Source organism: Prinia subflava, chromosome 1 (genome assembly GCF_021018805.1).
Source record: "Prinia subflava isolate CZ2003 ecotype Zambia chromosome 1, Cam_Psub_1.2, whole genome shotgun sequence".
NCBI classification, from domain to species: domain Eukaryota; kingdom Metazoa; phylum Chordata; class Aves; order Passeriformes; family Cisticolidae; genus Prinia; species Prinia subflava.
Window position 1 is genome coordinate 61,155,292 of NC_086247.1, and position 121,896 is coordinate 61,277,187.

The following is a 121,896-nucleotide window of genomic DNA, read 5'->3' on the forward strand; positions in this document are numbered from 1 at the left end:
TTCTTTAAGAAAAGCAAGCCTCATGTTCATCTTGATGCCACAGAAGCCAGTGACTTTGAAGATTATGAAATTGATGGGCAGTCTCTCTGAACACAGCGTGAAGCTTCTCAACAAACCACTGCTATAAACTGCCTTCTAGATGTGCCTGTGTTTTCCTTTTCTCCCTGAGCCATCAGGAGAGCACCTTGTCAGTGTCCACTCTTTGAACCAGCGTGTCCTTCCAAGAGCCCGTCAAGCAGCGTCGAGCCCTGGCACAGTAAGAGCAGCACACGCGATGTCACCGCACAGGGCTCGGCCGTGCCCTCCGGCTCTGGTGTTTGCACCCAGCATACCTTGCCATCAGACTCTGTGTCACATTCTGTCCCAGTCCGTGTGCAGGCATGCTTGTGCTTCATGTCACATATAATAAGGAATAATTTTAAGAGGGATTGTCCTATTCTGTAACAGCTGTGACACACATACAGCTCACAGAACCTCTTGCTGCAATGCTTTCACAGAAGCCTGAACTGAACAAGGCTATGCCAACAATTGATTATTTTCTTAGTTCAGCAATCTAAGCAAACAAAAAAAAGAGATTAAGTTATACTCTTATAACCAGGATATATTTTTTTGCTTCAACTCCCCTGCTTCCTTCAACAACAAAAGTACCACAGAGTCTCAGAATAAAATGACTTGGAAGGGACCACAAGGATCATCTAGTCCAACTCTTAAGTATATATCATATAAGTAGCTATCATACTTCTTTCCCCCAAAGTATAATGCCCTAGAATAACTGACCTCTACAGATTTCATAATTTCCAGCTATCTTTCAAAGAGACTACACATTCATTGTTTTGCTATATGATGTGCTAGAAGATCCTGAAGAATGTAAATCACCATTTCAAACTACATTCCTCAAAATGCATGAATAGAAAAAATTAATTAAATAATTTGGTGATCTACTACTATGGCATCTTTCATTTCATCATTTGGTTCAAACAGCTTCCAAGATTTGCTTTACTTGTCTTTTAAGGAATTAGTACAAACACATGTTGAAAAAAATAGTTGAGAGGTTTTCCCATCTTTTTAATCTATTTTCCAAACAAAATTTTAGGATTTATATTAATTGTTTAAAATTCAGTTTTGCTTTACACTTTCATCCCTAATTATCAAACTAAGCTATTTTAATAAGGAAACAGAAATTAATATTTGTAGTGCATAAAGTTCCAAAGGCCTCCCAAAAAATCAGTTTTGCTTTCTATATGTTATGGTGAAGCTACTGGGAGAAGCTGCCATTCTAGTTAAGGAGACCACAACCCTCACTGGCAGGACAGAGTAAGACTGGAGAATGAGAACAGCATGAGAAGACAGTTAGAAGACTTTCTGCCAGCTCCTGTTATGAGTGCATTCCACTAGGAGTGAAAAGCACATGACAGCATTTATGAGACATATATACATTATATTGTATATACACTGCAGTAGCACGTGACTCAACAACAGCTGTGCCATGTAAAAGGACTTAAGAAACCTCAATGTCATCCCTAGCTGACTCCTGACTATCAGCAGTAGCCTGGGACTACTCTTTGCAAAAGTACTCACTTCCATGAGTCACAGCTGTACAAAACACTGCCAGGAGTAATCTCCTGCAAGGCCTTCCATCTAGAAATCTCAAGAAATGTGAATCTCAAAGTGTTCTATTCCAGGGGACCTATTAAAATTATATTAAGATAAAGTTAGAGACAGGATCCTCATGGTATAAAATACCCACCTCTCCCTCATCTTTATGACCAGCTTCTTTAAATTCTGGCAATGTCCAAGCTCTGGTGTTTCAGAACAAGAATTTTAACTTGATGGCTCGCCTATTAATCTCTATTAAATGAAATCAAAGCTAAAGCTCAAAAAGAAATCTAAACTTTTTGAAGAAGCTAAACTTTTTGGGTTTTTCCTTTTTGTTTGATAATCACTATATTCTGTTGAATAACTAGTGTATTTCCCAATATAGCTGCAAGGAATTTCACAATAGCATTCATTCATTTAAAAAACAGGAGAGAGTCAAAGCTCTTCTGTCTTGCATCACTTTCAATGAATGCTTTAGAGTGAAATGGCAATCATGAGACCTCCAGCCTACACAAGGAGGAAGTGGTTTTGCAGGCTTGCCAGATTAAAGAGTGACATCACATTATCTTCGTCAATGCTGATTCCAGCTCTTCGATAATCAGGCAAACATGGAAAGTGCTGTTCTCGTATCACATGGTCAGACATCACTTTCCATTCATTAGTGGAGCACTGCTAGTGCCTGCCTCAGCAGAAGCCCTGCCTCCTCTACTGTAGGAAATTTGCAAAAGTTAAGAAAATGTGACAGAAGGAGCAGCCATCTCTGCTCCTTGGCTGACCTATTCAAGATGCACATTCCAAAGCCACTTGCCATTTGTTTATGTCACAAATCAGGAAAAATGGAAACACAAACACTGTCCTTGTACAGAAAAGACTGTTACAAGCCATCACTTTCAAACAAGTGTTGCAATTTTTGTGTATAAGGGTGAAACCCTCTGAGCGATCCAGGTTTTCAAATTGCTTATGAAACATGGACTTAAACAACGACAGAAAATGTTATTTGTGTGTGTAGTATCCCTTTCTGAAAAGGCCCTAACAAAAACTGCAGATCACAGATTGATCCCACTGACTAAGAATTCAAGAAGGGTACCACAATTTTATTTTTTTTTTTCAGAGTGCCAGTAACTCCCAGACTTGTACTTGGCTGTAAGAATTATGCACTGAAACTACATTGAAATAAAAGATAGCTTGGGTTCATAGCAAATACTTCAGACAGCTTTCTGAGGTTATAAATTACACAATGCATGGTTTCTCTTAACAGAAATTTGGACCTAACCTGCAGCCTTCTTGAAGTGAAGAGGCAAGAATGTCTTTCTATAGACTCCTATATATAGGTCTAGCATATTACACAGCACAGCTGATAACACGCTCCTGATCTGCTTGGAGAGGAAATTATCTGTCACATATGGTCTCAAAATTATATTCATTGCTGTCCTTTAGCTGAGACTTAATGCTTCTTCTCTACATTCTTCTCTACAGCACAGAGTAGAGATGTAGTTATTCAATACTTCTCAAGAGGACTCCAAAAAGCATGCAAGATCTTTTAAAGAAGAGCAGATGTGGTCTGTGCCTCAGGGATACTGCATGGTCCAAGGCACCCCCATTGCAGAGCTCTTACACCTCTCATGAGAGTCAGTGTCCCACAGCAGAGGTATGTAGAGCACAAGCAGCACAGACTCTAGCACAAGGCTTCCTTCAGAAGCTCAAGGGATTCATTCAAAGCACAGTACCAGACAGTAGCAAAGGTAAAGAAGAGGCAACAAGCTTCTCTTCAGGTCCCTTGTTGGCTTCTTCTTTATTCGTTTCTACTTGTTGTTCTCAAAAGTTGGAAAACTAATTCCTCCTCATCTGGACTGGGAGGACAGGCATAGAGATAGTAAAGGAAAAATCTTAAGCTGAGACTGGGCCTTGAGAGAGCAATCAGCTATGCCATTCCATCAACCCAGACTCACATTTTCTGCGGATTTAAACTTGCCTGAGTTTGGAATCCAATTAGGCAAGAGATTCAGATGAAGCTTTTCTCATGGCTGTGCCTTTTAAAAGGTTCCACTTTTAAAAGAAGGAGACCAGGTCACCAAGGTCAACCTCTCAATAAAAGCACACATAACCTTGTTCTCTTTCATGTAGCTTCATGATTCTGTCAGGAATGCCTCTTTAGGACCTCAAACCTTTGTTTATCTAAGAAGCTACTGAAGGAGGAAAAGGAAAGGAGAAAGAGGGAAAGTACACTCTAGGACAGGCCCCAGCCCTGAAATATTTCCACTTCATATCAAAAGTTTCCTTGATTGCTAGATGACTTGTGAACAAACAAAATAAAACAAACAAAAAACCAAATAAAAAGCTAAACAAACTAACCAACTCCCTTAAAGTGTTCAGTATTACTTTTTAAATGGCAGGATTAAAAACACAGCTGATCTAAATTCAGTTTACCCCAACTGTTAATCTCTGGGAACTCCGGGTCAGCTTAGAGGTGAAAAACGCCAAATCTTATCAGACTAGAAGCAAGTTGTTCCCTGAAGTAAACTAAGTTCCCTTTTTCATTTGCACAGCTAAGTCATAAGTGGTAGAGGAGGAAATCTCCCAAGCCTGTCAGACCCAAAAGTGGTATCACACGACAACGCCCACAAGGTTAAATAAGCACCGTTCTGATAAACGCCGGTCAAACAAAGGAAAGAATTACTGCTCCCTTTTTGAACTGGAAGCCCTAATCAAGATTATAATCCCCAGATACTATGCCCCAAAAATAAAAATTTATAAAAAGAAAAAATACACAAGTGTACATCGGAAAAAAATCAGCCAAGGAGGCCTGTCATTGGTACGGTTATATACACACTCATATATAGTTCATCTGAACTGAAGCACTCTACAAATGAGTGATTTTCCACAGGAGTTTTCATTGTAAGAATGAAATTGCTCAGCTCTCAAGAGGCAGTAAACAGTAAATCATTTAGTTCAGGAAACCTGGATAGCAAACAGCAAGTGCATCTTGTAGCAGAAATTCACTTCCTCAAAATAGTGGCATTTGCAATGAATTTATAAAAATCCATTTCAGCCACTTCTCTTAATCTAGAATCTTGGGTTCATGATAGATGAAAATGCTCTGACCACAGACATTTCCTAACTGAAAAGGAATCGGGAAGTGATGCCAACTTCTTCTGTCATTCAAAGGTTTTGGTTAATAAGCGTCACATTAGATTCATTTGAAAAAATTTTGCTTATAGTCACGGGATGTTTATTTATTGCTTGTGTTAATACTCCTTATTTGGAATCTAAAGGTCTAACAGGAGAAGTAGGCCATTGTGCTACACACTACACATACTACTGTTACAAGTGGATTCTGAGAGTTCTGAAAAACTTAGATTCAGTCAGATATTCAGGTAGGGTTATTGGTGGGAGAAAGACTGGACTATGGACCTTAGGAGAAGTGATAAAGATATGCATTTACACTAAATAGTTTTGCAGAGCCTAGGTCTGAGTGCAACTCCTCATGTAGGAGAACAGTCAATAGTGTGTACACTCTGATGGCACATTATAGACAGCTTAGATGCCAGGTACCAACTCTTTTTGTAAAAAACATAGCAAAGCAAAATGAAAATATCACAGAGAAAAAGTCAGTCTTATTTTCTTAAGGCTATGTGAGTGTTACTCTAGACAGGTGCCTTTTGGAATAGCTATAGTACACAATGGTTATAGTACACAATGGCAAAGGTTATCTTGAGGGGTTTTTTTCTTTGTCCATACTGAAATCTTTCTCCCCAACCCTGCCAATTCCAGAGTCCATCAGACTCTACAGCTAGCATACCAAACAGAACCCATCGAGACTCAGCCTGAGGCAACGGCAGGGAATATGGTTGTCTGTAAAGGCAGCCAAGCACTCAACCATTAAAAAAAAAGAAAAAAAGAAAAAAACAAAAGGAAAAAAAAAAAAAGAAGAAGTCACTTTTCCAGAGAGAAATGAAAGCTCTTATTAGATCTTTCATCTGTTACCTGTGGTCCACAAATAGAAAATTCTAATAAGAAGCTCTCTCATAAAATTCTCTTAGCTCACTGTTCTGCCACAAAAAGACAGATACCCCTAAATTTTGCCTGGTAGAACACATATTACTGCTCTGACAACAGAAGTGATAAAGAGAAAATCTGCAATCATAGGTATCCATCAGGATTATATAGCTGCCAGAAAAGAAAACATAACTAAGAACAGTAAACAGCTTAATAAGAGCTCTGTGTTTTTAATCACAAAAGTTAGGAGGTGAACCAGATTTAATCCCCTCCCTTCTTCTGTAAAAGGATAGCAACTTCATTTGCTCTAAATGTTGGAGCTACTCACAGAAAAAGGTAGAGCACTACAGCAGGACTTCTCTTCTTCCACATGCCAGAAGAAGATTTGAGCACACACCGGGTTTATCATTTGCACAGGACCAGGCAAATGAATGGAGAACGGTCAGTCCCTTGACATGAGGCTCATAGCAAAACCAAGACACCAACCCTACAGCACAGCCACTAAATTAGCACTTCACAGTGGCTTTCCCTCAGCACAGGCACAACTTTATTGCTGGTTTGAAAATATTCCCACTAAAAAAGCAAAGGGAAATCTCTGAGTTGTAACAGGAGCAGAAATATAAAAATAGTTGTACAATGAACACAACTTATTAAGAAATAAAGATCAAAGTTCCCTGCTAGAGTCAACTGCCTTCCAAAATAATCTTTGTAGCTGCCATGAAAACCACAGTAACCAATGGCCAAAGGCTCACCTCTTCTGCATGACATGGAAGCCCACAGAGGTAAAAGAAAGAGAGTGCAAAAGAAGGGAAGTCCCTCTCTACCAGTCAGATTTGCACACTAGTCTGCTGCCTGCTTCCTTACAAATCAGAAAGGCTATTGTGAACTGGGCACTGATAGCTGCTATCAGATCTGCATCTGATGGCACAGTCCAGTTCTTTGGTGTGCGAGATGATCCTCAAATGAAAATTAATTTAAGAACTGCTATCACTTATAGTAAGACAAATTCTACATATTTGAAAGGGAAATGTAGACTGTTAAAAAGCCTATCCATTCATTAATTACACATACAAGAAATTATGAAACACTGTGGGACTATATATTTGGCCAAACAAGCAGTGATGGAACTAGAGGACACAAAAGTAACACCTGAAAAAGACCATGGGGTGTTTTTCAATCCAGTTTCTCTAATTAGAATGAAAAGCTGAAGATGCCCCTACTTGGTGCCCAGAGTTTGCAGGTGGAAAAATCCCTACTTTTCTGGCAGGGAATGCAAAGATAATGCAGAACCTGGATGCAAAGCTAACCGTCATGTTGCAGAGAGTTCAACTTCTTTCCCACTCAGAACCTGGCAGGCTGGACAAGTAAGAGGAGAAAAACAAAAATGAGAGTTGCCAGCTCCTCTGGAACACCAAGCACTACCAGAGCAATATCACTTCCACTTGCCCTACAGAGGCCAACCTTGTTCTCGGATGCAAGAGGACTTTGCTCTAGCTGAGGGATGTTCTACTTTGCACAGGGAAACACCAGCAGGAAAAGAGGAAGCACAGACTCTCCACCTCTCTCATCTGCTCCACAGTCCACAGAAAAGTACCTCCAAAGATTTCTAGTTCCTTAAATGTAAGACTCCATCACTGAAGACACCCACTGACAGAGCAAAATAGGATTCATGATCAAAGAAAGTCACTCATATTTGGATGTGTATGGAGGGGAGAGAGACGATGATGGAAGAGGAGTGACAGGAATTGGGCAGAGCTCTGTGTTGGTATCATGTCCCACTATTTAATGTTCCTAGACTGTTTATTTAGTTTAGGCTTCTTCCATGGATGAGGTTTTTTGAGTTTTCAATGACTGAAGTCACTAGATCTCTTTAATGCCACGTTTGCTCAGTCGCTGATCAGCTCCTTTCCTTGTGTATTCTGGGAGGTCACACCAGATACACCAAAATGGGGTCATTATGCCATATGTTTGTTTACTATCTGTATGTTAGACCTTTTGTATGCTATTTTTTGCTTGTTATCCATCATTATACGTATTTATCTTCAAGTAGCATATGGAGTAGTAGGATGGGGTATATATATGGAGTCAACAGATGGTGAGACTGTGTGTGATTAATATGTTCTCATAACTTTTTATTGTCTCTTGTTCTTATATGTTCTACTTTCAAAGTGTCATTACTTTTGTCATCCCTGTTCTCATTTCTTTATTCTTGTATGCTATTAAACAAAGACAAAAAAAATTAATGTCTGGGTTTGAGATTTGTCTTTTTAGTGTAGTAGGTGTTACCTTTATTGAGGTGTTTCACAGGTTATTCAAGCCAACAGGGCCTGTGTGCTTTGATCTATTTGTGCAACACCAGACACAGAATTTCATCCTGCAACTTCTTGAGCTGAAGGAGTGTTGCTCCCAGCTACTGCACAAGCACCATCGATATTTTATTGTCTGTATTTCACATGGATGTCATTCTGGAAAATGATAAAAATTCCTTTAGAAGATTGAATAATTCGTGCCATTAATTGTAACTTAAATGCAGACAGAAGAGCGTACATCGAGTTTGAACAGGTTTACCATCCACTGGAGGCATTGCAGAAACCTGGCTGAGATTTCACATGCACACAGGGACACAAGGCAGGGAAGCAATTGTGCACATGCTCTGTCCTGACCCCACATGTGACACCTCCCAGACAGTGAACAGCTTCACTCTGCTTCATTTTGACTGTCCTTGCTCAAGTAGCACAATGGTTGCTTGTGGCACAGGAAGCAAAGGCATGTTTTTCCACCCAGTGAATAATTTCCAAGAAGCCTTTCACCTTTCCCTTATCTGAAAGGGTGGCCATGTTATCAAAGGTCTCAGTTTAGCTCTATTGCCTTTCCCTCCCAGTATATTACTTTTATTACATGGAAACTGTGTATCCAGTATTTGTTAAAATCACTCAATAATGTCTATTGATTTTTCCTGCCAGTTTAAAATGTTGCTTGAACCCACGACTGCCTCCTCTCCCCTTAAGCCTCATGCATTCTGGAAACAAGGATATCTGTTTATCAAACTCTTCAGGAAAGGGCTTTTGCTCTTATGGCAGCATGATCAGTCCCGAAATGTACATGGCAATGAGTGCAGGCAAAAAATTCCATCGTGATCCATAAGTATACAAAGCTTCGTGTCCCTATTTACCTTTTATTTCATTATTAGATGAAATGTAAACTGTGATTTTCAGAACCTGCTGCTGTACATGAGATTATAGTGAAAAGTCTAAGCACAGGATGATGAGAGCAACATATTTCCAGATGCCGAAAAGGAAAGGAGCTGTAACTATATGCACCCCGAGTTCCCTGAAATATATCTCTAAGGCTTTTATGTTAGAACTTTCTCTAGATGCATCATGCCTGGCACAATGTTGTTTAATAGCAAGCCACCAATTAATAACAAAGGAGTAAGCAGCTTGCAGTGTTAAACAGGTTGAAATATATCATCAATAGCCTGTTATTATCTCATTCAGAAAATTACTACCAAAGTCATAGGGGTTTTGCAGATATTAATAGTGTAGGTTAGTGGAAAAACAAGACATTTTAATATGAGGTTCTGAGTATTGCTATTATGCTATGAAGATGATCCTATGCTTATTTATAACAAGACAGATCACAGATAACACCAGTGACCCAAGTTGAACACTAACACTAATTTCAAACAGTCCTACAGTACAGACATTTCAACTATACCCTCTTCAGATCATATAAGGAAGAAACATATGAGTTTCTTAAATGGCTGTTTTACCTGGACAGGATGAACACAGACAGCAATTTTAGATGACTATCGATGATTGTCAATATTGTCAATGACTATCAAGAGTTAAACTCTACCAGAGTTTACAGAGGGAAGCAATCACCTGAGACATCAGCAATCAGTCATAGATGACAGAATGTTGGGGCTTTTATTTTGGAATGGTTTTGAAACTGTGTTATGCTCATATTGATCATGAACTCTTGGTTATGTTTGAGTGGTGAAAGAGCCCCTAGCTAGCTAAATGTGCAGGTGTGACCCTGTGTGTTGCATGGAGGCTGATATTACACAGCACTGGTCAGCTCAGATAACCCATGAATCACTGTCAGGCTTTGAGTGAAAACCAAACACCCACAAACTGAATGAGAGAAAGTGAAAAAGGAGACCAAAGATATGTCATCAGACTCGGTTCTCATCTGTAACAGACTGATGACAAACAGTTGCTATTTCTTCACCTTTCTAGTAGACAAGGCCCTACTAAAATTAGAGGTAAATTTTACAGCAGATTTATAAATATGAAGGGCAATATAAGAGGACCATGAAATGTGAGTGTATGAGTTACCTGTTAGCTGGCTGATTACTGTTCTTTCCTGGTAAGTACCAAGATTTTAAAAAATAATAATAATAAAAAAATTAGCTTTGAAATCCCTTCTATGATGCAACTGGTTTAAGAAGAAGGAAACATGCTTTGTGGAAATCCAGGAGAGAGGTTACTGTCTTTGCTGACACCCCAGAAATATTAACATTTTGACTTCGGGGGACATCTTTGTTGAATCAGATAAACTAAAATGAAGAAAGTACTGATTTTCAAGAACGCTGAATGCTTTAATTGCTGAGATTTTCCAAGCCAGAGTCTTCTGTATGTTCCCAGTCAAGAAGGATTTGGCAATAGATTCAGATATATTGCAAATGTCTTTCAACTTCTGGAGGCTCAGGTTATATAAGCACAGCATGTTTATATTGAAGAATGGGTAGATGTCTCAGATGAAGAAGTGAGGAGAGAAGACCATATAAATGGTATAAATGTGTGCTAATGCTGTGCTGAAAATATGCTGTGATGATAACAGATGTTGCAGCTGTTACTTTCCATAAACACAATGTACAGGCAACAGCAGGAGTGTGAGCTGGTATGGCAGTATGCTGGATTAAACTTCCTCGAAATAAATTGCATTTACACTGTTGTTTTCAAACTATTTGAAAATGCATGCTTGCATTGCTTATGTGTTCACTACAAATATTTTCCCTGTGAATAATTATGCGGCATCTTTTTGTTAAATAGCATCTGGTTACCTACACAAAAAGACCTGAACTCAGTATTTGAATTCCTTGTCTGGAATTTTACTCTGTCAGGTATCCCAACATATGCTTCAGCTGACACATCTCTTTCTGGTGCTGCAGCAAATATATAAATGGAAGCACAAAGAGAAACAATGACTGTACATGCTTCATGCCGGTGTTCTACACATATTACACAACTTTAAGGGCAGAATGTGTGGCACTGATCAATAGGCTCCAGTTTTGAAGGTTTCTTTACTGTCTATGAATGGCACACTTCATTTTCTGGGACTTCATTTTCAACACTGCTTTCTATGAAGAGCTTTGGCTATCAACTACATAGCAGAAACTACTGAAAAAAATACTTTAAGTTCTCTTTGCTGTTGATATTTCTTCTGAAAAAACAAAAAAACAAACAAACAAACAAACATAATCTAAGATTAGAAGACTCTTCTTCTGTGTTGTCCATCAGTTTGGTAAGGAACGTGATGCTAACAGAAAAAAGAGGACACAGTTCGAGTAGGCTAGCAGAAAGAAAAAAGAAAAAAAGTGGGGTTCTTTTGCAGAAATCAACCTCGATTTTGCACCAGATACATGTTGACAAAGAGGTACGTGCACTGCACATTGCATGTTAATGAGACCTCCTCACTGATCTTTCATCAAAGCCCAGCTGAGTCCTTCTCTACGCTTTCCTTTGATATCTATATTAGCTTTCAAACTTGCAAATAGGGTATTTTTTCACTTCATATATGCCCACTTTGATTATTTCTCCACACTGGTTAGTCCTTGAGTTTCTTTTTGTTCAGGGTTTTAGGAGGTTTCAGCCTCTTCAAAATACTTACTCATAAACTTTTTCAGATAGAATTGATTTCTGTTTCATGTATGCTTTATTTTTGCAGAGGACCACAAAGGCTTCTTGCTGCTGACAGCTGACAAAAAAGAATTCCAGTCAATGGTCAGGTAGGAAATTTCAGCTTTCCCTTCAGTACCATACACATACTAGAATATAGACTAATATGGTCTTTCCTTAGACAAACCATTGAGAAATAATTGCTTTTAAGTGCTGGACAGAATTGCAGCCTTGCTCACACTGATGTAATACAAAAACAAAGAAGCTCTCTTAGAGATCACATGGTCCAACCCAGGTTGCTTATGATCAGCTTATGACCCATTATTATTTCATGTCTTGACTCTGGGCCTCTTCTGGAGAAAGGAACAAGTCTTGTGGTTTCAGCTACAGCGAGGTTTTGGTTTGCAGCTTGCCTTGTCACTGAAGGTCACCACCCTGCCTAGAGAGTGTGCTTGAAGCCACAGAGTGAGGAGATCCACTTGCTGCCTCTCCTCAGTCTCACAAGCACTCCCGTCATTTCCTCTTCAGACAGACCTTGAGCAGATCCCCTTCGCCCTGAGCAGCACTTGTCTCCTCTAAATGTGTCCTGGTGTACTTGGAAACACACGTCTCACCGAGTTTCGTGGGAGTTTTGCACTAATAAAGCACTGCTCACCATCGGTAAGTAGGACAGACACTTATGAAAGTGCTAGCATGAACAGGTTATGAATTATGAGAAAGCACATTTGAAAAAAAAAACAAAATGTTTGCACAGTACAAGCAGCTTCAAAAGAGAAAATAAACGCTGAATTAGAGGGTAAATTGATCCCATTTGGAAAGACAGAAGTGTGGTGTTAAACAAGAAAATTAAAACATTTCCTCCTCTTATCTTAGTTTTGTCCTGGCATGAGAACAGAGCCTTGCATTTTCTAGACACTACTAGGAAACACATTCATAATGGTACTCAAATATAGCTATTACCATATTTAAATATTTCCTCACTGTTTATTACTTACACGGTCAGCTATAGCTGTTTCCAATTCAAGACGATTACGACATGCAGACGAAAAAGCTGAAGGGGAGGAGGGAACAACTTTTGTTCCTAAACAGCTTACCTCTTCAAAAAAGAACAATGTTTACTGAGATAAATGAAGAGAGGGTGGTTGTTTTAGATCACTATGACTAATGTTAAGAAACAGCTGGTAAGGAATATTAGGTAATCACATACACAGGCTGCACATTGGGAACATTACGCTAACATACCTACTATAATTTTATTCCTTTCCCCACGCATTTATTCAAAGCTGCAGCTGTGATACTGGCTTTTGAACACTAGAAACTATCAGGAAAAGCAGCATGAATCATCATCTTTTGCTCGTGTTATTTAACTTAGTCACTCAGGAGCACTTCTTCCAAGAGAATAATAGAAAGAAAATGATCATTTCTTTGAGAGATTTGTGAAGATTGTGTTTCCTTCCCCTTTCCCTTTTTCCTTTCCTTTTTCCTTCCCTTCTCTTCCCTTCTCTCCCTATTTTTGTTCTTTATGGGAGATAATCACTAGGTTTGTCAATTAATTCAGAGTTCCAGCCACCACACAAGTGGTGAGCAATTCATTCAGATATATTCTGAAAATCTCACTCAGGAGCTCAGACATGAAGTGGGGCTCTGCAATGAAGTATTTGTGATGATCCCCATTTCTCTTCTGTGGAATTGACCTAATTTTCAAGGCAGGTTGTACCCTTCAGATGGCAGCACATTTGTTCCACTGTTTCACAACAAAACTGCTAGGAAGAAGAGAGAGACAGCAAGGTTTACTCTGTACTGATGACATGTTCTATCCTCACTGCTTCTGTTCCTGATCCCTTAAGAACAAATTCTGACAAAGAATTTCCATCTCATGTCAAGATGTTTCTAGTGGCTTTGTGATTAAACACACTTTTGCTCATGAGGTCATCCATTTAACTTAGGCCAGATGACAATTAACTTAATTTCCTACTGAAGGCAGCCCTGCAGCCCTAAGCAAGCTCCTCTGTGCTCAGTGCTCACCACTCTGCTGATTTTTCATCAAAACTCCCATTTCCTTGCAGTTTTATGCTTCACAGTTTTACGCTTCTGTGAGCATGAGTAGGCCACAGAAGTCAATTCATTCAGAGAAAGGTGTGTACTGCTTTTGCAAAATGCAACTACACTCGAGTCCCAAGAAACCACCCTAAAGGCAGGAAGGTTCCTGGAAAACTGTGGTTCAGATATTAGGGTTAAGTGGACATGCTTGCAAACACCAGCAGGAGCCATCCTAAGGACCACTGAGTATTTTTAGAGAGGGATAAGGTATTTACAGGACCAGCACTTAGAGCTTCAAGTTATTTTGGATGCTCTGTGACAGTGAAATCACAGTTCAAGCCATCCTTTCCCTCCACTGTATGGCAAGTAGAGGACCCGTGTCCTAGGTTTTCCCAGTACTTTATATACACACACAGATATAGGCAATATCTGGCCATGCTCTGGCCAGATATCAGTGGCTTTTCAAGCCTCCCTTATCCATATCCCATTTTCCTAGCTAAGATTTTTCTTCTGAATCACAGGTTCATTCATGTAAGCATACTGAGATCCTGGGAACAGCCTTGTACCCTTGGGGGCACATAAGATGTGGGAAAGAAAGCCATAAGGAATAAACATGGAGTGTCTTGCATAAAATAATTATGAGTTGGTGGAAATAGGCCTACCTTACATTTTTAGAGAAAGACATGGAACAGAGCAAGACTTTATTGCTACACAGCTGTGCATGGCCAAACAGGGCAAGATCCAGCCAGTGACCTCCCTCCAATCTAAAACTTCTGGATTACGGGAAGGGTCAGCACATTTATTCACCTGATATCTCTAGTTTTCAGCTTTTGTATCCTCTCCTTGGCATCCAAAAGATAGAGTTAGTTTCTGTCCCCACAGGATTTAAGGATGGTCCCTCAGGGTTGAAATATATTATCTCCCAGAACTTACTCCTCAAGCGCAAGCTCTCCACTACACCATGCAGCACTCTAAAAGTACTCACTAGAGCTCAGTAAACAAAAAACACATCAAGCTTATGGACGAAGATCATTAAGATTCTACCACCCCTTATTTCATGCCACAATAAATACATGGATATATAAAAGAACAAGGCCTTTCTCCTTTTCACAATCCCATCAGAGCCTTCCTTTGAGCTCAGTTCTTTTGGAATTTCCAATCAGATCACATCCTTCTCCTGAAACACAACTCCCAAACTAACTTTTTTTTTTTTTAACCCAACCTGCCCATTAGAACATCTTTTTTTTTTTCTCTGTTTCTCCATTTATATGCAATTTTTTCCTATCTCTTATAATTTTCTTCTAACCCATACATTTAAAGACAAAGCCAAAATGGTTTGTTCTAAAAAAATTCAGTCCTTGACTCAAATGTTTTATATTTCAATCACTAACCATCAAAATTTAGGACTATCAATTGTGCTTCATCTGAAGGGATATGACAGTCTCACCTACAAAAATGAATGCACATGGGTAAAAAAGCATTTATGATACAACAATATGTAGAGCCAGAGTGAAAAAATAACTTCATAACAACAACCAAACTGAGGCAGAAGTTTCTCAGATTATGCAGGTCAGTGTGGTAGGGATGTTCAAGAACACCCTGTATCTATTTTAGGAAATTCATACTCTGAAGTGTGCCAGTGGTACAGGAGAAGGCAGAAGTGGCTTCCAGCTGGTCCCCGCTCACTACCAGGATCTCCCTTGATTCTACTTCTTTCAGATGAGTGGCAGACAAACTCTGGAAGACTTATTTAGCTGAGTCAAAAATATCACTATAGCTTGCTGAACACTTCTTTTCTTCACCTCCCTGCAACATTGCTACCCCAATAGAGCAGGCAGTGGTAGAGTACACGGGTCTGCCTGTCAGTCCACTACTTAACACAATTTTATAAAATTGTTTGGGGTGGATTTTATGCTGAAATATTAGATAGGGACCTGGGGCAGCCAAGGAACTGATGTGAATCCTGCTTTGCTACCTTTGCAGCAGAAGCAATAATCCCTGTGCAGTGATACAGCTGAGGACCAACCATCCCTTAAACCTCCACAGTTAAATCCACCAGTTAGCCCCCAAACACCAAGCTGGCAGCTCCAAATATTCTCTGTCACAGTTCCCATCCGTTGACCAGTGGATTCTTCTCTGATGGAAATGCATAAAACAGTCTGGCTCTCCCTTACTGCCAGCAAAACCTTCTCCTGCACAAATCACTTCGGAGCCTTATGGATACACTGACCTCCAGAAGAGAAAATGTTTGCTCTCCAGAAGCACTATTCCATCAGTCTACTGGGACATCATTTGAGAGCTCACAGAGGATAAGCACAATATTCCTGAGTTCACTGCTCTTCCGAGTCGCCTCCCACCATCCCACAAGCCATTACAGTCTGTCACAACAGTGACAAAACAAGACAGGAGGAGGGAGAATTCCTTCACAAAACTGTCAAGTTCTTTAACTTGGTGAAATTTTGAGAAGTTCTATAATTGATTTTAAAATGTTGCAGAGAGGGAAAGCTAAGAGCTTTGTTAAAACTAAACACAAATCAAAACTCATGTTAAACATTTAAAAAAATTAATTTCAGAAAGTTTTTGCCAGTGGTGGCAGAATTCTGGATGGTGAAAGTTTATAAAATTTCCATGCATCTAGGCACATCAGCAATCATAGTTAATGTGGGTATGGGCAAGTAGTAGTATCCTCCAAGTCTTGAAAAATGTTTCTGTTAGCCAACAAGGTTATAAATACTTGATTGTAAATAGCATTTATGAACACACAGGTGACTGCAGACAGGGCTGTTTGATAACTGCAAACTAATTCCTTTGAAGGGGAAAAAAAGCATTCTGCTCCATCCACAGAGGAGAAACACTGATTTTCAAATTATCCATCTCAGACTCTAAAATCATGTTACACTGTCTAGTTTTGAGTAAACCAGAACAGAGATATCTCTGGCAATATTAACTATTTGAGATCACATAAGCAGCTTCTGCCTCACTTTGTCTTGCTTCCACCACAATCTCCAGTTTTCTCCCCAAAAGTTTAGCTGAATCTTCCAGGACAGTGTTGCCACATGGCAAACAGCAGTTTTGCCCAGCTGCACCCCCATCTTTGCCATCATTTCCAGACAGGTGAACAATGCCTTGTTAGCAGTGAGATTTTCAAAGGGCAAGTTAATTTACAGCTGACAGTTCTGTCTCAGTGTTTAAAAGTACCATCTGGACAGGTGTATTGTTCATCAGGAGGTATCAAGTGCATGTTTATGGACACCTGTTACATTATAGACACTTCCCCGTCCAAAAGACATGGTGATTCACACAGCAAAAAATCAAAACAGTGATGGAGAAGAAATCTTTTACAGTTATTGGTTGTTGGTTTTTTATCTTCTTTTCTCCATGTTAGAGCCAGGATGAATGCACAGGAGTCACAGCTTCGTGTTTGGACTCGATGTTTATTAATTTTTATCTATATTACAGTCTCACTAGTTGTGAGTTCTAGCTAGCAAGGTAGAAAATGGAGTACCTCTAATTCTTTCCAAGGTCTTTTAAGCACTAATTACCCACTAACGAGATGACAGCTATATTATTTATACTTTACCCCAGTAACTGACAACCCAAGGTCTGCAATGAGGACCTTTTTCATCCAATTAGGAAAGAATCACCTAAAACCATGAAGAAGAAGGACTTAGCCAATGCCCTAAATCCTCTGTATAGCTCTGTATATATTACTATATACTAAAATCTTAAACCCTAAGTTTTACACCCTGTGATGTCACACACTTCTATTCAAACTACACACCCACAACCCCAGTGCTATCACTCAATTTTGGAAGCCTGTTCCATGGCCTTAGGTCAGACGTAGTTCTTGCTTAAGGCTCAGTGCCTTTTAGCAGAGAAAGCCTGAAATTTTCAGGCTCCAGGGTTCCAAAATTGGTGATAACCTAGAGCATTCCAAAGTGATGGGCTGTCTCTTTATTACTTGTCCCCCACTAGACCAGCTCTGTTGGGGCCATTGGCTCTCAAACTGTGCCTCTTGGCTTTTTGAGAGGATAACACAGGGATGACTAAATTTGCCCAGGCTTCAGATTACGAAAAGTTTTATTTGCATCTACTATACTGATTATTGCAATGGCTTCTGAGACCACTTAACACTAAGCGAGGTTAAAGAAAGAAAGCAATAGATTCATTCTAACAATGCAAAGCTGATTCTTCTACTCACATTTTTTTAAGTCTCACTCGTATCAGAAGTACTTGCAGAGCTCTTTTGATGAGCCAGTGCTTTCCAAACATGGCACATTAATGAACCATCTTAGTCTTAGAGGAATTATACTCAGCCAAACTGAGGAATAGATTGTGACCAGAGGTCCTTCCCACTATCTCACATAGTTCCTAAAGTTCATTTTACCAGCAGCACGAAGAAACGGGCTCAAAAGCTGCTACTGGGTTTCATTGCACAAGGTTTACACTGGCATCTGTGGATGTTGGCAGGAAGTCTTGAGGAGGATGCCAGTGCCCTCAGGCCTGGCACAGGCATTGTCATACCTTGATGCCTGATCTGACTCAGGTTTTCCCTGGCAACCTAAGGAAAGCGTGCTGATCCGCCTGCTCCTCCTCATTAGGGAAGCAAGTTTATTGCATGTGCTCTGGTCAGGACAGAAAGTTTGGTCTATGGCCCTAGTTTAGGCCACAGTGATAAAGTACAAGGCTTCCCAACAGATATCCCCAGACAGTACTAATCACAGCTTGCTACCCATTATATTCCCTTTTCTCCATCTCACTCTCATTTGCTTCACCATTTTCATTCTCTCCCAAATAAACACCAACCACCCCTACTTACTGTTCTTCCCACAGGACCCAGTGTTCTTACATAAATAGCTTGATGGTCTATTCCAGGTGATTCTGCCATTTCTGATGGTATCAGCTGCAGCTTTTGCCAGCTTCTTGCTTTCTTGCATCATGTTCAGGAATTTCTCATTTGAAGCCCAGTAATCTCTCTCCTGTTAGCCTAAATTTTACAAAGAAAAAAAAAAAACCCACCAAAATGAAACAAAACAAAACAAAAACCCAAAACCCTCCACAATCTTATATTTGTACAAATCTCATCAATAAGAATAGACTTGATTACCATTATCTTCTATTTTTAGTGATTCCTTGATAGCAAAAATGGATCCTCCAAAGAATACCCTTAGAAACACAGTCGCATTGTGCACAATTTCTATCCACTTGTGTCTCTGACTGAACGCATCTTCATGGAAGCCACCCAGTCCACTCTTGTTTTAAAATTGAACAGCTCAAATATGTGATCAACAAATATGTGATCAACAAATATGTGATCCTTTATGCTGCCTAAAAGCATAAAGGAAATGGATGACTTAGAGGCTAGAAATGTTTTTTCTGCAACAAGCTTATGGTAATTTCTATAACAACATCACAGGTACAAACATTTCTGTTACCATGAACTTCCTAGTTCTTCTAGGTGAAACTGTTCTCCAGGACAACATTATTCCTTGTTTGAAGCTACAGCGGAAGATAAAGTGATTTGCCAGGAAATACCAAAAGATCATTGGCAGAGAAATCAGTACACTCAGGAAGAGTGTACTGATTTCTATCACCCTGCCTGATGTGCCCATGAGCCAGCAGACGTCAACTCAAACCTATGTGCTTTCATTCAGTCTGACATAATAGTCCCATTCCCTAGGACTGGTACCTCCTTCTTTGTGGGATTACTGTCCCAAGCACCCTGGAAGATCTGAAACAAACTCAGATTCCTAGCAGATATTACAGCACAAATTGTTGAGTGCCAGTCAAGCAGAGCACCTTATGGGAAGCCAATACAGTGACCAACAAAGCACTTGATTTAGCTGCTTATCAGTTGCACGTATTTGTGGGTTTCTGTTGTGTGGGAAGCACATATTCAAAGCTGGCCATGTCCCTTTCTTCCTCTCATGTGATTTTGTGTGAATTCCTTAGCTGTAACAAGTACTGCAATTCAAGATACATATTGTGGTCTACTGTTTTATTAACTCATGAATATTACAGGGAAAAAAACCCCAATAACAAGTAAATGGAAGACAAGTCTCTCTCTCACAGCCAAAGATACACGTGCAAAGGATTTTTGTGCAGTTGTCATGGTTTAAGAATGGTACTCCCCAATTCAGTGCCCCCACTGAGACCCTTCCAAACCACCCATTACCCTCTCACTCCCCCTTCCCTTGACCCTTCTGCTGTAGCAGAATGGAGTTGAGAATTGGAGGCACGAAAGATGATGATCATGGGCTGAGATAAGAACAATTTACTAGAAACAGCAATGAGATAAAAAATAAACAGTAACAGCAACAATATTAATAAAACAAAATTATACGAAAGAGAGAGTGATTCACATGCAAAAATACTCACCACAGACCCTAAGGCAATGAGCAATGCTGGATGGCTTCCCCTGTGACAGCTTTGTTCAATTGTACTTTCCTGCCCTTATTTTAAGACTAGTGTTCAGACTAAAGTGATCTGGAGATTTTCAAGTTGTAGAAAAATATGAACATGTTGACACCATGGAGGGCTACTGCAGACATTCTTCTTGCTGTACCAAAATGCCCTCTGGAACTTCCTCCTCAGACATTTAAGTGTCAGAGAAGACACTTCCAACCAGTCCAACTTTCAGCAGATACATGACTCTCAGTGTCCAGAAACAGGTCTTTTTGTTGCTTCAGCTAACTAAGATGGCTTTTTGTAAAACAGCAAGAAATAATACGGTAAGGTTCAGGCTGATGTCCAATTTGCTGGGAAATAATTAAACCACAGTTTTCATAGGAAGGAGAATTTGCCCTCAGCCTGCAATTCATTAGACCCCAGCCCTCACATTCACCCTTTTGCCTTGAGGGACTAAGAACAGGAGCTATCACTCTCGACAGTGACACAACCCTGATATGCAGAGCTTGAATGACAGTTTCCCAAAGCAGGGCTGAAAAATGTCTCCACACCTAAAGCCTTCCCTTTACTTACAGGATGATTTTTATCTTTAATGCAGTTTCCCATTATGGCAAAAACCAGACTACATGCAATGGCTGATAGTCCATTATTTGCACAGTCAGAAAATGCCAGCTCTTCAAAAAAAAGGACCAGTGCTATTTTGAGGCCTATCAATGGGGTTATTACAGGAAAATAACCAACATCATTACTGCAGCCTAGACAGCAGTGACGAGGCCTTAATTGCAATAAAGAAGTTGGATTTGAGTACCACAGCTCTAGAAGGTGATTATGAAAAAGAATCCCTTAAAAATAAGCCAAAAAACAATCAATTAGAAAATATAACCTATGAAGCTTATCTAGATATATTCAGTTGTCATCCCTACACACCTAAATGAAGCCTCTGCACTTGCCAATACAATGAATACAAGACCAGAACAAATAAATGCAATTTGTTTATGAGTAGAAGCTTTATAAAGAGCAAAAATCTGACATAATAAGCTTGAAACTACTGCCACTTAATATGGATACCTATATGCAAGGTGCAGCTTAAAAAGATGAGGTTTTTGATGATTAAAGGGCGGAGATCCATATGGGATGCCATATTCTTGCCAACATAGCTTCTAATTGCCTTGGAAATTGGCTCATCATCTTTCATGAGTGAAGACATAATAAAGAAGGGAAATACTCTTTCCATTCCAGTTTTCTCTCATTTCTCTCAATGCAGCATTCTTGTTGCCTTCACTGTTATACCATCATATTAAATTTATTGAGATAAATCCACTAGTGAATACCTTTTTATGTGTATAAGTTCTTAAGGTGTTTTTTTAAATCAATTTGCACATCCTTTCACTTTTTCAGCTCAAGTTAACATTAATATATAGCTTGGGCTTAACAGACGCAATATTTTTTAAATTTCCATACCATCTGTTTTTAAAAGGAAAAATATTCTCCAGAGTGTGCACTCAAGTCAGCAGAGGGTATATTAAAGTCAATGAATTTAGAAAAATAGAGCGAACAAGAGCTTAAAGACAGAGCCATAGACAACTTCCTTACACAAGGCTTGTGCCGCAGGTGTATTGTGGACATGTTTGCCTTCCACAAAATTCCTCAGCCAAAGGTTCCTTATCTAGACTTGGAAACTCAGCCTGCCTCAAACATCTGTGATTTCCTGTAAGAACAATGCTTTTTCCAGAGGAAGCAACTGGCTCAGTTTAAATTTCATTTTGTTTGTCATGGCTTTCATACAAATTCTGGTATTTGAAAGGTGAATGAAATGCTTTCTGTTTTTTCTGCTTTCACGTGAAGTGTATTTAAGAATTAGACTGTGATGCATGAATCAGTTGTCAATTCTTTTCCTAGATTACCCTTCAGAAAAAGTATGACATCATTAACTTCAGCACACAGAAGAGCAGGTTGTTATGATTTTTAAGTGTGTCATTAAAAAAACCTTTTAAGTAGTTATTTAGTCATTGAAAGCATCACTCCCATCCTCCTCATCCTTAAAGAAATTAGAAATTGCAATTAAGCAATCTTCGCCTAACGTAGAAAACTAACTTCTAATAGTGAGGAAACTTTTCAAGATCCCTTCAACTGCACAGTTAACACATTTATCTTAAATTGACAGAGGAGATAATAGTTTTGTGGAGTTATGCATCAACAGTTCCAAATATTCAATGTGATTAAATATCTCTTGCCTCTGGAACTCTTTTGGCCATTGAAGAAAGGTTTCTATAAACACAATTGCACTTTTCTTTTTAATCTTTGTAATAACTTGTGTACAGCATACTTTGGTGTGCAAGGGGATCAGGAACCTACCAGTGCTTCTGCAAAGTCAGTGTTAGATTTATGAATATAAATGATTATATGTTTTCAAAAGACAATTTTAATGCATTGTACCTTTCTGAATTGCAATTATTCCTAATACAGATCCATTGCTTCTTTTTAAATTAATCAATAGACAGAAGTTGCTTGCCTTCTCAAAGTTGTGTTAATGAACAGCTGGCAGACACATTGATATTTTCACAATTTGAGATTATGGCCAGAAAGAAAGTATATACCCTTTCCAACTTAATTGATTAATTTTTTTCTCATCTGAAAGAGAACACATCATTATAATGTATACAAAGTTGTAGTTCTACCAAGAAGTATTACTCGTGGCTAAAGCTTGGAAGAGAGGATGTTTCAAATTTTGTGTCACATACGGATGGCTCTATACAGTATCAGTATTTCTACAGGAAAAGTTCCACACTGAAAACAAAGTTTAATCAACAGCTTATGTTTTAGCATAACTCTGCAAAGGTTTGATTCTTGTGACAAACTAATGAAATAAGGAATCTCCTTTAAAAGACAGAAAAGATGGTCATCTTCCCCCCTCAAAAAAACCCAACAGATTTTGTGTTCCATTATTAAGCCCCCAAACTAAACCTGCAGTCTCATGATGCAGTCAACATGCGGTTAGAAAAATAAAAGTTAGAAGCAGTTTCTGAAAATCACTTTTCAGATGAGCCAAGACTAAACTTCCAATTGGATAGGAACTGTGAGACAGATATGTTTAAAGTTTGCAGGAAGAACTTCCCTTGCTCCTAAAAAAGTTGAAAGACTTTTCAAGTGAAAAGCCAGGTTCTAGTAAAATGCAAATAAGAAGAATTAACTTTTTAATAATGGATATAAATCAAATCCTTAGACAAGACAAAAATTAAATTTTAAAATGGTTTGCAATAAAAAGTCCTCTGATTATCTTATTCTCCTGAAGTATATCCATTCTTCTAGGCTTTTTGGCAGCCCAACAATCTATTCTCTTGAGCTTGGAGCTCAAATCCGTGCAGTGTGTCCTCAATCCTGAGAATCACTTAGGCCCAGTTGTGTGTTTGCTCCCTGCTCTCATTAGCCATTTCCCTGCTCCTCGGACAGCTCTCAGACATCCCTCCTCTGCCCAACCAATGTGTATAAAAGCTTTTTTCTCCCCCAAGATGATCTCCAGGAGTGACTTTCCCCTTTCTCCACAGCTTGAATCCATCACTCTCTTTTTGTGAGGAACCAAAACGTCCCAGCAGCCGAGTAAAAATAAAACACCATCCATCACTGAGCTTCACCCTAACTTCCACTTGTATCTCACAGCATAAAATTGATTGTTTTCAAGCACAAAACTAATCCACTAATCCATGTTGATAAAACAGATTCATCACCAAGACAGTGAAAAAAACAGACTCTATGAGGCCTTTCAAACCTATGTGTTCAAAGAAATACTGCTGACTGCTGAAGCACTGCTGATTGCCCACTGGCAGTAGAGAAAGTATGAGATGAAGAGGGCTTTGCAAGAAAGAGATTTCTGAAGTAGGGCCTTGGTCACAGTTCTGGGCTATTTGCCTTATTTGTTACAGTGCCCTTGAAGATTTAGAAATGCCTACAAGTGAGTATATTTCGATTTTCCATGGTTGACATCATATTATTCCCTCCACAACATGCCAAGGCAAGGACTAACATGTCTAGTCCATTAAACATACAAGGACATTTATTATTTCCTAAAGTTTAATACAAATTTCTCAACATTGCCAGGGGGAAGGAAGTAAAACAAGAAAACAATACCACGAGATATAACTAAGCCCTCAAGTTTTCTTCTGAACATAGATACAATCTTAACTTTGCAGTAAAAGGAAAAAAGTTGTAGAGATTTTTCACAGATCCAATCCCAGCTTTCTTTAAGTTGAAAAATGAATTGAGAATTAAAATATACTGCTAAAAGAAAGGGGGGGAAAGGGGGAGCTGTTGTTTCATTCTTCTCCACCCTTTAGCCTTGTCGCCAGCTGCAGAAGCATTTGATCCCACAGAAAAGACAGTGATCCTATTCTTCTGCAGACAACGTCAGCAATTAACAGGAGAGTGAAACAGTAGGAAACTTTGATAATCCCCTTCTATCTGCAGGATAAATCAAAGTTCCCAAACTTCTCTGGAGCACTGAACCACTCCTGAGATCTTGTGGACCATCCATGTGGGACTTGTCACATGCTGAGGAGTTAGCAGTCATGTGAGGTCACACAGCAAGGAAGAAACACTGCAGCAGAAAATACTGATGGCAAACTACAACATCCACCACACAGCATTGGTTTGTTCATAAACATTGTATTTCCATGCAGTTCTGCAGATGTGCTCCAGAAAACTTAACATAGCCTTACAAACCATCAGGGTATGAGAGGTGAAGTATTAAACACCACCAAATTTCTATCCACTGCATAAGAAATACCATACAGTGTATCTGTAAATGTGCTGTATATAATATCTAGCAATGACAGTTGAACCTGGACTTCAGGTTCCTGAGAACCAGGACTCAGGATACCTGAGCTTCATTCCAAATCTTGCCTCAGATACCTGCACCAACAATTACTTAACTTACCCATGCATCATTTTCTTTGGAAAAACAGACTGGACTGCATGGTGCCTTAATCATTTACCCATTCCTTCCACTGTCACTGGAGGAGACTTTTTGTCTTTCCAGGGTCATTGTAATGTAAGAGGTCCATAAAAGAAACAAGAAAAATAATATTTCATAGATGTATTCCAGATCATAATACATAGTGACGTATTCTGAAGAGTCATTGCAGCAATCCAAATAATCCATATATTACATATATATATTTTATATATATATATATATATATATATATATATACAGTTAAGACTATCCTTACATACTATCAGTCTAGTCTGCAACAATTCTTACGTTATTTTTGGTTGCTGATAACGTCTCTAAATTAATGATTGTACTCTTGGTATATTGAGATTTCATAATTATTTCCATGACTCCAGCACAACCAAGAGAACTGGGTGATTTTTAATGCTTGCTAAGAAGGAAGAAAGAATTTAAGGGTGCAAAATGGTGCAGCTGTGCTACTGAAATCAGAATAGTGCAGAGTATTAGCAGAGTATAATATAGCAGAGTATTTCCTGTCATTTCAGTCACTATGTAACCTTTCTGTCCCATCCTGATTGGATTTAATTAGAGTTCTGTCTTATAAGCATAGCTTCCAGGTTTGGCCACTGCAAGAACAGCTTTGCCATTTTTAACTGGTGCCTTTGCTTCAGCGAGTTCAAAGTGCATCAGCCCAACTCTTTTAGCCACACCAGTCACCCAGCACCCATCATAGTGACTGTCAGGTTAAACCAGAATGAAATGATTCTGCTTTTCTTTTTAGAGCCCTCCATGGGCTCTAAGTTCTTACCTAAAGGAAAATTATTTGACACTGAAACTTTCTCAAAGAGTGAAATCCACAGCCTCAATAGTGACCTCAAGCGTGCTGGCAAGCCAAGGAAAAGATCTTGCCTGACTTTTGAAAGATGCCTGGAGAAGTCTCTGTCCCTATAGAAGAACTGCAAGGAGGACAGCAGGCATGCATCCAAGGATGCCCAGGGGCTTAGAGTGGCCCAAGGCAGCCTTCTGGCACATCAGGCACAACCAGAGTGGCCAGCTGCACACTGCCTGCCAGACAGCATTGCCTTCTGAGGGCAGCATGGTCTCCTGCCAAAAGCCACGCAGGACAGTGCTTCTCCAGGGACTCTGTCTTTAGACAGAGTCCTCTGACAGAAATGCCAAATGACCATGAGTTCCTGTGGCTTCAAGACTGAAGGCAAAGCTCCCTTTCTGTCATGCCCTTTGTCATACTAAAGTCAAATATGATTTTTTAAAAATATGGGTGTTCTGTACCTGTAATATAAAATTATCTACATTGCCTGTAGTGCTGGAATAACTCACAAACCTATGGGGCAAACATGTAAAAACAACCCTAATACTTTAGTTATCCCTTGTACTTCACAGTAAATCAGTATAATCTGTCTTTTATTAGGTTACTGGATGCTGTGTCAAGGAAAGAAAACATATTTTGCTTCTAAGCACTTTGAAGTGAGTACTTTGAAGCCTCAGTAAGTGATAATCAAGAAAAATGGCTCTAACAACATCCCTATAAATCTTCTCTATATATTTAAGCAGGATTACTTGTGAAACCTCAGAAATTAAAATGATTATATATAGCCGTACTTAAGACTTGAGTTTAATAAAGCATATGATATTGGTTTTCAAAATCCTGTCTTTTGGAGCTAAGGTAGCTATAGCAATGCCATTCAAATGAGCTCTTCTGTGAGTAGTAGAACTAATGAAAAATGGTCCCCTTCAACCCATAAACGAGGCAAGAGAGCGTATGCAATGTGGATAATCCTAAATTAGACTTTGCCCACTGCTGCCTGGTAAAGTATGGAGTGTTTGCTTTCTGCCAGGCCTCTCCTCAGCAGCACACAAATCTGTGTCTCTTTCCTCCATGCAGGCCCTAATTTTTCACATGACTTAAAGGAAAGATAGTAGTGTCAAAATGGCAGATGGACAGACAATACCACAGCATAAGTATCCTCCAAAACCCTTGAAATCAGCTCTAAAAAAAAATATTTTAAGCAGTCCAACTAGAATCCAACTAGAATTACTACCAGAGATTTGAATGTCATAAAAGTAATTACAATTTTTACTGTCGTGTGATTCCAGAATTTCTTGTTTAGTTATTAAAAAAGAAATTTTAAAATCTCATGAAATCTCAAACCTCTTGGCAGATAAAGTACTTTCTATAAACTTCAGCATCTTGTTTGTCTTGTAAAATCCCATTATTTAGCAAGAACAAATTCATTTCTCTATAACTTTTCTCTGTCTTTGAGCACAGGAGCCATCTTTCTGATCATCACTACTAGACCATGGAATCCAGGTACTCTTGTATAAATATTTCCAAACTGTCAGTTAATAGCCATCATGTGATTTAACACTTCTTGAAATGTAAAAAAAAATTTAAAAAAAAGAGCTTAAGAAGGCAAGGAGACTATGAAGTCTAAGTAATAAATAATGTAGTTATTTGACATCTGGGGAATTTCAAGTTTACTGAAGTTTGCAAGAAACAAAGAAGCAATTGTTTTGCAAGTGTACATCTTTCCAAGTATTCTCCAAGTGTTTTCACACAACACAAGGGACATTTTTAGTTCTTCTGTCTGTCAAGCTTACACATCATAGACGAATATTATAACACCAGTTTTGTATCTAAGAAAAACTGGTTTTGAAGATTACATAAAGTATGCATATAAAGAAGTTGAATTGGATGCCTAATGCTCACAGCTAATGCTTTGGTTTTTAACACCTCTCATTTAAAAATGGCATGTTTCCTTTCCATTCTTTAGGACTGGTACCAGAGCCTGGAGTTGTGAGGAACACCTATCAAAAGTACGGAAAAAAGAAGCCCACCTCTACCTTTCCAGACAACTCATCCTTCTATTGAAATATGATGGGGAAAAGATTTTATAAAGTATTTTGGGTAGCACATAAAAATAACACTTAAAAGCTACCACAGTGCAGCAAACACAATGCAGGTAGTCCCTTGGGGAAATCAGTCTACCTCATTCAGGAATTTATCTTGGTTTTTCCAAACCTTTACATTCAAAATGTAGCTATTTAATATTTTTTTAACTGACCCCTATTATAAATATATGTAATATGTGCTTTTTGACTAGAAACTTTTATTTCAGTTCTTGTATGACAGAGTTTTCAAAAAGGAAGCACCTCATTTCAGCACTTATCAGACAACTGTGGCTGCTCACAAGGAGTTTTTTGATGCAGCAATTTTAATTAGAACAGCAACTAATAAATTCCACACCCCAAGCTTCAAGCTCTGACTGCATTACCAAATACCAAATTTGAACTCTTCCTGCTGCAGGTAAAGCTAGCTACAACATCCAAGCTTTCAATCTGAACAGAGCCTGAATACATCTCAGCAACAGGCGTTTTTAGGGACTGCCAAGTGGCCAACATGGATCCCTTTTCTGAAGAAGCTTCTCTCAGCTCAGGGAGAGATGGCAGCTCATGCACATAACTGGACAGGAGAAGGCTTTTGTAGACAGGCCCTTCCTCAGCCTGGCAGCAAGAACAGCAGTTGCTGCAACATCATCAGCCTGTTGACTTTCAGCAGACTGGAGGAGGGTTGAAAGAAAATAGATTTGCTTAATGCAAGGATTTCTTCACCAGGACAGAATAAATATGGAAGTGTTTCTGTGCAAATATTTTCAGAATATCCATCAACTCGAATTTGAATGGTAGTTCTATATTAAACAAGGTATCAATAAAAGAACACTTCACTTAAAAATAAGTGAAGCACAGACATACTGTTTGAAATGTTTGGTTGTCAGAACAGCTGAATACTGCATTCGCCACCCTGAGCCTTACAAAGCATGAAGGAGGAAACAAGACAATCCTAGAAAATTTAAGGAGAAGGATGTTCACTATTTTGCAGAAGACTACCCCAAAAGTTTTTTTGTGACAAAGTCCCACGTAGGAACTCCAAACAGTCATTAGCAATAGTTCTTACAAAAGTGAGAGGCCATTTGTCGACACTCTCCAGCAATGATTTTGATTCTTAAATCATTTCCTTTATCAGTTCTGCTATGAGCAGTTCCCACATTTAACAACTGCAACATCCTCTGGAAGACTCTGAAGAAAGCAAAAGGCTACCAAGACAGCCATCAATTTGTGCTCTTCAGAATTAGGGAAAGTAGATTAGTTTTACCCCTCTTACTGTATTTTAACATAATTATGTGCTTCTGTGATGTGGAAATTAAAGCATTCGAAAGTATAAATATTCCAATAAATATTTAAATAGGAAACTCCTTAGAGAGCCTACTTTCTTCCAGTAATGCAGGTGTTCCCTTGTCCCTTCACATCATACAACTGTGTGATATTCAGTGTCTGCCATTTAAATAACAACCAGTAGACATTACTAAAAGAATTTTATCTATTGTAAATGCTGGACAAAACAAATTCGAAGCAATTTGCAGTTCTAGGAAGTTTCCACCTATTGCATTTTCTCCATGTTCAAAGGCAAGTTTTTGAGCTAACAAAAAAGCAAGACTGAATTGGCTCTAAGTATATGTCAAAAGTGCTTTTTTATGACAAAGACTGGCAGTTATGAATAAAAACTCTAGAGAATTTTTTTAAGAATTCATTATAACTAATATATTATGTGATTTAGATTATTAGTGAAAATTGTTTATCCATCCCTCCTGCACACAATGAATGCTTGGAGAAAAATTACAATAGATTTTAACTTGTTCATAATTTCTCTTTAGGATTCATCTACTAGAAAGCAGAGACCACAGTTGTGGAGTGTTAAATGTCAAAGAAAAAGTAGTGTCTTTCACATTGCAAGCCAGAAAATGGATATGTTGGGGAGTTTCACCAGTAAATATCTGTACCTGTTGAGAATGACAGTTTAAATTCTTCCCATTTCCCTAAGGCATGTGGCTGATAGGAGTCTGAGAATGGTATTCCAAAAAACAATGAGAGCAACATTTCACCTGCACATATGAACTATCTGGATTTGGCAGGAGGAAATGTGGTGTTGTTTAAACCCAAAATGTTGTGAAGCCACCTCCGCTAGACATTCTTGTGGAGATTCAGAGGCAAGGGAAAGAGTAACAGAAACAGGACTCCATGTTTCTTTTTGCCAAGTAAAACAAAGTTAGGGCAACCAGTAGTAATTGTGGTTGGTAAGGGTTTTATTGGGTAATATGATAGCATTTTCCTGTACAGTGCAGAAATGTCCATTCTTTCAGAAAACTTTTTAATAACAGCTATTTGTAATTAATTTTAAATATCTCTGGGCAGATATAAAGGTTTATTGTGTATGTTATCTTAAACTAACCAATAATTCATAGACAGCATTTGGTTTTGTGGTTGGAACTATCCCATTAAAATTGAATTCTTCTTGCACCTGAAACAGACCTGGACTTGTGCAGCAAAATCAAAGCAGCATTTCTACCATCTAATACTTCATCTCTGGGAAATGGTTTTTCAGATCTTTCAGAAATTTTATGTTGAAGCTGCATATTTATTTATGGAACTGCCACTCCACTTCTGGGTTTTAGTGATGTGAAAAGAACACAGCCTAGCCAACTTCTTCTCAGGTTATCACAGAATTCAACAGGAAACAGAAAATTACTTAACAATTCTAATATCTTGGCAGATTTGGGACTATCCTATGTGAAATAAAACTTCAAGTATCCATAAGAAAATGCGACTGAGATGTAGTTTATGTACCTATGCCCACTATGCTGGCTGAAAGTATTATCACCTAAATCCAGATTAAATAAATTTGACTGGAGGTCTTGTGAAAATCTGAAATGACAAGGATGATGGCAATGATGATGAGAATGATAACAGTAATACCATCATCTACCATCATATTCATGACTCACAACCCATCACCTAGTTGATGCTGATACTATTAACCTTTTTTGTTCTATGTATAAGTTATAAAAAATGGATAATATTACCTGGCTGATGAAGACATGTAAACTAGTCCTAAAATGGAATAAGGATTTGAGGTTTGAAATCAAATCTAACCAGACTAAGAACCCTGAACTATTTTGCTCCTTACCAAGTATCTTTAACTGATTCAGTGCCAAACTTTCCTAACTCTTATATGTCAATAATATTAACCATTACAGATGTCCTATCAAGACTGATATTACATTACTCCTTAAATTTTTTCCTAGACTGTGCCCTCAGTCAGGTAGCATCAACTACTGTTTCCATAAACAATGTATTGTTTTCTCTATATATACATATATTGTATATTCTATATATACATCCCTTGCTATACTTTACACCCCACCCCCCAAAATTCTTAGAATAATGCAATCTGAAATATCGACAATGATCAAATTTTTTAATAAAATAGCCTTTTAATGAAAAAATTACCATCTTGGTTTGATTATTTTTTCAAAATTGCTGATAAAAAACCCTGTTAGACTCACCTGTACTTACTGGATGCCTATGTTTTGGAATAATCTCTCTTTTCTTCATTTAGTGAGATCAAAAATTAATTTTAAAAATTCATTGTGATATGAAATTCAAGGTTTGTATATAATTCCCTCTGCAATACTTTTTGTACAAAGAGTGTATCAGTGGCTTCCAATACAGCAACACACATTAATCAACATTCTTTTAATTATTTTACATCAGGCTGAATGACTTCAAGGATACTGTAAAATAGAGTTATGTACTCTAACATGAAACAGCATTAAGATGAAATATAAAGGTCATAATAAAGTCTTGCTTAGCCACCTTCTTAGCCTCTTTAGTAGGAATTATTTGGCTTCCTATTCACCCTTTACTTGTTGTGTATTGATTTCCAGTTGAAACTAAATATTATTGGAAGAGTATAATTGCTGTGTTCCTGCCGGAGATGACTGGCTGTTTAGTTTATATTTCCATGCTTGGTTTCATAAACTCACAATTGTTCCCATTGGAAGTCAGGTCAGTGTCAAACACCTCCCAAAAACATACAGTGAGATTATTGCCAAATATTGCTTGACATTATTGCAAAGACATTAATGGTTATTTGGGTTAAGTTTCCATGCTGTGTGTGCCAAAACCAAAATGAATAATAAGTATACCATGTGAAATAATGCCAAAACTAAAAGAATGTTTTGGCTAGCATCATTTGGTTACAGAATCAAAGCAAAACTATTACTGGATGCCAAAAGATTGAGTTCTTTCATCATAGCAGAACCATGAGCAATGAACAAATAAATGTGTTAGTGGATATCTAATGTGTTAAGGATATCTAAAATCTACATTGCTAAAAAAATCTGCAGAAACCAACCCCCCGTCCCCCAGCCCCAGTGTTTACAATTACTTGTTAATGAAAAGTTCACAAAATAGAGAAAGGGTCCTGGTTTTTTCTTTGTTTTTACACACCCCATTGAATACAAAATTTCCTCAGTTCTTCTACGGCTATAATCTGGTAGGAATAATCTTCCTCAGATACTTCCTTAGATTATCTCACTTTAAATAACACAGAATGCCTATGATAGTCTATAGTCGTTGAAGGTTTTGTTTCTTTGTCCAACTATTCTGTGGGAGACCAGTCTCCAACATCTGATTTTTAAATCCTTTCAAATCACCTGCCAATTTTTCTCCCTTTTCTCAGAACCTTAGTAATCTTTCATTGAGAGCAAAGCTTTAAGGTGCTTGTCTGACATTTGATAAAATATTATATTTTACAATTGTACATAACTGGCAATTATAAAATAATCCACTGTGAGACGAAGGAAATCCCTACCATCTCAGGGAATTACTCTGTACATTACTCTGTACTCTGAACTGATACAGGTTTTATCTACAAATTTGTCCACTCTGCTACTGTGATGTCTGCTTCTTTTGAAAAAATACTGAACAAAACCAACTACACGATTCACATAGACTGTCTCCTTGATTGTTGCACTGGCTGATACTCACCTATTGACTCGTTTTGCCCTTCTCTGTTCCTTTTGCAGCACAGCTCCTTCCAGCAGTTTGGACCCAGCTCTACAGGCACTCAGGGAAGGCAGGCAAGAGGGGATGCAGCACTTAGCAGGCACTGGTTTACAGGCAAGGGGGAGCTGTAAAAATGAGCAGGCACATGCAAAGTCCTGCACAGTCTGAGCACATAATCATCACAGAATGGCAGCACGAGAAATGAAATGTCTGGTGGGGGAAAAAGAAAATAACAAAATGTATCTCACATCATAACATTGTCCAACCCCAATAAATGTTCATCTTGGTAAGAAGGAGAAAGTTTGAGGTATTTTTTTTAAAAGGCAAATATGTCTGTCTGTCTGGAAGGAAGGAAGTTACATGCTGCCAGTCCAACGTGACAGCTACACACAGTCATCATGTCAGAGAGATCTGCACATCATGCTTGGCACAAGCTGGCCTAACTTCAAGATTCCCTTGCAGGCTCATTGCCAACAGAGACCAGAGCTGGTTTTGTAGACAATCTCAGGATGACCTTTAGAATCAATACCATAAAAGTTGCTGGATTTGTATAATGCATATCACAGGGTCTCAGTGTGTCACAGGCCTCATCATCTTCTCTGTTTAGTCTACAAAGAGTAGTAGATAGATTCTGAAGCTTTTAACCTTTGTTTAACTAAAAAGATTTCCAGAAACCAGTGCTAGAATTATACATAAAAACAATGTGTAGAACCCAAATTTCCACTTTCTAATGAATTGATGAATTTTGCTTGTTTCCTTCCTCCTCTCCTTAAACAAACTTTTGAAGGATATTTTTTAGGGCCTAGCACTCAAGATTTCAGAAGTCCAGAATTAAGACTCTTGTCGAAACAAGAATAATGTCCACTATCCACAAGAAGAACATTTTGGTTTAAATTACAGTTCAAATCCTGATTTTCTGATACTCCCGTAGGTCTGACACAGCTCACAGAAAGAAGAGTATGTACACACAGACCAAGGCAACCAATAGTCTTGATTCTGTCCCTGCCTCATTTTCTATATAGCTTCATGCATTACAGGAGGCTGGCAGAGGGACTTCAAGGTGAGAGCAGATGTAAGTTTAGGAAGCAGAAATTCAGATAGGTGAGCTCACTTCTATGCCTGACTCTTCCACAGATTTCACAGAAATTTCCAGATTTCTCTCCCTATCTGCAAGACAGAAATATTTTTCAGTCCTCAGTTTTGGTGTGTCTTGTTTGAAGCGCTGACTTCAAGGGGTTTGATATAACTCTGCACTTTCTATAGTGTGCATTCCTAGGTATGCTCATGGCCAGCTCTGAGGATCGGAGCAGTGCTGGGAGTTTCCACACTGACAGACACTATCCTGTTAGCAAATGTCTGTTATTTTGTAAAAAGTTATTTCTGACATATTTCCCTTGTCTTTAAAATAAAGATGATACAGCTAAAGGCTAAAGAAAAGATGTGGAAGTTTTTTTGTTGCTTAGTGTTATCTATTTTTGCATTTAGTGAGACAGGATCCTATGTAAAAGAAAAAAAAAAAAAAAAGTGTAATGGTCGTTCAAGTGAGGGAGGTCCAAAATTAGTATTGTCCAGGAAATTGTAACTCTGTTTTTCCTTTAAGATCTTCACTTTGACACACTAACACTATTTCAACAGGTCAACTGTTTGCATAATCATAGATAAAGGTCAAGCATCAACAACCGCCAAAGTTGTTAGGGAATGACTCTCTAACTAAATAAATAGTAGAAGTTTAGAGAAAAACAGAGGCAGTTCTATTGATGAGGGAAGAAAACCACACTGCTCCAGAAACCATGAGCAGAACAAACCTAACTTATTTCCTACACAAATATAATAAGGCAAGGGATTTGGGAAGTCAAAACAAACGAACCACGTAAGTGTTGCAGAATGCAAAATGATCACATTACCTGTGGGAAGGTGGCTAGAAATCAAGCGGCTGCTGGTTTTCCAAACAGAAGAATTAGGGGCATTAATGAGAGTTAGTAAGACACAGGTTTGAAGAAATAAAAGGAGATGATTCTTCACATAACAGGTGGAATTTGTCCAAATGCTCTTCTGCTATCAGCACCTAATTACCAGAAAAGCATAGACAAATTGGATTAAGTTCAAAGAAAAGCTGCAAAAATAATTAGGGGAAACTAAACTAAAAGAAAATACATGTATAGTGTTGATTAAATGACATCAGGTTACAATTACATCTACAACAAATATTTAAATGTGCAAACTCTACACTGGTTCATAAGCAGAATCATTTAGAGAGATATAAGAGATTATTACACAAATATAAAGGAAAAATTAAGTTATGAGTACTGAAGTTCAATAGTAGGAAAAACCTTTAATTGGTCTCAAACTCAATTAACAGGCATAATAGTAGATTAGAGAAACACTAGCACTGACAAAAATTTAGGAATGATCCTGCACTGCAGTAGGAAAACCAGGGAATATAGCAAGTAGTTGCAAGGGGGTTTGATTGCAATTTTGAAAAGAAATTTCAAACCAAGTTGGTAATTTTTTCATTAAATGGCCATTTTATTAAAAATTTTGATCTTTATTGATATTTCAGATTCCATTATTTCAAGAATATTGGGGGATGGAGTGTAAACTATAGCAAGGGGCGTATAAGTAGAGTACACAGAAAACTGTATAAATGTTTCAATCCTTTCAAAAATTATCTTGGAAAATAATAAGTACTTCTTCACCTCTGCCCTAAGATGTCAAAAATCTGTCACTGTCATTTGCAGTTACAACTTTATTTCTAGACCTCTATTTCCAGCTGTGCTCTTTCCTTGTCCCATGCCTTTCTTTAGTCACTTTTGTTGCCCATTACCTCCAAGCAGCAGCTGAGGGGCATTTTTTTGACCACAATCCACTGCAGCAGCAATTCCAACACGCACTCTGTAAAGGACAAGCAACTACAGTCAGAAAGGTCTCCTTGCCTTTCTCCCTCCTCATATTCTGTCAGCAGGAGACAATAAAAGAGCTCTTCAGAGAAAGGACCTCACCCACAATTCTCATAAATTGGCATTTCTCCATGTTCATCTGTCAAAACCACTGAGACTGTGCCATCTTAATGTCAGTCCTTAAGTCTTTGCAGCTTAATTATGGTTTTTTGACAGCAGATGGTGGAGAACTCTCCAAGCCTTCAAAACCCCACCACAGCTTTGAGAGGGAGTCTTTCCCAAGAAGGCAAAATGAAGGTAAAGAGACCTAGTAAAGTTAAGTTCCTTTGCCAGTCACATCCCAGATTCCTCAGGATTCAAAAAAACTCCTTCAAAGAAACTTCCAGCAGCTCTAACCCCGTACACTCTTAGGCTAAATAACACTGCCCTGGCTATGTTCCCTCCAGGCTTCTTGTGCACCTCCTTGTTGGCAGAGTATGAGAAACTGAAAACTCCTTGACTTAGGGTAAGCACTTCTTAGCAACAACTAAAATATCACCATGTTACCAACATTACTGTCATTCCAAATCCAAAATACAGCACTGTACCAGGTACTAGGAAGAAAATTACCGTTATCCCAGCTGAAACCAGGACAGTACCCACCCCTTATTCTATTCCATTTATGTCATGCTCATGTCCCACACTTTCCAATACACCATCACCTTTCCTGTGTTTTGCTATATACACACAGATTCTGCCACAGGGGACATGTGAATTGGACTTCTGGATCTGTGAGTGGCTGCACATTGTTCAGGTCATAATAAATCATCTCTAGCACAGTTAATTCCCTCAGGTACCTTCTCTCCATGATAGTCCACTTTACTGAGTGACATAAATATTTTCCTTGTAGGGATACTTTTCCTTCACCCTTGACAGGAGTTGCCTCCAGAGGCTGAGAATTTGCATCCCTTTTCCAAGCACCTTGCCAAAGCCCCCTTCCCTAGAAAATGATCCCAGATGTTTGGCTTTCTTCCTCTCTAATTCTAGGCTAATAGCCTCATCAACCCATCATCAAGGCAGCCAGATGTGCTCATCTGATGGACAGCTAAAATTCTTTGCATATCCTGCAACTCACTCAGGGGTAGGGATCGAGTGGTTACCTCCTTTTCTGCCTCTTCCTCATGTTCTTGTGGTGGCTCTGCTTAGTTCTTCTTCCTAAAAGTGATGGGTCTATTTCTTCCTGTGTACAGGGGCACAGGCTGGTTCTCCAGTTCAGCTGCAGTGCCTGTCACAGGGATTGGAACAGGCTGTTGTTTCATTGTCTGATCCAGAGACAGACCCGGACCTTTTTCTCCTCTTGAGGGCAACAAATATGGTCAAACAGGGCTTGGAAGGCCTCAGCCACGGCCCAGTACTTTGCAGTGATTTTTGACTCTCTGAAATTGCCAGGGTGACAGCACAATTTTTCCAAATATTTTACTAGCTTTTTCAGATTCTGCATTTGTTCAGGGATGAAGTTCTGAAACACTGGAAGTGCCCACAGTCTTTGGCATTTGCCCACACTACCCCACACACCCTGCCACTGATAACTATCTGGCTTCAGGGCAGACCACTGGATGGTATTCTTAAACAGTTGTTTATTCTTGCACAAAACCTGGAACCCACTCAGGACACATAGCAATACAAACATGCTGGTTTCAACATCCCAAATATATTCAAAATTCTCAAGAGCTGTTGCAATTAGCCTGGAGGAGAAGGGAAAGATGAAGGGAGGTATCTCCACCATGGAATGGGTCTCCAAGAAAGAATGTTAAAAGGTATAATTATTAAAGGTTTCTGATAGATTCTTCCAAGGTATAGAGATTATGGCAAGACTGAGCACAAATACCAGATCGATTTCAGAGCCAGCAATTCTACCATATCATAAACCAGAGTTACAAAGTACAACATGATAACCTTGGCCCAGTTCCCACAGGTGACAAACAGCAAAGTGGGGAACACACGCTGCAAGTAAAGTATCCCATAATGCAACTTTAAGAAAAAGCAGATCAACTTTGAGAGAAAATGCATCAATGTTGTGACCAGTGACCATTAAACTAATAAAACCAACTTCTTCCAGTGTGTTCTGGTCAGATTTGTTATTACCTCAACCCATCATGCTTACCCTAAGTGAGGGACTTTTCAGTGTCCCGTGCTCTGCCAGCGAGCAGGCGCACAAGAAACAGGAGTTTAGCACACCCAGGACTGCTGATCCAACTAGCCAAAGTGATATAAACTAGAGGGAGTTAGCTGGGAGGCACCGGTCACTGGCAGGGACAGACTGGGCACCTCAGGGGTTAGTTGAGCAATTTTACTGTGCATCATTCCTTGTTTTTCTTGGGCTTTATTTCTCTCTTCCTTCTTGCTGGGCACTTGGCATCTAGCCAGGGCCAAACCAAAACAAGCAGCAAAAAGAAATATGTTGGAGCAAGATGTGGTTAAAAATGGAAGCACTTATTGTAATCCATGAACTAAATACTAACAAATTAACTAGGCAATGACGTGGCTTCCAATTATTAAACCTGAGGAGATTCCACAGGAAACCTTATCTGTAGTTTACAAAGAAGCTTTCTGCTGTTATATATCGTAAGAATCATTTTGGCTACTTCTGAAACATGATAAGGACCATTTGCACACCATACAATCATTTAATGAATACACAAAGTACCAGCTTTTTCCAATGTACCAAGGTACCAAAGTTGTATGACCATAATGGCAATAGTTCATCCATGGGTCTGTGTTTATACCAGTATTATCTACACAGACTGTTTAATGTATTTAACTTCTATGAAGAATTTGATAACAGTAAATCAACATTGTCCTTATTTAATAATATAGCTGCATTCCATCCTGCTAGGTGGAAATAGTCAATTCTGACTTTCCACCATCTTAATTTCAGAGGTCAATTTATCAAATGGGCAGCATTAAATTTAAAGCACCAAGCCAAAGCAAACCTAAAGGTCTAACATGATTTTGTTTGGTATGAGAAATACACAGTGACATATCTTTGCCATGCAAATGCATGCTGAACACACAGGGTGAAGAAAGCTGTGTTGCACTATGTTTACCAAGAACATCGAGATTCCTATTACAGGGCTATCACAGGCTGGTCTCCTGAAAGGTGGGTAAGAGCTTCCCTGAGGAGGCATCCCAGTGGTGCTGGGACAACCATGGCAAAAGCACAGCAGGGATCAGCCAGTGCTCCAGGACAGAAGAAGGCCATAGCTAGGCTGAGGAATGCCCTTCTTGGGCTCGTAACACCCTCTGTTACTGCAGTCTAGCTGGGTCTTGACACAAGCAAGGGCCACTTCTGAAACACACTGTGCTTAAGATGCAGTAATTTATCCCATTAACACATCACAAAAAGTGTTAACCCCCAAAAATGCAAACGAGATGGTCCTGCATCCAAAACACTTAGGTAGTCAGAAAGGTATCAGGCTTAAGACAACGGGAATTTGGATGCACCAGATATTTGGCTCTGCACATGACTACTTTTCATTTACAATCTCGAAAGCAGAAAAAGGACCTGAGAAAACACAGATCTTTTGTAGATACCTTGCATTGGCAGCAGGTGCATTGTTTCTTTTACCAGCCTGACCACAGAAATAAAATGAGTAGTATGTCTGTACCAAAACCTTTCTTGGGGTGGTCTAGGTCTAGCTGGTGCTTCCCTCTTCACTTCTAAGGAAAGGACCGTGTTGCCACCTCTACCTGCCAAGAAAAGGTGAAGAGGATGCTACTGCTCCAGAGAGGGAACACGATTTCCTGGGAGATGCTGGAGCACAGATACCTTCAGCATCAATGACGAAAGCTCAGTACTCTCCTCTCACCCTAGTCAATCAGGGTTGGTCACCTTCTGGGTTTCTATCTCACAATGCTCCAAAGCTTAACAGCATCATGCAGCTTTGCTGGATAAGGCTCAGATGCTCAGCCCTTTGCAGGATCAAATCCATTACTTAAAATTGAATCAGGGTTACCAAGAACTAAATGGAAATAGTGTTGTTTCCCAGGACACAGCAGATCTTTCACAATGTACTGGGGTGCATGTTTTTCGTCTCCACTCAGCTATGAACAATAGAAAACGCTCTGCTTTTATTAAAAACTTTGAGGGATTATTATTTTAGTTAAGCCTTTAAGAATTCATACCTATCTGGAAAGGGCAGATTGTGTAATCTGCTTCCTGTTTTCATCATAGCTGGATACTGCTTTTTGCTGTTGCCTGTTATTACCCAGTTAATATGAACTGCTAAAGTTTATTTTTAGCTCACTTGAGCCTATTGTAAGGTCTGTTCAAGAACTTCCAACCAGAAAATGTAGCTCCTGCATCTAATGCTGGGTTTAGGAATATATTCTTAAATCCTTTTAAACAGCCAAGACATAAAGTGAAAATAGATAATGAATAGTTGTTGAATATTAGCAATCTGTTCAACTCAAAGATTACATTTTATTTTCAAATTATACCCTTAATTTCTAAAGTAAGTATTTATTTGATAAAGAAGTCATGCTCCATTCATTTGATTGCCAATTAAAACAGGCGAGATGAATAAATATTTGCCAAAATGAGCAGAGGAGTATTTTTATTTGAAGAAAAATATGTAATTATCTAAACGTCTTGAGATTATAGAATTAAAAGCTCTGAAGTCTTCTGTGTCAGACACAATTTATTTCATTTATATGAAATCACATTCAGCACAAATGAAAAGTACTTAAGAGTACTTTTGAAATGAGACTGAATTTAAATTCTGGAAAGGCCATTTTTTTACTATAGTCTTTCAACCTCTCACAGAAAATAATTTTAAAGTATAATCATCATCATCATAAAATATGTTAAGTAGGAAGGGACCATCAGGATCATAAAGTCCAAGTCCTGGCCCTGCACAGGACACCCCAAGAGTCTCACCATGTTCCTAAGAGCATTGTCCAAACATTTCTTATACTCTGTCAGGCTTGGTGCTGTGACCACTTCCCTGGGGAGCCTGTTCCAGTACCCGAACATCCTCTGAGTGAAGAGCCTTTTCCCGATCTCCAACTTAAACCTCCCTTGACACAATTTCAGGCCATTTTATTGGATCCTGTCACTGGTCACCACAGAGAAAAGACCAGTGCCTGTGCCTACTCTTCCCCTGATGAGGAAGCTGTACACTGCAATGAGGCCTCCCCTCAGTCTCCTTCTCCAGGGTGAACAGACCAAGTGACCTCAGCCATTCCTCACACAGCTTCCCCTCGAGGCCCTTCACCATCCTCATTGCCCTCCTTTGGATACTCCCTAATAGTTTAGTATCGTTTTTACATTGTGGCACCCAAAACTTCCCCCAGCACCCAAGGTGAGGCCACTGCAGAGCAGAGCAGGACAATCCCCTCCCTTGCCCGGCTGTGATGCTGTGCCTGATGCCCCCAGGACAGGGCTGGCCCTCCTGGCTGTCAGGGCACTGCTAATTCATGTTCAACTTGCCATCAACCAGGACCCCCAGGTCCCTTTCGACCAGGTGCTTTCCAGCATCTCATTCCTGAGTTTGTACATCCAGGGTTGTCCCACTCCAGATGCAGAATCTGGCACTTTCCCTTGCTGAACTTCATACAGCTGGTGATTGTCCTGCTCCCTAATTTGTCAAACTCTCTCCTTCAATAATATTATCATCACATAGAATCACAGAATAATTCAAGTTAGTGGAGATCTCAAGTCCAATATCTTGCTTAAAGCAGGACAAGCCTCATGGGTCCATTCAATCTGACTTCAAAATCCTCAAGAATGGGGAGTAAGTAACCTTCCCTGGAAAATATGTTCCAGAATCTTGAGTTTCTTTGATGTGGAAAGGTTTCTCCTCACCCATACTGTGAAGCTCTCTTGTTTCAACTTCTGTTTGTTGACTGTCACTCCCCCATACTGTCCCACTGAGACGTGCCAGGCTCTGTCTTTATGACCTTGTCCCATGAAGGGGGGTGCTGCTATTAGAGGCCCCCAACACATTCTCCTCCTTCTTAGCCTAAACAAACCCTACTCTCACAGAATCTCTCTCTGGGCAAGTGCTCCAGCCTCTGATTGTGATTCTCCACAAAACTCACACCAGTTTATCACTCTCCTTGTTTGCAAGGGTCCCAAACTGAACACAGAATCTAAATGTGGTCTAACAAGTGCTGAGCACATTGGAATAATCACTTCCCTCCAGCTACTCACGGCACTCCTGTTGCTGCAGCCCAGGATGCTGTTGGCCTCCCTTGCTGCCAGGACAGAGTGCTGGATCCTGCTCAACCCAATGTCCATGAGCCTCCCAGGCCCCTTTCACAGAGCTGCTCTTTCTGTCACCAGCCTGTGGTCCTCATGGGGTCTCTCCTTCCCTGGCACAGGGTTTGGCATTTGTCTTTGATGAATTTCTATTAACTTCATCATGACAGATAATTCCATGAATGATTCTTAAACAGGAGATTATCATTTTCCTCCTTTCTGTTTTACTGAACTACTGCAGACTCATTTTACTACAATTTAGCTGAAAGAGAAGGATCACATAAGTCAGGATAAATGTAAAATCTGTTCAAAAGGGAGATAAAGAAGCCTGTCTTGTTTTTCATGCAGAATTTCTTTTTCACTCTGTTCCACTTGACATGTATATTTTACATTTACTGTTGTAACTACTTTGGCTTTGACAGACCCAGAAGAATTACAGAAGCATTACACTGAAAAAAGCCCAAACTTTTTGTTTCTTGAGCTAGTCTGACAAGCCATGAGTCACAGCACTTTCTATGTACATACACTTTCAACAATTTCAGTATTAAACCTTAGCTATGATCATCACTACGTTATTTACTTTAAGACAAATTTATATAAATAGCAGTAAGTACTCAGCAACAAAAGTGAACATTAGTTGGCAACAGATATGTTGAAAAGGATTTATAGGTGAAGGATGCAAGTTTGACGAGTTAATTAACAGTAGTTTCTTTAAGTTTCAATTAATTGCATGTATCAGTGATACTAAAGGAATTTTTTGTTTTGTTGTAAAAATAATTTCTTTCTGTCCAACTGCTGCCTGTAAAATTCCACAAAGAATACTGCACTTTTAAAAAAAAATGCTATAAATTACAAAACTGAATACAAGGTATAAGCCCTATAAGGATGCTTTTCTCTGTCCTTTCAAGAAGACTATGCAATCCCAAGTGGCCGTATCAATACTTTGTTTAAACTTTTTAAAAAGAAATGCAAAAGCTTCAGGACTGAACTATCACAGCTAGCTATTACAGACTGTTGAATAAAGGACACATTTTCATATTTAAAGCTTTGGGGGTTTGGTAGGAGGTTTTTTTGCTACATATAACTAGCATTGTGTTTTGTTTTGTTTACTATTTATTGTATTTTACTTAAGAAAATTCACCCTGAAGATAAAAAGAAAATCAGGAAACATTGTCATTACAAATCTTGCAAGAAAATTAAGCAAATTTTCAGTGGAAACTACCTGTATTCCTTTTGCTCTTTGAGTAGCTATTCAATATTAGGCCTGCTTCCCTGCTCATCTTTTCTTTATATCTCCCTCAGAAAAAATTAAACATCAAAGACTTCGTCATTAGGAGTTATACAGCAGGTATATGATTTAATTAGAATATTCATAGTCCCCACATAAAACAAAATGCATTAATCATGGGCTGAACTTGCTCTGTTGCCAGATGCCCACCCAGCAGCTCTCTTACTCCCCTTCCTCAGCAGGACAGGGGGAGAAAATTAGAAAGGATAAAGACAAGGAGGTCAGCCATCAATTACTGCCACAGGAAAATCAGGCTAGAATAAGATGTTGAGAAACAAAGACAAAAATAAAACCATCTACTCCTCACTTCCACCTTCTTCCCAGGTTTACCCTTATCCCTGACTCCTTTACCCTTGACTCCTTTACCCTCTGTTCGCCAAGCAGTGTAAGGGATGGGGAATGGGGTCTGTGGTCAGTTCATAACAGAACTGTCTCCTGTATGCTGCTCCCTCCTCCTCACACTGCTTCCTGCTCCAGTCTGGGTCCTCTTCACGGGCTGCAGATCTTCATGGACTGCTCCAGTTGGGCCTTTCACCTGTGCTGCAGTTCCTTCAGGATAAGCCTGCTGCAGCATGGGGTGCTCTCTGAGCTGCAGTGTGGATTTCTCTCCCCTGTGGGCTGCAGGGGGTCAACTTCCATCACCATGGTTTTCCCTAAGAACTGAAGGCGAGTCTCTGCTGGTCACACCTGGAGCACCTCCTCCCATCCTGCTGCTCTTGCCTCAGGGCTCTTAGGGCTGTTTCTCTCATATTTGTCCTCACCTCTCATTCCCAGGCAGCATTTTGCTCTTTCTTCTTTTTTCATTTCTTTCTCTTTCACACATTTCTGAAGCACCACCACCTTGGCTGCCCAGGGCTCAGCCAAGGGCTGTGGTGGGACCATTGGATTCATCTAGAATGGGCAGTGGCCAGCAAAGGGCAGCCTTGGCTGCTTATCACAGAGGTCCCTGCAGCACCCCCTGCCAGCACCTGGGCACCCGCACCCAGTACAGCACGGCCCAGACAGAACCAAACTCTTTGGTCACTCCCTGGTGCCCTGTGGTGCATAGGGTGGCTGATGCATCCTGGTCATTCAGAGAGGTCTCTTTTTCCATCTTACCAGTGTAGCCTACCTCTAGGGGGAAATCTAGAACCATACAGACATTACCAGTCTTGACAGGTCTGTCCTCACCTGTTACAGCCAGAAACACTCAACACCCTGTTCCTCCACTGTCTCAGGTTCAAATACTGATTCCTGTACACCAGCAGAGTGTGGGTATACACTTGCTCACCTGCAGAAGTTGCCTCCTGGGATTATTTTCCTGTACAGACAAGTTAGGCACATAGAAATTATATGGTTGGAGGCCGAATTTGTCTATCACGCTGCTGGTAGCAAGCCTTCTTCACAGAAGTACTCCTAAGGATAAGAGTTTTGTACAGGAACCCTAACACTGATTTAATGTCTCTGAAGCACAGCACACTGCAGGTCCATTTACTATCAAGTAAAGCATTTTTTAAATCTTACAGGAGAAATTATTTGAAAAATACAAGAAACACTTTAACTACAAGCAACTAACATAAGAAAAGGTGAATTTTGCACTGTCAGCACTCTGTCTGTTTTAATTAATGAAATTAAAATGAGAAGCAAGGAGATATTTTAACTTAACCTTCTAAAGCAGTTTAACCCAGTGAGATCATTTAGGGCAGAGGATGACCTGCCATGAGAGGTCATATCACTGAAGCACTGTATTTACAGGATGAGGAGACAAGCAATTAAGGAAAACAGTGTGCAGGCCCATGCAAGTTCTCTTCCAGCAGTGCAGAGGGAATCCCAGGTCATTAAAAGATAACTTTTATTTGATATTCTGATGTGTAATCTGTTATGCCCAAATATAACACCACATTTCATTAGCCACAGAAAACACATCCCACACTGGAATCAAATACAATGATTGAACAGCTTTAGATGTTCAGTAAATTGACAACTGTGCACCACAATTCTGGTACGTCAAACCCCAAACTACATAAAACTGCAATATTTATCTCCAAAACCATAACTGTCTAAACATTTACATCAAGTTTCTTCCATAAAACACACATTGAAAGTTTAGAAATGTTGACTGAATCATTTCCTGTGACTCAGTGATTTGCTATTGCATCTGTGCAGAACGCCAGGAGAGCTGTTTTTAGCTTGACAATTTTACAATTCAGTGGAATGTTAATGGCCTCTTAAATTTCACATAAAACAGCTACTTATCGAGTCCTTAATCTCTTATCAGATATTATCTAGAGTAAAACCTCAAGGTCAGATTATAACCATGGAGAGAAGAAGCAAGAAAATTCTCCCATGCAGCCAATCTCAGATTAAAGATTAGCAAGACTGTGTGCCAGCTATTTCCTGTGATTGATCGGGTATCTACAGAACCATTACACTGTTCCCCTGACAAATATTAGCCAGCATACATGACAAGAAGGGGGAGGATGCTGCTGCAGCTAGAAGTTGTAAACTTGCTCCTAGTAGCAGCCAAAAGTAGTTTATCATGCCCTGGGGTCACCCTTAGAGCAGTCCATAGACATACAGTCTGTAGCAACCACCTCTTCAAACCAGTTACACCACGGTGAAATCTAACCACTCTAAAGGTGGTTTGAAACAGGGTAAATCCCATATCTGTCCTTAAATCTCATGGATATTTTCTGTGGCTTTGTGGTATGGAACCTCTACTTTTTAAACAGGTTTCACATCCCCCACTAAGATATTCCATAACCATGGAAATTAAAAGAACTCAGTGCATGTCTGCATAAAACTCTTATGAAAAGAGTGAAACTGAATACACACACTGTGCTGGCACATGGACAGAGTAAACAAATTGGAAAGGGAGGGAGAAAGAAAGAAAGGGAGAGAGAGAAAAAGAAAGAAAGAGAGAGAGAGAGAGAAAGAAAGAGAGAAAGAGAGAGAGAGAAAGAGAGAAAGAGAGAAAGAGAGAAAGAGAAGAGAGAGAGAGAAAGAGAGAAAGAGAGAAGAGAAAGAGAGAGAAAGAGAGAAAGAGAGAGAGAAAGAGAGAGAGAGAGAGAAGAGAGAGAGAAGAGAGAGAGAGAAGAGAAAGAGGAGAAGAGAGAGAAAGAGAGAAAGAGAGAAAGAGAGAAAGAAGAGAGAAAGAGAGAAAGAGAAGAGAGAAAGAGAGAAAGAGAGAAAGAGAGAAAGAGAGAAAGAGAGAAAGAGAGAAAGAGAGAAAGAGAGAAGAGAGAGAGAAAGAGAGAGAGAAAGAGAGAGAGAAAGAGAGAAAGAGAGAAGAGAAAGAGAGAAAGAGAGAGAAAGAGAAGAGAAAGAGAGAAGAGAGAGAGAAAGAGAGAAAGAGAGAAAGAGAGAAGAGGAGAAAGAGAGAAAGAGAGAAAGAGAGAAAGAGAGAAAGAGAGAAAGAGAGAAAGAGAGAAAGAGAGAAAGAGAGAAGAGAGAAAGAGAGAGAAAGAGAGAAAGAGAGAAAGAGAGAAAGAGAGAAAGAGAGAAAGAGAGAGAAAGAGAGAAAGAGAGAAAGAGGAGAAAGAGGAGAAAGAGAGAAAGAGAGAAAGAGAGAAAGAGAGAAGAGAGAAAGAGAGAGAAAGAGAGAAAGAGAGAAAGAGAGAAAGAAAGAAAGAAAGAAAGAAAGAAAGAAAGAAAGAAAGAAAGAAAGAAAGAAAGAAAGAAAGAAAGAAAGAAAGAAAGAAAGAAAGAAAGAAAGAAAGAAAGAAAGAAAGAAAGAAAGAAAGAAAGAAAGAAAGAAAGAGATCTTTTCCTCCCCCCCCTCCTTCCAACTCTTCTACTTATTCCAAGTTTAAAATAAGCTTTTAAAATAGGTTAAAAATATTGTCAACTTGATTTCTTTTCATTTACACTTCTCCATCAACACCTTTTCAAAGACACTCAGGTTTCAGAATGCACTGTTTGTTTGTATTAGGAGAAGCTCTTGCTGCTCGATTGCTTAAAGCAGATAGGATTGAGCAAACTGCGTGGCTTTTGTTGAGCCTGCCTTTTAGAGCAAGTATCTTTGAGGCACAGCCTATTGTGGAGAACAGCTTTTCACAGGAAACAGAAGAAACTACTGTGTGCTCCAGACAAATGGGATTTCCCCCAGGCAAGAGAGATTTAATAAACATATCAATACTAAATTAGTAAAAAAATATGAAAGTTGTGGGTTGATCTTTGCTTTTACAAAGACAAAGGATAAAACCATCCATGGCAAAGGACCTACAAATTCCTCTTGAGCAGATTTCAGATATAAATAAAAAATTTAAATGAATTCTCTGATATATGACTGCAAACCAGCCAATATGACAAGAATGTGTAAGGAACTACAGAAATGTGGATCCCATTCATTCTCTGTCACACCACACCAACACACTAAAGCAGTAGAACTGCTGTAACACGTCACATTCCCATTCCCCTCTTTTTCTCTTGCTCCTCATTTTCCATGTGCACCTTATAGCCGCTTTCCCCATTCCACATCTTCAGTTAGTGTTCTGTGTGACCCCATCCTTGCTCCCCTGTTCCTGACACGAGGGTCTTTGACTCTGCAGGGCACACATTCACTGCCCCCAAATACAAGTGTTCTAGCCAGTGGGACTGCCTGCCCCTCATCCTTCTTGCTGACAGCTGCTGCAGTGTCCACTGGTAATGATTAGCAACAATTTAAAGACAAAAACTCCAGAGTCTAGTCCCATTCAAAGAGCAAGCACAGTTTGGAGTTGGTGTGTAGGGGGAAAAGGAACCCTGAAATACCTCCATCAAAGATGTATGCAAAAACTACCTAGGGCCGAGGTGAAGGTGCATGCCCAAAAGTCGGAGCTGGCTGCAAAGAGATGTTATTCCGAATACTTCTTTTTACATATCTTTTTTACTTAATGTCATATAGACAGAACCACTCCCTGACAGATATTCTAAAGTCTAGATGTAGGATCCTTGACTCACTGATGCCTATACCACCAAAAAAGGTACTACTCCTACTGCTAAAAAGAGGTCTAATTGTTTCTGCTTTTTATTTTTATTCAACTAACACAATTTGTAAAAGAACAAAGTACCTAGGTAGTCTAACACTCCCAAAGGTAAAATCTAGTTTTTCCCAAGTTAGTATTACAGAGGAAGATCTTCATTGGTAAAGAAGATTCTTCAGTCACCACTGAAAGAGACAGGTTTGTTCTGGCCAACTGAGTGCTGAAGTTGTCAGTAATTCAAGTCAGTTTGTTCACTGAAAACAAGAATTCAGACATGAAAATATATTACTTGACTTTGCTCCTCCTAGTGGGCCCTAAACCACAGAAAATTCTCTCTGTCCTTAATTATTTTGCCTGAATTTAGGAGCATGACCCTATATTTAGCTGTTAGTGTATAATCTTCATGAGTCTCAGGCTAAAACTGTTAGTTGATATTTGACCTGCCTTTCCCTATTAGTCATTGCTTCTAAAGACCATTGTATTTATGGCCCATCTCTTCTTGCTCTAATCTGAATGCCCACAGAAGCAAAGCACTGGGTAAAGCAATGAAGCTGACTCCACATTTTAAATCAGAGTTCCATATGCAGCTGTTGCTGTTTGACTTCTACTTGTCTATTTTTCCCTAAGCTGGAGATCTTATCAGATGTTAAGTGATTCATGTGAAAAAAAAAACTACAGAAGACATGGAACAAGAGAAGATCAACATCTAGGTCATGGAATTCAGCAAGTTCAGAAAAATTCAGACATGTGAAGAGCTAAAAATACAGTTTATATATCAGTTCCTCATGCAAGTGAAAAAAAAAAGGAAAAATGGTATTTGCAAAAATTAGTAAGGAAAACTTCAATTTTAATTGGAAAAATTGTTTTAAGTGGCATAAAGCCACAGCATAAGTTCAATGGGTAGATAAAGCCAATAAATATCTTCTTGCAGCTGAAAATATGAAGTCTGTCTGCCCCTTTCTTCTTTTCCTCCTTCTCTCTTTCTGTGCCCCAGATCCTGTCTTTCTCCCCTTCTGAAAGCCACCACAGTCCACTATCACATTTCACAGCTGAAATTTCAGAGAACTGCCCACAACATAGATGACACGAATGGGTCTTCCATTTCAGTGAATTAAGTAAGCTCCTGGAGAAAGACAAGTGTCAGAGAAAGCATAGTATATGACAGAAAAAGAAAGGGAGAGAAGGATAGAGGATCTCATCTTTCTGGCAGTGGTTAGCTAGTGTGCCTGCTCATTCTATCTCATCAACCTAAAAAGATACTGCTTGAGCAGATGTATCTGTCTCTTTGTCCCACATATTCCACACTTGTTCTAGATACACAATTTATCTCAGAGATGCATTTGCTATCACGGAATTCTATCAAAAATAGCTTATTTACTCAGGAATCAGACTTCCTCCTATGGCTTCAGAGCACTCCATTTTGCTTTTCTAGGTGTTTTGGCATTTGCTCCCTAATTCAGTGGATCTGATTTCAATAACAAGTATAGAAAATCTTCTGTCTAGAGTTCAAAAGCTCTTTTTCTGATTTTAAAGTAACAAGAACCATCTGCACTTAGACAGTATCGAAACATCACCCTCTAAAGAAGCTTCTGCCCAGTATTCATCCTGGCTTCATGGTTGAGCAGATGCACAAAATTCTTCAGCTACCTCTCAGCTCAAAAAGGGTTCTACACATAGCTCCATGTTTGCAAAAGAGATCTGGAAAAAAATGTTCTTTGTCTGAAAGTTATTGTTCCTTGGGGGTGGTAGAGCATGCTCCTTCTGCAAGACAGAATAGACTCCAAGGCCCCCCATGGCACACAGCAGCTTCCAGGGAATCTGTGATAGGCCAATACCCCCCATAAGCCTCTAAAGCATCCACAATCCCTGACAGCCACCATGTCAAATGACAATAGTGCAGAATCCCCAAAAGAGTTTCAGTCTTTTGACAATGAATTAAGAACTTTATTACAATAAGTAGACTAGAATTCCCTTTAAGAAGGAATTCCCAAAGTATGGTGTAGCAGGCCAGGCTAAATGCTCTAAGGCTGGCCAGCAAAAGTCTATCAAAACATTGTTTTCAACAGCGTCTCTTTTAAAGGTTTGATGAGACAGCCCAGTGGTGGTACCAGATAAAGAATGAGGCTAACAAGCATCCATCCATCAGAAACCTTGGCAACTACCAACCTAAAGCACTTTTCTTCTTGTCCTCCTACTCCTGGCAGTTTTTTTCAGATCTCTTCTGCCTGCTACACCTCTACAGATTTAAAGTTCCAGCATGTGCACACCCTTACCAGAATTCCCCTTCTCCATCAAGGCTCTGCTCTTCTGAGGAGCAGCAGGTTCCAGAGCCACACCAATGCTCAGCTTATGACCACCTTGCTGATGGGGGGATTCCTGCCTAGAGAAAATCTGCCTTTTCAGTTCTTTTAGGTATCAAAAGTCACCAAAGTGGGCTTCCTTGAAGAGACCATTTGCTAGGGTTCCAGCATGAGTAACCTTAGCCTTGGCAGCACACCCCAGCTCGGTGAAGTTTACATACTTCTGTTGAAGGCAGTCACATACAGGCTGTCTAGAGATAGTGATGTCAACAGGTATTGCCCAACATTTTCCCTAGTTCTACTGCCACTAGATTGCCTGATTTCATCTTGCGTAAGATTTTTGTGGTTAAGAAAGAGAATGATGGATTTTTGACACCTACAAGTCTCCTGTCATTTACAAGAGGGCACTTGAAATTAAGTGGTGGTGTTCCCTGCTGCTGACTATGCAGCATGCTGGACTATGTGACTGTCCTTTAACCAAGAGGAGCTCTCACCAAACAATGTTGCTACAGATGTCTGTCCTGCCCTCTCTCATCAGTCTGCTCCCTCATGGAAGGAGTGACCAGGATGTTCTGTGCTTGAAACCACACTGTGGTTTCCGCAATGCCTGGATCATTACCTAACAAACCACTCTTAATCATGGCTATTCATTCCAAGTACCAAAAGAGAAAAGATGCCTTTCCAAGACACATTCATTGTGGTTTTAGGATAGAAGAAGTGTTTCTACAAATTTGGATCACCCAGTAATTGCCACACAGGTAGTCACAGAAATGCAGTGTCATTCAGAGATGGTGCTCAGGCTTGAGGGTACATCTCACAGTTGGTATTACTCTGACCTCTGCTCTCACCCCAGTCTTCACTTATGGACAAGCCCAAAAACTACTCCCATAAAGGTTGTATTTCTTCCTACCACATGCTACTGTATTTTCTAACCATTTCTGTACTGCAACCAATATGGAGAATCTTTACATACTTGATTTACTCATCAAAAGAAAAAATGTGGTTATGGATTTACAAATGCCATGTGAGTTGTCTGACAGGATATATAGGATCTTTGATGTTTATTTGGGGTAATTTTTGGAGATGGAGATACTACAGCTTATATTTCTCGTGCAACAGCTACCATCAAATTTAGATGTAAGTTTGATGCCTGTCTCATGGTTTTACAAATTCCATAATAAATGTCACTAACATCTCTAAAAGAAGTAACTTTCTAAAATTCATGTGCAGATGGAGAACACACCACCTTCTAATGTCTTCTTGGTCAATACAACACTTAAATCTGACCTTGACCATATCTCCAAGTATATCCTGTTTAGAAGCAGAACAAAGCAATGCTGCTGCTCAAGTTGGTACAAGAATTTGTTTTGCTACTTCTCTGAGAATTACCATCATATCCAAGATTAGTCTTGCTGTCTACTGTACTTCCTCACTCATTAGAAATTTTGCCCAAGTACTCTTAAAATATGATCAGGGACACATTAGAAACTTAATAAACTAAGAAAATTAGGGACAGGTCATGTATTGAGAAGATAAATCCTTGAATGGGGTTTGAAACATTAGAAAGTTTTAGCTTAACAGTTAGAGCTTTCTATCCTTTTCCTGTGTTTGGAACTACAATATTCACCTTTCTGCCTTTTCTTGTACTGACCAGGACATTTCTTTGCAGACACAGGCAGGAAAACTGTCATCAAGAAGCAAGAACAATGTGAAGTACTTGCCCTATATTCTGTGAATTGTCAATAATTTCAAAGAATGTCCCTGTTGAAAACTACTCCATTGGAGGTCCTGAACATGCTTGAAACAGTCTCTTTCCCTAGCACAGCACAGGGAGCCCTATCACTACCGTTTTGGATGTATTAGTCAGATTGAAAATGTTCATCAGTGTAGACAACAGCAGAGAGCAGAGAAGCAGAAGCAGTTGCATCTGTGTTGTAAAAACTGGGGAGAAACATGTACATTTTTTTTTAATCTGGATGACAGGATAGCTGCAACCAAAAGTGCAGGACAATCTCTAGCTGCAAGCAAGCAGAGCATGGTCAACATCAGAGAAACTATGCCATGTGCGTATTTCTCTTCACTTACCAGACCCATCACCACAAATCAAAACTGCACCTGCTGGTAGCCCCTCATTGCTTCAAAATCCCCTTCAGCTTGCACAGCGCATGATACTATAAACCCTACCCACATCGAGCCACACCAATCTCATCATCATACTACTGTCCTTTTTCCTTATCTGATAAATATTAAAGTACAGTTTCCTCTTTGTTTTGTTGTTTGCTACCTTAATAGCCTTTCATTTATGGCTGCAGAGTCAATTTATATATGTGACACAAAGACATCAACAGTTTTCATTGTACTAATAAATTTGCCTTTGAAACAAGATGTTGTGATTCCAAATCGTCTCTTTATATTAAAATTATTCTGAAATTCCCCTATATCCCCAACGAGGTATAATCTTTTCAGCATGTGTTACACAATATATATATTTGTATATCTCATGATGGTTTTGCAATGTATTTTGAAAAGAAAAAGAATATATAAGTATTACTGAATCCAACAGTTTGCAGAAGTAAGAAAAAAGGTCTGTAAACTACAGTAATTCTGAAGTACACCATTCTCCTAGTCAAGAGCCTTGAAGCCCAAGGCCACTCCATTTGCTGATGCTAAACAAGTAAATATACAATTGTATTTAAGTAGGTATGAAGCTTTCCTTTTCAGAATATTCATGTTCTCATTCACAGGCTCTTGCCACAGATGTTGCAACAAGTCTGTTGGAGGTTACAAGTAATTCAAGTTGTAAAACACTTCTCACTTCCTTCTCTGAGTCTCTCTTTACAAATTGCAAAACAAAACCAATACACAGTCAACCAAGGATTAAGACACCTTTTAAATATTTGTACTCAACAAGTAAAAACAAATACCTCTCCTATTTATTCTAATACATTTATTATGAGCAGTCTACACTATTAAAAAATCCCTCTGACTTAGCATTTTAAATTATTTACCTGTCTAGAGCAGCATTACTGAGAAACCACAAAAATACTCAACTATAAAACTTTCTTTTTGCTATTGTAGACACCTGAAGATTTCAGTAAAGGGTGAGATGTTTTCAGCAAAACTGTTAGGAGGCACAGAGATACCAATCTGGCATTACACTGGCCCAGCTTATAGCTATAACACAACATTGTACTAGTAATAATTGTGTTTGGAGAAGGGGAAGTTGTATTCATTCCCTCATACTGACATAAAGTGAAGCTGTATTATTCTGAGTAAGAATGAGCTTTTCTGCATGCATGCATCCTCTTTCAGATCTAGCTGTGTAGAGTGAAGTTGCTACCACTCCCGGTTGCTCCTCATAGCCCCTCAGGTGCAGGTTACCATTTGCAAAGCCTTGTTAACAAAAGAGACCTTCGGAGCCCTATGTCCCTTACATCAGTCCAGTCTAAAGGTTATTAGCTGTTTTAATCAAACCTTCTAGATGGGCCTGTAGTGGATAACATAAGCACACTTACTTCCATTACAAGATTTACCAGGGTGATACTCCTCAGTAGCAAGGTGGGTAATAAATGAAGAGGTGGTATTTTAACATCTCCAGCCGGTCCAGCTATTTGTAAAGTCAGCAGCTGCCAACACATTTTGAAGTGACTGTGACTCAGAAGAAAACAGTGCCTGGCAGGATCCAGCACTTAGCCCTGTTCAGCCTTCAAGGCTTCCCCTCCACGGTGAACCTTTAAGGTCTGAAGACAGTGACTGAAAACCTCATACCTACACACTTTCTCAAGGATAGGTAATGTCCCCTGCCATAAATAGACAGATACATATAAATCACTGTTTGCATCAATGATGGAAATCTGGCTTCTGACTCCAACAGTGGTTCCATCTTCTCAGAAGGACTGAAACACACCCTCACATCCCCAGGTAATGGTCTGAAATATAAGAGGGTGCCAGTGAAAGCTTGACTATTCCATTATTGTGCAATTTGATTATGGCAGCCCAGGAGGAAAGTGATGTCATACGCCAACAGGTAAGAAATCATTCAGTTACATCAGTGACGCTTTTAGATAAAGATAAAACTTCCATCATCTTTGGTTTTCAAGGTTTCCAAGAAATATTTAGTCAAACTTCTTCTCCAGTCAAATGTACAGCCCTGTTGCTTGGTTTGAAACCTTAGTAGTTTGTCACTTAAATTCTCTACTGTGTGTCTAGAGAAATAGAAAATCACTAACACCGAAGTGTCAGCTCCGGAAGTGGAGAAGTTCATTAAGTGAAACGTTTTTTTTTTGTTCTGATACACTGATTTTACATCTTTGCCACTGTATTTTTAAACTAATGACTCTCCCCCTAGGCATATAATATCATGGCACTCATTACTATTGATGGTCAATCTTACAGAGAGCTTTTGGAAGTGTTTTAGAGTGTAGTGAAACACTACACTGCAAGGCCTAAAACTCTGAGTTAAAAGAGATACTTTTAACCAAATCCTGTAGTAACAAAGCAAGTGACTTTAACAAGGTAAATTTCGACTGGAAGTAAGGAAGAAACATTTTGATGATGAGGGTGATGAGGCACTGGGACAGGTAGCCCAGAGAAGCTGTGGATGCCCCATCCCTGGAAGTGTTCAAAGTCAGGTGGGACAGGACTTTAAGCAACCTGATCTAATGAAAGATACACCTGCCTATGGGAGAGGGGATTGGACTGAATGGTCTTTAAAAGTCCCTTCCAACCCATATTGCTCTATAGTTCTGTGATTCCATGATTTCATGAAAAGTAGAACACTAGCATTGACATATTCTAGTGACTTTGTCCAGAGCAGGAAGATCTTTTTGCACCGTTCCGCTTAAGAAGTCAATTTTTTTTTATTTTAAGTAATAATTCTAATGTTGAATGAACTGTTCTAACAAAAACTTATGGTACTGACATAAATCCTTAGTCACTCATGCAGATAATGCTTTGAATGTTTGCCCTGAACCAGCACTCAATGAACATCAGATCACTCCTTTGCTCAAAATCATCAGATCAAAGACTGCACTTAGGTTGCAGAGAAGACTGAATTTGTTCCTTGACACCAAGGCCCCAAACCCTCGTCTTCCTCCAAAATTTAAATGTGCTCATAGAGACAAGAAAAAGTCATCATTGCACAGCTTAGGTCTACATTGTGATGAGAAGGCACATAATGCATAATGCACAGAATACATGCGATCATTCTACACACTGTAAAAAAAACTTCAGTTAATAAGTAATTGGAATTGCAATTGTAAATAAATCTACAAGCTGCTAAGTTTCAACAACTGTATATGCTTCAGGGTCAACAATTTTTCCAATTTTATAGAATGATAATTATATAAAAATAGATAGATTTTGGGTTCATGATACAACAATTCTGTATTTATAAAATTAAATTAGCATTGCAATGAAATATCCTTCTTTCTACAACTTCATAAATGTAATTATCAATCCAAATCAGGCATGTGAAAATGACTTGCTAAAGTTTTCTTCAAATTCCTGCCTTCTCCTTCTCTATGTTATACCCAATTGTGACAAAATGTGTTAACGTGCCACCATTATTGATTAGAACATGAGACATTCACTAATACAAGGTTGCTACTCCCCAGAGTACTGTTCTTCAGAAATCAGTCAGCAGGTATCTCAGAGATTGCCTTCATCTGAACTAAAGGGATTCTTCAAACTCATTAAACTTTTCCCACACAACGCGGATGGAATTACAGTAATTTCAACATTACACTAATGTATGCATATTCTCAGGAAAAAGAAAAAACGACTTGCCAATTTTAATGCTACAACATTATACTGTTTTTCTCCTTTTAACTGGTTATTTGGTGAATTGAAACAATGACTGCTAGTGGTTCAATATATTTCATACATATCACACACAAGGCTACAGTCTACTGTCATATTACAGTGGAAACATATATACATCAATTTCTGTTGGGGAAATTTGGTTTCAAACAAATGTCTTTGATTATTGGCACAGAGAGTTATTTGTTCACTATTTCATTCCTTCCCCAAAAAGCTTTATTTAATTATACTTCAACATGGTCCTTAAAACTTCAAACGTACTATAAAAAATAGCTCTGTGGAAAAAGAAATTAGCTTCTTACTAGCTCTATTTTATAACATTTCAAATCCAGAACCATAACTTTTTACTCCACCATATGGATATCACAGCAAACAACAAACATATTACTGGAATATAACAATTACTGCTCAGCAGCTGAGCATCAGTAACTGACCCCACGCGTGCTTTTAACTAAATCAGATCCATTATTTTGAACACTGGTGAGGATATACACTATGCTCTTCTCACAGCCCCAACGATGCAGGTACCTTTTTCCAAAATAAAAATTTGCTTGAGACAGCAGTCTAGATTCTGCATTTCTTCCTGAACTATCAGAAAATCCATGTACTGAGCTTTAGTTCATGTATTTACTGAAAATTACTGAAGACTAAGTGTCTTCAGCACCACAAAAGGCAAACAGAAAAATTATGTGGTTCAAAGTAGATCAATGCCTAAAATGTTCTGCAATTTTTTAACTGTGAATGTGTGGCAAATTTCATCTGATCCTCAGATCTCAGGCTGCAGAAGGAAGTCTCATCCTCATCACACACAGACAGAAATCCCCTGATTTGGTGCTCTCTAGACACCCAGCAAGTGTGGAAAAAAAAGACGCCTAGCTTAGAGAATCCCTTTGTGGTTGTAGGGGGAAGACTAAGTTTTGCCATGAGCAGGTGTTTGTTACAGCTAAGTGGTAAGTTTATCTTACAGGAACCTACAGACTGTGTTTTAGTAACTGAAAAGTATTTTTTAAATTCTATTATCTACAAAGAAAACTACTCAAAGAGTTGCCAGCACTTCCAGGAATGTACTGAATGAAACACCACAGAGCGATAGAGGCTCAACAACAATGCAGATCCACACATCCCTGGATTGCTGTGTGCTCACCTCCACCTGTGGCAAAGAGGAGAGAGCTCGTCTCACATTTTGATTTTAGTCTGTGTAAACTGGCCATCTTTTAAATGAACTCACAGATTCAGCAATAATGATTAAGGTTGTGCAAACTAAGACAGGAAGAAACTCAGTGGGGGAGCTCCACCTAGCTGGCAAAATTTCTCAATTTGGCCCAGTTTAGTTTCACACATGGTGAGCCTACTTCACCAGGCAAGTTGTTACCACACAAAAGCTCCCGGCAGAAACCACAAAGCCAGATGGGCACCCTCCAAATGCAGAGTCAGAACATTACACTAATAATGCGCGACAGTCCTGTTATAAATGCCAGTCCTGAAGCAGAAAGCCCCTTTTCCAGAGATCTTGTTTAGGAGAGTATCAGGGGAAAACAATTCTGCTGAAAACACTCCACCTCTCCCTTCCTGTTCTCTTGGTTCCCACTCAGAATGGAGGTAAAAAGCAAAGGAGCAAGCAGACCAAAGAGAGAGAAGGTGTTAGAAACAGGGGTGCCAAGTGCCTACATCCAAGTGCACATCACAGCTTTGATCCTCTGCCCCTGTATAAAGGACACGGCAACTTCATAGTCCTTTATGATTCAGATTTTTAAAAACAAACAAACAAAAACAGTGGAAGAGTTGCATAAAATGGACAAGCAGCGACAACTTTTACTAAAAAAACATTTTACAGAGAAATTTAAAATTCTGTGAGGTTAAAAACATTCCTTTTCTTCAACAGGCTGACTACCAGAATGAATTCTGGGAAAAGGAATCTGGGTCTTTTCTCGCGACCTCCCTATCTTTTGGATTTGTTGGTTGGTTGAAGTTGCGGGGTTTTAACACTATTTTAATTACAATGTAATGCAATTACATTGTCAGAAGTCACTGCTACCAGGGATGAATGAGGCTCTTTATAAGGCCAGTGGAGTTTGAACACTAGGCCAAAAACCTGGAATCAACCTGAATCCTGTATTGTGACAGGTTAGGACAAAACCAAAGATGTAAAGGTACTTTTCCTCAAATCATAAACTGTCACATAACTTATCATGTCTGTCACATAACTTTTTACTTCAGTCTGTTTCAGCCTCTGGAAATGACAGATATTGAACATGAAAGATTATTAATGACTTGAAGAAGGATCCTAGAAACCAAAGACCAGTATGTCTGATCTACTGACCAAACCAGTAAAGACCTCTAGTAACTGACTGAATTCTGAGAAAGAGAAAGGTAAAAACAGCACACAGGAATAGGTCATTTGTTTAAACAATAAAGAATTCATGGAGTAACGTTTGAACAGAACAGCAGCTTACTTATCAGCTCATAACTTCCTTAGTAGTGCAGAAAGGAAAACTTAAGCAGATTCTATTGGTCCAGAATAATTAAATTTGATTAAATATATTGTAACAGAGAAGTAGAAGAGAACTACCTCAGTCAGGCACCAGAAATACACCACTGATTACGTGGATGATTGTGATTAGACTTATTGCTAATAAAATATCTAAATATTGACAATGAAGTATAGAATATAAGCAGGTCTAAAGGGTTACAATACAAGCAGGTTGAGCTAGAAATTTACAAGTTTACAGCTTTTGGCTTTGTAGAACACACAATCACAAACCATCTATGGAGCTACTTTATGATTTTATGTCCACATGCAACCATACCTTAGCAGTTTAGCTCATCTAAAAGTGAACGTGTTCCTTATGAGATCATCTAGAGAGTTCCTCCTGGTATCTAAAGACAAATCACATTGGCCATCAAAGACAATCACAAGAGAGAAGAGGTACATCTGTGGGTTGAAGACTCACACATGACCAGACCATCTTTCATTGCCAGTCACATATATGCCAGCAAGCTACTTGAAAGAAAATCTCTAGTTAATGTATGAATAAATGTGCCAAGTAAGCTACTGGCAAAGTCAGCAATGTACTTGGGATAAATTGTTAGTGTTCATGCAGAGAAGGGGTTTGGAAGTTTCATTTATTGCTTTTATAAGCATTAAGAATTAAAGTAAGTTGTTTCAGATTCCAGAGACCCTCAAAGCATTGGTGGACTCAAGTACCACAAACTCACCAAGAGAACTCTCACAGGTTTAAATTTGCTCTTCCTTCTACCACTGCACATTTTCTGAGCCTTCCAACTAAAAAGTTAAAAATCAGTTGTCTGACAAAAATGGACATGTAAAGGCCTCAGCAAAGACCTAGCTACAGGAGATAAGTGTGACATTATGTTTAAAGAAAACATAAATTCAATCCAGTAACTTGAAGAAAGAAATTACTCCAACCAGCATACATATACCAGATATTTTTATTATTATTTTAAGAGTTAAAAACCACTTAGCATTGTCTATTAATTGTAAAAAGTAGTATACTTGCATGGAGCATCTTTGTTCCTTGTATATGGATTATTCGCCTCATTATCTAATGACTGTGCTTTTTTTGAAGATGGGAGTCACAACTCCAATTCTCAGAACTTGGTTGTAGGCAGAAGTTTTAACCACAGACTCTTTCTTACTGCCTTCAGTCTGATTCAGGAGACACTTTCCATGGGGACAACTTCTTGATATTTTCTAACGTGCTGAGCAGGTAAGCACTAGAAAACACATACTTCAGCATTATCTCACTTGCTTTATACATGGTATTCTTAAAAAAAAAGAGGAAAAAGAACACACTGGTAACAGTAAAATTACTTCCAGTGTGAGTGATTACATCTTGCTGACAATAAACAATAACTTTATGAGTTTCATTTTCCCTTTTTACTATTAGCATCTGGTCCAGCAAATGCATCGGACACACTGTAAAGACGTATTCACAAGACTGTCTTTTTTGTTGCTAGGTTCCACCCCTGGGTCCATGAAGTTAACATACTCAGAAGTAAGTAAAAACAACTTTTTCATTCCTGTCTTGCTTTTTAAAGGCTTAGGGATGAAAATGAGTACACTGACATTAGGATGCACCTGAGGCTATGTGGCTTTGGACCATCCCACTGATCATCTTCCACAACCTTATAAAGCTTATAAACATTTTGATATTATAATCCCCCATCAAACCAAGGTGTGGCAGGTAACAAAGCAGGCCATGCTCTTCTGTATTATGTTACATTGAATTTGATGCATTTCCATTTCTTTATATTCAGAAACAAAGCATTCCTTTTCTCATCTGTTACTGGCACACACCACATCCTGTGCACAAGATGCCTCCTCCACTACAGGTCACGCTGGAGAGCATCACAGAACTTCTCCTGATGTCAAGGCTGAGTTCCCCTGACAGTTTCAGTGGCTGCAGTTTCCCTGACTCTGCCACCCCTGACAGTGGCCAACACTAGCTACTCTGGAGAAAGCATAGCACCGTTCCCCTTTAGCCAGAGCCAGTTTAAGGTCTTTCTGAACCAGAAGTAATAACACCACCTTTGTTTGTGATTTTTTGTTTGTTTGATTTTTTTTTCCTTTAGAAGTACCCCTTCTTGCTTCTTTTTAAGGCTTCGCCCTGAAGACTTAAATTTAATTTGTGATTTATTACAGAGAAAGAAATTATTTTACATGTGTTCTCCGTCCACTATTTATCTCTGTAAAGAGCCATCAACTCTTCTCCCCTGAAATCTATTATTTAAGGGAAAAACTTTTCTGTCCTTATATGAAAACTATTTCAATGATTCTTGTTTCTTTGCTGAGGTTGGGGGTTTTTTTTAATTCTACTCTACCTTCATTTTGATAAGGTGGCTCAAAACGCATGCAGTGTTAAAGATCTCCATGGACTCATATACCAATTTGATGGAATTTTCTCTTTTCTTCCACTTTTTTTTTTTAGTTTTTGCTCTTTCTACCTCTTCTTAACATGGTTCTGCTTGCCTTTTTGACTCCTATTGAGTATCAAACTGACATTTTCACATAACTATTCTGAGTGATAACAGTGAAACAGTGAACAGAGCACATCACTGCATACGTATAATTCATGCATATGCACTATTTTACGTTTATCAGTTCTGAATTTCCTCTGCCACTCTCTCAATCAGTTGTGCAAGAACCGCAAGATTTTCTGTACTGCTTTACAGCCAGCCTTAGGTTTGATGTTTCTGTAACTTTCATCATTCCCCTCACTTTTCTCCAAAGGTGTTTAAAAGACTTCATTTAAACATAAAAATACAGACTACTGCATTGTGAGGATCAGTGATCCCCCAAGCATTCTGTGCAATACTGACTAAAACCCAAGATGCTTAGGCAATAGCATCAGAACACAACACTGGAACACCTACCACTCTTGACTAGTCCTGAGTTTGTATGCTGTGTTTATAGTCTTGGCTTGGTTTTCCACACTACTGCCTCCTTGGACTCGGAGAAACTTCTAGTGTTTGTCATGTCATCAGGAGTGGAATGTCAGAGCTTAGCAAGACACTGCGCAGAGAACCACCTCCTCTTGTTCTGAATGTGACACCCACCAGCTTCCTTTGACACCACAGACACTCGGGCTCTAGTCACCCTCTAATGACACCCATGACTTGGTGGACTTCTCTTTTTGAAGACTGAGCCATTTGTTAGCTATTTGTGAACTGATTCTGAGTTTCTTTAGGCTCAGGCTCAAAACTGAACTATCCAGCAAAGGGACAACAACAGTCAGATGGACTATCAACATTGTCCAATGCTTTTCTGGAAAAAAATTGTAGTAAGCATTTTCTCCTTGATATTTGATCTATAATTTAAATGCAAGCTGCAACAGATTGCTGCGGTTCTTGTCCCAACAGCAGTTGCAACACTCTCGCAAACAGTTAATAAATTAGACTCTTGCATTTCAACAATATATAACATATCTGTAAATTTTAAGTATATTAATAATAGATGTGCAGAGGAAAAGAGAGAAGCAGAAAAAATTAGGCTCAAAATTTTAGAAACATTCTTCTGAGTTGCCTTTCTGCTTGACTTTCTATTGTCTCCACTTTAACTGGGATTTTTCCTCACCCAAAAAAACCCAAGCCCAAGTAACACTTTTACTGCTGGCCAGCAAAGTGAAAGTTGTGAGGGCAGGAGTTATGAGGTAAACTACCAAAAACTGCCCAGGAGAGCGGAAAACATTTACCCTATTCTTACCCTATATTTTCATACACATTGTTATTTGGACTTTTAAAAAAGAAACGGAAATCATCCTTGTCTATGCCCTAGGGATTCTTTTTCCCTGCTGATTGTGGAAAGTCGAGGTTGAAGCAAGTGAATTTTCTCCTAATTCCGAGGACAGGGAGGTTTATAGTTGCTCTGATGTGTTCCAGGAATCAATCCCTCAGTTGTGGGCTAGCTGCAGAAGCAGTTTGTCTCTCCCATTCATTCCCCATTTCACCAACAATGCCATTGTTCCAGAGGAATGCAGCTGTCATGAGCGGCCGTGACTGCAGAAGGTGCTCCCTCAGGCAGCCTGGGCCGCTGCCATCAAGCATTGTAAAGTGTAAGACCAAAACCAAAACCTTGAACTTGCCTTGGTGCTCAGCGGGGTTACACTGCAATGAGCAGAACTTCAGGGCAATATGCTTTCAGCAGCCTGTAATAGGGAGGAGATGGATGGCTCCATTTTGCGTCAGCTTTGCAAATCTATACCATATGACTGGCTACTAAAAGTCAGTGGCCAACCCGAGCAGAAAGATTTGTAGCTTCTCCAGTTGTTATAAAATTATGGGGGGAGGGATGGGTTCAGTACTTGTGCAAGTGAGAGGCACAATCTGAATTCAGGAAACTGCTTAAATATAAATAAATCCATACTGTGTGGAAAATCACACTGCCAAAGGCCTGTGTCCACAAATGAGACAGAGGAGTCCTGCAGAAACCACCTTTATTCAAATAATGGGAGAGTCCACTGGGCCATACTCCTGTGGGGTCTCTGGAGCTGTTGGAGGACACAACCTCCTTTTATCCTAAACTCCTGACTGCCTGTTGCCCTCCTCCTCTCCCCACTGGCTGAGGTACTAGGAAGGTACAGCCTTCCCAGTCCTAGTACTACATTATCTCCCTTACACCATCCAGCCCCACACCCATTCTTTAAGATCCTTGCTCTCAACTCATTTGTAAAGACATACACACCCATTCCTCCTATCAGTACAATTATGCATCCATGAATCTACTGAATCCCACACACCTTTCAGCCAACAAAGTAAGTTCTTTTACTTTAGCTTAGCATTTAACGCCTTCCTTCAGTTTTAGAAAACGATTAGGAGAGCTTTCAAAAAGGAAACATTTAGTGTTCATATGAAAATGTGCATCGAAGCTCAAATCTTTGCATCTATAGAATTATTATACCAGGATGCACAAACTGATTTTATAAGGGCAATTCAAGCATCATTCCAAAGCAGCAGTTAACTATCAGGTTTTGTCTGCATTAGAAAATCTAGCAAAAAACAAGCTCTAAATCAACCAAAATCTTCACTGGAGTTGTAGAACTTCAGTGTGACATTTTCCATATATTTCTTCTGGTTCACCCAATGCACTAACTCCAGTTCTTAAAACCTTTAAGAGATCTTGCCCAGTACTACCAAGATGTCTTTCCTTCTATTCTTCCTGTTTTATCGCTCCCACCAAATTCTATCTATTTTCAAATAACTTCTTGTACATCCACCCTCCCCCTACCCAACCATGTCCACCAATAACCAGCCCAATGTCCAAATGATCACAGCCAAGAACAGTCACTTATATCCTCAATCCCTCATTTTCTAGTTTTACCCTCACCATTGACTGAGGTAATTCAAATGCAATTACAACAATCTGCAGATGACTGCAGTGGTTACTTATACCTTCCATTTTTTTTGTAGAACTTCTTCCCCATTTAAGTACAAGCAGTTAATTAAGAGCATCATACACTTTTTTAGTATCAAATTAATTCCAATCAAACAATAAATTTACCCAAGCATATGTCTGTAAATAAATTAGTGAGAATGCATACAATATCGAATCACTTTGACACACAGAATTAAAAGGGTCAGCATGATAGTAACCAGTGCCCTTCACACAAAGAAAGAGCACATTGCCTCTCCTCACACAGAGAGGATTAGTCCTTCTCCAAATCAGCTTGGGGGAACGGGAAATGGAAAGCAGTCACCAGTTCTCTGTGACTACTTGCTGCTCTTTGGCTCTAAAAGCCTTAAGAATAATATCACATCTCGGGCTTGAGTCTTCTTCCTAGGACAAAAGTCTTGGCTTTGCCATGGAAGAGAGTAAGCAAGTTGCAGACCAAATAAGTGGGGAAGGTCTACTCCCTAGTAGAAAAGGCCATGATACATAAAGGCATGCACAGATCTCATCATACATAAGTATCCCTGTCTCCCTCACATGCCAGATCCCAGAGCAGAACTCCTTACTAATTTCAATTCATGACTGAAGTCAGTTCTGAACAACAAAGTCAGCACAAGAGTGCATAATGAAAGCCAAATGTCAAAAAATGTTTAGAAAAACACCGAATGTAGAAAAGAAAAAGCCACACATGCTTTAGACATTAGCAGGTTTCATTAGCACTTCTACCACAAGGAGACCAGCTTGTAAAAAAAAAAAGGTAAATAAGAGTTATTAAAACCTAGAAAGTTAACATGAAATCACTTCTTAATTTTACTACATAAATGAAAAAAAATCAGTCAACTAGGGATATGTGAAGCAGGAAAGTCCAGAACTGGCCTACTGTGGAAGCAAGGAGACCCAAAACAGAGACTGGAAACTCTAGAGGCAAAAGGCAGAAGGGAGATTAGAGTGAAAAGAAGAACAGAAAGCACAGAAACCGAGAAGGGCATTTTAACGTGTGACCAGAGACATAAGCTGAAGGCTGACATTAACAAACCACATTATCCTGTGCTTGTCTGCTTACAACTTCCCACTCTATCCCATTTTTGCTTCTCATTAAATGCAAAACAAGGGAAGAAGGAAAAATAATGCCACTTAAATCTTTTTTGGAACATGGAACCCTTGCATACAGTATTGTTACAATCATATTCAAGAAACTTACCAAGGCACACTTGTTTGTAATTCAGATACCAAACTGGATTTTAATACAATCATGCACACTGTTATATTCCATCCAAACATGTTTTTCTGAATTAATTTTCTTCACTTCAACAAATGAAACATTTCTGGAAAAAAAAGCAATTGAGGAATTTGCTCAAGATAAAACTTTGCAAATCTGGTCCTAGACATATATCACAGAAAGAACAGAATGCCTTTCTCTTTTGTATTTAGACAATGTATCTGACTCATTGAATTCTGTAGAACAGACTGGAGTAACTTCACTGACAAGTATCCCAGTCTACCTGAAGTTGGAGATCAAACCTTTAGAAAGAATAGATATTTTTAAAAACCCAGAAAAACAAAACAAAATTATTAATTTCATTTTAAGTACTCAAAGAATGTACAGTATTGTCACATTAATATCTGATTTTCTTGTGACCAATTGTTGCTGCAAATATATTTTTACTGTTTACTATTTGCAATGACAGAAACACTTCTGATTAGCCTGATGACAGACAGTATCACCATAGGGGATTGTTTACTCTCAACACTGAGCATTACGAAGCATCCAAGCCAGAGGAGACAGCTATAAAGGAGACAAGCTTTTTGCTTTATTACCCTGCAAAGTATGACTTTGTGTCATACTCCTCTTCCTTTGCTTTTCCCTAAGCTCTCTTTGTTCTGTTTTTCTTTTTCTCTTCTATTCAAATTAATCACTACACTGGTAGAATTCCTGTCCATGCATATGAACTGAGAGAGTCGCTATTTTTTTGTTTTGGGCTGAGCTCCACCAAGATCACCTCTAACTTCCCACTTTTTCATCTTCCTTAATTCAAGGCCTGGAGACCTACCAACAAGAAGTGACATGGCGTTAAAAGTAGCTTTTCTTGGCCCACTCTGAAGTGTCTCAACTCTAGATTTTCCATAGGAAGAGAGTTTATTGCACATCTAAATGCTTTTACTGTCAAAACCCCGTAAATCGCCAATCAGTAAAACACTTGAACCTCACACAAAAAGCTCAACATGAGTCTAGTGGAAGCTTGCTGAGAGTGTTTTTGGTCAAATACTTCTAAAGATTTCATTCTGCCCACCAGTGGTACACTGTACGACAGCTCTCACCAAAGTTCCCTTTGAAATTTCACAGGACATAGATCCTAAGTCAACATTTCCTGGAAAGACAGTGCTGTGACTCAACCATTTTCAGAAAGGTAGGTTGAGAGCGTCTTCATAACTAGATCCTGTCATCTTTTAAACCTTGCCTCTAGACAGCTGCCAATGGCTTGGAATTCATAATTTGGGGACGACTGGGTAACGGCAGTGATCCCATCTAGCCCAGTGATGATGTCATAGGCCCTCCTAGTGCAATGGAGGAATACGCCACAAAAAATCTGTCACAGATGACTGAGTTGTTCCTAGTTTCAGCTCATCTGTGCAGCTGTGTCAGTGTAGGAAAATTCTCCTCCTTACACATAAAATAACTGCAGAACCACTGAGTTTCTCTCCATAAATGCCATTACTGAAGTAAACCATTTTGCTTGAGAACTGACGCTGATATTAGCATCAAAGATGATGGTAGAAGGCTGATATAATCTCTGCATGATGTTCCAACAGACCACATATCTCAGAAGAGGGCATACATCCAAAACGCTGTGAGGTTTAATGATGTTCACATTTGTCCAAGAAATTACTATGTCAAATAGAAAGCTGACTAGCAATTAGAAATTACAAGTATCACTATTCGACACACTACTAGTCATAAAATTTTCACTTCATCTGCAGACAGAAATGAATTTGTCTCTCTATCAAGGCTAAAAACACATACAAAACTCCCCAAATGCACAGAACTTGGTGGAAGCCTTAAATCACCAACCTGGCTAATTTCCCGAGTGAGAGAAGTTGCTTTTCTGAACTCCACTGATATAAAAGCATAAGATAAGAAAAATGTAACGTCAAGTACTTTGTAATTAAAGCAAACCAATCAAGTTTTAGATGTTAACCTACAAAATGAAGCACAAGGCAAACAAATCACACACTAGAAAACCATTAAAATGGCTGGATTTCCTGAAAAAACAAGCACTAGAAGAGTTCTATTAAGCAAATCTGCTATTTACATATTCTTTGTTACTGCTTTGCAAAGACTCTCTGGAAGAAACACACCTTGGTGCTAATGGTAACGGGTATGAGAGACAATTGTGATGCTCCTGTACCCAAAAAGCTTATGACCAAAACTAGGCAATGATTTAATTTTAACACTATTTAGCAACTATTCTAACACTATTTAGAACTGAATTTCTTTTTACAGATCTGTTTTCCATTAGATTTTTCAGACAGGCCTATCTTTGAACCTAGCCCTACACACTTAGGATGTAAGTGAGACGGCCAGACAGGAAAGCCAAACACGCTGCCCATGCCTACACTCTCACCCAAAGAGGTTACCTGGCATACAGCCCTGCTGTGAACAGGCCCAGAGGTGTTACCAACCAGGCTGGACTGAGGATTTTTGTACCCACCCTGAACCCCAGGTACCCCACGTACTCACGGGAAATAGTCCCAGTGCCTAAAGTGACAGGCAGGCATCTTCTTTTGAATATCGCTGCAATAGGTATTAGTGCCATGCAGTGCTGCCATCACAGACAGCCATAGACAACCAAGTCCAAACCTCTGCCAGCAAGAGAGATCGAAGAAATCCTCCTTAGGGCGCCTCAGGCAGTATTAGTACAGTTCATCCAGCTGCTCACTTATCCAACATCAATTCAAGAGCTGTGGGGGCGGTAACTCTGGCAGAGGAAAGGCGGCAAATCACTGGGGGAGAGTTGCATCTTCAGCCAGCACAGCTGCTTGCAAAATGAGTTATCTTGCTACACTCCTAGCCCCGAGGGGCCCGGTGCCTGCTGACACACAGAGACCAGCCATCAGAGCACTTCTACACAGCAGACCACCAGCTAAAGCACTTGCCTAGGCTGTGAGAACATTCACTTCTCTCCTGGACCTAAAGGGACCAAAAAAACATTGCCTATCTCTTGGGAGATGGCTCCAGCTAAGCTTATTGAGACACCCACTGTATAGCTGGGAACACGTTGCCTCTGTTTATAATAACCAGCTAAAATACACAGATTCCCTCTCGCCCTGCCTGGGATTTCAGACCAGAGAGAGAACAGCAGCACTGAAGTTACTGCTCCTGCTATGTACTCCCATCCCGGCTGCACATGGACTCAGGCTGACTGCAGAGCAGCTCCTGAATTACCAACTCACAGCCATAAGTGCCACAGCAACTTGGGCACATAATGATTTGTTTGTGTGTCTATGAAGACATGTTAAGAATACTGAGGCTGTTCAGCCTGGAGGAGAGAAGGCGGCTGTGTGGAGACCTCATTGCAACCTTCCAGTACCTGAAATGGCCCTACATGGAAGCCAGAGAAGGAATTTTTATCAGGAGCTGTAGTGAGCTGTGGTGATAGAACAAGGATCAATGGGTTCAAACTCTAAAAAAATGGGGAATTTTGAGTTAGATAGGTGAAACAAATTACTTACTATGAGGTTGTGAGAAACTGAAACAAGCTGCCCAGGGCAGACAGGGATGCCCCATCCACAGCCCTGTTCAAGGCCAGGTTGGATGTGGCATTGAGTGGCCTCGCCTGGTAGGAGATGTGCCTGCCTGTGGGTTGGCAGTTCCTGGATTGGAACTGGTTGATCTTTAAGGTCCCTTCCAACCCCTTCAACACTTTATGACGTTGAACTGTGAACAGGCTGTGAACTGCACAGGTCAGGGCCCGCTATGCCACCGGGAGAAAGGGGGAGGCAAGACGGCAGCACCTGCTGCCCGAGCGCAGTACGGCCCTCACAGAGGCGTGATCTGCCTGCCCAGGCGGAGGCTTGTCCGAACGCAGGCCAGAGCCCCTCACGGGAGTGAGGCCGCCGGGGCCGCTGGCTCCCGCGGGACACGGCCCCTGGAACGGCAGCGGCAGCGCTCGCCCGCCACTGGCACCGCTCGCCGGAAGGTTATTTATAGCTTGGCCCGGATACGCGCTGACGTCACGGAGTGCACCGCCCCCGTGCGTCAGCGTAAGGCGCACGTAATGGGAACGTGACACACGCACGGCGCGCAGGAGCTATTTATAGTCGGGAGAAGGCGGAGAGAGGAAAGGGGAAAAAAATTAAAAAAAAAAAAAAAATAAAGAGGAAAGAAGGCAAAGGAAAGGGCCGTTTGTTCGCCGTCCGCACGCGCTGGTGGGGGAGGGCGTGGGCGCCGTCAGGTGACAGGGCCGGGAGCGGGGAGAACCGCGCGTGACGGGGGCGGGGAGGCAGCGGGCGCGAGGGGATTCCCCCTCCTCCCTCTTCCCCCCGCCCGGGGAAACCCCCCCATGGAAAATAAAAAGTGTAAAAGCGGCGGTGCTCGGGTTTCCGGGAAGCGGAGCCGCGCCCGCCCGGCTCTGGCGGAGCCGCTCCGCAGCCGCGGGAGCCGCCGCTGCTCCCGCCGCCTGCGTGGGACGAGCGGCCCCGCGGCGGCTGCCGAACGCCTTCCTCCCACCGCCGCGCCCCGGCGGGGCGGGAGCGGGGCTCCCCCGCGGCCTCAGCGAGACCCCGTGGGAAGGGAGCCGAGCACATCCCGCGCTGGGGGTGCGCCGTTCCCCGGAGCTGTTCTCGGGGACAGTCGCGTCGCCCTCCGAGCTCCCGAAAGTTGCAAAGAGACTTTTCGGAGTTTTTCCCCGCTCCGAGAACAGACCTGAAAGGGATCTGGAGTTTCTCCCTTTACGAGGAGAGCCTGCCGGACCTCCTTAGTCTGGAGAAGACTGAAGGGGGGCTCTCATTAATGCATGTAAATATCTCCAAGGCGGGTGCCAAGAACGGTGCCCATTAAGAGCTTAAGCAGCAATTGCCATAAACCAAATCACAAGAAGTTTCACCTCAACATGAGGAACAGCTGCTTTACATGGAGGGTGGCAGGGCACTGGAACGGGCTGCCCGGGGAGGTCGTGGAGCCTCCTTCTCTGGAGACACTCCAAACCCACCTGGCCGCGTTCCAGTGCAGCCTCCTCTAGGTGACCCTGCCTTGGCAGGGCCTCGGACTAGCTGATCTCCCGGTCCCTTCCAGCCGGGGGTGTCCCGGGAAGCGGCGCGGGGACACCTGTTGGCGCCGCCGCCGCCGTCACGCGGCGCTCAGCCGGGCGCGCGCGTCACGGGACCGGGCGCGCGTGCCGCCGCTGTCACCTGCCCGCGCCCCGCGGGGAACGCGGCGGGCCGGAGGGAGAGCCCCGAGGGAGAGCCCCGAGCGGACGGGGAAATGGAAGGTTCCCCCCGCGAGGCGGCCCCCGGTAAACGGTGGGGAAAGGGGGTTAAAGCAAATGGTCCCAGCTGGCGTCCTGCGGGTGCTCTGCCTGGGAACAAGCGCTCAGCTCGATCCTGGCTGGCTTCCACCCCACGGCGGGGCAAACGGCAGCGAACTCTCCGGGGAGGGGGGCAAGCGGCAGCGGCTCCGCCCGTGAAGGTTTAAAAACAAACCCGAAACCAGAGCGGGAGCAGAAATGTGGGTTTAAGGGAGTTTAGTGGAGCGTGCTGGTGTGACACAAATCCTGCGGGTAACGTGGAGCTCCCCCCCCAAAATGTTTGTAATACAGCAAAGCGATTAAAGAGCCAGTTAGACAGCTAGAAGGAAAGGAATTGAGAAATGGTACAATTTTTAATAAAAGCCTATTTATGAACCACAGAATCACCAAGGTTGGAAACGACCTCCGGGATCATCCAATCCAATCTTTCACCGAGGAGTTTCCCGGGCATCAAGAGATGTGTGCATATAGACAGAGCAAGATCCATTAATGCCTGGGTTGAAAAGTAGTAAATACTCAAGGACTTTGTTGGTGAGACAATCTGTACTAAGTTGATGATGCTATGGGAGATGGGAAAGAGGAAATCCAGCGGCCTCCAGTGCTAGAAAGGAACCAGCTGGGGGTTTCAGGTTCTTATTTAAATGCCATGCTAGGAACAGGTATGATGAATGATAAAATTGTAAAGCTCAGTGATGTTACCTCTCTGTTGAAAGCATAATACCATGGCTTAATATAAGAGTAGCAGCATGGAAAATAAAGGGATTGCCTAAACTCTTAGGGGCAGAAATACTGAAAATTTAACTTACTACTTCGTCAGCAATAAAAATAATAAACCAGGGAAATATAATAGGAAAAGATATCTAATTTAGAACAGATGGTAGGAAGCTTTTTCTCCACTTGCATGGAACCACAACTGCACAGAATGATCGGTGGAGAATTTTGGTGGGGTGAAAACACCACAGTTATTCTCGCATTCAGCATATGAAAGCTGTGGTGAAGGGAAGAGAAAATGGGAATGAAATTTGCTTTCTAAATTGCCCAGAACTTCTAATTAGTTTCTATTGCCAATTTTAACTGCAACATGACAAAGCTTTTGCCTCATCATCCACAACAAATATCTTATAAAAATACAAAGCATATCCTAGTAAAAAATAGGAGACTGTTCAAACATTAATGTTGCTCTGCAACATTCTGCTCTCTTCCTGTAAGGCAGAGTATTGAGATTGGCCCAGACTATGCAGGACAAAATCTTTGCAAAGACATTTGCTGATCTTATTGCTTTGGAAAATGCAAAGGTCCTTTTACTAGAGAAACACATAGAATCATAGAATGGCTTGAGTTGGAAGGGACCTTAAAGATCATCTGCTTTCAACCCCCCTGTCATGATCAGGGACACCTTCCACTAGATCATGTTGATCAGGGCGCCATCCAACCCAGCTTTGAACACTGCTCAGGGATCGTGCATCTGCAGCAGTGAGCCCTCCACTGATTTTCAGTTCCACTTAGTGCTTCCTGTTTTCCTTTGTGAAGCTCAAACACTCAGAGGAGGATTTCTTAACCAAGCAGAGACAAGGCATGGAATCTCTTTGCTGCCATTCTCCCTTTCATCTCCATCACTGAGACACATAGGCTTTCTGTAACCGGATCTCTGCTGTATGTGCCCCAGAAGCAGTGATGGTTAAAACTCCAAAAACTATTTAGATAGGTTTGACTTTCACTTCTTGTTGCGATATTTCAATTTTTTTCTATTTGAACCACACCATCATCTCATACAGCACTCCACCTGTAAGTTTTTGTGTAATTTTTTGGTAACACACATTGATGTTTTGCCTGTTGCTGACCAGGGCTTAGACTAAGTTAAGGACTTTTCACTTTCTCACATCAACCCACCAGTGAGTGGATTGGGCATGCAGAAGTTGTGAGGGGACATAGCCAGGACAGCTGATCCCAACTGACCCAAGGGACATTCCATGCTATCTGGTATCATGCTGAGCACATAAAACTGGGGGAAAGCTTGGGAACAGGCTGAGCATTGGTCAGCAGGTAGTGAGCAGCTGCACTGTGCATTGCTTGTTTTGTACATTCTAACTAGTGGTGGCAGTGGTAGCAGTAGTAGGAATAAGGCTTCCTTTCCATTTCTGTTGTATGAAACTGTCTTTATGCCAACCCATTTACTGTACCTTTTTCTCCCCAATTCTCTCCTCCATCCTGCTGTGGGGGCGGCGTGTGAGCGAGTGGCTGTGGGGTGCTTAGCTACCCGCCAGGTTAAACCATGACAGCTAAGCAGCACACCTGCACTCTGTGCACTTTGCTCCTTTTGTTCCTGAGTTTGTTTTGGCACTCCTCATTCCCACTGTCTCCTCTGCTGCACAGAGGAGCACAGGTAAAGCAGCTCCAGGCATGGCATTCCCAGCCCACTATGGGCTGCAGCAGCCCCATCTTGCCAGTTTCATGCAAGTTTGGATTTCAAGATGAATTTGCACAACCCCAAAGACTGGATTCTGAGCTCATCACCCTATTCCTGGAGCTGGGGCTGTAAGTTCAGGTGCATATACCACGATTTGGTCTTTCGTATATAGTGCAGGGGGCTGGAAATGGAACTGATTTCATCAGTTCATTCTAGCAGCGTACTTCAGCTGATTCAGAGATGCCAGAAGGTTTAGATATAACTGAAGAAAGCTGATGCTTAAACTCTCTTAACCTCTGACGTGATACTAGTGCCCACTTCTGATCTTTAAGATATGATAAGCTTGAAAGAAATAGTCCAGATCCTCACAGGTAAATGATTCATTTCTTTATATAAGAGGGAAAAAAAGAGTAACTACTGCCATTGAGAGGTTTGAGGCCTTGTCCATTAGTAAGAAATAAACAATATTAGTAATTAGTTTTCATTTCTGTGCCTTTTTTTCCTAAACACTCTGTTGTAATTTTACTGATGGGGAGACAGAGCAGGCAGAGCTAAATGAAATTGTGCAAAGGCCAAAGCCAGGACAGAGATGAAGCAAAAAGCAGACTTGGATAGGCAGTTGCCCTGGCAGCTGTTTTCTCTCACTTCTCTCCTCAAATCCCTCATCCTACCACAGCTGAAGAACTGCTACACCTTGGGTCTTGGGGATGGGCAGTTCAGACGGCACAGCAGTGAGAAGACAAAGAAACGGACAGGGAAGTAGCAGGAAACAGAGAAAATGCAGTCCAAGGAGAGGTAAGAGAGATAGTAAATGAAATGCAATGCTCAATAACATAGGAAGATCCATAGGTTTGGAAATCATTAGGAGCAAAACAAACAGGATAATCAGAAAGACAATGTAATAAAAAGCAGATTAAATTTAAAAGATCCTAGAAGAAGTAAATAAGTAACAAGTTGTTGCTTTAGAGGAGCTATCCTTTATCAGCACAAATAGAAAGTCTGCCAAAAAGGCAGTGCCTCCTGAACAAGCCTAAATTATTATCTGGTGTAAACTATAATATTTTTTACAATGATAGAGTTGCATTTGTTCAGTGCTTCACGTGGCAAGTAAAGAGACTCCTTTTTAGGCATAAAGATTGACAATCCAGCCAAGAATTAAATATAGAAATGAAGGGCCCAAAAGGAAACCATAAAAGTAACTTTAAAAATAATAATTATAATCACTATAATTTTATTAATTATGAGATGGAAAAATATTAAATTTGGGGGGTTGTAAACCAGTTCCATGGTCTTGATCCGTTATTAAAATCCATCTCTCTGTAATAAACATTACAGTCTGTGAGACCTTTGCCTAGGGTAAGATGAACCTTTTTATTCCCCACTCTCATTTTTCTTTAAGTGAGCACAATCAAGTAAGATTGTCCTTTTGAAAGTATCAAGGCCAATGCAAAATGTAGTTCTTTTGTATCCATTATAAATCCAGTTTAAATCTGCTTCATTATTACATAGTTAATGTACTTAATTTAAGATCCCTCTGAATGCTCCTTCATCTCCTTATTTAATAATCTGCTGTGCTTGCATGTCTGAACCTTGTCTGGTCCTGGCTTCTCCCATTCCTAATCGGCTCTTATGCTGGCAGTAGGAATTATACTCTCAACAGCCCCTCTGCTTAATATGACCACAGTTCAGTCTGTGGGCTTGTCTAAAAGGCAGTCATTCCATTTCTTAATATGTGACCTCCTTTACTTTTAATTTTGGATCTCCACAACCGAGGAAGAATCGTCTATTGTCTTACAAGCCAGGCAAAGTGAACAGGCTGAGTCAGTCCAGGAATATTCAAGCCTCCCCATCTGTGGTATTGCAGAATTCCAGGGCAATTCCACCAGTTGGTGGAGCTTCTGTCTGGGAAAACAGAGCTATTGTGAACAAAGCATACTGTGCATATTTCTAACATTCATAAAAGACTGGGTTTGAATCATTTGAATCTTTCTCAAAATTTCCTCCTTTGGGGCAAAAATTTCCAATGCATGGCCATGATCCAATCATAGTCATTTGGAAAATCTGAGCATAAACCTTGCAACCATGTCTTTAACTAGTTGTGAAAAGAAAAGATAAATGTTTGACTGCAGAAGTGTGACAGCAGGCTAGATTATATTGGGACTTCACTTACTCAAGACTGGGACTAGGTTTTAGCAGGGCATGGCCTGCCAAATACACCACCAAAGACTAAGATAGGCCTTCCCCTCTTCCTTATCATGACCTCTCTATGACAAAGGCTCCTTTCAAGCAAAGGAGGCAGAATGAGTTCTTCTTCTTTCAGTTTGGAAACACAGCAGTGATAAACCAGGTGTTCTGACAACCTTTTGTAGCTTGCTACCTCTCATCTAGAAGTGTGCTGGCCTAATGTTGTAAGGCAGCTGAGGCAGAGCTGCTGTTCCAGGCTATCAAACTCTGCTAAGTGTCATTTTGACCAGGGACACACTCTATTTTCAAGACTTTAGTCACCTTCATCAGCACCAGAAGGTGTTAAATATTTTTCTGAACAACAGAATACCTCTAAAGGATAGGATTCTGACTCAGACATAAATCAAACAATGTTTTAGATGATGGGATTAAAAACTGCAGTGTTTTTTCTAGTGCCCCATGCCCACAAATTCAGAAATCCAAATTAATCATCTAACTTTTCACATGCTTGCAGTGTGAAGAAAAGGTACAAAACAGACCAACTTCAACACGATGATATGGGCTGTATCCCAAATCCCACCCCTCCAGAGCAGGAAGATGTAACTTAGGAAATCGGGAAGTTTAGGCTAGTAGAACTCTACCTCACCTATGAGATTTTTCAAAGACACAGCTGGAAGGAGACAGGTGCTACTTTCTGTTGACTCTGTAGCCCTGACAATTACAGCACTCCCTAGAAAACAGAAGATCTGTGATTCAGCTCCTTTCTTATCTTAAGAGGACTCAAATCCACACTGACCATTATCTGAAAGAATGGCCTCATCACTAGGTTATCGATTGTCTAGGAAGATAGGGAGGGAAAAAGGAACTTTAACACAAAAATCATGCTCAAGCAGGCAAGAAAGTTCTCTTAAGGCCATGGCAGTATTTTTATACTATGGGTGTGTAATATAAAATAACACAAGCCATCCTTGGAGCAGGAATGGATAGGATAGGCAGATCTCCTCCATCCTAGCATACAGCCTGAAGCACTAGACTACCGTACTTGCACACAAACCTGAAAGTGGTTTCACCACTTCAAACAGGTGGTTGAGATACCACCCAGAATGATGCAGGGATTGCAGCACTCTCCTGGGAGGTGGGGAATGTAAGTTGAGTTTACCTATTCCCACCCTTGTCTCCCTGCCCCAGACAAACTAGGTGAATTGGAATGTCCTGTTTTCTGTGCAAGTGCTGAAACTACTGAGCTATTGTGTCATTTGGTCGGTGCCAGCCGACTCCTCTTTGGGGTTTGCCTAGAATCTGGCATTTAGGCAGATGAACAGTTGACTTCTACATCCTGGAGGAAGATAGGAAATTTTATGGGGAAAAAAATGCCAGGGGATACTCTTAGCAGAGGAGGTTAGACTAGATGCCATTTCTATGGTACTGCTGAATCTGTCATAGAATCTGTCACTCTCATCTTGCCCTGGGTTGGAATGGATCCTAAAGATCATCTAATTCCAACCCCCCTGTCATAGGCAGGGAACCTTTCACTAGACCAGGTTGCTCAAGTCTTAAACACTCCAGCAGCCTAGTCCTTAAACACCTTCAGGGACGGGGAATTCATAAAATCTCTGGGCAACCTATTCCAGTGCCTCAGCATCCTCACAGTAAAGAACGTCTTCCTAACATCTAATCTAAACCTGCCCTCCTTCAGCTTAAGGCCATTCCCCCTTGTCTCATCACTGTCCAATTTAGGTGCCTCTGGATAGATGGCAGCCAGTCAGGATTTCAGGAGTTTGACTTGGTTATCCTAACCCTAAAATCAGTGACATTTCATTGCCTTGGCCCCAGAAATCTGCAGCCTAAAGATTCGCTCTGGTCTTGGGGAAGCCAAGCAAATTCTGCTAATGAGTTGTCATCAAGTTATTTGGCCATAAATGCAGCTGCACGGGTGGGCACTGGAAGTGAACCCCTCAGCTTCTCCACAGAGTCTGCTGCCAGAGTAACCTTCAGTCTCCCCAGTTCCGGCAGCAACCAGCAAATGTCCCTCAACAACCTTCCCCACTTCCTGGAGCTGTATTTCACCCGAGGCCTCCTTCATACTGCTGCAAGCTTCCTCCCGTTGTTGCAGTGCCTGGTTTTATTATTCTGAGTTATCCAATAAGGCCTGGGAATTACATCCTTCTGGCCCTCGCTCCTGCAAATCAAGCAAATCAAGCTGTGTACACGCCAGTTAGACAATTTGCCTACTGTTGTTCCTGTCCCCTTATCTCCCCCCCCCCCACCCCCCACCTTGCCTCAGTGTTTATCCTTAATGGACAGGGAGTTCCTTGCCCGAAGAACTTCCTTTTCGCCTCATGGGAAGCACACAGCGCATAGTGAGTGATCTCTCATGTCATAAATAACTGCAGGACAGCAGACCGTGCTTTCCCTAGAGGGAACCGCTGCCTTGGGTCGGTCGGTGAGCAAGTGCCCAGCTCCCTGCTCAACACCCGCATCTGCCCGAAGCACACAGCACACTCAGTGCCACTTTTTAATCATTTTCTCCAAACATCCCATTTCCTGTTCTTTAAATAGCACCTCAAAGATTATTTTAAAGGCTTTCAAAACACTCTTGCAGCCGGTTTTGGGTTTGGAGTGGGTTTTGTTGGTCGGGGTTTTTTTTTAGCTTTCTTGCATGACGATATTTTCACGTCGTGGGAGACAGGAACAGCTCGAGGAAGCTGCGAAGTTGCACGGAGTACCCGGGGGAGGAAAGGCGGGGGGGGCAATACGGTTTCTAGGACAGTCCACCTGGCACCGACGTGTTGTTCTTGCACACGCTTTCAGTGCGGAGCTGCGAGTTTCGGGATGACTTTGGAACTGTATACCCCTGTCGGGGGTAGCCCGCCCGGAGCGGGGCGAGGGCCCCTGGGGGCGGCGGCGCTCCGCTGGGGCCCTTTCCCAGCAGAACGGCCGAGATGCAAAGGAGAAATGACAGCATGGAAAGCGGAGTATTTTTATCGGGGCCAATGCCCGGGGCGAGGGGTGGGCGGAAAGTGCCACCCTCTCTCTGTCTCTCCTCCCTTGCCCTCAGCCGCCCACGCAGGCAGCGGCATCAAAGGGAATCTCCCTTGCCGCGCCGTGTCAGCACCGGGGATGAGCGCACCGGCCCGTCATGGCATTTTCGCTTCTCCCGGCGCTTACTCAACAGGCGGGCGGGGAGGGAGGGCTGGTTTGGAGGGGGGGCGGGGGGAGGACTCCCAACCAGCGCCGCTTCTGCCATGAGGTCACCGCGGCGCTATGCGCTGTGCCCGCCGCCGCCCCTGCTCCGCTCCGTTGCGTCAGGCAGGGGGTATCCCCGCGGCGGCCGACCGAGCGGGGCATCCCCGCCGCGGAAACACCCCGCGCTGCCACGCGTGTCCCTCGCCGGCAGGGCGGGGGGTGATCCTGCCTCCATCCCCTCCGCCGCCCCCGCACCACCACCCGCCGCGCAGCGAGCGCTCGGCCGTCGCTCGGGAATGTCAACAGTGGTTCGCCGGGGGGCCGCGCAGGGATGGCATGCGATGCGATGTGGAGAGAAGGCAACGCACTGCACCGAGAGACTCGCACCGAGCCGGCCTAGGCGGAGGAGAACTCCAGGCACAGCCACCAAGAGACTTTTTTTTTAGGAGGGAGCCGGTTCTGGCACCCCCCGCCGGCGTCCGGTGCGGCTTTCCCCCCTCCCCCCGGGGCGCTGCCGGGAGGATGGGTGTGCACGCCGGGGTCCCCGTGCGCTGCCCCGCACTCCACCCCCTGCGCAGAGGAAGCCGGGCGGGGGCGTGGCCCCACGACAATGGGACTCGCCGGCGCTATAAATACCCGCCCGCATCTATATTTGGTTTGGCCGGATCACAACCGGGGGGGGCGGGAGGGAGGTGTCCCAAAAATAGCCCCGCGCGCCCGCCCGCCGCCGCCGCCGCTCAATGGGCCCCGGCCCCGCCCCCTCCCTCGCGCGCGATCCCGAGCGCCTCGCGCGGGGCCCGGCGGGGCTAAATTTAGCAACGCCGCTTGCGTCAATGACGCGGCCGCCGTGCGTCAGCCCCGCCGCGCCCCGCCCCTCGGAACGGGGCCCGCCGCGTCCTGTGCGTGGATTGGCCGCGGCGGCGGCACGAGGGCGGTGACGTGGGGGCGCGGGCTGGCCCCCGCCGGGGGCCGGCGGCGTCCGGAGGGGAAGCGCGGCCGCGCGGGGAGCCCGGCGGGTTCCCCCGCGGGGGGAGCGGGGTCTGGCAGCGCCGCGGCCCCGGAGGGAGGGAGCGAGGGAGGGACGCCCCGGCGCCCGCGGGAAGACGGCGCGCACCGCCTCGGGAAGGGGATCCCGGGCTCGGACGTGGCCGCCGCGCCGCCGGTCCGCGGCGTCTGCCGAGCCCTGCGCCAGCCCCGGCTTTGCCTTCCGGGGAGGGAGCACGCTCCGCGGCCGTGCCGGCGGCGGGATGGTGGAGCGAGAGGCAAAACGAAAGTGCCGCCGTTGCCGCCGGTCCCTCCTCCTCGGGGCGGCAGGCGCCTCGTCCGCCCCGGCTCCCGTCCGGAAAAGTCGCTTGGCGGAGCCCCTCTGTGCCAAGTACAAGCACGGCACCGGCCGTCACGGCTGCGGTGACAGTCGCGAACATCCCGGCTGCCGGCGGTGGAGGTAGACACGGCACCGGGCACGGCGGCGGGCGGCTGCTGCCAGCGGAGACAGCGGGGGAGTCGTCCGCCGCCAGTCCGGTGCCCCAGGCAGACACACGGACACCGAAAGACACACGGACACAGGCAATCACAAGCAGGCGGCAGCCCGGACGCTTCTCAGGGCCGCTCGCACTAGTGCCCGCTCTGTGAGCGGCGCCTCCCGCAACCTGCTCCTTGCTCCTGCGCACTGGAAAGTTTCGAAAGAAAAGAAAAAGAGGGTGAAAAAAAGAAAAGAAAAAAGAAAAAGAAAAGGAAAAGTGAGAGAAGAGAAAATAATAGAGAAAAATTTAAAAGGCAAAAAGAAAAAGTTCTAAAAAAAAAAATTAAAAAGTGAAAGAAACCTCTATTAATTCATCGTAAAAGTTCCACTAAGTAACCACACAAAGCTCCTTTCATTTTTTTGAGCCACTTCCGTAAAGATAAACTAATTTTGTTATTATCATTATCTTAATAATAATAATAATAGTAATAATTAATATTAATGTTATTATTATTATCAGACTTGGGAGCGACTCGCCAGGCTGTGGAGGGCAGGCGGCCCCGAGCCGGCGGGCCAGCCGTGCTGTCCCGCTGCCGGCGGCTCAGCACGGCGCTGCCGGAGCTCCGCACCGCTCCGCACCTCTCGGCAGTGCCCGGCAGTGCGCGGCTGTGCGCGGCTGTGCACGGCTCGGCGCGGCGCGGTGCGGCGGGAGCGCGGCGCACACACTGGGGCGGGGGGGGGGGGGTCAGTAGCGTCAGGCTCCCATGGCGTCACTATTGACGTTTCGCATTCCAGCCGCTCTATGGAGAGGCCGCTAGGGCTCCTCTCACATAAATGACGTTCAGAGAGAGGGAGCGGGAGAGCAGCGCAGAGAGGCGCCTCCGTCCCCTCTCTCCGGCGCAGGCACACGCGCACCCCGGGGCACTCGCACCGGGACGCGGGCACAGGTCCCGGCCCGGCTCCCGCCGCACACACACAAAGGCACATCGCGGCGGCGGCGGCCGCTCGGCATCCCTCGCCCGCCCGCCTGCTCACTCCCTCCCTTCGCCCGGGGACGGGCTCCTGGCTCCTCAGGCTTTTTCAATCCTTTTCCATGCCTCGGGATAACGCACCCTCTGGACCTGCAGCTACCCGGAGTCTGAGGGATTTTGTGTCTCGGGTCCTGCCGCTGGACAGCGCCTACACACGCCTTTAAGGAAGCGGGCACCTACAAACTACATGTAAAGACGGAACCTCCACAGCAACCGAGTACGTATGCGAGTGAACGGGAGCGGCTGAGGGAGAGGGACAGCGCGGCGTGTCCCCACTCCGTGAAAGTTACGCCTTCAGGGTAGAGATGCTGGGCAGATGCCGGAGGCGAGCGATGCGGCTCAGCCGACGCGCTGCCGTGCCCGGGCTCTCGCTGAAACTTTTCCCTCACCTTCCCCCCCCTCCTCTCCCATCCTCCCTGTGGATGCTCAATTGCCGCTCGTCTTCCGAGCCTCCCCGCCGTCCCGGCAACTCCTGCCGTGCGCGGGGCACTGCTGCCCCTCGCAAACGGGAGGGCTGTGGTTGAGCGGAGCGGGAGCCGGAGCCGGTGGTACTAAGGTATTTCTGCTAGTTGTTGTCATGGAAATGATGCTGCCGGCGGCGGCGGGGAGTTTACAGCGCCGGTGATGAATAGCAGCAATTTGTCTCCTTCCTTTAACCGCGCTTGGGAAATAGGTGGTTCTGTTTGCACAAGTTCAGCCGTCTAATAGGGACGGCGGGGCAGGTTGAGCTCATCTCACTTTGGGAGACGGCAGCCCCCCTCGGCAGCCCAAAGAGCTCGCCCAAGAGGTAATTGCTGGAATGTGACATATTTTATTGAAATGAGACGGGATGTTTGCACGGCACGTCTGCCCCGCATCTGCTCCTCGGAAATGTGCACTTTTCCCTTCGGAGGTCAGGAGTGGTAACGAGGGGCCGCGGTGCCCCGGCACGGGCGGTACCGTGCGGGGAGGCTGGGCTGCGCCGCCGCTGCCCCGCTCGCTGCCCCCGCGGCGCCTCTCGCCTTTGCCTTCTCGCCTTAATAGCTGCGAAAGAAGTTTCAGTCTTGGAAAGAGGCGAGAAAGCGCGGGCGTTGGGTTGTGACATTATGTAGAGGGACAGTTATCGGGGGCAGCATTATCGCGATAGTCCGTCCCGGGCAGAGATGCCGCTCACCTTAGCGCGGCTACTTAAGAACGCTGTTACTTAACTTGCAATTTTGGATACGATGGAATCCGTGCGAGGATATTTCCCAGGGAAAGGGCGTAAAACACTGTTTTATGTAGGGGGATTGGTGTGCTGGGATAGGATTTTTTTTTCTCCAGGAAAAAAAAAAAAAAAAGTTTAGGAATGAATCGCTAACTTTTATCCAAGCCGCTTCACTCGATTACATTCTTCGCCCTATTTTTCTCTCCTCCGTGGAGACCGTTGTATGCTGGAGTCAAGCCCCGGTTAAAAACAATGGACTAAACCAGACCAGACGGTTTCTTCGGAGGTGAATCTCACGCGATCTCGTGGATATTTGCTGGAGTGACCGTGCGGCTCGGGGCGATTCCTCCCACCCCCATCCCACCCCCCAAAAAATCGCCAGCTAACCGGCGGTGGAAATCCAGCACGAAACTTTTTAATTGAATGGAGCTTCCCCCTCCGCAGTCCCTCCCGGGTAAATGAAGGTTTCGAAACTCGCCTGAAGAAGTCACAATCACAATGGAGTATTTCACGGTTTCCTCCTCGTATTACAGGGTGGGGAGGGGTGTCACTCGGGGCTGAATGTAAAGTGCACGGAGGAAGAAAAGAGCTTTGACAAGGGTAGTTATTTCCTCCTAATTTACAGCCCTTACGGCCCTGCGCTCCTGGCTCGGGCGGCGGCAGCCCGGAGGGGTGCTGCGTGGTTAAAAGCGCAGCGAGTGTCTCTAGGTAACCGGCGGCTCGGGGGGGCAGAGAGGAGCCCTAGGGCGCTCCGCGCCGACCGGGAAAGCTCCTCGCAGGAGCTCGTGGGGGAACAAAACCCTCGGGAGAGAAAGGGATGAGCTGACAGGCACTTAACACCCCGGGAGCTGGCGGGGGTTCAAAGGCAAGGGGCACGGGGAAGGCAAAAGAAAGACAAGGAGCGGGAGAAAGAGTCGCCGGGGAGCGGCTTCCGTGGGCAGGGGCCGGCGCGGCCGCGCATCCCCCGCGCTGCCGCGGAGCCCGGCCGGCAGTGCTCAGTGGGCTGCGCTCCCTCCCCCGCGGCGGCGATGACGGGCCCACAGACACCGCACAGGGTTAGGCGGGCCGGCGGGACACCCCTCAAGTCTGGCCGCTACCTTGATAGAAAGTCCCAGCCTGCTTTTCCCCGGTCTCTGCATCCCAAAAAGAGAAAGTTCTCACGGGGAAGTGGACGCTCGGGGATGCTGTCCCGCTTGTTGTAGTCACCCCGCCCGGGGTTGTCCTCTTGCCTTCCCCAGGCTCCTCTCTCGGAGAACAAACCGGGAGCTCCGTTGTCCCAGCCCGGTGCTCTCTGCCTTTTGTGTGATGAGGGAGAGGGAGCCGGCAGGAATGCTCTCCCCGGCCGGCTCCCCCTTCCCACCCGTGGGGGGAGGCGGGGGGTTGCCGTACGAGCGCGGGGGACGGTCCCCCCACGTCCCCCCGAGGCGCCGCGCCGGGGAGAGGCGGGGGGGGCTCCCCCTGGCCCGCCGGGCACCGCCGCCCCTGACTGTGCCTTGTCTCCCGCTGCCGGCGGATAGAGCCCGGGTCGGAAGAGCGCCCCCCGCCCAGGCCAGGCCCCGGGCCCGCCTCCGCAGAGAGGTCCCAGCCGGCACCCACTCCGCCGCCGCCCGCCGCCGCCTCCGTCCGCACCTCCAGCCCCACCATTCAGCGCGCAAGATACCCACCAGGTAAGCTGCCGCTCCGGGACAAGGGCAGCAGGAGGGGGAGAGGGCTGCGGGAGCTCCTGGCGCGGCCCCTACTCTTCCCAAATCCCTTTGGCATCATCGGCTCCCGACGTCCCGGGGAGTTTAAATCCCAAAAGGATCAGAGCAGTGCATGCCTTTCGCAGCGCTTTTGGCGATGCTGTGCCTGGGCACTCGGGGTTGCGAGCCCCTCGCCAAAGACGTGCCAGATTTAAGGGGGAGCTGGTTGGGGGTGCTAGTGTCCCTGTGAGGAGCCCTGCTTGCCTGGCTTTAAATTGGGCATCCTTTACCTCAAGTTTTCCCAAAGAAAGCAGAACACCATGGTAATAGCTCCTAATGTCCCTGCCCTGATGTTTTTACCCATTCATTTGGGTTTTTATAACAGGTTGCTCTTCAATGCACCTCCTGTGGGGCTTTTTCTTTTCTTGTTTTAATATTGTTGGATCAAGAAAAAAATCTCAGGTTATTTACTTTGCAGGGGAATTAATACTGGTGCCCTAAGTGGAAAAGTAAGGGTTAGACTTAGACAAGTGCACTGGCAAAAGACGAGGTAGGAGGAGTCCCACAGATCCAGGAGAGACCAGACCTTTAGGTTAGGGATATTTTTTCAGTCCTCCCGTCAGAGTTATTTTAGACTTCTATTTTTCTATTCCACTTTGCACAGAATTCAGTGGCATTAACTCTGTTATGCTCAGAAAAATGCAGGGAAAAAGGCATAATGATCTGTTCCCTTGAACTCCTGCTCATTTTCTGAGCTAGCAAAAAAGCCTTTTTCCTTCACAGAGCTGTGTATCAACACGTCCACTTGTGACATTAGCTGAGAACTCACTCTGTTGTGTTCCTCCGTCAGTTCTCAGTGGAGGTGTGTGGAAAGAATTTCTTTCCCTTTTTATTTGATTAAGCACTGATCACTGTGTTTTAACAGCCAGTCCTTAAACTAACAAATGATAGTGATACGACTTGCCAGGAAGTGTGTGTGCGTGGAATGGCATGGACAGACACTGACAGGAAAAAAAAGAAGAGAACAGTAGAATAATACACAAATAACATTGAGTGGCAAGGCTGGGGGGAGGGTTGTCCTGCCTTCTTCTTCAAGCTTTTGGATTTAAGGCAAGGAAAGTCTTAATTTCAGGAAACAGGACTGATTTTTTTTTTTTTCTCAGATTTTAGTGTTTTCTCAAGACGAAGAAAGATGTGAATGGTTTGTGACAGCGTGATAATTCAAATTTGGTGCTTAGTTTAAATATGTTTATCTGCAAAGCAGGCAGGAAAGAATTATAAGTTGATTTAACACAAATTATTTGGATTCCTGCATGCCAGGAATGAATATTTTAAAATTGTAAGTGAAAAGAGTTCTTAAAATAATGAGGAAAACCTCATTATTTTCAAGGCAGGTTTGTTTTTTTTTTTTTTTTCAACATGAATTATTTCTCAAGTGCTTCTGAAATATAAATTACCATGATTAAGAAGATATGAACTGCACTTAATTTCGATATACATTTTATCCATATTTACTTTTCTCTTATGAGAAAATTTATACTAATTGATGCATTTTATTCTTCTGCTGTGGAACCAAAATACACCACACACTTTTAGTTCGAGTTACAAATATTGGTCTAGAATCTCACAGTGTTTAGTCAGGCAAACCTCAGTGAATTGCAGAATTGGGTCTATTATTTCCTGTGACCAGCAAATTACATGGCAGACTAGTAGGAAATGTAAAAGAAAATAACAGTCAGATCTTTTTAGCCAGGCACTGTGTTGCTTCAACCATGCCAGCTATCAGTGAACTGCTTTAAGTTGCATGACTGATGAATAAAACCAACTGTATTACTGGCCTCAACCTTGCTTTCCCATGAAAACAGAAATACCACATACCTTTTATCCTATATTTTTGCAAATTGAAGGGGATGTTGTACTCTCCACTTCTTAAGGGAGAAGAACATTCTACCAGAGATAAGCCTTAAAACTAATAATGAGACAGCAACCTTAAATTATTAGCTGACCAGAAATATTCTTCAAAGGTCCAGAGCTGAGTAAGCAAAATTGATGTTTGCAAGTCCTGAGTAGCAAACCTTGTGATTTGAGTAATTCCTCTGACATGCACTGCAGATGCTGCTTCTTTTTAAAAAAATACAATTTTTAATATTATGCATTTGATAATCTCTTTACCCTTCATGAAAATTTTACGGCATGATTGCATGCATACAGAGATAGATTTAGAGTCATAAACTGTTCTCATTCTGCTTATCTAATTCTCATTGACACCTATGTATATTAAGCAGCAGATGTAGGGCAGCTTGAGATGGATCCCTCTCGCACTGACACTGGTATAAATGTGCATTTCTCCCTTGACTAGATAGATGAGAGCAGGCTCCACAGTACCAAATGCTTAGTCGGCCCCTGATGCATACTTCTTGTTGAAAGGAAAAGGCTGGAGGCTAATTTAAATGTCCGGATGGGAGTGGGGTGCCTATGTGAGCTCTGGGAAAGAAGTTTGTGAGGGCCTGGCGCGCTGGGCCGGTTGCTAACGCGCCGCTTTGCCCTCGCAGATATGCCCTGTGTGCAAGCGCAGTATAGCCCTTCACCGCCCGGCTCGAATTATGCATCCCAGACCTACGCGTACGGCTCGGAGTACAGCTCAGACATCATGAACCCTGACTATGCCAAGCTGACCATGGACCTGAGCAGTACCGAAATCACTGCCACTGCCACCACCTCCCTTCCCAGCTTCAGCACCTTTATGGAGGGTTACTCTGGCAGCTATGAGCTCAAGCCTTCCTGCCTCTACCAAATGCAAACTGCCTCCTCTGGCCAGAGGCCCCTCATAAAGATGGAAGACACCCGGCTGTCCCCATACCAGCCCTCGCTGCCCCCATCTACAGATGAGGGCATGCCCAGCACCTCCATGTACTTCAAGCAATCTCCACCCTCCACGCCCACCACACCGGGCTTCCCTGCTCACCAGGGCCTGTGGGACGAGCCCCCGCTGCAGCCCACGCAGACCTGCCTGCCTCCCGCGCACCTGATGGACGCCACCCCCATGAAGACCGTGCCTCCGCGCTTCCCTCTCTTCCACTTCAAGCACTCGCCTCCGCACACGCCGTCCGCGGCCGCCCACATGTGCTACGACCCTGCCCCGCTGAGCCTGCCCCTGGGCTCCGACAGGCCAGCCGCCAGCCAGGCTCCCATGGAGGGCCATTCCTACGGGCTTCACCTGGCCAAGAGACCAGCCACCTTAGCCTTCTCACCACTGGGCCTCAACGCGGCCGCCTCCGGCCTGCTGGGCGAGAGCAGCGGGAGCGGCAGCAGCGGCCTCCCGTCCCCGCCCAGCAGGAGCTCTTCGTCTGGGGAAGGCACCTGCGCCGTCTGTGGAGATAATGCCGCCTGCCAGCACTACGGGGTGCGGACATGTGAGGGCTGCAAGGGCTTCTTCAAGGTGAGAGCTCCGCGCTTTTCCCCCTCCCTGCTTGCTCCCACCTCACTCCCCACCCCCTCTGTCCCCACATGCTCCTGGTCCTGACCTGGGGCTTCAGGGACATCGTGTGTTAAAACTCAGGCCCCCCACAGCAGGGTGGGAAGGACACCCAAAGTTTTTGAAGGCGGTCAAGGAGGTAGGATAAAAGGATCAGCCAGTCTGTGCAGAGAAGGGGCCATGGCAGCGATTTGGGAGAACCACATCACTGCTCTGCCAGCATTCCTCAATGAAACATAGGTCACCCCAGGCTAAGCTATAAGCTGCATTTATTCTGTAGTGAAACTCATCTGGAGTACATTCAACCTGGGTTTTACTCAGTCACCAATTCCAATTATACTTTGTTTTTAGATCAGAAAAGAAACCCTGAAATCGTAAAGTCCACTTAATATTTTGGGTGGTGGCGGCGGTGCCGTTTGTTGTCCAGGGGTGCTTGGCGTGAGGAGGGGAATGCGGGGTGGTCAGCACCAGGAAGAAACTGGTTTCGCTCATGGGACAAGCCCATGTACTTCCAGCTGCTTTTGGAGGCTGCCTTGTCATTGCTCTTCAGCTCAGGAGCCCGAGGAGTCCTCACCAGGGGAAAGCTGCCTGCCGAGCAGTGACTAAGCACTGCGCAGGGTCCTGGTGCCTGCTCTGCAATGAAGGCAGCTTTGCAGCTGAATAGCCACACAAATAACTTACACACAGCAGTTTCTTGGTGGAAACTTTGCACTTGTGTTTTCAAGAGTTGAATATACTCTTTTGATCTTAGGTTTGGGTGCTTTGTAATTTCCTTTCAGCAGGCTGAGTCCAGATTATAGCATTCATTTCAAAAATAGCTTGTTTAAGTGAAGAGCTTGTGATTGACTTTTGGTAGGATTGTTCTGGGCAGCAAGTTTAAGATTTGAAATATTTGGATTTTGTATATTTCTTCTTGCTAAGATAGCAGTTCTGCCCCTGTTCTGGTAAAAGACACAATGGGAACAAAAATAGTCTCAAAATATTTGGGGGGAGGGCTTACAACATTTTTTTATTGTAGGTGGAACTGTCAGTGTTACTTAATAATAATGACTACATGGTAATATACACATCTCCTATCAAACTAATTTTTTATTTAAATATAACTAGAAAAGGGAATACAAATAACATGGAAATAGTAGCTCTTATCCCAAACCTGCCCCTGTGGAAATCAATAGCATATCCTTGAGCTGTAACAGTGCCTTATTCTGTAAAATTAAACTGGTTTCAGCTCCAAATCACAATGAACAATATTTACTGTGTCTCTTACATTTAGTACATTGAGGCTGTTATTTGATAACAAACACAAATTATGGAACAAAAATGTATCCATTAATTTAATTGCGGTTAAAGATTTAATATTGAATGTTGAGTTGGTAAATTTGTTCCTGGTATTTTCCAATAATACCTTTTTGGATGTTATTTATTGATGTGTCTTTGATTTTAAATATGGCAGCATGATACCTTTTTGCATTAATATTTGGTACATTCTTCCAAAGCTTACCAGTTTTCTACAAATTTAAATTTGTTTTATTTTTTTAGCATTAGTTTAGAGTTAATTAAATTTACATAACTATATCACCATTCTGTCTTTTTTCCTCAGGTCAGTTAACTTTCCCAGAGTATTTAGCCGAACATATTTTGTAGAGGTTTCTGTTTTATTTTTCTCCCTGATGATTTTAATGGCTAACCAAACCAGTTATTGTGGTATTTGACTAACAATAGTGATAGCAAGAGAAGTACATTGCAGATCATTTTGATTTTATTTTAATAAGGTCAGCAATAATCAAGGGAATGAACCAAGTAGAAAATTGTTCCCAAAGGGATATTAAAAGCGGAGATAATCTAATCCCCAAAGGTAGATGTGATGACCTGGTAATTTCAGATATGATTTTATCATTCAAAGTTGCCTGTCTCCAGAGACTTGCTTCAGAACAATCCTAGATGATTTTCATTGTCAGCAGCTAACACTAATAAAATTGTTTTTCCTGCAGGCTAGTGTGTTAGGAAATTAATTTTATCTAATTATATGAATTGCACTGTCACTTTTCATGTTGTAATTAAAACACATTTTGTCAGGTTCTAAGTTGCTCAAGAAACGATCAATTTACTATTTTTGTGTTGCATTTTCACAGAGAACAGTTCAGAAAAATGCAAAATATGTTTGTCTGGCAAATAAAAACTGCCCAGTGGACAAGAGACGTCGTAACAGATGCCAATACTGCCGGTTCCAGAAGTGTCTCAGTGTCGGCATGGTTAAAGAAGGTAAGGACTCTGGCTATTTATGATCCCAGAAAACTAAAATATTTTGTTTAATGAATCTCTGTGTGTGTGTGTGTGTGTGTGCGTGTGTCAACATGGATGCCTCTACAATAAATTTGACAGTGATGAGATTCATAACTTACCCCCAAATATGTGCATTTATGTAATAATGTATTGATTTTGTGCTTTTCACCCCTATTATCATATTTAGACTATAGACCCCAGAGTTCAAGAACAGCAAGGTCACGAGAGGATAATTTGACAGTGGCCAAAATGTCTCCTTTATTAACTTTGAACATTGCTCGATAATGCTGTTGGCTTCCCCTTGTTATCTCACAGGGGGCTGCACAGGATTCTGTGCATTTTGACATAGGATTTCGTTTCATTCCCATAAGCTGATTGTAAATTTGCAATTAATTTTAATGGAAACAAGATCAACTCATTAGTCCCAATTCTGCAAATATTTAAGCATGTGAGTAATATTGTGTGAGCAGTCCCATTGCAAATACTGACATGGATAATATAACCTATATAGTGTGACCGTATTTTTTTCAAATGCTTCAAGGAAGCTAAAATTACTTTGAATGAATGCCTCTGTCATTTAAAAGGGACACTGGTAGTAGAAACACTAAAACCTGTGTTTCGCATTCAGCTTTTTTCAGCAGTGGACTGTCACGGGCACGCATACGTGGGCACACTGACGTGCTGCAAACAAAGCATGGACACAAGGAACACAGCTGGGCTCTCACTAAGCAGCTACATTGCTGCTTACGATCATAAGTCTGACACAGTTCTGGTGCCATTTGTGTTCCTTTGCAATCAAAGGCATCAAGAACATGTGCTGAAAGTGGAGAACGCTCTGATTTTTGCTGGGCTGGCCACCCAGGAAAGCAGGGTGTTCATTCCGATCCGTTATTTGCTGGTACCTTCACAACTGATTCCTTTGGGATTATTTTCACCTAGTTGTCCGTACCGACAGCCTGAAAGGGAGAAGAGGTCGGCTGCCTTCCAAACCAAAGAGCCCCTTACAGCAAGAACCCTCTCAGCCCTCCCCGCCCTCTCCTCCCATCAGCATGATGAATGCCCTCGTTCGAGCTTTAACCGACTCCACGCCCAGGGAGCTGGATTATTCAAGAGTATGTCTCACTTTTCTTTCCCTATTTGCTTTCCGCACAGAAATGATTTGCGAGCTGCATTTCTCCTTACCCGCTGGTTTGCCAAAATGAAATTAAGTGTGAAATTTGGATGAGGGTAGAAATCAGTCCAGCCAGCCGTTGTCTTTTTGTGATAGATGGACAATGAGAGGAAAGGAAGTGCAGTAGATATTAGTGTTAGTAACTATTCATTGTGAGGATCTCAATCACAAAATAATCTAATAATCTGCAGTATATTCAGTGGCTGAGTGAAAGCAAAAATGCATGGATAAATAGAGCATTCTCCTTGCAAAAAGGCTGTGCCAAAACACGATCAATTATGATGTCATTGATTAAGCAGGAGCAGTACTTGTATGTCCTGTGTCTTAACCTCAGTTTTCTGAAGGCTAAAATTTAATAGCACTTCCCTAATATTCAGATAGAAGGGTTGCAGAGTGTGACACTGGGTGAATAGAACCATTCCTGTTGAAATCAATAGGAATTTTGCCATTATTTAAATGGGAGCAGGGTTGGCTTTGGATACCCCAGCATAAGTATTCCTTCGGTAAAACTCACATTTTTAAAACAAGTCTTTTAAAATTAAAATTCTGAAAAATCAGTAAAGCTTTACCAAAGATCATGTATTTTTGTAACCGAGCTCTTTAATGTATCATAGTCATAATTTAAATATTAATGGAATATTCTGAAAGCTGAAAAAGTGTTCTGTACTTATTAAAATACAGCATTGAAATGGCTTGCTAAATACAATTTTTAGGCAGGTTGATACAGGATAAGAAAAAAACTACAGCTATGGAAAAACAAGACCAAATTCTTCCCCCTTAAAGAAATATAATTAAATCTGAGGTTGTAAGAAATAGCAGCTGTACTCAGACAATAACTCCATTGGCCATTTCTCACTTGTTGCTAAGTAAGATTTAATCCTAAAACATATTTACTGCAATTATATAAATTTACATTATGTTATTTTAGACTATACTTATATATATATAATTTAGCAATTTAAAGCATGCTGTAACATATTTTCTTCAAACTAATCTGTAAATATTAAATCGTATAATTTTTCAAGTTATTATCGTGAATCTAGCTGTTCAGTGTCTGACAACCTACTGTGGGGAGAATGCATTACCAATATCTACATGTACCTTAACTTACCCAGAATGTCTCAGGGATCATTCTGCAAATACCAAGATGTGTGACGAGCTCTTTGATAGAAACCCACTGAGTTCCACAGAATTACAGGACTCCAGGGGCCAGAGTTTGTATTTATTTATTGCTATAAAGTTCTTTTGCATTTACAGAAAACTGAACAAAAATTATGTACTTTTATGTGACTTTTTCTTTGTCCTACAGTAATTATTTCTCTTTTAATGAAAACAACCCACAGATTTAATTGTTGAACATTTCAGGGAGCATGTGATTGACAATAAATTAATTTAGTCTTGGTAGCTAAAAGCTTAAGTATGACTATCTATTAGAACATATTAATATCTAAGTTTTTCTTTACACTAAAATACATAATAGTCTGTTATGCCCAGTGGTCCTGAAATGACAAAAATATTCTACAAGAAATTAGTAGAGTCTTATGTTTTTCGTAGACCCTTACACTTACTTTGAAAAGTTAGGGGAGGTCAGAAACAAATGCTGTGTAAAGAGCAAGATTAACTGAATTTAATGAAACATGCCATAATCAGACTGCAGTGCTAAAATACTCTGATGATGAACAATCCTGTACCTGTAAAGACTAATTTATGGCATGTTCAGCTAGGTTGTGACCCTGCTGAGCACCACAAATGGGCAGATCTGGAAACCTGGCTTTGGAGTCAGCCCTGACACTTCTGCAGATACGACCTTAATGTTTAGCACGGTCTTCATGTTTACAAGCTGTAATATCTTGACCGTCTTAAAAATACTGATAAAAGTTTCAGAGAAAAGTGTGTATCCCTTCCCTCCAGAAAACCGTGCAGACACACACACACAGAGCAACCCAGGAAAAAAACAAAACCAAAAATAAATTATATAAGCTACAAACTTTACACCAAAACGCTGGAAACAGTTCTGTTCAGAACATGGCTGCTTTTCATCTCAGCACTGGTTTTAACTTACCAGTCCACAGCAGTGGTATATTTAGGTACTTGGTTTCAAAAGGCAATTGCCAAGGGCCGTAGTCTGGTCTCACACCTGTTTACTGGAATAATTCCCTGACTTTACACTTTTAAGGAAGTGAGGTGAGAAACAGACCCTATATCTTGCCATTCTTATTCATGCAGAATAGGCACCAACGTAAAGAAATGTTGCCTTTTCAGAGGGGGAGTGCAGCATCTAGGCAATAATGCCCTCCTTCCTGGGCCACAAAATTAAGCACATATCGTGGCTTTTGGAAAAATGAGCACAGGCTTTTGTCTGTGCAGAGAAGTTGTCGTTAGGCTTTCGCAGCTGTAGCCGTCGGTGAAGGACTGATGAAAGCAGGCAAAGGGCAGAGCTAAGTTGTGCTATCGGGCTTCCCAACCTCAGGCTTTCCAAATCTCTTCAGATATAACGTACAAGTTAATGTTGTTTGCTGCACATGCAACCCCCTCCTTAAGTAACAGTCATATTTCATTTAATTCCCAAAGGAGCTCCAAGGAAGGGAGGGAGGCAGAGCTTTGTCTTTTGTCTTTCTCCCGGTTTGCCTCCAGTTTGCATAGGGCAGGTTTAGAAATGCAGATCGGAGGGAGCCCGTCTGTCCTGTGGCCTCCTGACCAAGGGCAGGATTGCCAGCTGTCTTGGTCACAAGTTAGGTCAAATATCACTTCTTCTCCATGAAATAACCGTGGAAAAAAACCACAGTTGTGGTGCATGAAACAGAAACATACATATTGTTTATGGTTACTTGTATCCTCCTAAGTCTGTTACAAGTAAATAATATTGTATTTTAACAACTCTTTGTAAGTGCTAATACTTTATAGTGAGCAGTGATGTATTGCAGCAGCTGCAAATTATACAATTCCATATAATCTTTTACCTTTCTTCTAAAATTGCTCTCATGGAATGGACTGTAATAAAAAGTACAGGTTATAATTTTTTTAGATGCATTTAATTTGATTCAGTGCCCAGCGTGGGGTATACCACACTGCAGCATTCACAGTTACATGGCATAATGCAGCATTAAGCTTCATTATAAAATGTTAAAACTTTGCCTTACTTTTTCCAAAGGAATGTTTTATAAATATTGGGAACAAATTAACACCTGGCATAATTACACTGAGGTGTCATGAGTTATATTTAGAATGAACCCATTCAGAATGGGTAGTATCTTTTTTGTTTCCTTTTTTTTCTTTCTTTCTTTACTGTTCAAAGGATCAAGAATATGTCTCGGCTTAGCAATACCTGTTGTGAGGCAGGAGTTTCCATCAGCCTGTTTAGTTTCCCTGTGTAGTAAGAAAGAGTCATAGGTCAGCCTCTGTGTAGCAAAGCACATCTCCCAGAGCCAAAGTGCACACTTGTGGCTTGCTCTGCCGCTGCACTTCTAGAGGGTCCAGAACATGCAAGGTCTCTGAAAGAGCAAATTGTCTTTTTCTACCCATTAATTACCTGTGTGCATCTTGCTGCAGTCCAGTGCCAGGAGTAGTTGATTCTTGCTGCTTGAGCATCCTCAACTGCTCCATTTGAGTGAGGGTCTGAATAAATGATGCAGCACAGATTCTTCTACTGCTGCTCCCCATCTTATCTGTATTGTGGCCTCTACCTGCCTCAGTGCCACAGGGTCCTTTGGAGCAGCTGAGGCAAAATTTGTCTCCATATGAATTTTATAAGAAGGATTGCACATGTTTTACCAGCTGATTAGGGATGTGAGTTGGAAGTTACCATGAGAAATTTGAGCAGTTAGTGTTGGGTAAGCAGAACAGTCACTAAGAGCTAATACCAGCACCCAGAGACAGACAGAGGTCTCTAGGATTGCTGTGGTTCTCCCAGCAATCCGCAGCTCTCATATTGTGTCCTTCATCCTTTACCTGCCAACTGCAACCAGCTCCAGCTAGGAGAGGCAGAGTACAGGGCAGCTACCTGAGAAGTTCTGCTTGCTGCAGAACTCTCTGTCCTGCACAGAGGTGACTTTTGGGTTACAGTTAGCAGCTTGGGTGATATCTGCAGCCCACAGTTGTAATATGGTCCTCCCAGGCTGCCAGGCCACTGTTACTAATGGGGAATGAGCTTTTTTCTGCTTCCACTCTGGCTTGGAGAGTTGCTAGAGTGGCCTTCGGGCTGGTGGACTCAAGCCTGAGTGCCTGTGGGAAGTAATTTCCAAAGGGTATGAGGGCTTCTTTTAGCCGTGGAGACTATCCCAGCATTTCTTTGGCTGAACCCGTAAGAGAGAGTGGGTATGAAGTCTCTCCCAGAAATAACCCAGCAGGTGTCCAATGATGAGGATGTTACTATAGTAAATGCCACATTATTCAGTACCTGCTCAGAGAACCAGCAGCACTTTCCAAGCACAGAATTGGGCTAAGCCACAAAAGCTCCTGCTGTATTTTCTGCCAAGAGAGAGAGGGCAGTGTCAAAGGAGTGACAGAGATCCACTGGTGATGAAGTAGGAGATAGTGGGCAGGGAGCTGTCAGAGGGTCACAGGGAAGCTGAGCAAGCTGAGACTGTCAAATGGTTGTCTGGAAGAGTTATGGCCACATAAGCAGGATAATAGGTTCTGCTGAACCTCAAATGCTTCAAATGCTGAAGGATAAGAGGTGATATGGGGCAGCTGGTTTACTTTGAACCAATTCTGTATTCAAATGAAGCAATGCTGCATGTGTCAGATAAAACGTGATTTATCTTACGTGTCTCTATCCCTGTCAGATTAAATGCACTTTGTGAGGTTTTGGAAGAAATCTGCATTTCTGACATACTCAGACAAATTCATCAATGGAAAAGTGTTTCATTGTAGTAAGCCAAATTATGTTCCTCTTCTAGTGTGATGCAAATTATCCTACCCACCAGGTTTCTATTTCTGTTTACTAATAGCATATAAGTACTTGTAAAATGTGATACTATATTTTAGTTATAAATTTGAAATTACTTCTATACACATGGAAATATTTTTTGTATTATCTATCTGAATAGGAAAATGCCTCTAGGTAACCAAATAAGTAGGTAGACGTAGACCTATTTTTATGTCTTTATAAATAATACTAGCTTTGCCACAGAAGGAAATGTTGTTGGGCAGATAATGCTGTATGTTTCACAGAATGCCCTTAAATGCATATAACCTTGATTTCTGTGGCTTTCATTTTAGTACTGTTCCACTGATCAGGCTGCTGCAGGCACAGATGCAGAACATGTACAACAGTTCTATAATCTTCTGACTGCCTCCATTGACATAACTAGAGGCTGGGCAGAAAAAATCCCAGGATTTACTGACCTCCCAAAAGAAGATCAGACATTACTCATAGAATCAGCTTTTTTGGAGCTGTTTGTACTAAGACTCTCCATCAGGTAACTATTTATTTAATTTCCTCTTAAGATGATGTGAAAAATCATCCATCTGAGTATTTTAAGGGAATAAATGTGGTGCTGTCTTTGAACATTGTCATTTGTACCAAAAAAAAAAGCACAGAAAAAATCATCAGTGTCTGCATACAAAGGATATGGTGTTTAATTTGTTTTACACTGCAGGAAAAATCAAGAAGGTGATTTAAAAAGAGATCATAAGTGTCACTAATGTGCTTCTTTTATTTGATCTGTCCCATCTTCTTCCTACATAGTACTCAAAATTGATTCTCAGGTACTATTTGAGCAAGTCTGCTTTGTACTCATAAGTATGAAATATAGAAACACACTTCGAGTATGAAAGGTTTTTCTTTTCCCTTTGTCATTTGTTTTTGAAAGGGATGAAGAAGATTTAAAATCTTGTTCAGATTGGTTTTCTCCTTAATACCAAGTCATTTAATAGAGTGAGATGCTGTTTGTCAGTCTAGCACTAGTTAAGACACTTTACCAAATCCACTTTCAGGAACTGGCAAAATTGCAGACTGATGAGTTCAGTTATGCCCTTGTTTATTTAGGTTGAAAACGACCTTTGCATGTGTTTTTTAAGAAAAATATTGGTAATGGAGAGGGAAGAAGAGGAGAGCTTGGCTGTAATTTTTCTCTTGCACACAGGTTTTCATCTAAAAGAGCTTATGCAGTTTATATTGTCCTGCATTACTGCATATGTTCTCCATTGTTTTTTCCTTGCCAATTTTTATAATCTGAAAAATGCAGATGATACTAAGTAAATGCTAAGAGTTGCAGAACCTCTCTTTTTATTAGTTTTGTATGTCAAAATGCACTCACTTAGTATTCCTTTGGTTCAAACATACAGTATTTAATGCAAAATGTCTTCTCTGTTTATGCCTTTGGGCAGGACCAAAATCTTAACTAATTAGACAGTCTACACCACATGCTACAGCTAACCTCAGGCTTATAACTCTACCAACTAAGCAATCACAGAAGCTTGTTTGTTGTACTTTGGCCCCAAGGGAGAAACATATTGTCAAACGTGAATGCCCACATATGTCTCAGGATAATATGCCTTGGATTTTAAATGACAGACGCTTCAATACTGGTTATGCATTTTTCTGTAAAGTAGAAGATGCATTTATAATTTTTTCAATTGTTTTTATTTGAGGTCTGATACTGCTGAGGATAAGTTTGTATTCTGCAATGGACTCGTGCTTCATAGACTTCAGTGCCTTCGTGGATTTGGGGAGTGGCTCGACTCTATTAAAGACTTTTCCTTAAACTTAAAGAGCCTTAACCTTGATATCCCAGCCTTAGCAAGTCTATCAGCTCTAACTATGATTACAGGTAAGTGCTCCTTTGTTAACAGAAAGCTTCAGATGCTAGTGCTTTGCTTTATTGTAGGTTCAAGCAATTTAAGTTAATTTAGCTATTTTCAGGGTGAAGTGATTACAATTTTTAAGTACTAACCATGACCATATTGAAATTGTGCTAACATTAGGCTATCAGACACCCCTCTTAAAATGTAATCTATTTCTTTGCAGCTTCGTTGTTTTCTTGGAATTGTCTCTAAAAAACAAACTGCTTCCAAGCAAATTGTGTAGCTCCTATAAAAATATTCAAGATACTTGCTGAAGTCCCAGAAAATCTTAATGACATTACCATAGCTAGGTTTTCTGTGTAAGAATAGTGTAATATCAAGGCAGCTTGAGACCTAGAAGCTGTACAGCTAGCATAGCTCATCTCTCAGCAAGACAGCTAGACCTGAAAGAGTGCTCCATGAGGGCAAGCAGGCTGCTTTTGGTAGCCAGGCTAGCCTAGGTATTCCATGTACTGCTTTTCTGAGAGAGGAAAATCAGAGAATAATGAGAAAAAAAGTTACATTCCACAGTTGCACAAAAGCTTTTGGGTGTGCATGTGACCATATGACCCTTTCTGCCTGCTGGGGTGAACAGCAGAAAATTAATGTCAGGATCTGCCAAATCTGTCCAGTAAATACAAAATAGGGGAACATAACCTTCTAAAGTTAATTTTTGCAGTCCTGAAACAATAAAGCCACTGCATACCTTGGGCATCTTGCAGTAGAAGAGTCATGGCTGATGGCAGCAGAAGGAGTTGGGAGAAAGGGTGTCTGACAACCACACAGCAGAATTTGGAGCAGAAGTCATCTCCACAAAGAACCTCACACTCACATCAGAAAAACTGGTAGTTTAACAGTGCAGCTGTGTCATCAGTGTGAGACAGGGCTTCAGTGTGCCTTGAGCTGGATCTTCCCAGGGATGCTTATAAGCTCCACTGGGATAGATATTGATTTCCTTCTGCATTTCAGGCATCCACTGCTTTGCAGGCAGCGGCCTCAACAATACCAGCTGTAGTCTCCATTTTACCCAGGATGAGATGATATCAGGGCAGCCCTGAGATAAAACACTCGATGACAGATATAAAACATAAAATTGGCCAATTCCTGCTGACATTTGTGGGGCCAAGATTTTGGTTTCAGAGTTTGCACAGTACAATGCCTTCCTGCATTTTGATGAAGGGTTAGTGTATATCTGTAGCTCCTTGTTTCTTAAGAATTTTCAGGTTTTTATTAATTTCTGTTAATTTCTTCTGCAGTTGGAGAGGATACTTTAAGGTCCAGATTCTGGTTTCTTTGATAAAACATTTAAGACCAGAATAACTCATTGGAGCTGCTTTACTCTGTATAAAAAAAGTCCTGAAATGAGGGGTATGTTAAAGTCAGAAAGAACATTCCCAATTTATTATTTTTCTCCTGCATATATGCATCCATTGGCATATGTTCACACCTACTTACATATATGTGCTATAAATACCTACATATATGTGTATGTGTATGTATACTTATATACATACATAATATATTTACGTATGTATATGCATTTAGATATCTCTAAATCAAGGACAGGTGCTGTCCCTCTCTATATATATTTACATACAGGCATATATGTTCATATATATAACACATATGAATGATTTAGATTATTTCTGTATATGAGATATGTCTTTTTTAGGTAGCCATAGGTAGTGGCTTAATTATCCCCCTGGAGACTGAGAATATGCAGGTTGATGAACAGGATTCCGTGCAAGCTAAGTGAATGTAGCAAAAGCAAACATATTGGAGGAAAACTTACTCTCCTTACAAACCCGTGTTCTGTTTTAACATGGTAATTTGTTCGATTAAGCACTGCTTGCTTGCCCTTACATAAGGAGTCAAAGTTGTCCAGTGGCTGGCTCAGTTCACCCTAGGATAATTAGAAATAGGTTTTAATTGGGTACATCCTGCATTTCTTCCTTTCCTTGATGACAACACTTTCAGGAGTTTGCTATGCTATGCTGGTCTTCTCAAAGTTTCTAAACAATGGAAGCAATTGTTGCCTTTAAAAGGAGACCATTTCTGTACATAGAAGCTTTAAGATTTTCTCTGTTTGTCAAGTTTCTCTTGATTTTCTCTCCTGCATGAGATGGTGTTTAAAATTAATGTTGCTTTCTGCTTATTCTTTTATTTCATGAGGCTGCTGATTTGGTCTAAGGACAGCATGTATTTTCATGTGATCTAAATTAGACCAAAGCTCTAGTGACTTATAGTCACAGGTTTCAGATGTCCAAGGGCAGTTAGCTAACTCAGGGACTCAGCCAGAAATTTGGTCACCTGAAAACGGATAGCATGGTATAATGATGAATAATATTAAAAATGTAAGAGGAAATCAGGTGATTCTAGCTAGTGTATTGAAATTTTTTATTCAGGAAAACCTTGAGATTTGGATCTGATGTGGCATCCCACAAAAAATGGCTTCTTGTCTCCTCCCTGCAGTTTGAGTACAACAAGCCACATCTTGGTTTTCAGCTAGTCACACCAAAAAAGAAAAAATAACAAAGAGAAAATTTGGAAAGATGAAACCTGAAAAAGTCTGAAATGTTGAACATTTCTAAACATTGCTTTGAGGCTTGGCTTACATTTAGATGGGTAGTTTAGGTGCCATTCTTTATCTCTGGGGAAGGCACCCTTTCCTCCTGTAATCGACTATTGGAGGCAATGGGTAGTTGGCAAACTCTCCTCCAAGCCCTTTCTGTGAATCAGACCTAGAAAGAGAAACCTTTCCCAGGAACATGGGATATCCAACTATTGAGTACCACTCTTTTGTCTTAAGAATGGCTGTTGTGTCTGATGATTTGTGGGCAAGCTGGGGGTCAGAGGGACACCCAAGGCCCTATCTGTGGTCAGATTCCACTAGGAAGGGAATCTGACCATGGTTCTCCCATGTTCCAGGTGGATATCCATGTCATTAGGCTTCAAAATAAGAAGGAGTGGGAAAGCTTTCTTTTGTGAATCTAGTTGTTTGCCTTTAGTAACAACACTGCAAAACCAGAATGCTGCCTTGAGCAAAATTTTCTTGATTATCACGCAAATTGTTTATGATTTGGTGGCTTAACAAAAAAACAAAACAAAACAAAACAAAACAAAACAAAAAAACAAAAACAAAAAAACAAAAACAAAAACAAAAAACCAAAAACAAAACAAAACAAAAAAAAACCAACAACAAAAAAAACCCACAAGAGCCCTGTGATCTGTAGTAGTCATAGCCTGTTTTAATACTGTACGACATCTTAGGTAGCATCGAATTCAAGAATTGTTTTTCCAGATAAAGAAAAATTTCTTCTGGGAATAATGACCTGTTAATCCTTCTTGATTTCATGAGTGCTGTCCTTAGCCCAAAGAAAGAGCTCTTAGAGAGCAAACCTTCTTGTATACTGCTAATCTTTGGTTGTTTTGCTGAGGGAGAAGAGTAAGAGGAATCACTACTCTCTTTCACGTATTCTGCCTGTGCTCTTCAAGAGTGACAGGGAGAACTAACATGTGTCTCCCAGTGAAGGAAGAAGGAATAAATGTAAAATTCAATTTTGGAGACTAAAAGACATTCCACTGGTCCCAGTGTCCTAAGATACACTGAAGGCTGTTCCTTCATATTGGGATGTCAAATTGTCTCCCCAGTAACAGCTCCAGTAGTTCTAGTGACCTTCAGTTAACCCTGCTGACTTGTTTGGAGCCACAAAGCTCTAGGTCCTATCCCAACCACAGCTGCAGATGACAGCATAGGATGCATGGTTATAGGCATGTAGGGTCATTTGTTCTTTTCAGTGTAGTTTACTACATTGCTTGCTTTGAGTAAAACTAAAGATACATATAACATTTTGCACTAGATATTCCATTAGAAAGTCCATATATGTTTGCTTTTTCTATCTATTTTATGTGCCCTGAAAATCTGTGTACATTGCCTAGAAAGAAAAGCGTTATGCCAGATTGCTGATGATTTTTCAGGTCCCCTCTCAGATAAGACATCAGGGCACCCAGAATGAAAGAAGTGACATCTGGTTTACTGTGGAGGCTTGCAAACAGTTGACTTAGAGCTCTGTTGTGCCAGAACACATCTTTTTACTGTAAGGTGCTCCTTTAGGATCTTCCTCTCTCTGTCTCTCTTCTCCTTTTTTACTTCCTTTAGTCGGTTTAGAAAGGCTGGACACAACTTCCCCCACAGCACATGAGTGTTGCTCTAAGCATCACCCAGAAGAAAGTAGGTAGGAAACAACACATGACACTCACCTCCCATGCCTATGAAAGTAAAAAAATTACTGGTCTGTCATATTTCTTCTCCTTTAGATCACTTATTCTGTTGGTATTAGCATCTAATGAGCTAAACAAGAGTGCCAACATGGAAAGAAAATGCTGGTTATCTTGGGTCGAGTTCTGTTGTTAATTCCACATGGACTGTATCCATGAGTTTAGTGTGTTCAGGGATCACAGATGTTCCTGCACAGTCACTCTGTGATGGACTGGGTTGTGTTGAAGATGAAGCTTTGCAGAGTAGACTAGATACTAACTCAGCCTATGCTGGAAAATGATTCCTAAACTTCCCAAATGACCATTTGTTAGGGTTTTTTCAGACAGTGTGAAAATAGAAAGACTGAGAGTCCAGTGCAGATCATCTCAAAGGCACATTCTAATTCAGCCTCAAATTTCTGCCTGCTCTAGAACTGCTAGTGTTTTCTCTCTCTCATTCTCCTCATTGATTAGGTTTTCTTCTTTGCCCCTTCCTTTCTCTATCCACATCAAACCATTATTATTTTGCCCACTTGACACTCTCAGTGGGATGCCTTTGAGTACAGAGCATGCTAGCCCTCATTCAGCCAAGCTTTTTCAGCATATGTTTTATTTTAAGCATGTTACAGACCAGCCCAGAACCACTGTATATATTGGGCTTATTCACACTCCTTATGCTTTGTTAGACTGGCACCAGACCACTGAAGAGTATCGTGAGGTTTCAATTAATTAGGAGTATGTGTTTGTCTTCCTGCTGTTGGGCTTTCTGTTCCAGTTTACACAGTTTTTAGCACCATCAGTCATACCAAGAAACATGGTAATGAGACCAGTCTGGCTAAAAAGAGTATGACTGCTGCAGTTCTTTCTGAACATGAGTTTGTCCAAACTCCCAATAGAACTGAGACTCACCTACTCTTCAGCACCAGATATCCTTCAGTCCTCTTGCCAGGATATCCTCTGGAGTGGGTGCTTCATGTGCTGGGTCTACATGCAAGCAGGTGGCAGACTGGAGGAGTGAGGAGAGCTAGTTATAAAAAAAATACCCTCCAGATTGCATTGTCTGCCTTCCCCCTGCCACTTGCTGAGGGAAATACTGTCAGCGTCAAAGTAAAATACTCACTCCTCCTTTTCCACTCCCACCTCTTTGTTGAGGCAAGAACTCTTTGCTTCTACAGCAACCAGCAGTCTCCGTGTTAACATTGTGGTTTTCTTAAAAGAAGGAGCAAACTATGTTGTTCTGTGTGGCCACTCATCTCACCTGACTTTAGGTACCTTGCACACCTGATGTAGAGTACAGGGCACCTCCAGAAGATGATTCATCCACCTAAAATTGTAATAATCTTCTAAAAATGCCCATGCTTATATTGATGTTAGGAGGTGAGAGGTCTGTGCACCAAGGTTGGGGACCCTTGTGAAGTGTCTGAGAGTTAGGCAGGATAAATACAGGCCAGACTGCAGCAGGAAAGGAGACTCTTGGATCTGCCAAATTGCAATGTTCCCATATAACAGCGTGTGCATGAGAAAGCTGTAGGCAACCAAGCCTTGTGCTTATTTGAGTTATAGAAGGGGAAGAGGAATGTGAAGGGGGAAGAGAAAAATCACATAACTATATTGAAACCAAGACAATCAAGAGGCCTATTTTAAGTCTGCAGTGTTTCATCTATTGTGTTTCTGGACACCTCAGAATTAATTGAGACTAACAATGATACCCCGTGACACAGAGAGCAGAGCCCACGGTCTTTGAGGTACTCACACTCTCTGAGAGGCATTTTCTGTAAAGGTAGAGCTCAGTCTGCCTGACCCTGGCATGATCTGCCTCTGGTCAGAGGTTAGGGAAAGAGGGACTAGCACAGCTGGTGATGGATTTCTTTGCTTTCTTCCTGTTGAGTTTTTGCAGATCAGTGTAATGATAGCACAAAACCACATTCAGCTTCCCAGGAAAAAGAAAAAGGTGTAAAAAACTTGCTGTGTTCAGTTTGCCAGGATGAGCTAAGTTTGCAGAGCTTTAGAGGGAAGACTTTTGATGAGTCATTTTTGACAGCATCTTTGCCATAAATCACCTTTTTTCTCGCAAAAATCAATGATATCCTAAAATACAGTCTTGGTTTGTTACAGGCTGAGAAATCCCATATTCACTTTACATGTGCCTTTGTCATTATAAGAAAGTCTCACTATGATAATATTTACACATCTCCTCAATCAGTTAGAGAAAATCTATCTGTTTTGACCAGCTGTACTTCTTGGGATAAATCTTGGCCTTATCATTCCCACGTGGATAAGAATATCCTATGCAAGACAGCAAATGATTAGAGGCCCTCGGCTCCAGTGCCGCTGCACACCCTTACCACAGAGGCCTCATGCTGCTCCCTCTAGGTTGTATATGAAAGATTGGGGGTCTTTGTTCAGACAGAACTGGGCATGTGAAAAAGGCAAGAAAATGTGTTTCCTGTTATTTGAACCCTCTTAAATGTAAACCTTTGAGCAAATTGGGCTCTAGATGCCTGAAGTCTACCAAGGAGAGGAGCCTATTCTTAGATTAACGTGTTCTTCAGAAAGTAGTGGTGTTCTAACACCAGGGACTGCAGTGGCAGTGCCAGTGCGTGTGGTGTCCTTCCCTAGCAGAAGGGCTTCCACATAGATGGCTTTGACTTTCTATGGATGCCTTAGGAATTTAAGATTGAAACCCCTAGAGGCACTTCCAGGCATGAGGAATTAACCCTTATGGAGATTTGCACGTAGAGAAGGCCATTGTATGGCAGTTCACTCAGGGGAGGACAATTTGGTTTGTCAGGGACTGCTTTAATATTGTAGCACCAGAGTTTAGGGATGGAGTATCTCCTAATTCTGAATTTCCACAATTTTGTTATGTAAAGTAAGGCTACTAACGTGATAATCTTTGCACACGTGGTGTTTTGTCTCGGTACATTTCATGGCTATTCACAAAGGCATGGTTTTTTCATGAAACCTTCTGAACTTGTCAGTGGGAGACAAGCTGTTCAGTTCTGACTGGAAATGCTAACAAATTTGCTGCATGCTCAGAGCCAGAGAGAATTTTCTATACTCTGCAGCAAGGTCCATACTACTGAGGCAGTTGTTTCAAAATACGCTCTGCTAATTTGTAGTCAGGTTTTGGATCTATTCTAGTATTCCAGCTCCCTACATATATAAAAATATCTTCACTTACACAGCTAGGAAACAAAAAAGATTAAAAGATGGGAACTCTTCAAAGATTGCAAGATAAATTTAATGTCCCGCAGATTCTCTCAGTAGGCTAGTGGTTAAAAAAAAAAAAAAAAGCCCTACAGCTTTTCCAACCGGTATAAAATATTTATCTGCCAAGATTTTTAATGGGAGAATCTGCCTAAGTATTTACTCTCAGTGACCTGTATAGTTAGGGCTTACATAATTACACTATACACCATTTACTGGAAAGGCTTTAAATATTCATTGAACTTCTCATGTTTTAATGTAAACAAGGCACTTAGAATACCTAGGGTTTTTAATTCCTGCAAGGTGAAAATGATGTCTGAAGCAGATGTTGCTGTTTGGATAAGTGTTGCTTTGAAACAACAGGGCAGATTGATGGTACCTAAATGATAGAGCATGGTAGCTCCTGGACAGAGATGTCCATGTCTGCACATCTCCGATTCTGATCCCAGAATTCAGGATTATTCAGGATAATTCAGGCTGATTATTCAGGAGTAATTCTGCCTAAGTAAATACAGTTGAAAAAAAAAAGTGTAGAATGGGTGAATATCAGTGGAAAACCAGACCTTTGCATTTCTGACTGCCCTCATTGAATCCTGTCTGGTTTATTGGTTTGTAAAGAGTATCTAAGCCAAAACAGGTGGTGAGCAAAGAGTTTATATACACAGCCTGGGCAAGGCACCCCTGCACCTGGTGCAGGCATTACTCCTGCTTCTGGAAGTAAAGAGAACTGTACTCTTTTCACTGTTCATTAGGGGACAGACAGAGGACATGTCTATTGCTTGCTCCTCCTGGCATGCAGGAACAAGACTTGGGGACAATGGACACAGTGTGGCTGCTGGCTGCCAGGGGTGCGAGAGAGGCCCAGGGAAGGAGATGACTTCAAAAGCATCAAACACAAGACTTGCCACAATTTCTCCTTATCCACTGCTGTCATTGTTTTATATATCTAATTGACTTAATATAACCTGCATTTTCTTTGATTACCGCATCTGGCACAATTCCATTTCACATGTAAATTTGTACAACTTTGCTGTGAAGCCATTTCTTACTTACCTGTGTATTTCAAAGTCAGAGGCAAATGAATACATCACAAATTTGAGATTTTTGTTCGGAATTTTTTTTGTTCTGTTATTTTAGTTCCTCCATTAAGCCTTGAAAGCAAACAACACAGAATTCTTTCCCCTGTAAAGAGCCTGCTTTTAATGAATCACAAATTTGAATCATTCTACTTATGCTTCAAGAACTGTGAATGCATTTAACATCATTGCAGTATTTTTAAAAGATATTTGAAGGGGAACAAACCTCAGCTCCCCTTCCTTTTAGGAGTGTTGAGGTTTTTGTGATGGATAACGTAGCAGCTGTTCAGGCATTGCTCACTCAAAGCAAAACAGTTAACTTCCAGGCTTCTTTTATCTTAGAGCTTTTAAAGATGAATAAACTAAAAAGCAGCAGCTGATCAAAATAACAAAGGGTAGTAAGGTGCCTTTAGTTTCTTATAAGAGTGTCTGCAAATTCCTGGTGGAATTCTAGGCTGGGCACTGATGGAGCTAGCTAAGGATATTGATCACCACTTGAATTCACTGAATAAATAATGGTTGCCATAGTTATTGAGCATTCACAACTGGTGGGGAAGCACGGAAATCTCCAAAACACCTCCTGTGATAGTTTTGCTGGAAAATCACCCAATTAATTCTGTCTCATATCATGGAAATTATGTCAGATACACAGGCTGCTTGGATTCCTTGTACCAGAATTTCAATCATAACTGAGCATCTCTGTCACCTGTTTTAGTAGATAAAGAGAAAAGGGAACTTGCCCTCTCTTATTTTGTGTGGCAAAAAGGTTAACTGACACCATGCAACCCCAGCTGCTCTGAGAAATCTACACTTTCAGAGCACTTTTTGCTCTGAGTTCCAGAGTATGCACCTGGGTTATGCCTAAGAAAACGCATTATCTCCATTTGTGGTAGGGATGCTGATGTTTTTTTTTCCTCTGGCTTTGCAGAACGACATGGATTAAAAGAACCAAAGAAAGTGGAAGAGCTATGCAACAAGATCACAAGCAGTTTGAAAGATCACTTAACTTTCAGTTGCCAAAACAAAGGACAACCGCTCGAGTCTGCAGAGCCGAAGGTACTGGGTGTTCTGGCTGACTTGCGTTCTCTCTGCACACTGGGACTGCAGCGCATCTTTTACCTGAAACTGGAAGATTTGGTGCCAGCCCCTTCCATCATCGACAGGCTCTTTCTGGACACCTTACCCTTCTGAGTCAAACCACCCTCCCGAGAGGCAAACGCCCACCAGAGCAGGCAAATGGATCGTGACTTACAGCTAACATTTCTGCCCTCACTTAACAGAAAAGCCGCTCCGAGTCTAACATGAGGTCTTTTCTGGCGCTTTGTCCTTACAACCTGAGGCCTGAAACTTACTGGCTTACTGGTTTGGGGTTGTGTTCTTTGTTTTCTTTTGTGTGATTTGGGTTTTTTAAATGGCTAATATGGCACTTTTGGACAATGCTATCCCAGCAGCAGTAAAAGGTTAACATGACTGTTTTAAATCTGTTGTTTAACACCTCATGGTCTATGAGGAGTAAAATTGTAGAAGCTGTGTTTGAAAGAACAGCAAATTGTTGTTTGCCAGGGTAGTATGTGTTTTGTGAGGATACCTTTAGCATACTTCCTGCATCAAGGGCACATACATCAGCACAATCTAAACAAAAATTCACTTTTTTAGCAAAGTACATTCAATTAAACATTTCATACAAATCGAATATAGCAAAATGACAATGGCTGTTAGCTCCCATGTTCAAGTGCAATTTTTTAAAGTGCTGTCTTACTAAGTCTCGTTTATTAACTAATTTATTTTACTAGGAAAACAAACAGTAGAAATCAAGGGAGAAAATTACATGCACTAACTTACCTGACAGAGTTTTCCAAACTTGATTCCATGTAGCGTGACTTATTGACAAATGTATGTGGAAGACACGGGAGCAATTGTGGCTCAGTTGTTCCTCAGCTAAGGAAACCCGAGTAAGTAGTGATTGGAGCATACAGGGTCAGTATCAGGGATAGTTCAGTTCTAGACTTCTAACACGAGCGACTCGTTAGTAAACAGACAGAAGATGGTTTTCAAGAACAAGCAAGTCTTGTAAAATAGTATGAATGTAAGTGCTAGGAAGGATATAGTGGGCTGCGTTTAAACATTCCGTGTTCGTACTCCTTTTTGTATGTTTATACTGTTGATGCCATATTAATATGAGATAATTTGTTGCATAGTGTCTTTATTTGTATAAATGTTTGTATGCATGGTATATTGTAATGGCTTTGCCTGTATTTATTGCAATGACTGCCAGCTCATGGGAACCCTGTTACACATGATAACTAAATGGGGTGTTCACACTGACTCAGATACACCAGTTGGAAAACTATATACATATATATAATGTGTATGTATATATATGTATATACCTATATTTGTGTGCGTGTGTGTGTGCGCGTGTCTTTTTATTAACCATTTGTATATAAAATATCTGTCAAATCACAAGCAGAGTTGTTTTACAGTTTATTTGCAGTGACTTCTAAGGCAGTACTGTTTAGCACTTTGATATTAAAATCTTGCTCATGTTTTGCTAAATTCAAATAATATTTAAAAAGTTCAGTTCTAAAAAACTTTATATGCACTGTATTAAGTCAAAATTTTGTTGGTCATTTTGCTAAAGAAATTTTTGAATGTCAACCTGATGTCACTGTATCTTTTGTTAGCTTTAAACATTCTAGCTTTTGTCTTTTTTTAAACTATGCTGTTTATATGGAAATTAAATTATACAATCAAACAGATGCCAAATGAATTGCCTAATTGCTGCAAAGGATAACCCAGATATCGAGTCACTGTATGGTTTTCAAAAAGTAATCTGGTATTTTATCACTTACTATGTTTGGATGTGCTTTTATGAAAAAATTATTCTTATATCAAGATTTATAGTAGTGTCAATAGGGAAACAGACTTCTAATCACTATAGTTAATATTTCTGGTTTACCTGCAGATAATATTTGGAAAAGTATTGCTTTTTGTATTGACTTTTAAGCTTATGTGCAAACATAATAGCATAATTAAATATCAGAGAAGCTAATGTTTCTTGTAGGTTGCTGTAACAAGCCTGACCAGCAAGACAAATATATTTTGACTGAATTTGCTTTTGTATATACTAAATATATATATATACATATATATATATATACACACTCACACACATGTGCGCATACAAAAACATACAGACATAAAATCCAAAAAAAGAATGTTTGCTTTTGTCTCCTTGTGTAAGACACAAGGTCCCTTGAGAAATTACTTTTACCTAGGGACAAATCCTGCCGGGTGCTGAGCACCAGCCAGACAAGGGCGTGCAGGAGCTTTTTGCAAGCAGGCCCTTATCAAGGATTTTCAAGCAAATCAGCATAGTACAGTGAAATTGCTTTTTTGTTGGGCAAGGTTTATTTATTAAGTGGAATGTGAGTGGGAGGAAGCAGGTTGAGAGCCCCGTGTGAGATTTCACGTAGTCTGTGTCCTCCAGTCTTCCATAATAGTCTTAGTTGTGATACTCTCCCAAATCCCATCATCTGTGGAATTGTCCTTCATGTCCACTTCAATACACTGATTCATCCTAGAGTACAACCGGTGACCTGTCACAGTGGTAAAAGAAAGAGTTAATGCAGAATAAATCTACTACTATTCTTAGAGCTCTCTCAGTGTGAACATGCCTTTGTCTAGGCAGAATTCAGGAATATATCAGGTGTTAAGGGAGAGTGCCTTGCTTTTATTTCAGACAACCATGTCTCAAGAGTTTCTTCACTCAGCTAACCACAGTACTTTTTTTCTTTTTTATTTCTTTTTCTTTTTTCTTTTTTTTTCCTTTTTTTTTTTTTTTGTGGTGTTAACCTGTGGGTTGAAAGAAATGCTCATGTACATATACAATGTAAATTAAAATTATTAAATTGAATAACATTTTTTTCAGAGGCCCCATGTGTGTTGAATAAGTATGCTTAATTCTGTTAAAATCTGATGTGAATTTTTTATCATTTATAAAACATTAAAAAAATTGTCTACTTGAGTCTTAAAAGTGGAAAAATTGGTGAAGCATGCTTAAGAACACTGGCAATTTAATGGCTAATCTTTTGATTAAAATAGCTTTTATATAAATACATGCCTGCAGTATCTGGTTATGCAATCTCAATTAGATACTGAGAGCTGGACCACGGTTGTCCCAGAGGTTGAACCACATACAGACCAGAGCAGAGAGACTCTTCAGCCCTCACTGTATTTCTGCTCTGTGGCAAAAAGGGATTATCATTAATCCAGAGCTGATGAGGCCGCAGAGAAAGGAGTGGATGGCTACAGGGCTCATAGCACCTGTGTCTGGGCAGAAAGAGGACAGAGCTCCCATCGCGTACTCAGCCCCTTTGTGTCAGTAAATCCTGCTGAGGCATCGCTCCAGCAGGCACCTGCATCGTTTTCTTCAAATCTGCATCCAGCTCCTTTCCTTACTGTGCCGTTGCTTTGCAGGAGGGATCGCTTATCCCCTGCCAGGCAAAACTGTTTGGCTACAAATGCATTTCCAACAAATGCAGTTTTGAGGGGCATCTGCCACTATTCCGGGCATTGCCAGGAGTGCCGATGGCTCGGGCACTCCTCCACAAGGGCTGTTCCACAGGAGCTGCTCGGCTGGAGGTTACATCAAATGATGTGCTGGGCTGGGCTGCAGGATTGCCAGCCCCTTCCTTGGAAACCTGACAAAACAAAAGGTTGCACTTACTCGTCCGAATTATTTTCTCATTTGGGTTTTTTTTCTATGCTGTATTTTTAAAATTTAAACTACAAATCATAAGATTGTTAATGATAACAACAATGAGTTTTGCATATTAGCCCCCTGTTGAGCAAAATATGCAGCTCTTGAGATCAAGCCACACCAGGGTCTGAACTTTCCCCCTAAAAGAAAAAGTTTATCCTCACTAAACTTACAAGTATCCCAGTTTGTAATAATTTTATGGCCTCGTGTCATTAGACATGAGAACAGGTCTATGTGCTGATCTAACCTGCACTTGTGTCTTTATGTGTGCCTTGTGCTTATACCCCTAAACCACATCAGCAGCAGAAGCCTTGCAAAGGGGTGTGATGCCCAATGGTTGATTTTGGCAGTGGAAGGTTGGGCTGAGTCAGGAATATAATAGCAGGTTCCTCTAGTAGCAACCACCCTTGGACAAGAGACTATCATAAAAGCACCCCAAAATTAGGAACTTTGGCTAGAGGACAGTCAAATCTCTTTCTACAGCTTTCCTACTTTTACTTTTTATGTTCAAATACAAAGCTAAAATTTCAGTTATGCTGTAGGGAGGAGGGAGAGAGAGCGGTTTAACTGTATAAAATTAAGCATGGTTCTGGGAAAAATTGGCAACACCCTCTGTGGACAGTAAAATATGTCTTTTGATTAATTATTTGTATTATAGCAACACCTAGAGGCCACAACAGAGATCAGGACCCCATTTTGCTACCTACTCTAATTAGCACCTCCAGTACCCACCCAGGAGAAGCTCCAGTCCAAACAGACAAAATAACAAGAAATAGGAGAATGCCAACCCAAGGGCATACAGCATCTCAGTCAAAATTGGGAATACAACCTTCTGTTTGCTGAGCTAGTGTCCAGTGAATGCTCTTCTTTAGTTTTCTTTCCACTATGCTGCCACTGTATAGAATTATAAAAACATGATAAAAGCACTGACAAATTCAAAATAACCCAGGTATTCAAACTGACCTTTCTTACTCTGCTGATGAAGTCATCCATAAGATTATTCAAAATCCTGGTCAATCAAATGTTTTGTCAATCAAACTAGATCGTATTTAGAAAAGAAATATTTCTCTGTCCTTTATTAAATTAATTAAGCCAACCATTAGGAATATTGCCAGATATGGATTAAACAATAATTAATACTGGACAAAAAGGATTGACTTTAAAGAATGCCAAAGCATTGATGCAGTGATAGAATAAATGGGGTGGGTGCCAGTTAATCAAACTCTTAGCAGCAGAGGACGTGTTTGAGAATTGTATTCCAGACCTGCATTTGTGAGTATTACCAATGCGATGATTTGTCAAATAAAAGTAAAAGAAACTTGTTTACCAAATGGAAACACTTACAGCAAATTTTATTCTGGTTTGTTTTTTTTTTTAGCATTAGTCACCTTTGTGTTTATATTCATAATATGGAATCTTCTGGCTGCATTTTATTACAGAAGGAGTTTAAATACTTGAAATTGTTATATGTCTGTGCAAGTCAAATGAGATAAAGATTCTGACCTAATTCCACAAACCCAAGTATTTTCTTTATAAAAGAGCAAGGTATTCCACCTTATGCTGGTTTTGGTTGGGATAGAGTTAACTTTCGTCACAGCAGCTGGTATGGGGCTGTGTTTCGGATTTGTGCTGGAAGCAGTGTTGGTAACAAAGGGATGTTCTCGTTACTGCTGAGCAGAGCTTACACAGAGCCAAGGCTCCTTTTGCTCCCCACCCTGCCAGCGATAAAAGCTGGGGGTACCCAAGAAGTTGGGAGGGGACACGGACAAGACAGTTGTCTCCAACTGAACCAAGGGATTTCCCATTCCGTACTCATCATGCTCAGCAATAAAAACTGAGGAAAGAAGAAGGCAGGTGGGGACATTCAGAGTGGAGGCATTTGTCTTCTCAAGTCCCAAGCATGACAGAGGCCTGCTCTCCTGGGCGTGGCTGAACAGACGCCTGCCCATGGGAAGGGATGAATGAGTTCCTTGTTTTGCTTTGCTTGCATGTGCAGCTTTTGCTTCTTCTGTTAACCTGTTTTTATCTTAACCCAAGAGATTTCTCCCTTTTACTCTTCTGATTCTGTCTCCCAGCTCACCAGTGGGGAGTGAGCAAGTGGCTGTGTGGGGCTGAGTTTCCTGCTGGGGTTAAACCATGGCAGAGATGTTCTGTTTCTGGCAGGATCCTTATGTGTCTATAGTGAAACTACTCAAGTAGTACAAGGTTCTGAAGTCATGCCAAAGACAAGACCGTGGGGAAAAAAAGGCATTTTTTTCACATTGTTTAATATTTTCATGGAATCATTGAAACATTTAGGTTGTAAAAGACCTCTACAATCATTGAGTTGAACAGTTAACCTAGCACTGCCAAGTCCATGAAAAAGCCATGTCCCCAAGTGCCACATTAACATGCCTTTCAAATACCCCAGATGGTGACTCCATCACTTCCCTGGACAGCCCATTCGACTGCTTGACAATCTTTTCAGTGAATAAATTTTTCCTAATATCCAATCTATACCTTCCCTGGCACAACTTGAGGCCATTTCCTCTTGTCCTGTCACTTGTTACCTGGGAGAAGAGACTGATCCCTGCCTGGCTACACTCTCCTTTCAGGCAGTTGTAGAGAGTGATAAGGTCAACCCTGAGCCTCCTTTTCTTCCCAGACAACCTCAGCTCCCTCAGCCACTGCTGGAAGCACTTCCCATCCAGACCCTTCACCAGTTCCATCGCCCTCCTCTGGACTCGCTCCAACATCTCAATATTGTTTTTGTTCTGAGGAACCCAAAAGTGAACTCAGGATTTGAGGTGCAGCCTCACCAGTGCCAAGTATGCAGGGGTGATCCCTCCTCTGCTCCTGCTGGCCTCACAATTCCTGACACAGGCCATGATGCCATTGGCCTTCTCGGCCCCCTGGGCACACATTGGCTCATGTTCAGCCACTGTCAATCAGCACTCCCAGGTCCTTTCCCACCAGCAGCTTTCCAGCCACTCTGCCCCCAGCCTGTGGCATTGCCTGGGGTTGCTTTACCCAAGGGTAGGACCTGACACTTGTTGAAGCTCATGCAGTTGGCCTCATCCCATCAATCCAGCCTGTCCAGATCCCTCTGCAGAGCCCTTCCATAGCTCAATATTCCCACCCAGTAGACTGATATTCCCACCCAACTTGATGACAGTCTGCAAACTTACTGAAGGTGCACTTGATCTGCTCATCCAGATCATTGATATAAATAATAAACAGAACTGGCCCCAACAGTGAGCCCTGGGGAACACCACTGGTGACCAGCCATCAGCTGGATATTGTTCCCTCTCCGGGCCTGGCTGTACAGACAGCTTTTTATCCAGCTAAGAATAAACCCATCCAAGACATGGGAAGCCAGTTTCTCGAGGAGAATGTTGTGGGAAATTGTGTTAAAGGCTTACCTGAAGTTTAGGTAGACAACATCCACAGCCTTTCTTTAATCCACTAAGTGAATCACCTTGTCATAGAAGATCAGGTTGGTCAAGCAGGACATGCTTTTCATAACCCCATGTTGTCTGGATTTGATCCCCCAGTTGTCCTGTATCTGCCACTTGCTGGCACTCAGGATTATCTGCTCCATTTTAGATTGTTTAGCAGTTTTTCTAAAAGGAACAGAGAACTTGGGGTATATTTAGGTAGAACTTTATCTCAAAGAAACAAATAAATGAATAAACATGCTAAGTGACATTTAAAGAAAGAAAGGGTTTTAGGTAGCTGAAATAGCTCAAATAAGCCAAAGTCTTTAACTTGCAAAATAACGTATTAAAAAACTCTCTTCATGGCAACTTCACAACAGTGGTCTGTGACAAAACATTACTGTTGAATGAAAGTGAATTTCAGAAATGCTTGATACTGGGGAAACTTTCAAATATAGCAGGCAGAAAGCAGAAATTAATTTACCTTTCATGGGTTCTTACTATTTGTCTTGCTGTGTTTCCTAATTAATTGACGATATTGATGTTTACATAGGGATTTGCTCCTTTCCAACTTTGCTTGATCCTGTGAAGAAGTCAGAATGCTGCATTTGTAGTATCACATTTATTGCCATGGCAACAGTCCGGGATTTCACAAACACTAATTAGGGTTGGCAACTTGGAATGTTTTCGGTGTGGTCCCATATAATTTTCCCTCTTTTATCCATTTCTCATTATACCTTACTTTAACGATTGACTTCTTCAGTCTGTGTTCAGGTTTTTTCTGCATGACCTCAGGATTCAGTTAATACCTCCTCTGATTTGCAGCCACCTTTCGTATGCTCTCTCACACCCCCAGCTAAGAAGCAACTGCAGTCGTACCTGCATTTGTGTTAAGCTCCGTTTCTTGCAGTTCAAATTAGTCCAAGTTTCAGTACAACCAGCTGGCTTCTACACCAGCATGTGCAAAAGTAGTAAGGAAAGGTATGGAGGCTTAGCTGTATCTTCCAAGCTGCTTTTAAAGGTAAATGCTAAATCTTGCTCAAGGCGGACTGCAAGCCTTCTGTTCACAGAAGCCTCAGTTCTGTGAACGTCCAAAAAATCATATTAAATATTTTAATTCAAGCATATCAAAAGCATTTATAGACACTTAATTTATTATGCAATTAATATAGAGAGCTGCACCCACATAAGCCTCATGAAGTTTAACAAGACCAAGTGCAAACTCTGGTGCCTGGGTCAATCCCCCAAGCATGGATACAGGCTGGGTGATCAGCCAGCTGAGATCAGCCCTGTGGAGAAGGGCCCAGCAGGACTGGGGGATGAAAAACTGAATATGAGCCTGCAGGGTGTGCTGACAGCCCAGAAAGACAATTGTATCCTGGGATGCATCAAAAGAAGAACAGCCAGCAGGTTAAGAGACTTGATCCTTCCACTCCCCTCCAGTGAGACCTCACCTGGAATATTGTGTTCAGGTTAGAGCCCCCAATATAGGAAGGACATGGCCCTGCTCAAGTGCATCCAGAAGAGGCCCAGAAAGAAGACTGGGGGCTGGAACACTTCCCCATGAGTACTGGCTGAGAGAATTGGGGTTGTTCACACTGAAGAGAGAAGGCCCCAGGAGACCTTGTTGTGGCCTTTCAGTACTTTACTTCAGTACTTCAGTACCTACCTAGAGAAAAGGTGGGGAGGGTCTCCTTATCAGGGAGTGTAGAGATAGGACAAGGGACAATGGTTTTACACTGATAGAGGATAACTTTATATTAGACGTTAGGAAGAAATTCCTTATTCTGAAGTTTGTGTGACACTAGAACAGGTTGCCCAGAGAAGCTGTGCATGCCCCATCCCTGGAACTATTCAAGGCCAGGTTGGATGGGGCTTTGAGCAATTTGGTCTTGAGGAAGGTGTCTCTGCCCATGGCAGGGGATTTTGAGCTGGATGATCTTTAAAGCCCCTTCCAACCTCAACCATTCTATGGCTCTATGACTCATCATGTATTATGGTTATCCAATTGAGTTAGTGACCAAAAGTCTTATCTCAAAGGTCTTATCAAGCCCTGTGTTGGTAGTGAACTTTTGAGCCTCTCAAAAAGAAAAATGTATTCGTTAACAAAGGAAGAAGGTAAATTTGTGATGGCATAACCAGCAAGAGGGGAGGTTTTATTTCATTGTGCATTCTCAGGGTAGGAAAGAGAAGTGTCTACCATTCAAAGTAAAAGATTCCCATTCTGCAGCTCATTTAAGGACGAGTCCCAGCTAGTTGTCAAACTGGCTTCCCAATAAAAAAGACATCCAAACAAAACCAAGGAGAGAAAATCTAATTTGGAAAGGAATATGATAAATCAAATTGGTTAGAGTATATTTATTCTCCAAGACACTACAAATTACTAGATAGAAAGAGAAAAATAATGGAACCACCTGAATCATCTTTGTTACAGGTGAAATTATATAATTTGTTTCTAATACAGAAAGGATTCTGTACATTATTAAAGGAAAATGGAGAATTTATTTGAAGAATAAATTCTGAGTCTTATCACCACCTTCTTTCTCTATGTAATTTGGAGGTAAAAAACCCTTTAAATTCTGAAAAAATGTCTCATAATGTATGAAGGAATTGAGAGTTGGTCTTGATGGTAAATCACTGAATCTTTTTAGGAGATTATAATTGAAACCAGGGAAGAATAACTATACTTTATAAGGAGATCTTGTTGAAATAAACAGTATAGTGTGTTAAAAAACAAAAAAAAAATTAATTGGACATTAAAGTCAAAAGTGAACCATTAGAAGAAGCTCTTTATTCCCACAGACACTGAGAAAGCTGACATTAACATCTAAAGAAAGCCTTTAACTGAAAAAAAAGCCTGTTGCCTCAGAAGTTTATGTTTGCCTCCCTGTTTTTTGAGGAAAGATTGGACAGTGCCAGCTTGCCCAGTTTTTGACAATGCCTCCTGCTGCAGTTCACTGCAAAGATCAGTTTTAAAACCCAGCCATACTGCTTTTGAGAAATTTGAACCCAGAGCCCCTCAGCCTTTGAGACCTTATTTTCATGATTTAAATTTGTTCCCCAACTCCTTAATTTCAAAGGGCATGGTCAAACTCATGACAGGGCTTTCTGCAGGCTTTGTGAACTGGGCCACAGTCAAGAATTTCCACACTGAGTAATTTTATTACATGAAGTTTCCTGCCTGCTGTACTGAGCTGTGCAATATTCAGCATGAACATCTGCTTTTTGTCTGATTGGTAAAGGAAACTCTGGTAGACTGCTGCCCCTTTGAAATTAAGGAGTTGGGGAACAAATTTAAATCATGAAAATAAAACACCAAAGCTGGAGGGCTCTGGGTTCAAATTTTACAGAAGCAACGATGCTCTGTTTTAAATTGATCTCTTGAGGGAAGCACAGTGGAAAGTATTTCCATCCACTGGGCAAGAACATTTTGGTCTTTGGGAAAGAGAATCAGGGTCCATTGCACATTCAGCCACCCACTTTGGACCTAAGTTATAGCTTTCAGGGAAAGACTTTTCAAGGTAAGTTAACAAGGATGGCTGAACCTGGGAAACTAAAAATATAGAAAAATATAGATAATGTATAAATAAAAATATATGTCATGAACTTAACTGAAATCTTCAAATTCTCTTATGACGCATGAGCAATTTTACAAAAGCTTGTTTTACTCCAGGCCTCCAAATCAACCTCTCTTCCCATGAGATGGAGATGCTAACACAACATTGCAAGGCTTCAGAATCAGGCTACAGGACACTCAAGGGCATGAAAAGCCCCGACATCTAATAAATATGGTGGAAAATACTATTTGATGTTGGCATTTTCCACTTTTCCATGCTGCATTACTCTTGCAGCTCAAGTAAAGGCCTGGTTCTTTCTGGGCTACTGCATGATTTAGGCTGCAGCACTGCAGATGTGACCTGCACACGGCAGAACAACAGTCTGCCCCAGGGACACAAACACACCACACTCACTTCTTCTCTCTGCAGTGCCTTCCCTTTCTTGCTGGGGCAGGGATCATATGAATGGGAGGAGAAACAGCAAGAAACTCATCTGGTTTAAAACTAACCTGGTTTTCCCAGGCTGGGGTCTTGTCTGTGCTTCTCCTGTCCTGTTATGTGGTCCCTGGTGTAAGAAGGACATGGACCTGATAGGAGAGGGTTTAGAGGAGAGCCATGAAAATGATCAAAGGGATGGAGCACCTCTCCTGCAAAGAGAGGCTGAGAGAGCTGGGGTTGTTCGTCCTGAGAACAGAAGGCTCCACAGAGAGCAGATTGCAGACTTTCAATGTAGAAAGAAGGCTTAGAAGAAAGACCGCTTCCCATCCCTGGAAGTGTTCAAGGCCAGGCTGACTGTGACTTTGAGCAACCTGGTCTAGTGGAAGGTGTTCCTGCCCATTACAGGCATGTGGGACTGGATGGTCTTTAAAGGTCCCATCCAACTCCAAGACATTCTGTGGTTCTGTGATTCCTGTCCTTTCCTTACAGGTCTGCAACGCTGTTAATGGACACTTATTTACCCATTTGCTGTCAAGATACTTTGGCTGAATTTTTAGATCTGCTGCATACCCATAGCATCAAATAGAAGCAAGAATAGCCATGGGTACTTTTTGGGCTCTTACTGCCATATAGTATTTGCAGAGGAGTAGCCTGCAGAACTCCCAGTTGAAATAAGGGGCCCATTGTGCCAAGTTCTCATCACTTACATAATTGTAGACATCCACAGACACCTCCAGGTCCAAAGACATTTACAATAAATGAAAAGAGACTGAGGAAAAAAATATTATAGTTGCTGCATGGAGAGAACTTCTACAGAGACACTTGGAGATTGGTTCTGTTGGGTGGCAACTTTGGGAATGTTAAGAATAATAATAAGAAGAAGAAGAAATCCTTCCCTCTCATGCCATGAGTCAGCATACTTTTCCAGAGCGGTGCTTTCAGACTAACAATCGTCAAATTGCTCGGGGAGACTCTGACTTGACATATTTAGTACGTGCTTCCCACATCCCTCACAGAAGCCCACAGATGTCAGTTTTGATCAGACTCAGCCAGGACTGCAAAACCCATCAGGTTTGCAGGGCTAGAAGGCATGTTAAGATGGCCTAAAAAGTAAATCTTCCCAAAATTGCTATGTTTTCTGCACTTAGAGAGAGAGAGAGAAAAACCATAAAGCTGCAATGGATAACAGTCTGCCCTAAAAAAAGTATCTAATTGTTTTAAACCTGTAAATTTCTAGACCATAGGAACTCTTTTGAAGTGGACTACTGATTTGAATCTCCAATTGTGGTCCCCTCTGTATTGTAAAGAGCTGTCACCATCAAATCAGTGGAGTCCAAACCAATCACAGAAACCTGCATGTCATAACACATAAAGCAGAGGATGTCACTGTAACCGTCTGTGTGTTTATTGCAATTGGACTAGGTTGTAAAAAAAAAAAAAGAAGAAAATACCATATAACAGATTTGTTTCCAATACTGACTATTAGAAGGCTGATTTATGACTGGACCATTTAAAAAACAGTGATTCAGTAGGGAGGGAAGAGGGAGGAAAAAAAGTTTAATTTAAAACCCATATATTGTCAGAAAGCTGCAGATGATCCACAATTGGATGCAGATGATCCATCAGTTGCAGAAGGTTTTAATTTTATGGGTTTAGACTACTGATAGTTAGTTCCAAGGTGGGGTCCATCTAGCCCAGCATCCTGACAGGATAACCCAGAAATGGGCTGTGCAGGCTGATCATGACTTTAAGATCACTGAAACCTAACAGTGTACTTACTCATCAAGCACTGGTCTAAACAGAAGTTTAGACTTTTGTGTTTGTGAGCCCTTATCACTAAAAACCTTTTGAGCATGCACCCCCAATACACACATATCTGTATAAACTACATACAAATACTTATTTATCTATAAACTACATACCTATACTAGTGAAGTTCTGTATTTTCCTGCATCCCACTGGACCACTGCCTTCACAGGCATTTTGCAGCCAGTACAGACACTTTAAAATGGTAAAGACCTATTTGGCTACCTGTAAGCACAACCCTCTCTCATCTGCTCCATGCACATTGAATGAGATATCACTCAGAAACAGAAAGGGACAATTTGTCCAAGCTTAAGAAACCCCGTTGCTTTAACATGCTAGGAACATCAATTTAATGTGGGAAATATTAATAGGAACTGGAAATTGTTCAAGAACATTCTACTGGGTATTAAAAAAAAAAACAAAAAACGAGATGCAAATTTGCAAGTAGAAAAGAATTCATGCTGGGGAAGAAAAATTTGGGAAATATAGAAGATGCAGAAATTCTAGTAAAATACTAGCAATAAAAATATAGAGAATACAGAAAAAGGATAATAGTGGTAAACTGTGAATTTAAAAAAAATTACCCTGCTAAAACCAGCTATATCAGAAATGATCAATGGGCAATGTAGTTAGAAGGAACATGCAAGAAACACAGCAAAAAATTGTTGCACCAAATATTGGTACATTGCTAGAAACAGGTATTACAGTTTTGAACAGAGGCTCAAGAAAGACAGATGTGTTCATCACTATTTCTCTTCTGATTTCAGAAGGAAGCAGGAAGATAAATCTGCCCAATAAAACACTGTAGATGGTCCAGAAAACCTGGCATCTAGAATGAATAAAAATATGATGCAAAGCCAGCTGCAATTACAGACCTACAAATCAAGCAGCTTAGAGGGAAACACAGCATGAAAAACAGGAAAAACCCCAAAGACCTCTCAATTGCCAGTGTATTCCAAATATTTTAAAAGAGCAGAGAGATAATACAGAAAATACAGATGTGCTATTCCGATGCCGAACCTGGGCACATAATGAGAAGTTTCATTTAGAAGCCCACAACATAGAATTGAACACTTCAGGTGCATTTAACAATAATCAATATGATTACATGGAATGCAGGGCTTGTAAAACAAACCTTCTCTATTTTATCTTCTACAACTTTATTTTGGTTCACAGCTATTGCTCCGGTTGACAATGACAACTGTCCTCATACAATGTATTCATATGCCTGCACTTCAAATCATTTATCCATGGATTTTAAACACCATATTATATGGAACTAAAAGGATGTAACTCAGGAATTGGTTCCTATCCATCTATTAGTGAATTATTTTGTCACTGCTACAGTTTTCAGTTATTAAATTTACATAATAACTCATGTGTCCCATCATGAAGCATAAAACTGCAATGCAATTGAAGTCATAAATCATACATCACAAGCAGCAACTAGTCACAGTTAACAACTCACAAGCATTGACAATATTTTCCTTCTAAATCTTCAGGTGAGGTCTTTGAAAAATGAATCTATCCTGAGGAATGAAGATCAGTTAGTGAATGATTTGTGAATAACAAAAAAATTCTAAATGGTTCATCCAGTCCTAGTAACATCCATGCTGACACTGCCTCACTGATACAGCCAGTTACTCTATTTTTAGGAAATAGCAGAGCAATCTCATCACACACCACCTTGACAAAGGTTCTGTGTAAACAGACAAGACCTGATTTTCCTGCTGGTGCAAGCTGCTCTCTCTATGAGTTTTGACAGAGCTATTCCAGTTTCACCAGCTC

General features: G+C 41.5%; 1 protein-coding gene across 1 annotated transcript; it reads left to right on the forward strand.

Moving 5' to 3' along the window:
• The first annotated feature begins 83,722 nt into the window (after positions 1-83,722).
• NR4A3 (nuclear receptor subfamily 4 group A member 3) lies at positions 83,723-109,245 on the forward strand. Its single transcript, XM_063397958.1, has 7 exons — positions 83,723-83,856; positions 86,424-87,310; positions 89,479-89,608; positions 90,569-90,741; positions 96,021-96,220; positions 97,395-97,573; positions 107,058-109,245. Exons 2-7 carry the CDS (start codon positions 86,426-86,428, stop codon positions 107,318-107,320), a joined length of 1,830 nt encoding a protein of 609 aa, XP_063254028.1. The 5' UTR covers positions 83,723-83,856; positions 86,424-86,425; the 3' UTR covers positions 107,321-109,245.
• Positions 109,246-121,896: the final 12,651 nt, after the last annotated feature.

What these genes read in the sequence shown, in the direction of transcription:
- NR4A3 (XM_063397958.1), top strand. Translation starts at nt 86,426, where the DNA reads ATGCCCTGTGTGCAAGCGCAGTATAGCCCTTCACCGCCCGGCTCGAAT. An exon ending in GCTGCAAGGGCTTCTTCAAG is followed by an intron (nt 87,311 to 89,478) that starts GTGAGAGCTCCG and finishes GCATTTTCACAG; the next exon opens with AGAACAGTTCAGAAAAATGC. An exon ending in TGTCGGCATGGTTAAAGAAG is followed by an intron (nt 89,609 to 90,568) that starts GTAAGGACTCTG and finishes ATTTTCACCTAG; the next exon opens with TTGTCCGTACCGACAGCCTG.